This window comes from Somniosus microcephalus, chromosome 16 (genome assembly GCF_052327205.1).
Source record: "Somniosus microcephalus isolate GS21.2 chromosome 16, FLI_Smic_1.0, whole genome shotgun sequence".
Taxonomy (NCBI): domain Eukaryota; kingdom Metazoa; phylum Chordata; class Chondrichthyes; order Squaliformes; family Somniosidae; genus Somniosus; species Somniosus microcephalus.
The window spans coordinates 95809099-95917727 of NC_141002.1; the positions used below are offsets into that span (position 1 = coordinate 95809099).

Sequence of the window (108629 nt, forward strand, 5' to 3'; positions counted from 1 at the left end):
GGCCTGGCTCCGATTTTAAGGCTCTGACCCTCTGTCTGAGACTCTCCCACCAGCGGAAAAAGTTTCTCTCTATTTATCTATCAATGCCTTTCAAAATCCTAAAAACCTCAATTAAATCACCCCTTAACCTTTTATATTCCAGGGAATACAAGCCTAGTTTATGTAATCACTCTTCATAATTTAACCCTTTGAGCCCTAAGCGTCTTTGGGCCTCTACTGTTCCGAGCTTTTCGCCATATAAGAAATAGTTGGATCTATCCTTTTTTGATCCAAAATGGATGACCTCACACTGGGTTGAAATCCATCTGCCACAGTTTTGCCCACTCACTTAATCTATCATTGTCTCTTTGTAATTTTATACTCCAGTTTACACTACTTACAATATGGCTATCTATTGTGTTGTCTAAGAATGTAATAACTATAGTGAATAGTTGAGGCCCCAGCACAGATCCTTGTGGGACACCACTAGTCATTTCCTTCCAATTCGTCTACAAACCCTTTATCACTACTGTCTTCTACCGCCTAACCAGGTCAATAATTTGGCTTCAATTCCTACATTGGCTCTAATTTAAAATTCTCATCCTCATGTTTAAATCTTTTCATTGTCTTACCCCTCCCTATCTATACAACCTCTAGTCATGCAACCATACAGCCCCTGCCCCACACCACCCCTCCCCCTCCCCCACCGAAACTCTGGAACTCCCTCCTCATACCAATCTGTCTCGCCACCTCCCTTTCATAAGAACATAAGAACATAAGAAATAGGAGCAGGAGTAGGCCATTCGGCCCCTCGAGCCTGCAATAAAATTATGGCTGATCTTCTACCTCAACTCCACTTTCCTGCACTATAAACACATCCCATGATTCCCTTAATATCCAAAAATCTATCGATCTCTGTCTTGAATATACTCAACGACTGAGCCTCGACAGCCCTCTGGGGTAGAGAATTCCAAAGATTCACCACCCTCTGAGTGAAGAAATTTCTCCTCATAGAATCATAGAAATTTACAGCACGGAAGGAGGCCTTTTCGGCCCATCGTGTCCGCGCCGGCCGACAAAGAGCTATCCAGCCTAATCCCACTTTCCAGCTCTTGGTCCATAGCCCTGTAGGTTACAACACTTCGAGTGCATATCCAAGTACTTTTTAAATGTGGTTCAGGTTTCTGCCTCTACCATCCTTTCAGGCAGTGAGTTCCAGACCCCCACCACCCTCTGGGTGAAGAAATTTCCCCTCAAATCCTACCAATTACTTTAAATCTATGCCCCCTGGTTATTGACCCCTCTGCTAAGGGAAATAGGTCCTTCCTATCCACTCTATCTAGACCCCTCATAATTTTATACACCTCAAGAAGGTCTCCCCTCAGCCTCCTCTGTTCCAAAGAAAACAAACTCAGCCTATTCAATCTGTCCTCATCGCTAAAATTCTCCAGTGCAGGCAACATCCTCGTAAATCTCCTCTGAACACTCTCTAGCGCAATCACATCTTTCCTGTAATGCGGTGACCAGAACTGCACACAGTACTCTAGCTGTGGCCTAACTAGTGTTTGATACAGTTTAAGCATAACCTCCCTGCTCTTGTATTCTATGCCACGGCTAATAGAGGCAAGTATTCCGTATGCCTTCTTAACCACCTTATCTACCTGTCCTGCTACCTTCAGGGATCTGTGGACATGCACTCCAAGGTCCCTTTGGGGTACCACAGGGATCGGTCCTAGGACGCCAGTTATTCACAATATATATAAATGATCTAGATGAGGGAACTAGATGTAATATCTCCAAGTTTGCAGACGACACAAAGCTGGGTGGGCGTGTGTGCTGTGAGGAGGATGCAGAGAAACTCCAGTATGATTTGGACAGGTTGGGTGATTGGGCAGAAGCATGGCAGATGCAGTATAATGTGGATAAATGCGAGGTTATCCACTTTGGTGGCAAAAACAGGAAGGCAGATTATTATCTGAAAGCCAATAAATTGGGAGAAGGGGAAGTGCAACGAGACCTGGGTGTCCTTGTGCACCAGTCGCTGAAGGTAAGCATGCAGGTGCAGCAGGCGGTTAAGAAGGCAAATGGTATGTTGGCCTTCGTAGCGAGAGGGTTCGAGTACAGGAACAAGGATGTCTTGCTGCAGTTGTACAGTGTCTTAGTGAGACCACATCTTGAGTATTGTGTGCAGTTTTGGTCGCCTTATCTGAGGAAGGATGTACTTGCCATGGAGGGAGTGCAGCGAAGGTTCACCAGACTGATACCTAGGATGGCAGGAATGACGTATGAGGAGAGATTGGGTCGATTGGGCTTATACTTGCTGGAGTTTAGAAGAATGAGAGGGGATCTCATTGAAACTTATAAAATTCTAACAGGACTAGACAGCCTAGATGCAGGAAGGATGTTCCCGATGGCCGGGGAGTCCAGAACCAGGGGTCACAGTCTAAGGGTAAGGGGTAAGCCATTTAGGACAGAGATGAGGAGGAATTACTTCACCCAGAGAGTGGTGAACCTGTGGAATTCTCTACCACAGAAGGCAGTGGAGGCCCATTCATTAAATATATTCAAGAAGGAGTTAGATATATTTCTTAAGGCTAAAGGGATCAAGGGATATGGGGAGAAGGCAGGGACAGGGTACTGAGTTTGGATGATCAGCCATGATCTCATTGAATGGCGGAGCAGGCTCGAGGGGCCGAATGGCCTACTCCTGCTCCTATCTTCTTTGTTTCTATGTTTGTTCCTCTACACTTCTCAGTGTCCTACCATTTAATGTGTATTCCTTTGCCTTGTTAGCCCTCCCCAAATGCATTACCTCACACTTCTCCGGATTGAATTCCATTTGCCACTGTTCTGCCCACCTGACCAGTTCATTGATATCTTCCTGCAGTCTGCAGCTTTCTTCTTCATTATCAACCACACCACCGATTTTAGTATCATCTGCAAACTTCTTTATCATACCCGCTACATTTAAATCTAAATCATTGATATAAACCACAAAAAGCAAGGGAGCAAATACTGAACCCCGCGGAACCCCACTGGAAACAGCCTTCCAGTCACAAAAACACCCATCAACCATCATCTCAGTCCTAAATGGCTGACCCCTTATTCTGAGACTGTGACCCCCCTGGTTCTAGACTCCCCAGCCAGGGGAAACATCCTCCCTGCATCTACTCTGTTAAGCCCTGTAAGAAATTTGTATGTTTCAATGAGATCACCTCTCATTCTTCTAAACTCTAGAGAATATAGGCTTAGTCTACTCAATCTCTCCTCATAGGACAATCCCCCCATAGAAGACAGGAGCAGGAGTAGACCATTCGGCCCCTCGAGCCTGCTCCGCCATTCAATGAGATCATGGCTGATCATCCAAATTCAGTACCCGGTCCCGGCCTTCTTCCCATATCCCTTGATCCCTTTAGCCTTAAGAAATATATCTAACTCCTTCTTGAATATATTTAATGAATTGGCCTCCACTGCCTTCTGTGGTAGAGAATTCCACAGGTTCACCACTCTCTGGGTGAAGAAATTCCTCCTCACCTCTGTCCTAAATGGCTTACCCCTTATCTTTAGACTGTGACCCCTGGTTCTGGACTCCCCCACCATCAGGAACATCCTTCCTGCATCTAGTCTATCTAGTCCTGTTAGAATTTTATAAGTTTCAATGAGATCCGCTCTCATTCTTCTAAACTCCAGCGAGTATAAGCCCAATCGACCCAATCTCTCCTCATACGTCATTCCTGCCATCCCAGGTATCAGTCTGGTGAATCTTTGCTGCACTCCCTCCATGGCAAGAACATCCTTCCTCAGATAAGGCGACCAAAACTGCACACAATGCTCAAGGTGTGGTCTCACCAAGACACTCTACAACTGCAGCAAGACATCCTTGTTCATGTACTCGAATCCTCTCGCTACGAAGGCCAACATACCATTTGCCTTCTTAACCACCTGCTGCACCTGCATGCTTACCTTCAACGACTGGTGCACAAGGACACCCAGGTCTCGTTGCACTTCCCCTTCTCCCAATCTATTGCCATTCAGATAATAATCTGCCTTCCTGTTTTTGCCACCAGAGTGGATAACCTCGCATTTATCCACATTATATTGCATCTGCCATGCATCTGCCCAATCACCCAACCTGTCCAAATCATACTGGAGTTTCTCTGCATCCTCCACACAGCACACACGCCCACCCAGCTTTGTGTCATCTGCAAACTTGGAGATATTACATCTAGTTCCCTCGTCTAGATCATTAATATATATTGTGAATAGCTGGGGTCCAAGGACCGATCCCTGCGGTACCCCACTAGTCACTGCCTGCCACTCAGATAAAGACCCGTTTATTCCAACTGTTTGCTTTCTGTCTGCCAACCAGTTCTCTATCCAAGTCAATACCTTGCCCCCAATCCCATGTGCCTTAACTTTACACGCTAATCTCTTATGTGGGACCTTATCGAAAGCCTTCTGAAAGTCCAAATACACCACATCCACTGGTTCTCCCTTATCTATTCTACCAGTTACATCCTCAAAAAATTCCAGTAGATTAGTCAAGCACAATTTGCCTTTTGTAAATCCATGTTGACTTTGTCCGATACTGTCACTGTTTTCCAAGTGCTCTGCTATTACATCTTTTATAACTTCCGCCCGCTGAATACCTTTAAAAATCTAACGCCTGGTAAAAGCATAAGGCCTGCTTTTACCAGCATAAGTTTAAAAAAATATTTTTTTTTCACTTATTTATAATTTAAAAATACCTTTAAAAAAGGTAAGTTTATTTTAGCCATGTAAAAAACTTTAATTTTTTTTTCAAAAAATTAAATTTTTGTTTAAAATATTTAATTTTATGTCATTTTAACTCATTTTAAATATGTGATTTAAAACATTTTTATTTATTGATTAACTGTGTTTTTAAGTGCTCCCCATTCATACTTTTGACAGATCAGTGCGTAGAGACCTATCAAAAGCGTGCAGGGGGAATCCCTTCTTTGATTGGTTCCCCATGGCCCATGTGATCCCAGGGGCGCTTACGAACCACCTGCGTTCCTGGGATACCTGGGCCTCTGCCCGTGCGGACCAGGAGAGGCCCAGGGTCGGAAATCTCGGGACCTACGGAGCCAGCAGGTAAGTGCGTAGATTTTTTCGATCGGAGGCATCTGCCCGCAGGAAGCCTCCGATCGGATAATTCCGGCCCAATATATTTCACAATTGTTCTAAGTTACTGAGGGGAGGGAAGAGAAAGGGGATTTGCCTCTGAATGACTGACATTGGCTGCCTTTTTACAAACTCAAACTTCCTGGTTGTTTTGTCAGTAGAGGGAATCACATTTGGTGTTACATAGAAATATAGAAAAATAGGAGTAGGAGTAGGCCATTCGGCCCTTCGAGCCTGCTCCACCATTCAATATGATCACGGCTGATCTTCTATCTCAATACCATATTCCCGCTCTCTCCCCATCCCCCTTGATGCCTTTTGTGTCTAGAAATTTATCTATCTCCTTCTTAAATATATTCAGTGACTTGGCCTCCACAGCCTTCTGTGGTAGAGAATTCCACAGGTTCACCACCCTCTGAGTGAAGAAATTTCTCCTCATCTCAGTCCTAAATGTCCTACCTCGTATCCTGAGATTGTGACCTCTCGCTCTAGACCCCCCAGCGAGGGGAAACATCCCCCCTGCATCCAGTCAGAATTTCAGCTTTACAGACAATTGACTCGAGGGGAAAATAGCTGCAAGGTAATCTCATCATTGGATCAAACCATATCAATCCCTGATGGTTCTTGGGGCTAGAGTATGGGTGGCATACAGACCAGTCCCAAAAGGTTTCCACTAAATAGTATAAGTTGGCCACTTTTCATTACAGTACAAGAGGATAACTGGAAGACTGTTCAAATACATATATAATTGACATTTAACAAAAAAAAACCTTTGATAAGTGCTACAATATTTCATTCAGAGAAACTTATTTCCAGAAAAGTTTGTAGAGAAAAATAGAAATAAACTGGGTCATAGTAGCAAATTATGTCAAGTACCTTTTGCTGGGGTGCAGTATCACACTACAATCCCTCATTTCATTTCTAAAAGACAGTATTTAGAAAGTGAAAGTGAAAGTGAGCCACACCTTTCCTTTCTTGGTGAGACCAGTCACATGATGCAGTCGGAACGACCGAGGGGGAAAATTGGGTTGGTCTGCGCCTCTCGTTAGCTCCCCCGGGGGGCGCTAAGAGGGCGCAAATCCCCTAGCACCCGGGCGGGGCGCTGCTAACACCTTCCGCGAAATTCAGCGGGAGGTTAGCGGTAGCAGTAGCCGGTAGCGCCCTGCGCCGCTGGTGACGACGTCATCGCCACGTGCAGTGCCTCACTCGTGCCCTGGCTGCAAACTTCCCTTGCGCCCCCTGACCTATCGCGGGATGATATGTCCGACAGGGTCAGGGGGCGTTTTTGCAGCGGTGGTAGCGCGACGTAAAGGGCAGGTGTCGGGCGGCCATTTTTATTTTGGCCTACTGCCAGCACCTTTCACTTTTGTATGTGGGGTGCAGGCCGCGATTGCTCAGCCCGACCCTCCTCTTGAGGGCCAGGCTGTTTTCACAGCACCCCCGCTCCAGCAGGGTCCCCGGTGCGTGCAGCGCTAGGCCCCTCCCCTTTAATCAGGGGAGGGAGGCCTGCAATACCGCGGTGCTACGTGCCGCCACACATGGCGCTGCTGCACGTAGTGCCATGAAGTTCAGTAGTAGCTTCAGTGAAGGCTTTCCAGTAGCGCCCTGCCTCCTGCTTGGGGCGCTACTACTGAATTTACGGTGGAGGGGCGCTAACCTCCGGCAACATTAACGCCCCAAAATGGGTGCCACCCAATTTTGTCCCCCTCTAGTCTTGCTGCTGAATAGATGATCTGGAATTCAAGAAGGCCTCAAAAGTCATTTAAAAATGTTGCGAAGAGCTGCTACCTGCGGTCTAGCTAAATGGCCATCATAGGCGAGCGTTACAACAAGAACAACTTACATTTATATAGCGCCTTTAACGCAATAAAACATCCCAAGGTGGTTCACAGGAGCGTTATCAAACAAAATTTGACACCCTGCCACATATTAGGAAAGATGACCAAAAGCTTGGTCAATGAGGTAGATTTTAAGGGGCGTCTTAAAGGAGGAGAGAGAGGTAGAGAGGTTTAGGGAGGGAATTCCAGAGCTTAGGGCTGAGGTAGCTGAAGGCGCGACCGCCAGTGGTGGAGCGATTAAGTCAGGGATGGTCAAGAATTGGAGGAGTGTGTTATTCAACCACAGGGGCTGTTACAGATGAGCCCAATCTTATTCTCAGACATTGTACACACATATACTTCCAACAGAGGTCATTCAATAACAATAAGGAGCAGGAACTCAAACAAACTCCCCCCTTCCTCACCTCGTGCCAATGAGTCCAATTATAACACCGATACCCATCTGAAAGCTGAGATCAGCAGGCACTGCGCATCAGGTCAGGACCCTAGCTGGTACCTCTGACTGAGCTACTCACTACCTAACCCACCAAGCCACCAGGAGTGTTGATACCTCAGCTTTGTATTTTCCACATCCTAATTGGGATATCTTTAAGCTGTGATTTACAAGCATATGAGAATCTCTGAAAAATTAAGGTAAATCACAACTCAGCTTTAACTTCAGGGATATGGGGAAAGAGCGGGGGAGTGGGGCTAACTGGATTGCTTTTCGAAAGAGCCGGCACAGATTCGATGGGCCGAATGACCGCCTTCTGTGCTGTACTATTCTATGATTCTATGTTGTGATTCTATGAACTCCCAATTAGTATACACTAACAATTTCTATACTTGATTGGTAAGAAAATAATTTCAATACTGTCTGACGTAATTAAACTCACTACACATTTGGTTTGAGCATAAAGCAAGGCTTTAATCAACTTGTTTCAGAACATGGAGGTCTAGTTGTATTTCACTAGCTCCTTGTCTTACAAAATGTCCCTGGCACGCCCGAGTATTTATACTCCTTGGATGGCGCCACCAGCTGGCCGTCCAGCGTTATTTCATAAGTAGTTTCTTGATGATGAGATTTATAATATTGTCTATGCATTAGCCACAGTGATAGAGAAAGATTTTTTGACTTCACCCTACAGCATGGGACAATCAAGGCTCTCACTTATTTTATCTCCTAAGAATTATTTGTAGACAGATGTTGAACAGTAGGTGCGATGCACCACACAGTAATGGATCTGGGTCTGCGTCCAAAACCCTTCACATCACTGCGTCTTGGCCACGGCACTGTGGGGGTCAGGCAAACTCCCTCGGGAACCAGGCAAAAGGAAATGGAAGCCATCGGGAAAACATTGTAGGGGTAAATTTTCCGATCCTGGACGATGGCCTTGCCCGCTGAGGGGACACACTGGCATTCCGGGGGGAACGCTGCAAGCCATTTTCTAACCATTATTCTGGAGATGAGGAATTTCTTCACTCAGAGGTTTCTGAACCTTTGGAATTCTCTACCCCAGTGGAGGCTGAGTTATTGAGTATGTTCAAGGCTGTGATCGATAGATTTTTGGACTCCAGGGGAATCAAGGGATATGGGGATCGGGCGGGAAAGTGGGGGAAATTGAAGTTGAGTTCAAAGATCAGCCATGATCTTATTGAATGGCGGAGCAGGTTCGAGGGGCCGTATGGCCAACTCCTGCTCCTAATTCTTCTGTTCTTATTATTTTAAATGATCAGGAAAACGAGGTGCACTGCAGGCTGGAATTTATGATATGTAATCTCTGTTGGAAATTCTCCCCACCAGTAGTGCAAAGTTAGATTGCCCCTTATCTGTACAGTTCACTGCGCAGTTGACCCACTTACCACCAGTTTCCCACCATCACTGAAAGTGAAAATCTATCCCATGGTTGTCATTATGCACAGTACACATGATTGCCATCTTCCAAAGGGTTCTTTTATAGATTAGTGTTATGATTTTTCATTCCGGGCATCCTCTTAGACATCGCTGGGTATCGGAATCAGCAAGTACTTTTTCCCAGGAAATAAAATGATAAAAATGCATATTAATAGTAAGTTGGGCATCATCCCTCCATTTTTAAAAATTGCTGCCAGTAATGTTTCTTTATAAATCTGATTGCTTTCGTTGATCAGATACCGAAGTTATTTAGGAAAGTGTCTCTCTACTCTCATGTTTCCATGCTTTGAGGTGCACATTCCTATCGAAGCTCACACCTCAGGACTATGATTCTTGTGCTAGCCACCTACCTTGGGTAAACTATCCTGTTTTGTGAAACCGTAAGAGCAGCATCGATGTGCTGGATAGCTTTTACCGCAGCCTGTTTTCAGCCAGGTGGCCTTACACCTGGGGCTAGCAGCTTTCATTCCCGTTTCAAAAATGTCAGCAATTAAATATATATTTTTAAATGAGAGATTATGGAGTGTCCTCCTCAAATTCGGCTGCCCTCAAAAGTTTGTCACTATCCTCCGCCTGCTTCACGACGACATGCAAGCCGTGATCCTGACCAACGGCCCCACCACAGACCCAATTCACGTACGAACCGGGGTCAAGCAAGGCTGTGTCATCGCGCCAACGCTCTTCTCCATCTTCCTTGCTGCAATGCTCCATCTCACCCTCAGTAAGCTCCCCACTGGAGTGGAGCTAATTTACAGAACAAACGGGAAACTGTTCAACCTCCGTCGCCTCCAGTCCAGATCCAAGGTCATCCCATCCTCTGTCGTCGAATTACAGTATGCAGACGACGCTTGCGCCTGCGCTCACTCGGAGGTCGAACTCCAAACCACCATCAACACCTTCACCGAAGCATACGAGAGCATAGGCCTTACACTAAACATCCGTAAGACAAAGGTCCTCTACCAACCTGCCCCCGCCACACATAACTGCCCCCCGATTATCAAAATCCACGACAAGGCCGTGGACAACGTGGACCACTTTCCATACCTCGGGAGCCTACTGTCAACAAGGGCAGACGTCGACGACGAAGTCCAACACCGCCTTCAGTGTGCCAGTGCAGCCCTCGGTCGCCTGAGGAAGAGAGTGTTTGAAGACCAGGACCTCAAACCCGGCACTAAGCTCATGGTCTACAGAGCAGCAGTGATACCCGCCCTGCTGTATGCCTCAGAGACATGGAGCATGTACAGCAGGCACCTCAAAGCACTGGAAAGGTACCACCAACGCTGCCTCCACAAGATCCTGCTAATCCATTGGCAGGATAGGCGCAACAACGTCAGTGTTCTTGCTCAGGCCAACATCCCCAGCATCGAAGCTTTGACCATGCTCGATCAGCTCCGATGGACGGGTTACATTGTCCGCAAGCCCGATACGAGACTCCCAAAACAAGCGCTCTGCTCGGAGCTCTGGCACGGCAAGAGAGCCCCAGGTGGGCAGAGGAAATGCTTCAAGGACACCCTCAAAGCCTCCTTGAAAAAGTGTAACATCCCCACCGACACCTGGGAATCCCTGGCCCAAGACCGCACAAAGTGGAGGAGAAGCATCCGGGAAGGCGCCGAACACCTCGAGTCTCTTCGCCGGGAGCAAGCGGAAGCCAAGTGCTGAAGGGATTCGCAAAATTTCATATGTTCCCCCCCCCGAAGATTAATTGGAGTTATTAAAGAAACCTTGGAGTGACTGTGTTTTAAAAATCCAGGGCCTCTCAAAATGGCTGCGGTCAGACACATGGCCAAAGGGCCTGCGGCATCCATATGGATTTTCTGATAGCTTCACAGACTGCATGTTTAATTTGAACAATGCAGTGAGGCAAGCTCAGTTGTATTCACGTCCTGAGGCAGGTTATCAATTGTTTGCCTACACAATCTAAGTTCGGGCGGAGATAGTCCCAGTTGCTTCAGGAACATTCAGAACAATTGAGGAACATTCAGAACAATTGAGGAACATTCAGAACAATTAAGGACATTCAGAAAACAATGGAAAGGCAGTTGTGGTACTGATCGGTGCCATCAACGTAAATGGGCCAAAATCAAGGTCCTCTTGTCTTACGTTTTCGAGCCCAAATCGGACAATGGAACGGACTGATGAGGCGCGATAATGACCCATTGCCGAGAGGATATAACTGGGGCGGCCCAGCACCTCTCTCTCTCTCTCTTCGCCTCGGCCCAGTGTCCTGTTTGTCTGCTAGCAACCAAGGAGGAAAACCATCTAGAAAGCATCGCAAGCACATTTCGACGGCAGCAGCGGGGCACAAGGGCCAGGCCTTTTCATCTGTTTCACCGGTGAGCATTATCTTTCTGGCCGTCACAAGACAACCTAGCTAGGTGTAAGGGTGGGAGTTAAAGGGGTATTACAAAATTGTGATTTTAGAATTTTTCCCTCGTTGTGTCCGTTTCTTCTCCCATTAAGTGTAAAACTGTATTGCATCCATAGCGATTTCTTTTATCTTCTGTATAATGCTGTTTTTCTTGTAGTGTTAGCTTTTCTAATTAATAAACATTGGTTTTCCTTGCACCAATCCACTGGTCTGTTCGTTTGTCCTTGTTACCACTCGATAAGTCCTGAGCTCAGAATCAGGAAGGGGAAAGCGATTCGCAACCGCACAGCGGGCAGGGCAGCTCAGGAAAACATAACTGGCTGACCTACAATAAGCCCCTGGAACAAAACCCCCTACAGTGCAGATAGCGCAAGGAGCGCACGTCAATCCAAGCAGCCCACCCACCCGCCCCTTCAACCACCATCTGCCCCACCTGTGACAGAGACTGTAGGTCCTGCATTGGACTCATCAGTCACCTGAGAACTCATTTTTAATGTGGAAGCAAGTCATCCTCGGTTCCGAGGGACTGCCTAAGAAGAAGATTTTTAAATTGCATACTACACCTTGTAGCACAGCAGCAGGAGGTAGTGGTACTCAAGGCAATTAGGATGGGCAATAAATGCTGGCCTTGCCAGCGACACCCACATCCCTGGAATGAATAGTAGGGAGTTCAGAAGAAACTTCTTTACCCAAAGAGTGGTGAGAATGTGGAACTCGCTGCCACAGGGAGTGGTTGAAGCGAATAGTATTGATGCATTTAAGGGGAGGCTAGACAAGCGTATGAGGGAGAAGGGAATAGAGGGTTATGCTGATAGAGTTAGATGAGGAAAGACGGGAGGAGGCTCGAGTGGAGTGATTGGGCCGAATGGCCTGTTTCTCTGCCGTATAACCTATGTAATTAAAAAAACCGCACACACAAATCATCTGGCATTATTCTCTGACTATAGAATTTGTGTCTATAGGCATCTCTCCACTTTACCTGACGAAGGAGCAGCGCTCCGAAAGCTTGTGATTTCAAATAAAACTGTTGGACTATAACCTGATGTTGTGTGACTTCTCACATTTGTCCACCCCAGTCCAACACCGGCATCTCCACACCACAAAACTAAAGCCCCTGAACGCGATTGCATAATAATCTACGCCGGTAACAATTATCCATTTTTTCAGTACATGTTAAAAGGAGTGTTATTTTTTAGCTTGTGCCGTTGAAGACATGTTAAATGTTGATCATTTAGTTCCTGTGATTTCTGGGACCTGTTTACCATCGCTTACCAGAACTACTGCAGTTCAGACCAGTTGCCTGCAGATGGAGCTGTTGAAATAAAAACAAATCACTGAGCACAATGGGGGGTAATTTTCCGTCTTTGTGCTCTCAGCGGCCAGCCCCTGAGCTGGGAGCACGTATCAGAAATTCAGACACACACAGTGCATGACCTTTCCATTAACGCACGTTAAACGGTTGCAAAGTCAAGTGCAGCATACCTTCATATTTCCGATATAGTGGCCGAGAATTCCTACCGAAAGCCAGAAAATGACCCTTAAAATGTGGGATTTTCAAGACAATCAGTAGCCAACAATTCGACATTTGTTATTTATAAGCTGGTATCTAAATCAGGCAGGAACCTGATCGGAAATTAGGTTTCTTCTGGGTAAAGGCAGATGAGGTACGCAATTCTTGCTAAAACCATTGATGTGCCTCAATTATTCCGAGACTCGAAGTTCGCAGAACAAAAGTAAGGCTTTTATTAACTCAGAACATAACACGTAAAATAGAGAGATGTCTACCTTCAGGAGGCTGATGCCCGACTGAAGTTAGATTACAAAGGAGCCAGGTATGGGCGGAGCCCTGCACACAACCAGTTCCAGCACATTCCAATACATAATACATGAGGACTGGGGGAAGGGAAAAGACACAGAAAGCAGGCAGTTACAAGACACAGAAAACAGGCAGTGATGAATGGAATATATTTCATCACAACCATTCTATTCATTGTGGTCAAGTGGCATAAACTGATTTGCCAAAGGCAGGTAGGACATACCTGCTCTGCCGTGTCATTGCCCTTTCCTTAGCCAGGTGACTTACAGGAACTGTTTCTACAAGGACAGGTTGGAGAAGCTGGATTTGTTTCCATTAGAGCAAAGGAGGTTGAGGGGCGATTTGATAGAGGTGTACAAGATTATGACGGGTTTGTATAGGCTAGACGGGGAAAGGCTGTCCCCACTAGTTGATGGTACAAGGACTAGGGGACATAGATTTAAGGTTTTGGGCAAGAGATAAACACTAAAGCCTGCACATCTGCCGATGCACTTTATTATGGTCATATTTATGCTAATATATATGTACAAATGTATGTTGAAATGTTTAAGTGTCCTAATCCAAATTGTACACTCTCGGGAGCCGCAAGCCTACATTTCGTTGTACTGCACTTGTGCACTAACAATGACAATAAAAGTTGATTTGATTTGATTTGATTTGAGATACAGGTGGGGATGTGAGGGAAAACTTTTTTTATGCAGCAAGTGGTGAGGACCTGGAACTCGCTGCTGACGGAAGTGGTGGTAGCGGAGACACTCGGGGAGAAATTCAGAATCGCCCCGTTTGGGGTGCAATTATCAGCCGGGCGCAAAGTTTAGCGCCTGCCGCTAATTATCACCTCCAACTGCAAACTTGGCTTCTATCACCCCCGGAGGTGATTGGAGCGCTAAATCAGGCGCTACACACCTCTCTTAAGGCGCCAATGCCGAGAAGCGAGGCACTACCTCAGAGCGCTGGCGAAGCTCAGATGATGTCAGTCAGCAATGGAACACAGACACACTGGCGCCGGCCAGTTCTTAAAGGGGAGGGTCGATCTTGCTCTCCATCCACACCCTGCTCATTGCAGCCTTGAATCTCAGCCTGGAGAGACCTGTACATCAATTCTGCTGGAAAGAACAATGGAGAGACCCAGGGAAAGAGCTCAGAGTGCAGCCCCCACAGTCTCCTCTAAATCGATGCAAGGAAGGTCAAATCAAAATGAACCTGCAAAGTGCTGCTCAGTACCCAAAACTCCTTCACACAGCATTGAATCTCTCCAGAAGTCTCTATCTCTCTCTCTCTCTATCTCAGAATGCGTGGTGCAAAAATGTCGGCGACAAAAAAAAGGCAGGACATGGCTGCCTTTAAATAGCGCTCCCCAATCCCTTCCCGACTGCAAAACGTTCCCCTCTACCTGTCGTTGCTAGCAGCAGGCGGAAAGGCAGGGGGCGCCACTCAATATCTGGCCTGGGGTGCTACTGGGGCATTGCATGCTCGACTGACGTCACGATCTGCGGGCGCAGGAGATCGTGGCGGTAGTGTTTAGCAAAATGTCTTGTCAATTTTGCGAGTGCGCAAACATTGCTGCGCCCGGGCGCTAGTTGCTTTGTGCCCCATTAGCGCCCTCTTAGGGTGCTAACGGGAGGTGCTAATCAACCGAATATTTCCCCCTCAATGATTTCAAGGGGAGTCTGGATAGGCACTTGAGAGAAATAAACTTGCAGGGCTACGGGAATAGAGCGGGGGAATGGGACTGACTGGATTGCTCTACAGAGAGCGGCACGGATTCGATGGGCCAAATGGCCTCTTTCTGTGCCGTTATGACTCTCTGACTCATGGCCAGTTCAAAATGGAATTGGAGTCGGTCACTTGCTCACCTTGGAGAATGATACGTACTACAAAGGTGCCAGTCAAAAACTAAATACCAGGAAAGATTTTTCATCCACGTCTTTCCTGCCAGGTTAGCTTAGTTGGTAACACTCTCGTCTTTCATTACCTCACTGCTGTTTGTGGGATCTTGCTAACTGCTGCCTTTCCTACATTACAACAGTGACTACACTTCAAAAGTACTGCATTGGCTGTAAAGCGCTTTGGGACGTCCAATGCAATGTAAATGCAAGTTGCTTCTTCCCTTCAATCAGAAGGTTGTAGGATCAAGCCCCACTCAAGGGGTTCAGTGCATGATCTAGGCTGACGCTTTAATGCAGTGCTACATTGTCGGAAGTGCCATCTGCTAAGCGAGACATTAAGCTGAGGCCCCCCGTCTGCCTGTTGATGTGGACATTAAAAAATCCCATGGCTCTATTCGAAGCAGAGCAGGAAGTTCAACCAGAGTCTTGGCCAATATTCATGCTTAACCAACACCACCAAAAGAGTTTAACTGGTCATTTACTTCCTTTGTTTTTGTGGATCCTTGTTGTCTGCCACATTTGCCTACCGATCGACGTCGACTGAATTTCGAAACCAATTTGTTGGCAGTAAAGCATTTTGAGATATGCCGAAGATGTGAAAGCCACTATATTAATGCAAGTTGTTCCTTTCTGTGCAAACGATGTTGTATGCAAAAACCAAAGCGACAATGATAAGCTTAATATGAATAACCTGCAGCAAATCTTTGCCAAGTGTTCTTCTTCTTCTTCGACAGTCCCTCGGAACCGAGGATGACTTGCTTCCACATTAAAAATGAGTTCTCAGGTGACTGATGAGTCCAATGCGGGACCTACAGTCTCTGTCACAGGTGGGGCAGACAGTGGTTGAAGGGGCGGGTGGGTGGGGCTGCTTGGGTTGACGTGCGCTCCTTGCGCTGTTTGCGCTTGGCTTCCGCTTGCTCCCGGCAAAGAGACTCGAGGTGTTCAGCGCCTTCCTGGATGCTTCTCCTTCACTTTGTGCGGTCTTGGGCCAGGGATTCCCAGGTGTCGGTGGGGATGTTGCACTTTTTCAAGGAGGCTTTGAGGGTGTCCTTAAAGCGTTTCCTCTGCCCACCTGGGGCTCTCTTGCTGTATCTTCATGGTAGCAGCACATCTCCAACTATAGTAATGGGGAGGGGAGTAATCATTTTAGTTTACACCATTGTAAATAATGTGGTCCCGATTTTCCGGTTCCCTGTGTGTGCTATCAATGGCCCGGAGTTTGCAGTAGTAATAATGGTGAGGCTGTCAGTGCTCGCCGTTATCACTGGGCAAAACTGACAGCAACTTCTGGCATCCGCACATGCGCAGTTAAACGCTGAAATCCAGATGTTGGTGTCAGTAATACCCTGCTCCTCCACAAGGTGCACTGTTGCAGTTGTCGCAGATATAGAATCAATGCACAAATCACTGATTTGCTGTGAACTTCAACTAATTACCCACTATTGTCGCTGTAAAGACTGATGAAAAAGTTAAGCCTTGTTCAATCAGGAGTAAGTGAGTTTTCATCTGTGTACCAAGTCATAACTACTGCTGAAAAATCTCTAAGGCCCTGAAAAACTAATTTTATCGGTGTGGAGTCTCAGTCCCTCAAAAGAAAATCTTAAAAATTGCAATTTAAAAAACAATTAATTTTTTTTTAAAGTTTGTGTTTTGATAATTAAATTTCTCCCTTAATTCCATGTGTGTGTTCCAATCTTTATTTCTCATTCTATATAATGATTTAAATGTGACTTATATACCCTACTTTTTACTTTCTGATTTGCTGTCTGTGAAAGAAAGACTTGCATTTATATAGCGCCTTTCACAACCACCAGACGTCTCAAAGCGCGTTACAGCCAATGAAGTACTTTTGAAGTGTAGTCACTGTTGTAATGTGGGAAACGCGGCAGCCAATCTGTGCACAACAAGCTCCCACAAACAGCAATGTGATAATGATCAGGTAATCTGTTTTTGTTATGTTGATTGAGGGAAAAATATTGGCCCAGGACACCGGGGATAACTCCCCTGCTCTTCTTTGAAATAGTGCCATGGGATGTTTTACATCCACCTGAGAGAGAGCAGACAGGGCCTCGGTTTAACGTCTGATCCGAAAGACGGCACCTCCGACAGTGCAGCACTCCCTCAGTACTGCACTGTGAGTGTCAGCCTAGCGTTATGTGCTCAAGTTCCTGGAGTGGGACTTGAACCCACAACCTTCTGACTTAGAGGAGAGTGTGCTACCCCCTGAGCCACAGTTATGAGAATTCTTCAATCGGGTTGGCTGATTAGCCTGCCTGCTGCCTGCCCTGTTGCTGTACGCCACAGATTCCCTCTGATGGCGCCAAATTCAAACTGACACCGGAATAGAGGAAGTCTGCGCTGTAGAGCCAACTAAAACTTTATGGGCAGCTTTTTTCGAGGTCAACAGCGAGCGCCATTCCTTTGCCGCTGACCGCAAAATCTGAGCCATTGGGCTGGATTTTGATACTGGAGCCGTGTAGGAGGCGGGACTACAACTTTTGGGGTTGTAGTCCCGCCTCCATCGAGTTGTGGCCAACCCACTTGATTTTCACTTGATTGACCTTGTTGAGCCCGCCCAGTGGGCTCAGCAGGCCAATTAAGGGCCACCCGGCAACAGGTGACGTCAGGGATTGACATTTCATCTGTCAAGAGCTTTTGACAGGTGAAATATCTGCAGTGCACAGCTCTTTGAAGCTGTCAAACACTGACAATCTGTACTCCAAGTTAATTCCTTCCTCTCAGGCTGATTTAGAGATCTCTCCAGAACAGAAAGCTGAATGCTGCAGATTTTGACAGCTCGCGGCCATTCTGCTTTCTGTGCCGGTGAGATGAGGGACTCCCGAGACCTGAAGGAAGGAAGGCTGTAAAGGTAAGTAAAGGTAATTAAACATATTTAAACACTTTACACACACCAAACACACTTACCTCTGCACTCATGCACCTATCACTCACCTGAACACCGGACATCTCGAACCCTCCAAGCCCTTCAGCCCGACGGTCCGCCTCGCAAACTTGGCGTGGTTTGGAGCCGTCGGGAATCCCACACTTCAGGAATAAAAATAGGGATTAGGCTAAAAACTGCCAGGTAAACAGGCAGTTAATTGGCACTAATCCCCTTCCTGCCTCGGGGAGGCAGGTCCCAGCACAGGTCGGGTATCCGCCTCCTTTGAAACTCCTTTCTTCCTATAGACCCATGGCGAAGAATCACTGAAAAGACTACACGATAACATCAAGAAGTTCCATCCCACCATCAAACTCACCATGGACTACTCCTCAGAATCGGTCTCATTCTTGGACACACGAATCTCCATCAAAGACGGACACCTCAGCACTTCACTCTACCACAAGCCCACGGACAACCTCACGATGCTCCACTTCTCCAGCTTCCACCCTAACCACGTTAAAGAAGCCATCCCCTATGGACAAGCCCTGCGAATACACAGGATCTGCTCAGACGAGGAGGAACGCGATGGACACCTACAGACGCTGAAAGGCGCCCTCATAAGAACAGGGTATGACGCTCGACTCGTCAATCGACAGTTCCGACGGGCCACAGCAAAAAATCGCATAGACCTCCTCAGAAGACAAACACGGGACACAACCAACAGAGCACCCTTCGTCGTCCAGTACTTCCCCGGAGTGGAGAAACTACGCCATGTTCTCCGCAGCCTTCAACATGTCATCAATGACGACGAACACCTCACTAAGGCCATCCCCACGCCTCCACTACTCACCTTCAAACAGCCGCCTAACCTCAAACAGACCATCGTTCGCAGCAAAGTACCCAGCTTTCAGGAGAACAGCGACCACAACACCACACAACCCTGCCACAGCAACCTCTGCAAGACATGCCAGATCATCAACACAGATACCATCATCACACGTGAGGACACCACCCACCAGGCACATGGTACATACTCATGTGACTCGGCCAACGTTGTCTACCTCATACGTTGCAGGAAAGGATGCCCCGGAGCATGGTACATCGGCGAGACCATGCAGACTCTGCGACAACAGATGAACGGACACCACACAACAATCGCCAGGCAGGAGTGTTCCCTCCCAGTCGGGGAACACTTCAGCAGTCAAGGACATTCAGCCTCCGATCTTCGGGTAAGCATTCTCCAAGGCGGCCTTTGAGACACATGACAACGCAAAATCATCGAGCAGAAACTGATAGCCAAGTTCTGCACTCATGAGGATGGCCTCAACCGGGATCTTGGGTTCATATCACGCTATATGTAACCCTACCTGACGTAGAGTCATCCAGACGCGAGTCGTCGTTGGCTTGTTCTCTCTACACAGATGCGGCCGGACCTGCTGTGATTTCCAGCAAAATAAAATAAAAAATCTTTTTATTGTTTTTTGTTTTTCATACAGACCGCAGCATCTGCAACATTTGACCCCTTGTGACCCCACCTCATTGTTCTTTGATGTAATGTTTTCCTGACTAACCTGTTTGGACACCATTCACACCTTTGATTGCTGTGATTATCTCTTTGCCGAGGTGTGATAAAGGGCAGTTAGAAAGATTACCTGTAATCATCTGGCAGTGTTCTCTGACTGTATATGCTGTGCCTGTATGCTTCTCTTCACTTCACCTGACGAAGGAGCAGCGTTCCGAAAGCTTGTGACTTCAAATAAAGCTGTTGGACTATAACCTGGTGTTGTGTGACTTCTCTCCTTTGAAACTGGCATGGAGGCGGGTTGGGGGCGGGATGGGTTCGTGCCCCCCAATTTCACGATTTTAACCCCCCACATGCCTCCAATCCCGCCTCCACGGCCCAATGAAAATCCTGCCCATTGTCTCAGTCTCACACCAAGCTGAATTTACTTTTTCAAAATCTTAACAGCACCATTGCTTCCATATGTTCTTTTTGTGTGTTGTAAAATTCAATAGCCCTTCCTTCCAGAATGTTAGGTAGAAAAATTATTTCTTTGAAAATTGTCTTCCCATCGCAGAAATTGCCAAAGTCTTTGGTGCTGAAATTGTGCAGTAAACAATTAATGGTTGATGCAGGTGTGTAAAAATTTCCATGTCTGTTTAAGAAAAGAGAATTTTATAGTAATGGATTGTGTTTGAAGACACATATCGCGCAGCACAATTTCACTTAAAGGGAGAGCAACTCGGAGAATAGGAGACACGGTGCTGTTGCGCTGCCTCCAACCCAGACTATTGGGCACAGCTCCCCACCTGGGAGTGCAAAAATCAACAAATTTACTATTTCAGTTCATGTTAGGACCTGAACACATAATCAAGGCTGATACTCCCACGTAGTGCAAAGATGGTGCTGCATTGTTGGAGGTTCCGTCTTTTGGATGAGACATTAAACCGAGGTGCCATCCAAAAATACATTAACTGGCTATTCATCCCGTCGCTGTTTGTGGGACATGGCTGTGCACAAAATGGCTGCTGCATTGCTTGCAAAGCAACATTGACTACATAGGAACAGGAGTCGGCCATTCAGCCCCTCAAGCCTGTTCCGCCATTCGAAGCTGATCTGTATCTCAATGACTAAACTTCAATGTGACTACACTTCGACTTCATTTATTTTATGTGAATTACTTTGGTGCCTTTGTCACCTCTAGACTTGACTATTCCAACACACTCCTGGCTGACCTCCCACATTCTACCCTTCGTAAACTTTAGGTCGTCCAAAACCCGGCTGCCCGTGTCCTAACTCGCACCAAGTCCCGTTCACCCATCGCTCCCTGTGCTCGCTGACCTACATTGGCTCCTGGTTAAGCAATGCCTCGATTTTAAACTTCTTATCCTTGTTTTCAAATCCCTCCATGGCCTCACCCCCTCCCTATCTCTGTAATCTCCTCCAGCCCCACAACCATCCCCTTCCCCAACTCCGAGATCTCTGCGCTCCTCTAATCCTAGTCTCTTGAGTATTCCCGATTTTAATCGCTCCACCATTGGCGGCCGTGCCTTCAGCTGCCAAGTCCCTAAGCTCTGGAATTCTCTCCCTAAACCTCTCCGCCTCTCTACCTCTCTTCCCTCCTTTAAGACTGTGATGAAATATATTCCATTCATCACTGCCTGTGACTGTGGTCGGTTTCAGTGTCATTTCCCTTCCCCTAGTCCTCATTGTATTATGTAATGGAATGTGCTGGAATGTGCTGTGTGTAGGGCTCCGCCCATACATGGCCCCTTTTGTAAGCTGGCTCAGTCTGGCCCCAGTCTCCAGAAGGAAGACATCTCTCTCTTTTACGTGTTACTTTCTAAGTTAATAAAAGCCTTGTTTTGTTTCGCTAACATTGAGTCTCGGAACTTATTGAGGCACATCAATTTTATTAACTTATTTTTCAACACTATGGATCAACTCCTGAAACCCGAACGTTTGGATTTGGATCAACATGCTCCGGACGCATCAGCACGCTTTGGACACTGGTTTGAGTGTATGGAATACTTCCTGGACAATTCCGCAGCCGTCAAAGACGCTATGGATGCTGCGAGGATGAGACTCGGAATTCTGCGGAATTGGGTAAGCCACCGGGTTTACCCCCTCATCCAAGACGCCGATACGTACCTGGCCGCCTGCGACATCTTAAAGGCGCATTACCAGCAGCCTACGAATGAGGTGTATGCTAGGCATCTACTCGCTACTCGCGCACAGCGACCTGGGGAATCGGTGGAGGAGTTCCTAAGCATCCTGAAAATGCTTGGCAAAGACTGTAAGTGCCGAGATGTAAAAGCCGCAGTGTACACCGACGAGTTTGTTCACGATGCCTTTACCACAGGCCTCAGCTCCACTTACATCCGGCAAAGACTGCTGGAAAAAACGGGGTTGGACCTGAAACAGGCTGCGGACACCGCGCGGTCCCTGGATGAGGCCCAGAGAAACTCGGACGCCTACTCTTCAGCCCGCGCCGTCCACGCCGCCACGTGCGCACCGAGGGCGCCGCCATCTTGGAAGGCATCTTCCCCGCCCGGCAGCCCAACACCGGCGGGGCCCAGCTCTCCCCCCAGAAGCCCTACGACAGCCGCGACGCGTCAGGGACCCAACTGCTACTTCTGCGGGCAGCCAAAGCACACCAGAAATCTGTGCCCGGCGAAAGGCACCACCTGCTTTAAGTGCGGTAAGAAGGGGCACTTCGGGAAGGTGTGCAGAGGGAACCCCGCCGGAAAACCAACCGCTGGAAAACCCGCAACCGCCGCGTGTGCGCCGTGGGAGCGGCCATCTTGGACGCCATCTTGCCCGACCTCGTGGGGTCCGCCATCTTATGAGCAGACAGCGTGGACGCCATCTTGTCTCGATCAGGGCCCTACAGTGGCATCGGTCACAGTGGACCAGACCAGGCCGCACCCGATATCCAAATCAATGGTGGACATCGAGGTAAACGGGTGCCGGGTTAAATGCTTAATTGACAGTGGAAGCACGGAGAGTTTTATCCACCCTGAACTGGCACAGCAACTCTCCCTAAAGGTGGTCCCTACTCAGGGTACCATCTCTATGGCTGATAAAACCCAGACATCGACCATTCTGGGTTACTGCACGGTACAATTGGGCGTTAACGGAACTGTATACGATAATTTTAAAGTGTTAATCATGAAGAACCTATGTGCGAGCGTGATCTTGGGCCTGGATTTCCAGTGCAACCACCAAAGCATCACGCTCAAGTACGGTGGGTCCCAGCCGCCCCTCACCGTGTGCGGTCTGGCTACCCTGAAGGTAAAGCCGCCTTCGCTATTCGCGAACCTTACCCCTAACTGCCGGCCAATAGCGACCAAAAGCAGGAGGTACAGCTGGGAGGACAGGCGGTTTATCGCGACCGAGGTAGACAGGCTCCTGAAAGAGCGCATTATTGAACGCAGCAACAGCCCGTGGCGCGCCCAAGTGGTAGCGGTAAGGGGTAGCGAGAAGAAACGGATGGTGATCGACTATAGTCAAACGATCAACAGGTACACCCAACTAGACGCCTACCCGCTACCCCGCATATCAGAAATGGTGAACCAAATCGCCCAATACCGGGTGTTCTCCACCATCGACCTCAAGTCAGCGTACCACCAGCTCCCTATCAGACCAGAGGACCGCCCGTACACCGCCTTCGAGGCGAACGGACGCCTCTACCAATTCCTCAGAGTCCCCTTTGGGGTGACGAATGGGGTCTCGGTCTTTCAGAGGGAGATGGACCGCATGGTCGATGACCACCACTTGCAGGCAACCTTCCCCTACCTCGACAACGTCACCATCTGCGGCCACAATCAGCAGGATCACGACTCGAACCTCGAGAGGTTCCTGGAAACCGCACAAAAACTCAACCTCACCTACAACGAGGACAAGTGCGTTTTCAACACCACGCGCCTCTGCATACTAGGCAGCGTGGTGGAGAATGGGGAAATCGGACCAGACCCCGACCGATTGCGCCCCCTACGGGAGCTGCCCCTGCCCAACACTCCCAAAGCCCTGAAAAGGTGCCTGGGGTTATTTTCTTATTATTCCCAATGGGTCCCCAACTACTCCGACAAAGCCCGCCCCCTCTTGAAAGCATCCTCTTTTCCGCTCTCTGCTGAGGCCCACGCCGCCTTCAAAAGCATTAAGCAGGATATTGAGTGGGCCACGCTACAGGCAGTGGACGAGGACACTCCATTTCAAGTGGAAAGTGATGCGTCTGACTTCGCCTTGGCGGCCACCCTCAACCAGGCGGGGCGGCCCATAGCTTTCTTCTCGAGGACCCTCCAAGGGCCCGAGATCAGACACTCCTCCATGGAAAAGGAGGCCCAAGCCATCGTGGAGGCAGTGCGCCACTGGCGCCACTACCTAGCCGGCAAACGCTTCACCCTACTTACCGACCAGCGGTCGGTAGCGTTTATGTTCAACAATAAACAGAGGGGGAAGATTAAAAATGATAAGATTCTTAGGTGGCGGATCGAGCTCTCCACCTTCGAGTACGACATCATTTACCGGCCAGGGGCCCTTAACGAATCCCCTGACGCCCTCTCACGAGGGATGTGTGCCAGCGCCACCGGGGATCGGCTACAGACCCTCCACAATGACCTCTGCCACCCAGGGGTCACGCGGCTGTTCCACTTCATAAAGTCCCGTAACTTACCCTACTCGATTGAGGAAGTTCGGTCTCTGACCAGGAACTGCCGCACTTGCGCTGAGTGCAAGCCTCGGTTCTACCGCCCAGATAGAGCCCACTTAATCAAAGCTACACGGTCCTTTGAGCGGCTCAGCTTAGATTTCAAGGGCCCCCTCCCGTCCGTCGACTGCAATGTTTACTTCCTGAATATTGTGGACGAATACTCCCGGTTCCCATTCGCCTTCCCCTGCCCAGACATGACCAGCGCCACGGTCATTAAATGCCTCAACAGCCTGTTCTGCCTGTTCGGTATGCCGAGCTACATCCAGACGGATAGGGGGGCGTCCTTCATGAGTGAAGAGCTACGCCAGTACATGCTGTCCAAGGGGATCGCCACGAGCCGTACCACCAGCTACAACCCCTGGGGTAACGGCCAGGTGGAGCGAGAGAACGGGACAGTGTGGAAAGCAGTCACTCTAGCTCTAAGGACCAAGGGCCTTCCTATCTCCCGCTGGCAGGAAGTCCTCTCGGATGTGCTCCATTCAATACGGTCGCTATTGTGTACGGCCACTAATGCCATGCCTCATGAACGTATGTTTGTCTTTCCCCGGAAATCCACCTCAGGCGTGTCCATGCCATCATGGCTCTCCACCCCAGGTCCGGTACTCGTGCGAAGGCATGTGAGGGGCCACAAGACGGACCCTCTCGTGGAGCCAGTACACCTACTCCACGCCAACCCCCAATACGCATATGTCCGGCACGCCGACGGAAGGGAGGACACCCTGTCCATAAAAGACGTCGCCCCAGCCGGCATCGACAACAACCACGGCAATAGCAGTGACAACGATCACAGCAACTCTTACCCACCCACTACTCTTTTCAACGATCACAGCAACTCTTACCCACCCACTACTCTTTCATCACCCCCGGAAGAACATCGACCAACGGCAACCCCACCAACTACCCCTTCAACAACCCTGGCGGCACCCCCGGCAGAGACCCAGGAGGCTACCGGGGACACCCAGCCGACACCCGCGGCACCACGTCGGTCGCAGAGGACTATCAAACCCCCGAATAGACTAAATCTATAGAAGGGGTGAATGTGATGAAATATATTCCATTCATCACTGCCTGTGACTGTGGTCGGTTTCAGTGTCATTTCCCTTCCCCCAGTCCTCATTGTATTATGTAATGGAATGTGCTGTGTGTAGGGCTCCGCCCATACCTGGCCCCTTTTGTAAGCTGGCTCAGTCTGGCCCCAGTCTCCAGAAGGAAGACATCTCCCTCTTTTACATGTTACTTTCTAAGTTAATAAAAGCCTTGTTTTGTTTCGCTAACATCGAGTCTCGGAACTTATTGAGGCACATCAAAGACGCTCCTTAAAACCTACCTCTTTGACTAAGCTTTTGGTCATCTGCCCTAATATTTCCTTATGTGGCTCGGTGTCAAATTTTGTTTTATAACACCCCTGTGAAGTGCCTTGGGACGTTTTACTACGTTAAAGGCGCTATATAAATACAAGTTGGTGTTGTTGTTGTTGAAATACTTGACCAGCTATATAAATGCAAGATTTTCCTTCTCTCTCTCTACTTGTGAAATGAAGGGGGCCAAAAAATCCATGGCCCTTCCAGCGCGCACCCAGTGTAAGTCCTGTGGGAGTGCCCCAGAAGGGCCAGAAATTAGGCTGGGGCCTGGATATTCCGGGTCCCGGCCTTCCGTCGGGAATTCCTTGGGGCTTTGGAAGAGGGCGGAGCCTCTGTCCGACCGAAACAAGACCAGCAGCGCAGGAGTAGGTGGCACCAGAGGGCCCGAGGGCCAGGGGTGGGGTCTCCCAACCCTAGGTGTTCTCGCATTTCCCGGCCTCGAAACAGTGAAACCAGACACACCCAGCAGCCAAATGCTGGTATCTGCCTAGCAGCATCCCTCAGATTTTTTGGCAGGTTGAGGCAGGTGGGCATCTGCCACTGGAATGCAAAGTAGGAAAAGTCCCTCTGACCCCCCCAAAAGTCTTGTCAGGGTCAGCAGCAGAGGCACCTCCTGGCACTTGAGCTGTGCTGTACCCCTGTGCCTGCACACCGCCCCCCACCCCCCACCCCCCACCACCCCCTCCACCTGTGCATTTTCCACCCCAAAAACCATTTGCCGATTGCAGCTTTGCCACTCTGGCTCAAGCAGCAGCCGATTCCAGAGGAAAAGAAAGTAGCTAAGTGAGGCCTACAGGTTAAACAAAATGTTTTAGACTTTAATTTACATAAATAAATGAATGCACTGTACGTAACATTTTAAGCCGGGTTACACATTAGTAACTTGGTGCGTGGTAATTTTTAAAAATGCATTACATAGAAATGATTGTCGCAGACAAGTCCTACTTGGCTCCAGCTTGCTTGTCCCTCCTTCATCAGCAACGAGAAACGTTAACCCTGGTGCATCAAAGTCTAGTTGTAAGAAACTTATTAAATTTGTCCTGACCGGTTGTATATAACAAGATTCCATTTTTTTAATATTAAGAGACTTTTAAAATCAAATATTAGTGCGACATTTATTCGTACTGCAAGTACAATTATGAATAATGGTTACAAGGCAGGATGAAAACACTGGGTCCACTGGACTCTAACAATAAAGCAAAATGCTTCAAAGGAACAGAAAGGCAAGAGAAATTGTTCTGTTTATAGAGTCAGGCTTAAAACATGAAAGAAGTTGAAAAATGCATTGTTATATCGCTTAACGAGTAACAAGAATTTATTAACCTCATCATATTTATTTTATTATTTGGGAAGGTCAGTACAGATTGGATTCCAAAGTAGTTTTTTTTTTTAACATTTACAACTTTTCTCTACTCTTACTTTATCACCTAGCATTTCAAATGTAATTGTTTTGAATAGTGTTCTTCCTTTACTGAGATTATTTAATTGTTCACTTGAGTGCAGGAAATACCGTGAGTGCAGTGTTTAAACAGATTCCTTGAAAGAAACAGAAAATGCTAAGCACAATTAATATAAGACCTTTGCCTGCTGTCAGTCGTATGTTTTTTGTGTGCACAATAAACAGAATTACAGATCTTTAATAATTGCCATGGGGCACCTGGGGGAGACAGACATAGGCATGGGGTGTTTTGCTTAGATTAATGGGATTCCCATCCAGTCGAATGAGCTCCAGAGCCTTGCGAATGTAGTGTATGTCCTTTGAATTACAGAAAGTGTCATCATCAATCTGCTGAACATTGTTGTTCTGAAAACATAAAGAGAAAATAAATTGGCACGTTAGTTTAATAGGATAGAAGTACCAGGAAACTCTCGTTTAAACGGCACCTAAATATCCGGAATCCTCAATTAACCGGCAAAATTCATACCCCGAAAACACCTCAATAACCGGAAATGTTGCCGAGTCCGAGTCTCCCGCGGTGGCCGAGTTAGTCAGTGGGGGTAGTTCTCCAAACTGCCACTACTCGGCTTCTTGGCGCTGTCGGAATTCCGAACACCTCAATAACAGGAGTCTGACTCTTTGTTTGTTAAAAATAGCCTCGGTAGATAACCCTCTCCGTCATCCGGAATTTTTAATCAACCGGCACCATCCCGGTCCCGTCGGTGCCGGATACCAAAGAGTTTCCTGTAATGTTATATTTCCACCTTCGTGTTCAAATCCATTCATGGCCTTGCCCTTCACTATCTCTGTAGCTTCCTCCAACCCTATAACTCCTGTCTTCACCCCACCCCCCACCCCCTTCCCTCCCTCTATCATTATCACTGTTCAAGAACCCTGCTATTCAAGAAAGGAGGGAGAGAGAAACAGGGGAACTACAGGCCAATTAGCTTGACATCAGTTGTTGGGAAATTGCTGGAATCCATTATTAAGGAAGTGGTAACAGGGTGCTTAGAAAAATCATAATATGATTATGCAGAGTCAGCATGGTTTTATGAAAGGGAAATCGTGTTTAACAAATTTAGTACAGCTTTTTTTGAGGATGTAACTAGCAAGGTAGATAAAGTGTAACCAGTGGATGTAGCATATTTGGATTTCCAAAAGGCCTTTGATAAGGTGCCACACAAAAGGTTGTTACACAAGATAAGGGCTCACAGGGTTGGCGGTAATATATTGGCCCAGAAATTCCAGAACGGGGCTTGCAGTGCATGCAAGCCCCGTATTTACACTTACCCCGCGCTACTGACGATCAGCTCCAGGGACGCCTGGACTTCGTGAATGAAAAAGAAGAATCCCGGGCAGCGTATGACGTCACGCCGCCCAGGAGTGCAGCCAGCGCGAAGCCAGGAGCGTGCAGTGTAAGTGAGACACGCCCCTTGAGGTCTCAGTTTCACTGGACACGCCCCCAATGTTTCTGTCAAGCTGCTAATCATTTTTACATGCAAAGCAGCAGTTTAAATAGGTTTTTGGAAGTTTTTTGAAGATTTTGGTAACTTTTATAAACTTTTTAAAATGTTTACATTATTTTGAGTAATCTGAAGTAGTTTTAAAGAGAATTAAAGCAATTTAAAGACTTTTAAAAGCCCTAAAAGAATTTTTTAAATTCCATTTATTTATTTAGCAATGTCGTCGTCATACGTGTCTTCACACTGTTCCCTTTGGGGAACTGTATGAAGTGGTGGAAGGATTTATGGCCGTGATTAACGCTCATTCCGTGACCGTAACCATCTTTGAACCAGCCATTAGGGCAGTTAGTCCCATGGCGGGAGGGTTTTACGGGCTCCCACAAGTTATACAAGGAGGGGGGGCCACCCACACCCACGGACGCAAATATCCCACTGGATGTCAACCCAGAATTTAGAGCCGGAGCTCCGACTCCACTTGCCGGGACTGTCTGGAGCGGGGTTCGAAACCCTACCCTGATCTGGCCCAGCGGCGGGGATCCTACCGCTATGACAAAGGCCCAATCCGATTAGCAACATGAAATGGCAGCATAGGGCTCCAGTCACGGGGAGGGAAAAGGCGCAGGAAACGTATGGGTGTCACCTTTTGTGCGGAGTGGGCCTTTTGCGTAGCAGTAAGCATCCCCGCCGCTGGGCCAGAAGGAGTAGGGTTTTGAACCCCACTCCAGACAGTCCCGGCAAGTGGAGTCGGAGTTCCAACTTTAAATTCTGGGTGGACATCCAGCGGGATACTTGCGTCCGTGGGTGTTGGTGGCCCCCCCCACCTCAGATGGGTTGTGGGAGCCCGTGAAACCCTCCCGCCATAGGACTAACCACCCTAATGGCTGGTTCAAAGATGGTTACGGTCACGGAATGAGCGTTAATCACGGCCATAAATCCTTCCACCACTTCATACAGTTCCCCAAAGGGAACAGTGTGAGGATACGTACGATGATGACCTCTTGCGCAATGCACCTCCTTGGACCCTCAGTCGCAGATGCGAGGGGGCAAGTCGTGCAATTGTTAAATTTTTCATTTTATTGACATGTAAAATGTTGGTCCAGTAATTCCCTTCCAACTGCGCGAGTACGGTCGGGGTACTTACGCATCTGGCCGGATGAAATGCCGGTTTTCAGCATGCACAGTGCTTTTGGGGAAAACCGGCATTTCCTGTCCTCTGAACGAAGGGGTTCAGAGGCAGAACGCGTGCGACTGCACAGGCAGCGCGTGTGCAGTATAATTCGCCGCTTTCATTACTGCTTTCAGTGAGGTCAAGTCCTTACAACTTACACATGAAAAAAGCATGGGTACAGTTGCTCCAGAGGCTGCGGAGGAAGATATTTCTTATCGTGGAGCTTCTGAAAGTATGTATGTCTGTATATATTCCTTTGCGTGTTATGTATATATTCCTTTACTTATGTGTATGAATGTATTATTTAATTATGACTTTCAGAGAAAGTAACTTATTTGAAAATCATAATTAAAAACATACATTCATACACATTAGTAAAGGAATATAAAACATACATACATATACGTAAAGGAATATATGTGGACATACATACATAACTCATTCTCACATTCCATTCACACAGCCACAATTGCTCCTTCTACCTACCGTTCTGAAAACCCTTTAAAAAAAAAAAAATTTTAACTTTAAAACTTACTTAAAATTTCTTAAAATAACTTCCCTCCCTTTCCCAAACAAAAATATTGCATTTCAGAAGCTCCACGATAAAATGTTTCTTCCTCTGCAGCCAATGAACCACTTTACACTTGCTTTTTTCAAGTGTAACTTCTGAGGACTTACCCTCACGGATTTCATGAATGAAATCTACGAAGTTCACTGCGCAAGCGCTGCCTGTGCAGTCGCACGCGCTCGAGGTCTGGAAATGCCGGCGTTCCCCGCATGCGCTGTTCATGCTGAACGCCGGCATTTCCAACGGCCAGATGCGTGAGTACCCCGAGCGCACTCACGCCTTTGGCCGCGAATTTCTGGCCCAATAGCACAGATAGAGGATTGGTTAACGGATAGAAAACAGAGAGTAGGGATAAACGGGTCATTTTCCGGTTGACAGGCTGTAATTAGTGGGGTGTCGCAAGGATCAATGCTTGGGCCTCAGCTATTTACAATCTATATTAATGACTTAGATGAAGGGACTGAGTGCAATGTATCCAAATTTGCTGACGATACAAAGCTAGGTGGAAAAGTAAGCTATGAGGACGACACAAAGAGCCTGTAAAGGGATATAGACAGGTTAAGTGAGTGGGCAATAAGGTGGCAGATGGAGTATAATGTGGGGAAATGTGAGGTTATTCACTTTGGTAGGAAGAATAGAAAAACAGAGTATTTTTTAAATGGTGAGAAACTATTAAATGTTAGAGTTCAGAGAGACTGAGGTGTCCGAGCACAAGAAACACAGAAAGCGAGCATGCAGGTACAGCAAGCAATTAGGAAGGCAAATGGCATGTTGGCCTTTATTGCAAGGGGGTTGGAATATAAGAGTAAGGAAGTCTTGCTACAATTGTACAGGGCCTTGGTGAGACCACACCTGGAGTACTGTGCACAGTTTTGGTCTCCTTATCTGAGGAAGGATATACTTGCCTTGGAGGCGGTGCAACAAAGGTTCACCAGATTGATCCCTGGGATGAGAGGGTTGTCCTATGAGGAGAGATTGAGTAGATTGGGCCGATACTCTACGGAGTTTAGAAGAATGAGAGGTGATCTCATTGAAACATAAGATTCTGAGGGGGATTGACTGGGTAGATGCTGAGAGGTTGTTTCTCCTGGCTAGGGAATCTAGAACGAGGGGGCATAGTCCTAGGATACGGGCTCAGCCATATAAGACTGAGATGAGGAGGAACTTCTTCACACAGAGGGTTGTGAATCTTTGGAATTCTCTGCCCCAAAGGGCTACGGAGTCTTTGAGTATATTCAAGGCTGAGATCGATAGATTTTTGGACATTGGGGAATCAAGGGATATGGAGATTGGGCAAGTGTCAAGCAATGACCATCTCCAACTAGAGCGAGTCTAACCACCTCCCCTTGACATTCAACGACATTACCATCGCCGAATCCCCCACCATCAATACCCTGGGGGTCACCATTGACCGGAAACTTAACTTGACCAGCCACATAAATACTGTGGCACAAAGAGCAGGTCAGAGGCTGGGTATTCTGCGGCGAATGACTCACCTCCTGACTCCCCAAAGCCCCTCCACCATCTACAAGGCACAAGTCCACTTGCCTGAACACTCAAGAAGCTTGACACCATCCAGGACAAAGCAGTCCACTTGATTGGCACCCCATCCACCACCTTAAACATTCACTCCCTCCACCACTGGCGCACCGTGGCTGCAGTGTGTACCATCTACAAGATGCACTGCAGCAACTCGCCAAGGCTTCTTTGACAGGACCTCCCAAACCCGCGACCTCTACCACCTTGAAGGACAAGGGCAGCAGGTGCATGGGTACACCATCACCTCCAAGTTCCCCACCAAGTCACACACCATCACGACTTGGACATATATCGTCATTCCTTCATCGTCGTTGGGTCAAAATCCTGGAATTCCCTCCCTAACAGCACTGTGGGAGCATCTTCACCACACGGACTGCAGCGGTTCAAGAAGGCGGCTCACCACCACATTCTCAAGGGTATTTAAGGATGGGCAATAAATGCTGGGCCTTGCCAGCGACGCCCACATCTCGTAAATGAATTAAAAAAACTCTGGAATTCCCTCCCTAAATGTCTACGCTTCTCTTTTCTCCTTTAAGATGCTCCTTAAAACCTACCTCTTTGACCAACTGTCCTGATATCTTCTTATGTGGCTCGGTGTCAAATTTTGATTGATAACGCTCTTGTGAAGTGCCTTGGGATGTGTTGCTACATTAAAGGCGCTATCTTGCTGCAGTTGTACAGCCATTTAGGACAGAGATGAGGAAGAATTTCTTCACCCAGCGAGTGGTGAACCTGTGGAATTCTCTACCACAGAAGGCAGTTGAGGCCAATTCAAGAAGGAGTTGGATATATTTCTTAAGGCTAAAGGGATCAAGGGATATGGGGAGAAGGCAGGGACAGGGTACTGAATTTGGATGATCAGCCATGATCTCATTGAATGGCGGAGCAGGCTCGAGGGGCCGAATGGCCTACTCCTGCTCCTATCTTCTATGTTTCTATGTTTCTATAAATGCAAGTCAATGTTGTTGTAAGCTGGATGGACACTGCACTGGATTCACACTCCATGCTGCGTGAAACTGAAGGGGTACGAGACAAACCCCTCCAGGGATCTCACGCTGATACACTCTGGAGTCAGATCATGCCCTGACTCCAGATTTACACTGTTAGTTTAACGTCAGCGCAAAGCGTGAGCCGCTTTACGTCGACACTACACTTGCATCATATTATACAATGTAAGTGCATCCTTAAACTATATAATGTTATATGCGTTTGCAAGAAACACGTCATATTTTAACCAGAGGTTAAATGCGAAGACATCACTCTGAGATAAAATTCGGAGATTTAGTACATCGAAAATATTCAACCAAGCACCAGAAACATTGCATGGCGTGTATGCCTGAACTAAAGCCATGATAATTATCATTCTATGATTCGATGATCAGTAGAGTGAGAATATTCCTGAGGCTATATTTAGTGCAGTCATCAGTTTGCGTAGCAACTGAGCTACCTGAGATGGGTACTGATGCACTATCAACAACACCAAAGACTACGAGTTGAACTTATACGAAGTAGGCTTTTATTGACTAAGAACTAGAGCATGCCTCTGCTAGTGGATCCATCCTAAGAGCTCCCGGGGGAAGGGTGGTGAGTCACCTTTATACCCGGGCTTAGGGGTGGAGCCAGGGGCGGAGACATGCCTGGACTTGTACAGAGCAGACATGTACAGAGTTAACAGTGGTTTACCACAGGTACCAGTGTCTGTATTCCTATTTGTGGGAGCTTGAAGAAACGGGCATCATTCCTCTGTTTGACATACTGCATTAGGAGAATTGTTGGTCACTGAGAGCTACTATAATGGAAGGACACTGAACGGTCTTGAGCAGACGGGCATTTCTCTCTCTCTCTCTCTCTGTATGTACGCTGCCATCTGGATTCATACTGGGCTATATAATATTTTTCTAAAAAACAGTATAGAAACTTGCCCAATTAGCTCTTCAGATTTGGCATCTGTCCCAAGTTATGTTATTTTTGGAGGAGGTGGTGACAGCAGGTTAACTCAAACTCCGTTCCCTAGCCACTGACTCCATCCCTCCCACTAACATCTGTCTGAGGCTGAACCCCACTGTTCACAACCTTGGTGTCATATTTGACCCTGAAATGAGCTTCCGACCACATACCTGCAGCATAACTGAGACTGCCTATTTCCACCTCCGTAACTTCGCCCGTCTCCGCCCTTGCCTCAGCTCATCTGCTGCTGAAACCCTCATCCATGCCTTTGTTACCTCCAGACTTGACTATTCCAACGCACTCCCGGCTGGCCTCCCACATTCTACCCTACGTAAACTTGAGGTCATCCAAAACTCGGATGCCCGTGTCCTAACTTCCACCAAGTCCCGTTCGGTCATCACACCTGTGCTCGCTGACCTACATTGGCTCCCGGTTAAGCAGCACCTCGATTTCAAAATTCTCATCCTTGTTTTCAATTCCTTCCGTGGCCTCGCCCCTCCCTATCTCTGTAATCTCCTCCAGCCCCACAACCCCCCTGAGATATCTGCGCTCCTCTAATTCTGCCCTCCTGAGCATCCCTGATTATAATCGTTCAACCATTGGTGGCCGTGCCTTCTGTTGCCTGGGCCCTAAGCTCTGGAATTCCCTGCCTAAACCTCACCGCCTCGCTACCTCTCTTTCCTCCTTTAAGACGCTCCTTAAAACCTACCTCTTTTGACCAAGCTTTTGGTCACCTGCCCTAATTTATCCTTATGTGGCTCGGTGTCAAATTTTTTGTCTTATAACACTCCTGTGCAGCGCCTTGGGACGTTTTACTACGTTAAAGGTGCTATATAAATACAAGTTGTTGTTGTTAATAAATGTGCAACATGGACGGTGACGTAAGAAAACTACTAGGTACTTGGTCTAAACGTTAAACAAAGCTTTAATCAACTGTTTTACAACATGGAGGTCTAGTTGTGTCCTTCACTAGTTCCTGTTAAGAATGTCCTGTGCAAACTGGGCCTGTGCCCGAGTATTTATACTCTCCCTGGACAGCGCCACCTGTAGGCTGCACAGTATTATTTCATAAGTCTTTCTTTCATGAACGTCTGACATGAATCAGTCAGTGTATCTTTTACCTGTAGGTTAATAGAACGAAGACTCTCAGGCAGAGGAAGTGGGACGAAATTCAGCGCATTGCCAGCCAGATATAGATACTCAAGGTTGCTCATATCCTATCAAGTAGGAGGAAAAAGGAACAGTGAGAAAACAATGCCCAATATCATCAGTTAGCACAGCGCTGCGGTAAAATGGCTGTGGCAGTCATCTATGTTTACAATTGGTGCAGAGAGGGAAGAACATTTATGAATCCACTCCCAAGTGTAAGCTTGTTAATCCTTAGCTCTCACTTAAGCGGAGCTTTCACCAAACAAGGTGAAGGAAAAGGTTATTTGAGGGATTTTCCGCCCCCCCTCTTTTTATCTGTCTTGAAGTGGTGAAAGCTCCGCACCGTCACCAGATTTATGGCACGGGATACGGCAGAGTTTCAGTCCCAATGGTCTTCGAATTTGAAAATAACTTTGTTTTGGCTTTTAAGGGAAATGTCCAACTTCAGTAAAACATCAAGAAATCTATGGTCAAATCTTACAAAGCTTTCATCGGCATATTGTTACCTTTACCCGACAGACACTTTCAAAAGCTGCCATTGTTAAACAGCGTGGAAAACATAAGAAAAATCAAGATAATCCTTCAACCAACACCACTAAAAACAGATCAACTGGTCAATTATTTAATTGCTGTTTGTGGGACATTGATGTGTGCAACTTAGCTGTCGCATTTCCCTACAAGACAACAGCGACTGTACTTCTAAAGTACTGTGTTGGCTGTGAAGTGCCTTGGGACATTTTGAGGTTGTAAATGGAGTCGTATAAAGGCAAGTTCTTTCTTTCCTTTCTTTAGGTGATGGTTCAGCTGGCCTGAAAAAAATGAAGCATGTGTAGCATTTCCACTCCCACCAGGATCGTAGTAACATTGGGTGAGCTGTACCTTGCTGTATATTTTTATTTAAATAATCTTCATGGTTGAGCAGTGAAGTAACAGTCAGCAAACTGGTCTTAAGCAAAGTGCGCATACGACAGGATAAATTGACTCACCCCACATCCCGGGCTGGGAGACGCACGAGACGGGAGTGTGGGCAGGAGAATCGGCACCATTTCCTCGTGGCCTTATCTCTGACCCGCTTCATGGTTAGTGGTTATTTGACCTAGGAGGGATTTTTGTTTTAAGCTACATTTTTCTGACATGGGGATAATTTTAACTTTGGGTACTAGTGTAAATCGGGCGATCTCGATGCCGCCGCCCGCGATACATCTATCCTGATTTTTATTTCCGTTGATGCCAATCGGGGGAGATGCGCAACAGGCGGCTGAATCGAAATCTCCTGTTTTACACTATGACTCAAAGTCAAAATTCCCCCCGTGATCGCAGGTTCAGGACCATGTTCATCTGAAGAGAATTTTGAGAGTAAGTATTTATTATGAAGTAAAAAAAAACATAAATGGTTGAAGAAAAGTCCTTAATACTTATCGCTTTCACAGTAAGGCATAAAAAACAAACTGGCCACTAAGCTGGCACTGACTGCTCTGAAAGCGACTCCAAAGTCACCTGTTGAGGTGACAAATAATTGTGACATAGTTTACATAGGCAAATCACATTATAAATGTGGAATTCATAATGGGATAAAAAGTCGACACAAAAAGTGTGACAGAAATGTGACAACACAAAGTTCTGTGATGCAGAGAAGTGTGTGCAGACAAAAGATTTTTAATTAATTAAGATATATATAGATGAGATGTTTAAGGAGCAAAGATCTGTCTCCATAAAAGAAGTTCAATCAACTTACAAATTAATTGAACCTTACATTAGTATTTGAAAGTTGACCCCATATGCAAACATTTTTTAAAATGATGTACTAAGGTGTATAATAATGGCGCTTACTTTAAATGCCTCTTTCTTTATCCCATTGCTGTGCAATTTGTTGTAACTTGCGTCAATGTTGATCATAGTTTTGGGAAGCTCAGGAAGCTGCACGAGTTCATTTGAAGCAACCATGAGGTCCACCAGTTCAGGCAGCTGCCTTAGAGCATCTTCGTCAATTGAAGAAATCCTATTACCTGTCACATCGATCCTCTTTAAGTGATCTAAGATGATAATAAAAAACACAATTAAAATACTTTGCAAAATATAGCTTAATTATTTCTTCATGGAACAAATAACAAATACAGCGGTCCCATTTAATATCTACCCGGGGTCAAATACAGCGGTCCCCGTTTAATATCTACGCAGGGTTAATGAATCCCTGACCAAAACAAACAGTTTTAAATGTGCTGAATTGAAATCAGTATAGCACAAAGATAACACAGCTTCCATATAAGGAATGGATTACCCATTTGCAATGTTATATGCAAACAGTATTACCATGCAAGTAGGGGTATTTACTTGGCTCCTCCTCCCTTTTGTAGTGCTCCTGACCTTTGCCTTTGCTTCTTGGCTGGTTCTCCTCCCCTGCCACCTCCAACCCTGCTTCTTTGCCCCACATCCCAACCTTGCTTCCATGCCCCACATCCCAACCCTGCTTCCTTGCCCCACATCCCAACCCTGCTTCCTTGCCCCACATCCCAACCTTGCTTCCTTGCCCCACATCCCAAACCTGCTTCCTTGCCCCACATCCCAACCCTGCCTCTTTGCCCCACATCCCAACGCTGCTTCTTTGCCCCACATCCCAACCCTGCTTCTTTGCCCCACATCCCAACCTTGCTTCCTTGCCCCACATCCCAACCCTGCTTCTTTGCCCCACATCCCAACCCTGCTTCCTTGCCCCACATCCCAACCTTGCTTCCATGCCCCACATCCCAACCGTGCTTCCTTGCCCCAAATCCCAACCCTGCTTCTTTGCCCCACATCCCAACCTTGCTTCCTTGCCCCACATCCCAACCCTGCTTCTTTGCCCCACATCCCAACCCTGCTTCCTTGCCCCACATCCCAACCTTGCTTCCATGCCCCACATCCCAACCGTGCTTCTTTGCCCCACATCCCAACCCTGCTTCCTTGCCCCACATCCCAACCTTGCTTCCATGCCCCACATCCCAACCCTGCTTCCTTGCCCCACATCCCAACCTTGCTTCCATGCCCCACATCCCAACCCTGCTTCCTTGCCCCACATCCCAACCCTGCTTCCTTGCCCCACATCCCAACCCTGCTTCTTTGCCCCACATCCCAACCTTGCTTCCATGCCCCACATCCCAACCCTGCTTCTTTGCCCCACATCCCAACCCTGCTTCCTTGCCCCACATCCCAACCCTGCTTCCTTGCCCCACATCCCAACCCTGCTTCCTTGCCCCACATCCCAACCCTGCTTCCTTGCCCCACATCCCAACCCTGCTTCCTTGCCCCACATCCCAACCCTGCTTCCTTGCCCCACATCCCAACCTTGCTTCCATGCCCCACATCCCAACCCTGCTTCCATGCCCCACATCCCAACCCTGCTTCCTTGCCCCACATCCCAACCCTGCTTCTTTGCCCCACATCCCAACCCTGCTTCCATGCCCCACATCCCAACCGTGCTTCTTTGCCCCACATCCCAACCCTGCTTCCTTGCCCCACATCCCAACCCTGCTTCCTTGCCCCACATCCCAACCCTGCTTCCTTGCCCCACATCCCAACCTTGCTTCCATGCCCCACATTCCAACCCTGCTTCCTTGCACCACATCCCAACCCTACTCCTTTGCCCCACATCCCAACCCTGCTTCCTTGCCCCACATCCCAACCCTGCTTCCTTGCCCCACATCCCAACCTTGCTTCCTTGCCCCACATCCCAACCCTGCTTCTTTGCCCCACATCCCAACCCTGCTTCTTTGCCCCACATCCCAACCCTGCTTCTTTGCCCCACATCCCAACCCTGCTTCCTTGCCCCACATCCCAACCCTGCTTCCTTGCCCCACATCCCAACCCTGCTTCCTTGCCCCACATCCCAACCCTGCTTCCATGCCCCACATCCCAACCCTGCTTCCTTGCCCCACATCCCAACCTTGCTTCCATGCCCCACATCCCAACCCTGCTTCCTTGCCCCACATCCCAACCCTGCTTCCTTGCCCCACATCCCAACCCTGCTTCCTTGCCCCACATCCCAACCCTGCTTCTTTGCCCCACATCCCAACCCTGCTTCCATGCCCCACATCCCAACCCTGCTTCCTTGCCCCACATCCCAACCTTGCTTCCTTGCCCCACATCCCAACCTTGCTTCCTTGCCCCACATCCCAACCCTGCTTCCTTGCCCCACATCCCAACCCTGCTTCCTTGCCCCACATCCCAACCCTGCTTCCTTGCCCCACATCCCAACCCTGCTTCTTTGCCCCACATCCCAACCTTGCTTCCTTGCCCCACATCCCAACCCTGCTTCCATGCCCCACATCCCAACCCTGCTTCTTTGCCCCACATCCCAACCCTGCTTCTTTGCCCCACATCCCAACCCTGCTTCCTTGCCCCACATCCCAACCCTGCTTCCTTGCCCCACATCCCAACCCTGCTTCTTTGCCCCACATCCCAACCTTGCTTCCTTGCCCCACATCCCAACCTTGCTTCCTTGCCCCACATCCCAACCCTGCTTCCTTGCCCCACATCCCAACCCTGCTTCCTTGCCCCACATCCCAACCCTGCTTCCTTGCCCCACATCCCAACCTTGCTTCTTTGCCCCACATCCCAACCCTGCTTCCTTGCCCCACATCCCAACCCTGCTTCTTTGCCCCACATTCCAACCCTGCTTCCTTGCCCCACATCCCAACCCTGCTTCTTTGCCCCACATCCCAACCCTGCTTCTTTGCCCCACATCCCAACCCTGCTTCTTTGCCCCACATTCCAACCCTGCTTCCTTGCCCCACATCCCAACCCTGCTTCCTTGCCCCACATCCCAACCCTGCTTCTTTGCCCCACATCCCAACCCTGCTTCTTTGCCCCACATCCCAACCTTGCTTCCATGCCCCACATCCCAACCCTGCTTCCTTGCCCCACATCCCACCCCTGCTTCTTTGCCCCACATCCCAACCTTGCTTCCATGCCCCACATCCCAACCCTGCTTCTTTGCCCCACATTCCAACCCTGCTTCCTTGCCCCACATCCCAACCCTGCTTCCTTGCCCCACATCCCAACCCTGCTTCTTTGCCCCACATTCCAACCCTGCTTCCTTGCCCCACATCCCAACCCTGCTCCCTTGCCCCACATCCCAACCCTGCTTCCTTGCCCCACATCCCAACCCTGCTTCCTTGCCCCGCATCCCAACCCTGCTTCCATGCCCCACATCCCAACCCTGCTTCTTTGCCCCACATCCCAACCCTGCTTCCTTGCCCCACATCCCAACCCTGCTTTTTTGCCCCACATCCCAACCCTGCTTCCTTGCCCCACATCCCAACCCTGCTTCTTTGCCCCACATCCCAACCCTGCTTCCTTGCCCCACATCCCAACCCTGCTTCTTTGCCCCACATCCCAACCCTGCTTCCTTGCCCCACATCCCAACCCTGCTTCTTTGCCCCACATCCCAACCCTGCTTCCTTGCCCCACATCCCAACCCTGCTTCCTTGCCCCACATCCCAACCCTGCTTCTTTGCCCCACATCCCAGCCCTGCTTCCTTGCCCCACATCCCAACCCTGCTTCTTTGCCCCACATCCCAGCCCTGCTTCCTTGCCCCAAATCCCAACCCTGCTTCTTTGCCCCAAATCCGAACCCTGCTTCCTTGCCCCAAATCCCAACCCTGCTTCTTTGCCCCAAATCCGAACCCTGCTTCCTTGCCCCAAATCCCAACCTTGCTTCTTTGCCCCACATCCCAACCCTGCTTCCTTGCCCCACATCCCAACCCTGCTTCCTTGCCCCACATTCCAACCCTGCTTCCTTGCCCCAAATCCCAACCCTGCTTCCTTGCCCCAAATCCCAACCCTGCTTCCTTGCCCCACATCCCAACCCTGCTTCCTTGCCCCACATCCCAACCCTGCTCCCTTGCTCCACATCCCAACCCTGCTTCCATGCCCCACATCCCAACCCTGCTTCTTTGCCCCACATCCCAACCCTGCTTCCTTGCCCCACATCCCAACCCTGCATGCCCCACATCCCAACCCTGCTTCCTTGCCCCAAATCCCAACCCTGCTTCCATGCCCCACATCCCAACCCTGCTTCCTTGCCCCACATCCCAACCCTGCTTCCTTACCCCACATCCCAACCCTGCTTCCTTGCCCCACATCCCAACCCTGCTTCTTTACCCCACATCCCAACCCTGCTTCCTTGCCCCACATCCCAACCCTGCTTCTTTGCCCCACATCCCAACCCTGCTTCTTTGCCCCACATCCCAACCCTGCTTCCTTGCCCCACATCCCAACCCTGCTTCTTTACCCCACATCCCAACCCTGCTTCCTTGCCCCACATCCCAACCCTGCTTCCATGCCCCACATTCCAACCCTGCTTCTTTGCCCCACATCCCAACCCTGCTTCCTTGCCCCACATCCCAACCCTGCTTCTTTACCCCACATCCCAACCCTGCTTCCTTGCCCCACATCCCAACCCTGCTCCCTTGCCCCACATCCCAACCCTGCTTCCATGCCCCACATCCCAACCCTGCTTCCATGCCCCACATCCCAACCCTGCTTCCTTGCCCCACATCCCAACCCTGCTTCCTTGCCCCACATCCCAACCCTGCTTCCTTGCCCCACATCCCAACCCTGCTTCTTTGCCCCACATTCCAACCCTGCTTCCTTTCCCCGTGTTGACTGCAGCTTTGCTGTTTGCCTGCTCCTTCTCCCACAATTGGGAAGCAGCCTTTAGGCAGCATAATAACAACAGCCACTTGTATTTATATAGCGCCTTTGATGTAGTAAAATGTTCCAAGGCGCTTCACAGGAGAGTTATTGGATGAGAATTGACACTGAGCCAAGGAAGGAGACATTAGGTGACCAAAAGCTTGCTCAAAGAGATAGGTTTTATGGAGCGTCTTAAAGGAGGAGAGGTGGAGAGGTTTAGGGAGGGAATTCCAGAGCTTAGACAGCTGAAGGCAGCCAATGGTGAGGCAAAGGAAATGGGGCACGAGCAAGAAGCCAGGATTGGAGGAATGCAGAGTTCTCGGAGGGTTGTGGGGCTGGAGGAGGTTACAGAGATGGGGGGTGGGGGTTGGGGGGGGGGGCGATGCCATGGAGGGATTTGAACACAAAGGTGAGCACAACACATGTATATGTATATGCAATACTGGAAAACCACGCTAGTGGTGCTAGCATGGTTTCTCAAGGCCAGCCTCCTTTAGAGCAGTTCTCGGACTGATTTAAAGTCTTGTCCCCTGCTGTTTCTAGTGGAGCTGATCCACGACACTGTCTGCAACTGATATCACTGGGAGCAGAGACAAAGTTGACATATTTATTAAAAGAAAATCAAAGAAATTTATGATAAGTCTAATTTTAATTTCATAAAATGGGGGAGTACTTTGAACAAATTGCATTCCGCCTAGACTTTCCTTCCCCATTTGGCAACAAACTTATTGTAGATATAAACAGTACTGTGTTGGGACAGATAATATGCTCCCAACACAGAACTGCCTCAACCACTGCTCCTGAGGTACTGCATGCTCCTGGGCCCAAATGAATTGCCCTTACATGGCAATGTGAGTTCAGCTCATTCCAATATCTCTGTGGTGCTCCTGGAGAAAGGTCCCCTAGGAGCAGGAGTAGGCCATTCAGCCTCTCAAACCTGCTCCGCCATTCAATTAGATCATGGCTGATCTGTATCTTAACTTCATTTACCCGCCTTGGTTCTGTAACCCTTAATACCCTTGCCCAACAAAAATCTATCAGTCTTAGATTTGAAATTTTCAATTGACCCCGCCCGCCCGCTTCATCGGCTTTTTAAGGGAGAGAGTTCCAGATTTCCACCACCCTTTGTGTGAAGAAGTGCTTCCTGACATCACCCCTGAACGGCCTGGCTCTAATTTTAAGATTATGCCCCCTTGTTCTGGACTCCCCCCACCAGAGGAAATAGTTTCTCTCGATCTACATTTATCGATGGAAGAATTAACCATTGGAAGTTATCGCAAAAGGTGAGCATTTAAGTAAGTGTGGCCCCATGACAAGGAGAGGACAGCCCAGGATCAACGGGAAATTTTAAAAAACAGTCTCCATAAAGGTCCCATAGGATCATAGTACATAGGAAGAGGAGTAGGCCATTCAGCCCCTCGAGTGCCTGCTTCGCCATTCCATTAAATAATGGCTGATCTGCACCTTAACTCCACTTACTTAAGACATCATAGAGTCATAGAGTTATACAGCACAGAAAGAGGCCCTTCGGCCCATCGTGTCCATGCCGGCCATCAAGCCCCATCTATTCTAATTCCATTTTCCAGCACTTGGTCCGTAGCCTTGTATGCTATGGCGTTTCAAGTGCTCATCTAAATGCTTCTTGAATGTTGTGAGGGTTCCTGCCTCTACCACGCTTTCAGGCAGTGAGTTCCAGATTCCAACCACCCTCTGGGTGAAAAAGTTTTCCTCAAATCCCCTCTAAACCTCCTGCCCCTTATCTTGAAACTATGCCCCCTGGTTATTGACCCCTCTACTAAGGGGAAAAGTTCCTTTCTATCTACCCTATCTATGCCCCTCATAATTTTGTACACCTCAATCAGGTCCCCCCTCAGCCTTCTCTGCTCTAGGGAAAACAACCCCAGCCTGTCCAGTCTCTCTTCATAGCTGAAGCGCTCCAGCCCAGGTAACATCCTGGTGAATCTCCTCTGCACCCTCTCCAATGACATCAGTCATGGCCAACAATAGGTGCCCTTGCACTCAAAACTTTGAAGCACTTTGGCTACCTGCCATCGCATCATTACTCCCATTATGTTGTAACCAAAGCAAAGCAAGCTGCAAGCACCCAACAATTACAAAACAGAATAAGAACACACATTACACAATCAGACATTGTCTTGTTCTCCATAATAATAGGCTTGAAATTCCACATTGTCGTACTTAGCCCAGCAAAATCTCCTTTCTTTATGTTGGCGAGCTTGTTAAAACGTGCGTAGAAGTGAGTGGTGTCCTTGGGAAGAGGAGGTATGCTTTTGATATCTGTATCATCACAGTAGACAGACCCACTCAGGCAGGTACACAAAAGGCAGGTTGGAAGCCCTAAGAAGCAAAATGAGAAGATAAATATTGGCTTGTTGAAGTTGTACTTTGATGATTCAATGATAACATTTAAGCGCGTTTCACCATGTTTATGTTGCCACTACCCTCATAGGAACAGGAGGAGGCCAGTCAGCCCCTCGAGCCTGTTCTGCCATTCAGTGAGATCATGGTCGATCTGTATCTTAACTCCATCCACCTGCCTTGGCTCCGTATGCTTTTTACAGGAAACTTTCTGGTATCCGGCACGGATGGGACCGACGTGTTGCCGGTTCATCAACAATTCCGGATAACCGAACGCTATAGTAAAAGATACGGAGCTCAGAGCTCCGTATAAAGCAACAAACCCTGTTGCTTCAAAACAGTCGGCACAAGTTGCAAGCGTCTCTGTAGCTTAGCAACAGCTTCAGCTACACCCTTGCACAGCAACAAATGGAGTAAAAAAAGTAATTAAAAGTAAAAAAAAGTTACCGGAACCGACTCCTGAATTTTGCCGGTGGATAGAGCGTTCCGATTATTTAGGGGCCGGTTAATCGAAAGTTTCCTATATATCCTTGGCTAGCAAACATCTAACGATCTCAGATTTAAAATGATTAATCGTGGGAAGGATTCCACACTTCTAGCACTCTTTACTTGAAGAAGTGTTTCCTGACTTCTCTCCTGGCCTGGCTCTGATTTTAAAGCTGTGTCTCCTTGTCCTAGACTCCCCCACCAGCAGAAAAGATTTCTCTCCATCTATCCTTTCAAAATCCTAAAAACCTCAATCAAATCACCCCTTAACCGTCTATATTCCAGGGAATACAAGCCTAGTTTATCTCCTTAGTAATCTCTCCTCATAATCTAACCCTGGGCACTCCTTTGACAACGTCGGCAGAATGAACATTTAGGCCTTGAAAATCCTCTGGTCACAATCCTGAAAGTTAGGCAGTTACACCGGGTTCACGACCAATGGTGCCCACCACGCTGAACTCCCACCAGCACTAATCCCACTGGTGTTTGTGGGATCAGTGGGAGGACACCTTTCGGTTGCCTGAGGAGGTCGGAGAGGAAATCACCAATTTATTCCCCTTATTGGCCCTGTTGTGTTTTGCTTCTTCCGGGAGATTACATGCATGATGGCGCGTATGTGTGGGGGTGGGGGGGGAGGGGAGGGGGGTATGGGCGTGGGTAGGGGGGGATGGGCGTGGGTAGGGGGGGATGGGCGTGGATAGGAAGTGTCCAGTCATGATGTTCCAAGCATCAGGAGTGTGGGGTAGGCCTTCATTTTCGTATGCAGGTTCGTCCATTTATTTGCAAGGGTCATGCAGGCACAGATGCCACTTGGGGCACATTTCTGGCCATGATTGGTGGAAATTCCGGCACCCACCTTCTTGCCTGCCCTTGGTGGGGGTGGTCTTGCTCAGGCCCCTCCCTGACCCCATCAAGAGTCCAATTAGCTCCCGATCAAAGGGCCAATCTGCAGTATTTAAAATTCCAAGCCGTTTGTCTGACCTGGACCCCCACATACGCCCTCGGAGAGCCTGGTATGCCTCCGCTCAATTGATAGACACAAAAGGCATCAAGGGGTATGGGGAGACAGCGGGAATATGGTATTGAGATAGAGGATCAGCCATGATCATATTGAATGGCGGAGCAGGCTCAAAGGGCTGAATGGCCGACTCCTGCTCCTATTTGTCTATTCTTGCTACACCAGGTCCCGAGTGAGCCTAAGAAATGGGGACTCCTGGCTTAGGGCGTCTCTGTCCCTGGCTTCACCCCCTTGCCGTCATTTGCCTTTTAAAAGGGCCGTCGGAAGTTCCACCCCTTCCAAGGCAAAGAGGAAACTCACAGAATCAACGGGCACCTAGTGCAAGCTGATATCCGCTGTCTTCCTGTGCTTCCGCTGGTCTCCTGCCAGTGGAAACCTTGGGCCTTATTCTCTTACGTGCTCAGTAACTGGCAGCACAATCAATTGTGTTACAACGTAAAACATAAGAACATAAGAACATAAGAAATAGGAGCAGGAGTAGGCCAATCGGCCCCTCGAGCCTGCTCCACCATTCAATAAGATCATGGCTGATCTGATCCTAACCTCAAATCTTCTATCACTCTGCATCCACCCGAACCCATGTGATCTCCCGGGAGAGGCGAAAAACCAGATAAAGACCCAATGGCCAATTTGGGAGAAAAAAATCTGGGAAATTCCTCTCCGACCCATCTAGGCGATCGAAATTCTTCCAGGAGATCACTCTGTCCCTATATTTTCTACAGTACTTACCTTCTGTAAAGGCGATCTCCACCCCAGCCAGGAACAGGAATAAAACCATCTCCTGAAATCTAACAGAATTAGAACACAGTCGGAGCAGAACAAGGCTACACGGCCCCTGGGCCCGCTCCACTACCCACAGGGCCATGACCATTCCGAACCCAGACTCATGTCCAATTTCCTGCCCGCTCCCCGTAACCCTTTATTCCCTTTACTTCTAGGAAACTATCTATTTCTGTTTTAAATTTATTTAATGATGTAGCTTCCACAGCTTTCTGGGGCAGCAAATTCCACAAACCTACCACCCTCTGAGTGAAGAAGTTTCTCCTCATCTCAGTTTTGAATGAGCAGCCCCTTATTTTAAGATTATGCCCCCTAGTTCTAGTTTCACCCATCATTGGGAACATCCTCACCGCATCCACCCGATCAAGCCCCTTCACAATCTTATATGTTTCAATAAGATCGCCTCTCATTCTTCTGAACTCCAATGAGTAGAGTCCCAATCTACTCAACCTCTCCTCATATGACCACCTTCTCATCCCCGGGATTAACCGAGTGAACCTTCTTTGTACTGACTCGAGAGCAAGTATGTCTTTTCTTAAGTATGGACACCAAAACTGTATGCAGTATTCCAGGTGCGGCCTCACCAATACCTTGTACAACTGCAGCAATACCTCCCTGTTTTTATATTCCAACCCCCTAGCAATAAAAGCCAACATTCCATTGGCCTTCTTGATCACTTGCTGCACCTGCATACTAACTTTTTGAGTTTCGTGCACCAGGACCCCCAGATCCCTTTGTACTACAGTACTTTCCAGTTTCTTGCCATTAAGATAATAACTTGCTCTCTGATTTTTCCTGCCAAAGTGCATAACTTCACACTTTCCAGTATTGTATTCCATCTGCCAAATCTCTGCCCACTTACTTAGCCTATCTATGTCCCTTTGCAGGTTTTTTATGTCCTCCTCACTCACTACTTTCCGTCCCATCTTTGTATCATCTGCAAACTTTGATATGTTACACTCGGTCCCTTCCTCCAAATCGTTAATATAGATTGTAAAGAGTTGGGGACCACAACCTATCCACAATAAGGAGCGCATCTTCACATTAGAACTACTCGGGAATCAGTGGAAATATTTTACAATGGATACGTAATTGGTTGACCCAGATTGTCTCAGCCTGGGAGAATGTTACCACTGGGGTCCCACAGGGGTCTGTTTTGGGACCTCTTTTGTTTAATATCTTTATAAATGATCTGGGGCTAGGCGTCGTAAGCAGATGATACAAACCTAATGAAGGTGGCAGGCTTCACAGCTGTCCAGGATAAGAACATTAGAAATAGGAGCAGGAGTCGGCCATCTGGCCCTTCGAGTCTGCTCCACCATTCAATATGATCAAGGCTGATCTTCTACCTCAACTCCACTTTCCTGCACTATCCCCATATCCCATACCCCATAAAACAAAAAAAAAAGGTGACTCAACCGTGGCTAACAAGGGAAATTAGGGATAGCATAAGATCCAAGGAGAGGACATATAAATTGGCCAGAAAAAGCAGCAAACCTGAGGATTGGGAGCAGTTTAGGATTCAACAAAGGAGGACAAAGGGATTAAGTAAGAGGGGGAAAATAGAGTATGAGAGTAAGCTTGCAGGGAACATAAAAACTGACTGTAAAAGCTTCTATAGATATGTGAAGAGAAAAAGATTGGTGAAGTCAAGCGTAGGTCCCTTGCAGTCAGAATCAGGGGAATTTATAATGGGGAACAAAGAAGTGGCTGACCAATTAAATACATACTTTGGTTCTGTCTTCACAAAGGAGGACACAAATAACCCCCCAGAGATGTCGGGGAACATAGGGTCTAATGAGAGGGAGGAACTGAAAGAAATCAGTATTTGTAGGGAAATGGTGTTAGGGAAATTGATGGGATTGAAGGCCGATAAATCTCCAGGGCCTGATAATCTACATCCTAGGGTACTTAAGGAAGTGGCCCTAGAAATAGTAGATGCATTGCTGATCATCTTCCAACATTCGATGGAATCTGGAACAGTTCCCATGGATTGGAGGGTAGCTAATGTTACCCCACTATTCAAAAAAAGGTGGTAGAGAGAAAACGGGGAATTACAGACCGGTAAGCCTGACATCGGTAGTGGGGAAAATGCTAGAGTTCATTATAAAAGATGTAATAGCAGAGCACTTGGAAAACAGTGACAGGATCGGACAAAGTCAACATGGATTTACAAAAGGTAAATCGTGCTTGACTAATCTACTGGAATTTTTTGAGGATGTAACTGGTAAAATAGATAAGGGAGAACCAGTGGATGTGGTGTATTTGGACTTTCAGAAGGCTTTCGATAAGGTCCTGCATAAGAGATTAGCGTGTAAAGTTAAGGCACATGGGATTGGGGGCAAGGTACTGACTTGGATAGAGAACTGGTTGGCAGACAGGAAGCAAAGAGTTGGAATAAACAAGTCTTTTTCCGAGTGGCGGGCAGTGACTAGTGGGGTACCGCAGGGATTGGTGCTAGGACCCCAGCTATTCACAATATATATTAATGATCTAGACGAGGGAACTAGATGTAATATCTCCAAGTTTGCAGATGACACAAAGCTGGGTGGGCGTGTGTGCTGTGAGGAGGATGCCGAGAAACTCCAGTATGATTTGGACAGGTTGGGTGATTGGGCAGATGCATGGCAGATGCAGTATAATGTGGATAAATGCGAGGTTATCCACTTCGGTGGCAAAAACAGGAAGGCAGATTATTATCCGAACGGCAATAGATTGGGAGAAGGGGAAGTGCAACGAGACCTGGGTGTCCTTGTGCACCAGTTGCTGAAGGTAAGCATGCAGGTGCAGCAGGTGGTTAAGAAGGCAAATGGTATGTTGGCCTTTGTAGCGAGAGGGTTCGAGTACAGGAACAAGGATGTCTTGCTGCAGTTGTACAGGGCCTTGGTGAGACCACATCTTGAGTATTGTGTGCAGTTTTGGTTGCCTTATCTGAGGAAGGATGTTCTTGCCATGGAGGGAGTGCAGCGAAGATTCACCAGGCTGATACCTGGGATGGCAGGAATGACGTATGAGGAGAGATTGGGTCGATTGGGCTTATACTCGCTGGAGTTTAGAAGAATGAGAGTGGATCTCATTGAAACTTATAAAATTCTAACAGGACTAGACAGACTTGATGCAGGATGGATGTTCCCATGGCCAGGGAGTCCAGAACCATGGGTCACAGTTTAAGGATAAGGGGTAAGCCATTTAGGACAGAGATGAGGAGGAATTTCTTCACCCAAAGAGTGGTGAACCTGTGGAATTCTCTACCACAGAGGGCAGTTGAGGCCAATTCATTAAATATATTCAAGAAGGAGTTAGATATATTTCTTAAGGCTAAAGGGATATGGGGAGAAAGCAGGGACAGGGTACTGAATTTGGATGATCAGCCATGATCTCATTGAATGGTGGAGCAGGCTCGAGGGGCCGAATGGCCTACTCCTGCTCCTATTTTCTATGTTTCTATCCCTTGATTCCCTTAATATTCAAAAATCTATCGATCTCATTCTTGAATATACTCAACGACTGAGCCTCCACAGCCCTCTGGGATAGAGAATTCCAAAGATTCCCCACCCTCTGAGTGAAGAAATTTCTCCTCATCTCAGTCCCAAATAGCTGACCCCTTAAGCTACAGGAGGATTTGAATATACTTGGGGAATTGGGCAGACAGGTGGCAGATGAAATTTAATGTCGAGAAATGCAAAGTGTTTCACACGGGGGGACAAAAAATCCAGGAGGGGGCTATTACTTAAGTGGAAAGAAAATAACGTGCGTGGAAAGAGTCATTGACTGGTCCTGGGCCACTTCTGAGGCGGAGGAACGCCGCAGACTCCAGTGAAGCTGCAAAACCGCTCCACTGATGCCTCCAGCAAAGCAAAACCTTCCATGAGGGCTCTGTAAATGAGAGCCCCAAAAGAGTTGCGTCAGCTGCCTTGGCAATCGATCGCACTATGATTGGTTGCATGCTTCAAGTTGAATCATCCCCTTCACTACCATGGTGACGCTAGACGTCAGGGCCACATGGGGGACCCTGGAGCTGCTATGGAGCAGAAGACGGAAATATATCAGACGTTGTTCTTCTATTTTGAAAAAAATTGATACTGGGGATATATGGCCATTGCTAGCAAGGCTGGCATTTGTTGCCCTTGAGAAGGTGGTGGTGAGCCGCCTTCTTGAACCGCTGCAGTCCCGTGTGGTGACGGTGCTCCCACAGTGCTGTCAGGTAGTGAGGATTTTGACCCAGCGACGACAAAGGAACGGCCGATCTATATGTCCATGTCAGGAAGCTGCGTGACTTGGAGGGGAACTTGGAGGTGGTGGTGTTCCCGTGCGCCTGTAGCTCTTGTCCTTCTAGGTGGTAGAGGTCATGGGTTTGGGAGGTGCAGCGCATAAATTAGGTTCGCCCATATATAGGTAAGTGTGTCGTACACCACTAATCCCTGCCTGCAAGGAACAGGGAGGATGTAAAAATAGGTGGTGCGCGTCCCCGGCCCATCTTCCGTCCCAGTTCTGTTGAGCAATCAGCAGAGGGAGGGCGGGAAGTCCCAGCCGTTAGCTCTAGCCACACTGATCTTTTGCTCCTGTCAATGACTGATGCATAATTCCTAAAGAGTAACAGCATATCAGAATGTAACAGGAAACTCAGCCAAATATCAGACCAACACTGCATCAATAGACTGTCCATTCTTCAACAGGTTGCTATGAAGGTCTCTCTTGGAGATAAGGAGGTTTCCTTAACTTTCCTCAAAGATTTATTTTTTTAATAATATAATGTAACTGTACAATACACTGACAAATCACAAATATTGCGTGCGTGAAGGGTGAAAAGATGTCCCTGCAGTTCGCAGTAGATTTTACAGTGCTATAGAAAAGTACCAGATGCTTTAAGGTAGAATATTTATGACACATTGTCATAAATCTCATCATCGAGAAACTACCTATGAAATAACACTGGACGGCCAGCTGGTGGCGCCGTCCAAGGAGTATAAATACTCGGGCGTTGGCCCCAGTTTGACAGGGACATTTTGTAAGACAAGGAACTAGTGAAGTACAACTAGACTTCCATGTTCTGAAACAAGTTGATTAAAGCCTTGCTTTATACTCAAACCAAGTGCGTAGTGAGTTTTATTACGTCACACATCTCTTAGTATAATACGCAGGTTTCTTATATAACTCTAAATTGTTTAGAATAACCTTTACTAACGATGATGCTGCATTAATAGGAGGATGAATGTTTTCCTCTTTAAACAATGGAATTTTGGAAATGGTGGAGATTCTCAATGGAAACAGCTGCATACTTCATCACTGGGGCAGTTTTCGCTGCTGGTCTCCAGTTTAGACGATCCATATTCCACCCTAACGGACCGCAAATCTCCAAGTATTCATTTTTTTTGGTGCAATGTTAGGTTTGGATTCTACTTGATAGGCATGTCATGAACGTACCCATAGTCTGGAATTTTTAAAATGTAATTTAACCCTTTTTTTTGGATGGTTCTGGTCTGCTGCGGTTAGATTACAGACACCGGAAAGTCACACGCTGTGGTGGAGCATTCAGAAGAAAACATTCCTTTGCAAAGCCACAATTACAATGAAGGGGGGCTTACAAAAGGGAGCCTTTGTCACCTCCAACAAACGTGCCGAAAATAAACCATCACTCAGAAAGCGTAGCACATGAAAGCACCGTCAGCAATAACAAGTTTAGTATAAACCATGCTAGTTTTTTTTTAAAGATTATTTTTTAAATATATTTACAATTCTGTAAAAAGAATACTGAGAATGTAAGGTCTGGCAAGCGTCCAAAATTCCATGAAGTGCAAATAGACACAGATTCTGAATGGAATCTCACACCGCTGCTGTCACAAACCTTCCTTCGTGTCAGGGCCAAGGAGACCAGGCACACTGGGAGCACCAGGATCCAAAGGTTCATGGGGAACCAGCTCCTCCTCCTCCTCGTAGTCACTGTCATAGTTAACAAGCACTCTGTTCCCAGAAGGTGTCAGCCTGCCAATTTCGATCTAGGACCCAAAAAAAGGCACCGCGCATAAGTTTAAAAAAACAAAACAAATAAAAATCAATTCATGTTGACCTAAATTTATATCTGGACAGTTGCAAACGAGGCAATCCCCATTCAGTCTGTGTACCGCGATCTACCACATGAGGGCACTGAAGTCTGATGACCTTAAAGTTCTTGTAAAACTGCATCAAACTGACCAATATGTGTCCAAATTCTGTTTAATGATTCAACCCCTATCTTGGAATTTATGGGAGCGGTAGCCTAGTGGTTATGTTACTGGACTAGTAATCTAGAAGAGCTGGACTGATAATCTGGGAGACAAAAGTTCAAATCCCCACTGCAGCAGCTAGGGAATTTAAATTCAGTTAATTAAATAAATCTGGAATAATAAAAGCTAGGATCAGTAATGGAGACCATGAAAACTGGTTGTAAAAACCCATCTGGTTCACTAATGTCCTGTCTGCTCTCTCAGGTAGATATAAAAGATCCCATGGTGCTATTTTGAAGAAGAGCAGGGGAGTTATCCCCGGTGTACTGGGCTAATATTTATGCTTCAATCAACATAACAAAAACAGATTATCTGGTCATTGTCACATTGCTGTTTGTGGGAGCTTGCTGTGCGCAAATTGGCTGCCGCGTTTCCTACATTACAATAGTGACTACACTTCAAAAGTACTTCATTGGCTGTAAAGCGCTTTGAGACGTCCGGTGGTCGTGAAAGGCGCTATAGAAATGCAAGTCTTTCTTAGGGAAGGAAATCTGCTGTCCTTACCTGGTCTGGCCTACATGTGACTCCAGACCCCACAGCAATGTGGTTGACTCTGAAATGGCCGAGCGAGTCACTCAGTTGTAGCAAACCGCTACGACAAAGTCAGCACTGTGGGAGGACCTTCACCACACGGACTGCAGCGGTTCAAGAAGGCGGCTCACCACCACCTTCTCAAGGGGCAACTAGGGATGGGCAATAAATGCTGGGCCTTGCCAGCGATGCCCACATCCCAGGAATGGATAAAAAAAGAGAAAAATGCGATGATTTACTTCTTTCCTATTTTTTATTCCCTTTCATTAGCCATTTCAATAAATTGTTCCCGTAACTTTTAGGTGGACCACAAAAATGAATTTTTGGAATGTAACAACGCGCCTTTTGATAATGTTATTTCTAAGTATGTCTTTCCCTAGACACACTAGGAATTCAAACTATTGTAATTCCACTTCTAATGTTACATTTTAGGATTCTTCAGCTCCCTGCACTTCCTCTAAACCAGCAGGGAGATGGATGAGGGGATATTTTATGAATTTACGCTCCTGACATAGACGGTTAGTCAAACTATGAGGAATTTGGATGTGGACCGTCAGAGATTGCACAGGATTTTATGGACGGAAAATGCTTTGGGGGGGCCCCACTGACCATTGCTCCCGAATTGCCCAGATCCACTCCGTGCCAGGAGTGTTAATTCGCAATCTCTAAAAATTTCCCTTTTCTCGGTTGTTTTACCCACCTTTTTTCTCCTCTTACTTTTCTCAACTCAGTTGCTGACTTACGCTGGTTCCACGTGCATGTCCAACGGGGCCAGCAGCTGTCTTGGGTCCGCGCACCCGCGCAGCCATTCCTTGTGAGCGAGCCCGGACAACGAATGCTGACAAAACTATTCGGCCGCGGAGCGAGGGTGGGGGGGGACTGTGATGAAATATTCCATTCATCACTGCCTGTGACTGTGGTCGGTTTCAGGTTTCTCCTCACCATTGTATTGTATATCACTGCCTGTGACTGTGGTTGGTTTCAGGTTTCTCCTCACCATTGTATTGTATATTGGAATGTATGGAATGCATTGTGTGTAGGGCTCCGCCCACACCTGGCCCCTATGTAAGCAAGCAGTCTGGCCTCATATCCAGTACTGCAGACCTCCAGATGGAAGATACCTCTCTTCACTGCGTGTTATCTTCTAAGTTAATAAAAGCCTTGTTTTGTTTCGCTAACATCGAGTCTCGGAATTATTGAGGCACATCAGGGACCTCATTGTCGGGTTTGATGCTGCCCTCACTCAAAGTCCGCACACGTGCACTTTTCAGTAAGGGCCGTTTCCTAGATAAGGATCGCGGCTGGGTGCCCAGAACCATTTTTTAAAAATTCCCCTCACTCGCCCGGGATGCCGTGACCAATTGTTGCTGCCACGGCTGAGATCAGATGATCCAGAACAGGTCAGGTTTTGAACCCGGCACCTCTCTGATCTTAAGGTTCAGTCCCTCATCTGTCAGGAGGATCGTTTTGTTCTAAGCCATTGTGAAGCTCTCCTAAAATGTAATTTGGTATGCTTGTCATCATCATTTTTTAACAAATTTGTCAAACTAGAACTCAATTCACCGATGTCCTTTTTAAAATTTGTTCCTGGGATGTGGGCATCGCTGGAAAGTCTGGCCTTTATTGCCCATCCCTAATTGCCCTTGAGAAGGTGGTGGTGAGCTGCCATCTTAAACTGCTGCAGAGGGCAGTTAAGAGTCAACCACATTGCTGAGGGTTTGGAGTCACATATAGGCCAGACCAGGTAAGGGCAGCAGATTTCCTTCTCACTAGTGAACCAGGTGGGTTTTTATGACAATCTAGTAGATTTCCTGGTACTGATACCAGCTTTTGATTCCAGTTTTATTGAATTAACTGAATTAAATTCCCCAACAACTGTGGTGGGATTTGAACTCATATCTCATGGATCACTAGTCCAAGCCTCTGGATTACTCGCCCAGTAACATAACCACTATGCTACCGTACCCCCTTGTTAATTGTTCTGATGCCCTGCAGAAAACTTTCAAAGTTTGAACCTTTGCAGTTGTTAGATGACATAATTTTCAGAAAATATATTAAAATATTTCTTAACATGCTCATTTTTCAATAATAGGGAAATTTAACCTAATCCATACATCATCAGCAGGCTCTCACTTTGGATCGTAACAACATTAGGAACAGGAGGAGGCCATTCAGCCCCCTCGAGCCTGCTCCACCATTCAGTTCGATCATGGCTGATCTGCACCTCAACTCCATTTATCTGCCTTTGCTCCATCTCCCTCGATACCCGTACCTAACAAAAATCTATTGATTTCAATGTTGAAAGTTCCAATTGTCCCCCAGCATCCATAGCTTTTTGGGGGAAGAGAGTTCCAAATTTCTACTACCCTTTGTGTGGAAAAAGTGCTTCCTGATTTCACTCCCGAACGGCCGAGCTTTAATTTTAAGGTTATGTCCCCTTGGGCTTGATTCCCCCACCAGAGGAAATAGATTCTCCCTATCTACCCTATCAAGTTCTTTTAAAATTTGAAATACCTCGATCTCCTATACACAAGCGATTACAAACCAAGTTTATGCAACCTGTCCTTAAAAATTAACCTCTGAAGCCCTTTCCCTTTCCTTTTTATCATTTGGGATATATATTTGAAAAGGAAAGATTTGCAGGGCTAAAGGGAAAGAGGACGGGAGTGGGACTAATTGGAGAGCTCTACCAAAGAGCCGGCACAGGCACGATGGGCCGAATGGCCTCCTTCTGTGCTGTATGATTCTATGATTTTTGACCAGTTGAAGCATGATAGCCGTTTTTATTTTTCTCGGGCTCTATGTTCTAATTTTGCAGGGAAAAAAAAGGGTTAATGACCCTAATTTTGTAGAAGTTAATGACCTCCAATCAAAATGGCAGCTGGGTCTAACTCCCCCAGCATGGAACCTGATTCGGTTGTTGGGACGGACAGAACACCGGCCAATCATTGGCCAAACTTCTAATAATGTTCATCTCACAGTTCTTATGTAGCTAAAAAAATCTAACTAAATGGTATAACAGACAAAGCTTGGTGATCCAGATGGGAAGCGTACAATAGTGCATGAAAGTGTATTCCAGAGTATTTCTCAGACACTCTCACTGTTACAGTACAGTATATCTCAGACACTCTCACTGTTACAGTACAGTATATCTCAGACACTCTCACTGTTACAGTACAGTATATCTCAGACACTCTCACTGTTACAGTACAGTATATCTCAGACACTCTCACTGTTACAGTACAGTATATCTCAGACACTCTCACTGTTACAGTACAGTACATCTCAGACACTCTCACTGTTACAGTACAGTATATCTCAGACAATCTCACTGTTACAGTACAGTACATCTCAGACACTCTCACTGTTACAGTACAGTATATCTCAGACAATCTCACTGTTACAGTACAGTATATCTCAGACACTCTCACTGTTACAGTACAGTATATCTCAGACACTCTCACTGTTACAGTACAGTATATCTCAGACACTCTCACTGTTACAGTACAGTATATCTCAGACACTCTCACTGTTACAGTACAGTATATCTCAGACACTCTCACTGTTACAGTACAGTATATCTCAGACACTCTCACTGTTACAGTACAGTATATCTCAGACACTCTCACTGTTACAGTACAGTATATCTCAGACACTCTCACTGTTACAGTACAGTATATCTCAGACACTCTCACTGTTACAGTACAGTATATCTCAGACACTCTCACTGTTACAGTACAGTATATCTCAGACACTCTCACTGTTACAGTACAGTATATCTCAGACAATCTCACTGTTACAGTACAGTATATCTCAGACACTCTCACTGTTACAGTACAGTATATCTCAGACACTCTCACTGTTACAGTACAGTATATCTCAGAAACTCTCACTGTTACAGTACAGTATATCTCAGACACTCTGATTCACCACAGCAACAACGTGCATTTATATAGCACCTTTAGCATAGTAAAATGTCCCAAGGCGCTTCAACCACGAGGACCAGTCTTATCAAAAAGCAAGTTGCGTATCTTAAGTATTCTCAGTAAAATGTTTCGCCGGTATTTAATTTTGAATTATATTATTTCGGCGACTGTATCCTTTGAACAACCAGTGCCAAAAGACAGACTCTCCAAACAGGCCCCTGCTGAGTTGTTTCATTGTGGGTCAAATGCCCGTGACTACAGCTCGAACTCATCACTGTCTCCCTTCAGGGCCAGAAAGCTGAACTGAATATTCCTCAGTTGCCGCCGCTGTCTGTTTGATTTCCTGCTCGGCACATAACTTGATTACCTCATGATTATCTTCACTTTCCAGGATGTGAAGAGAGCCATTGTGTGTGCACGCAAAGGATGTTAGAAAATGGATCAGATTGTTGGGCTCCTGTTCACTCCAGGTTATGAGATTTGAAAATTGCCAATTGCAACTTCAGCAGCTGCTGGGAACTTTAAAAAAGAAAATACTCTTACAATTTATTTTCTGTACATTAATTTTCCACTAAATCTAGTTTTTTTAAGCCTCTCGCTAAGAATCGGAGCAGATTTTCTTCTCCTTTTTTCTGATCTAGTGATTCATTTAAAAATCTGCTCGCCAAACAACCAGAACCTACTTAGAAAAGCCTGTTTTGAAAAAAGAAATCTTTTAATTTTTTTTTTGAATACCTCATTTGTATATTCTGCACAGTTAATAAAAATAGATTAATAGATGGATGAATGAAAATACTCCATAGTTAATATTCTGATCATATTTCAAGGTTATGCTGCTCATTAACGTTAACTCCAGGTCTGACCTGGAGAACAGAATTCACTTTTAGTTTTTTTTCTTCTTTTGTGGGATGTGAGCATCGCTGGCAAGGCCAGCATTTATTGCCCATCCCTAATTGCCCTTGAGAAGGTGGTGGTGAGCCGCCTTCTTGAACCGCTGCAGTCCGTGTGGTGATGGTGCTCCCGCAGTGCTGTTAGGTAGGGAGTTCCAGGATTTTGACCCAACGACGATGATATATTTCTAAGTCAGGATGGTGTGTGACTTGGAGGGGAACTTGGAGGTGGTGGTGTTCCCATGCTCCTACTGCCCTTGTCCTTCTCAGTGGAAGAGGTTGCGGGTTTGGGAGGTGCTGCCGAAGAAGCCTTGGCGAGTTGCTGCAGTGCATCTTGTAGATGGTACACACTGCAGCCACGGTGCGCCAGTGGTGGAGGGAGTGAATGTTTAAGGTGGTGGATGGGGTGCCAATCAAGTGGGCTGCTTTGTCCTGGATGGTGTCGAGCTTCTTGAGTGCTGTTGGAGCTGCACTCATCCAGGCAAGTGGAGAGTATTCCATCACACTCCTGACTTGTGCCTTGTAGATGGTGGAAAGGCTTTGGGGAGTCAGGAGGTGAGACACTCGCCGCAGAATACCCAGCCTCTGACCTGCTCTTGTTGCCACAGTATTTATGTGGCTGGTCCAGTTAAGTTTCTGGTCAATGGTGACCCCCAGGATGTTGATGGTGGGGGATTTGGCGATGGTAATGCCACTGAATGTCAAGGGGAGGTGGTTAGACTCTCATTTGCTGGAGCTAGTCATTGCCTAGCACTTGTGTGGCGCGAATGTTACCTGCCACTTATCAGCCCAAGCCTGAACTGTTTACAGTGACTACACTTCAAAAGTATTTCATTGGTTGTAAAGCACCTTAGGATGTCGTGAGAGGCGCTATACAAATACAAATATTTCTTTATGATTGGCTTTTAATAAGGCTTAGCAGAATGTAACAAGCAATCTTTTGGAGGCTAATTTTCATTAACACCTTTTAAGTTGGAAACGATATTAGGAGTATCAGTACGAATGGGTAAAAAGCTTTCCACCAGTCTTGCCCCATTTTTACTCATGTCTATTTTTAAAAATTAAATTAAATACGCAGAGAAAAATATTTTCCTTCGTTCTTTAGGCAGCTTTTTGAGTTCAACAACTAATGGTACAAAGAAATAAAAACAGAAAATGCTGGAGATACTCAGCAGGTCAGGCAGCACCTGTGAAGAGAGAAACAGAGTTAACGTTGGGACGAAGGGTCATCGACCTGAAACGTTAACTCTGTTTCTCTCTTCACAGATGCTGCCTGACCCGCTGAGTATCTCCAGCATTTTCTGTTTTTATTTCAGAATTCCAGCATCTGCAGTATTTTCTTTTTGTAATGGTACAAAGAGCCATCTATAAAATAAATTGTGTTTGTGTGACTACATCCTTCAAAGTGCTTTCTGATTAACCTGCGTGGAGGACGTGTCGTTCAGCCATGTGGCTAGCAGCGACCAATCAGATCTGAGAACTGTACATGGAAAGCAGACATTATACACTTGCGCACCAAAAAACTGAAAATCTAATAAGTTGAACTGAGTAACCATTTTAAAAGTTCTGACTGAAAGTTTTAGTAAGCAGAAGAAATGGTAAATGTTCAAAAAATTGAGATTGAGCTGAAATTTGAACTTTTGAAGGCCTGGACCTGGTTAAGATCAGGGTCCAGGACAAGTCTTGGACTCAATTGACCAGAAATCCAGTCAGAGGTGTCAGCTGCTTCGAAATATTTTTTGAATAGTAGTAGTGGTTTTGATAAAGTGTTTACTATCATAAAAAATTAATTATTGAACAGTCAATTAGTTAGTGTGAGGTTTGGAAGCTTGACTACATTTGATTTTAGGAGTATTTTTCAGAATTCCAAAGATGCCCTCACTAACTTTCGTGCTGCTCGTGTCTCGTTGTTTCTCTTCTATTACTTCTACCACTTTTAGTTGCAGACCTGAAGGTGCTCTTAGGCAGCATCGTTATTGGGAGGTGGAACTGCCTCACCCCAATGCTACCGTTGATTCGTATACCCAGAGTCAGAGCTTGACTTGATTCTGGAGCGAAGCAAAGTGAGATTACCTTCACTAGAGAGTCTCGTTACAATTCACGCAAGAGTAAGTTTGGGCCCTGACTCTAGGTTTCATAGAAACATATAAAATCGTTACAGCACAGTAGGAGGCCATTCGGCCCGTCGAGCCAGTGCCGGCTCTCTGCAAGAGCACTTCAGCCAGTCCCACTGCCCTGCCCTTTCCCCGTAGCCCTGCAAATTCTTTTTCTTCAGGTACTTGGCTAATTCCCTTTTGAAAGCCACGATTGAATCTGCCTCCACCACCCTTTCAGTGCATTCCAGATCATAACCACTCGCTGCGTAAAAAAGATTCTTCCTTTTGTCACCTTTGGACCTTCTGCCAATCACCTTAAATCTGTGTCCTCTGATTCTCGACCCATCCGCCAATGGGAACAGTTTCTCTCTCAACCTTCTCTGCTCCAAGGAGAACAACCCCAGTTTCTCCATGTAACTGAAGTCCCTCATCCCTGGAAACATTCTTGTAAATCTTTTCTGCACCCCCTCTAAGGCCTTCACATCTTTCCTAAAGTGCGGTGCCCAGAATTGGACACAATACTCCAGTTGAGGCCGAACCAGTGTTTTATAAAGGTTCATCATAACTTCCTTGCTTTTGTACTCTAGGGGGGCAAGATTGGGTCACGCCTCCTTTGGGGCGTTAACTTCGCCGGGGCGCTACTTTTAGTGCCCTGAAAAAGTTAGCACCCCCACGCTTGAAATTCACTGGTAGCACCACAAAAGGGAGGCGGGGTGCTACTGGAAGTGGCCCGCCTCCCTCTTGGGGTGCTGCAAGTGAATATCACGGCGCGTCGTGCCGCAGTACTGCAGGCCTTCCTCCCCTTATTAAAGGGGAGGGGTCTAGTGCAGTGCGACCCGGGGCTCAACTGAGCCACCAGGGATCAGAGTGCCGGCAAAAGAGCCCGGCACTCAAGAGGAGTGCCGGGCTCATGGGCTTCATAGGAGGCCAGGGACGGCAAAGCGGGCAGGTGCTGGCAGGCGGCCAGCAACAAAAATGGCTGCCCGGCACCTCCCCTTTAATTTGCGCCGCCCCGGCCGCAGGTAGGCCCCCCTGACCCTGTCGGACATAGCGTCTGGCGGTAAGTCAGGTGGCGCTACCGAAGATCGCGGTCGGGGCGTGAGCAGGGCGCTGCGCACGGTGATGACGACATCGCTGGAGGCGCAGTGCCGCGGGGCGCTAACTGTTACCACCGCCGCTAATCTCCCGCTGAATTTCGCGGGAGGCGTTAGCGGCGCCACACCTGGGCGCTAGTTATTTTGCGCCCCGTTAACGCTCTCTTAGGGCGCTAACACAAGGCGCAAATTAACCAAATTTATCCCCCTATGCCTCTATTTATAAAGCCCAGGATCCTGTGGATCCCAGGATTTACAATGAATTTTCAGTGTGTGTGTGGAATAAAACCCATTTGGACCCTTGCTACTATAGTAGTGTCAATGCACGTTTCCACATCTCTAATGTCCAAATCCAATGCATTTCCAGAAATAATTCAGTTGGATCAGAATTGGGCCAATTTAGGTTTAGAAAACTTCCTTAGTGGAGTGGTTGTCATACTCTTATGTATGGGGGAATCCCTGCAAATATAGGCACACTCACGGAGACCCCTGTCCTAGCTTCCAAAAGGCAGTATCAACTGCCCAAATGGAAACTGAGCTATTGTTATCATACAGAAGAATACATAAATCCAATGGCTTTGGGGATGTCCCTGGAGTTCACTCATAGACCGACTAAGATCTGTGGATCTGCTGAGGAACAAGGACTCAGTTTTAAACTCAGCCTTATAGACAGACATCCTTAAACGCCCGAAGGAATACATTGTTGTGGATAATACCAATACTTAAGTATCCAATTCCTGTTTGTATATATTATATGTGGTACAACAATTAATCAATAAAATAAATTCTGATGTAACTTGTCAAAGCACACAGTACTGTATGATTGGATCACAGGAGCCCGTCATTACTTGCCATAGCAACCCCACGGCAAAAAACTAAACAACAACAACTTGTATTTAAATAGCCCCTTTAACGTAGTAAAACGTCCCAAGGTGCTTCACTGGAGTGTTATCAAACAAAATTTGACACCGAGCCACATAAGGTTAAATTAGGGCAGATGACCAAAAGCTTGGTCAAAGAGGTAGGTTTTAAAGAGTGTCTGACGGCACGGCCACCAATGGTTCAGCGATTATAATCAGGGATGCACAAGAGGCCAGAATTAGAGAAGCGCAGATATCGCAGGGGGTTGTGGGGCTGAAGGAAGTTACAGAAATAGGAAGGGGCGAGGCCATGGAGGGATTTGAAAACAAGAATGAGAATTTTAAAATTGAGGTGTTGCTTAACCGGGAGCCAATGTAGGTCAGCAAGCACAGGGGTGATGGGCGAACGGGACTTGGTGCGAGTTAGGACACGGGCAGCTGAGTTTTGGATGACCTCAAGTTTACAGAGGGTAGAATGTGGGAGGCCGGCCAGGAGTGCATTGGAATAGTCAAGTCTAGAGGTAACAAAGGCATGGATGAGGGTTTCAGCGGCAGATGAGCTGAGGCATGAGCGAGTTGGACAATATTACGGAGATGGAAATAGGCGGTCTTAGAGAAGTCACTGTATTGACATACTGGGATTAGACTTTCCTCGACCTGCACCTGAGGGCATTCTGGATCGCCTGGGCGTGACGAATACAGGAAAACTGGGAAGGGGCATGTACTTATAGGGGAGTCCCTTTTCGTCCATTTAAATGAATGGTTGGGCATGCCCTCCTGTCCATCTGATTTTCTCCTATTACCTGCGCCCAGGTGATCCAATTGACCTGGGTGCAGTATCAGGAAAATCTACTCTACTGTGTTCTGTGCATTAATACATTCTGGAGTGCAATCCAAGTCAGTGACACGTTTTAAAATCCTGTTGAGTTTTTCCCTTGCAGTTCATGCTGACACGTCAGAGGTTTTGAATGGCTACCTAGCGTCATAAGACAATGCTGAATCTTCGATAATACATTTGTATGGTTGACACTAAAGTTGGAAGTACGGATATAGTCCTGGCTAGAATAAGGGGTCTTAAAACACACCAGGCTCCCGGTCCCAGCGGCTTTCATCTGAGGGTGCGCAAAGAAATGGGAGCTGTGCTCAGTGAGGCCCTTGCTCACATATTTAACAGTTCACTAGGGTCTGGGATCATACCCGGGGATGGGAGGGTGGTCCATGTGGTGCCAATATTCAAAAAGGGCAACAGGTTACAGCCAGGAAATTACAGGCCCATTAGCTTGATTTCAGTTTTGACAAGTTGTTGATGGGATCATTAGAGCTACACTTTGGGGTCGATTTTCATTGACTCGTGGAGTCGGAATTGGAGGCGTGTGGGGGGTTAAAGACCCGAATTCGTGGGGTCCCGACACCATCCCGCCCCCAACCCACCGCCATGTAAGTTTCAAAGGAGGCAGGTACCCGCCCCACACTGGGACCCGCCTACCCGAGGCGGGAAGGGATTAGTGCCAATTAACTGCCTGTTAACAGGTAGTTAACAGGCAGTTTTTAGCCCAATCCCTATTTTAAAGCTTGAAGTGTGGGATTCCCGATGGCTCCAAACCACGTCAAGTTAGAGGAGTCGGGCCGTCGGGTTGAAGGACTTGGAGGGGTCGAGATGTCAGTGTTCAGGTGAGTGATGGGTGCATGAGTGCAAAGGTAAGTGTGTTTGGTGTGTCTAACGTGTGTAAAGAAGTTTAAATTACCTGTACTTACCTTTTTAGCCTTCCTCCCTCTAGGTTTCGGGAGTCCATCATCTAACCGGCACAGAAAGCAGAATGGCTGTGATCTGTCAAAAGTGACAGCCTGCAGCTTTCTGTGCCGGTGAGATTTCTAACTGAGTCTGTTTAGAAGGACTCAGGTTAGAAGTAAGACTGTCAGTGTTTGACAGCTTCAAACAGCTGTGAAACACTGATATTTCATCTGTCAAAAGGTCTTGACAGATGAAATTTCAGTCTGTGACATCGCCGCTGGGCGGGCTCAACAAGGTCAATCAAGTCAAAATCGCGTGGATTCGCCGCATCTCGATGGAGGCGGGACTACAACTCCGAAAGTTGTAGTCCCGCCTCCAACCCGACTTCTGAATTAAAATCACCCCCAATATGTCCGCCTAGACAGAGAAGCGGCTTTTAAGAGATTCTCAACATGGCTTCTGGAAAAGAAGGTCAGGCCTCATCAATCTGGTTGAATATTTTGAGGAAGTTCCTAGGTGTGTGGATGTAGATAGCCCAGTTGATATTCTATTCCTTGATCTTCAAAAAGCTTTTGACAATGTACCACGCATTAGGTTACTTTATAAGATAAGAGTCCTGTGGAGTTGGTGAGCAGATTTTTGGGTTGGATAAGGAATTGGTTGCATTCTCATACACAGAAGGTTGTTATTACTGGCAGTGGTTCTGTGTGGGGACCAGAGTTCCACAAGGACCGCTGTTAGGACAGTTGGTCTTCATCATCCAATGACCCGGATGAAGGCATGGTGAAGCTGTTGGCAAATTTTCGGATGATACAAAGATTTATGCGGATGTTAGATGAGAAAAACAAGCAGATCTAGTTATGATGGGGAAATGGGCCTGCGTCTGGCAGATGCCATTTAATACAGATAAATGCAATGTCATGGACGAGGGTAGGGCTAATGCCAAGAATGTGCATACCATGTAGTATTGCAAACTTAAGGCTGTTAAATGAGAGAAAGACCTAGGTTGTCATCGTACATGAATCTCTGAAAGTACTTGATCAATGCCGCGAGGCTATAGCAAAAGCAGATAGAGTGCTAGGATGTTTTACCAGGACGATCAAATACAAAACAAAAAATACCGTCTCCTCCCTTTATAAGGACTTGGTTAGGCCTCATCTAGAATAATGTGTCCAGTTTTGGTCTCCTCACGTTGTGGTTGATATAGAGGACTTGATAAAGTTTCAGATGAGGGCCACTGGAATGATACCTAGTTTAAAGGCCCACAATAGGCTTAGAGAGCTTGGGTGCCTTACGCTACAAAAGCAAGGACTTTGAGGAAATTTGGTCGAAAGGATTAGATTCAGTCCAAATGGATAGAATATTTGAGTTCAACAGGGAATGGAGGATCAGGGACATAAGTATAAGTTGCATAAGCACAGAACTAGGTTAGATGTCAGGAGTTATTTTTTTTCTCAGAGAGTTGTCGATGTACGGAACACGTTGCTGGCTCGTGCCATCAGAGTGGATTCACTGCAAATGTTCAAAAGGGAGCTGGACAAGTCCCTAGCTGTGGTCGACATCACAGTATATAAAAGGTAGGTGGGGCATTGGGGGATGTGTCTCCCAGTCACTGTGGTCTCCCGGTACTTGATTGATTGCCTTCGGGAGTCGGAGAGGAATCTTCCAGGGTTTTGTTAACCCTAGATTGGCCAAGGACCTTTTACTCTTGTGACTCTTCCAGGAGATTGCATGACTGGCTGGTGCGGAGGTGGGGTGGGGGCCTGGATGGGGATCGTGGTAGGCACAAGTTACAGCATGACCATAAGAGAGAGGCTTTAATGAGCCAGGTGGTCACTGCTCACTGACCTGCGTCAGCCCCTGGTCCAGCAACGATGTGACTTCACCTGCCGAGGCCCTCAGCTCTGGAATTCCCTCCCTAAACCTCTCCGCCTCTCTCTCCTCCTTTGAGACGCTCCTTAAAACCGACCTCTTTGACCCAGCTTTTGGCCGCCTGTCCTAATATCTCCTTTAGTGGCTCGGTGTCAGATTTTGTCTGATTAATGCTCCTGTGAAGCACCCTGGGACGTTTTACTACGTCAAAGGCGCTGTATAAATGCAAGTTGTTGTTGTTGGTCTGTTCCTCTGTTATTTTCGTGTGTTTGTATCTTAACCCATTGCAACGTTATTGCCATGTAATACACTAAAGACTCTGGAGGTAAATTCAGTTACGCCACAGAAATCTAAATAGCTGGATAGCGGTCTGAGATTTCCCAGTACGGATGGAAGATTATCGGAAGCACGCGCGCAGTTTCCTGACAGGTGCGCCCAGGGGGCGATGCCCTGAGCCAGGAATGCACATTCATAAAACTGCCGCTGAGTTATCCTATTTCACCAGTTAATCAGCCTGTAATTCTTTTTCCCCCCACAGGCACCTTTCGCAACGGAAGCAGTGACCTCCATCCAGTACCAATGGGATGCGGAATGTCTTTTTGTCCCTGGTCAAATAAATTCAAAGCATGCGCTTGGCTCTTGCTTGGCGCAGGGAGAGCCCATATGCCAAGCTGATGGCAAGGTGCTCATCGTCTCCTTTTTTAAAAGAAAATATTCAGCGATCGCGACCGTACGCTGGAATGTTACTGCAGTTGTAACACGGCAGAATGGTGAGACACACGGAATACAACTGTTAAAGTAGGTCACGGATGGGCAGCACACATCGCAGGATATTGGGCCAGGTTTTGCTGGGGCGGGGGCATCTCGCGGCGTGCCCCGTTAGTTAGACTTGTTCATTGCACGTTTAGATTTTAAAATGTTTTTGCCCACAAAGTTGCTGGAAGTGCAAACTTTTTTAAAATTCGTTTATGGGATCTGGGTGTCGCTGGCAAGGCCGGCATTTAATGCCCATCCCTAGTTGCCCTGGAGAAGGTGGCGGTGAGCCGCCTTCTTGAACCGCTGCAGTCCGTGTGGTGAAGGTACTCCCGCAGTGCTGTTAGGTAGGGAGTTCCAGGATTTTGACCCAGCAATGATGAAGGATCGGCGATATACTTCCAAGTCAGGATGGTGTGTGACTTGGAGGGGAACTTGGAGGTGGTGATGTTCCCATGCACCTGCTGCCCTTGTCCTTCTAGGTGGAAGAGGTCGCAGGTTTGGGAGGTGCTGTCGAAGGAGCCTTGGCGGGTTGCTGCAGTGCACCTTGTAGATGGTACACACTGCAGCCAGGGTGCGCCGGTGGTGGAGGGAGTGAATGTTTAAGGTGGTGGATGGGGTGCCAATCAAGCAGGCTGCTTTGTCCCGGATAGTGTTGAGCTTCTTGAGTGTTGTTGGAGCTGCACTCATCCAGGCAAGTGGAGAGTATTCTATCACACTCCTTACTAGTGCCTTGTAGATGGTGGAAAGGCTTTGGGGAGTCAGGTGGTGAGACACTCGCCGCAGAGCTGTTAATGGCGCGGCGCGGACAACGGGGCCTCAGGGAACCTCAGTGAACGATGGGACAACAATCTATCTCCTTAACCAATGAGATTTAAGGATTGAGAAAGAAACTGAGGAAGGACTGAGAAGGAGGGTGAATTAGAATGAGTGAATTCAATGTCAAATCAGATACATAGAAAGAAATGAAGAGAGTGAAAGAAAGATTTGATTAGGAGAAAGAGAGAAAAGAGACAGAAAGGAAAAGTAAGAAAAAAAATGTTTAAATTTAAAATTTCAAATTTTGAAAAGTTCCTAAGACAAAGCACAACCTGAAGGAATGAGACTCCACATTTATAATTGTTCACTTTCCGGCCCAGAGAGGTTGATTGGCTGCCATGAACAAATATCACATTGTTAAAAGGGTGCTTACGCTGATAATTACTAGACTTAACTATCTGTGGCGAGTTTAACGGGCAATTAATGTGCAAATGCAGCAACTTCGTGACAATCACGGGGAGGTTGAGGGTGAGATGCCGCTCTCGTGAGGCTAACGGCGGAGCGGCGCAAACAGTCCTGTTGCAGATTTGCAACTCGGGGTGTTTCTCTCGCCTCGCCACAAGTTGCCGGACGATTTGTGCATTAATAACGGCGAGCGCCATTCACACGCCGTTAATTCGTCAGCAAAATCTGGGCCACTGCTTATTATTTTAAAAAAATGTCGATTAAAAATTCTGTCATAAGAATATTTCCATAAATAATGACCTTTCACAAACTTCAATTGCCTTTCAAAAAATGTAAGTTTTTTTTTATGATTGTGCTCTGCAGGCACATGTCAGGGGTAGTTCTGGCCGGTTTGATGGCAGTGGGTCATCGTTGATATTTGCTTACAAAGTCTGGGGTAATTTTACGAGTCTGAGCCGCCAGCATGGAACCCTGCCTGGCGGGAGGGCATATAGAATTTTGCACTGAGTCTGATGTTCAGGTGTCGGCCATGGGTACGTTGATAGCCCTCTACATAGAAACATAGAAACATAGAAGATAGGAGCAGGAGTAGGCCATTCGGCCCCTCAAGCCTGTTCCGCCATTTAATGAGATCATGGCTGATCATTCAAATTCAGTACCCTGTCCCTGCTTTCTCCTCATATCCCTTGATCCCTTTAGCCTTAAGAAATATATCTAACTCCTTCTTGAATATATTTAATGAATTGGCCTCAACTGCCTTGTGTGGTAGAGAATTCCACAGCTTCACCACTCTCTGGGTGAAGAAATTCCTCCTCATCTCAGTCCTAAATGGCTTACCCCTTATCCTTAGACTCTGACACCTGGTTCTGGACTCCCCCGCCATTGGGAACATCCTTCCTGCATCTAGTCTGTCTAGTTCTGTTAGAATTTTATAAGTTTCAATGAGATCCCCTCTCATTCTTCTAAACTCTAGCGAATATAAGCCTAATCGACCCAATCTCTCATCATACATCATTCCTGCCATCCCAGTTATCAGTCTGGTGAATCTTCATTGCACTCTCTCCATGGCAAGAACATCCTTCCTCAGATAAGGTGACCAAAACTGCACACAATACTCAAGGTGTGGTCTCACCAAGGCCCTGTACAACTGCAGCAAGACATTTTTGCTCCTGTACTCAAATCCTCTCGCTATGAAGGCCAACATACCATTTGCCTTCTTAACCGCCTGTTGCACCTGCATGCTTACCTTCAGCGACTGGTGCACAAGGACACCCAGGTCTCGTTGCACTTCCCCTTTTCCCAATCTATTGCCGTTCAGATAATAATCTGTCTTCCTGTTTTTACCATCGAAGTGGATAACCTCGCATTTATCCACATTATACTGCATTTGCCATGCATCTGCCCAATCACCTAACCTGTCCAAATCATACTGGAGTTTCTCTGCCTCCTCCTCACAGCACACATGCCCACCCAGCTTTGTGTCATCTGCAAACTTGGAGATATTACATCTAGTTCCCTCTTCTAGATCATTTATATATATATTGTGAATAGCTGGGGTCCTAGCACCGATCCCTGTGGTACCCCACTAGTCACTGCCTGCCACTCAGAAAAAGACCCGTTTATTCCAACTCTTTGCTTCCTGTCTGCCAACCAGTTCTCTATCCAAGACAATACCTTACCCCCAATCCCGTGTACTTTAACTTTGCACGCTAATCTCTTATGCGGGACCTTATCGAAAGACTTCTGAAAGTCCAAATACACCACATCCACTGGTTCTCCCTTATCTATTCTACCAGTTACATTCTCAAAAAATTCCAGTAGATTAGTCCAGCATGATTTACCTTTTGTAAATCCATGTTGACTTTGACCGATCCTGTCACTGTTTTCCAAGTGCTCTGCTATTTCATCTTTTATAATGGACTCTAGCATTTTCCCCACCTTTTTAAATAGTGGGGTTACATTAGCTATTCTCCAATCCATGGGAACTATTCCAGAGTCTATAGAATTTTGGAGGATGACCAGCAATGCATCTATTATTTCTGGGGCCACTCCCTTAAGTACCCTAGGGTGTAGATTATCAGGCCCTGGGGATTTATCGGTCTTCAATCCCGTCAATTTCCCCAACAGCATTTCCCTACAAATATTGATTTCATTCAATTCCTCCCTCTCATTAGACCTTATTTTCTCCGACATCTCTGGGAGGTTATTTGTGTCCTCCTTTGTGAAGACAGAACCAAAGTATGTATTTAATTGGTCAGCCATTTCTTTGTTCCCCATTATAAATTCCCCTGATTCTGACTGCAAGGAACCTATGCTTGACTTCACCAATGTTTTTCTCTTCACATATCTATAGAATCTTTTACAGTCAGTTATTGGCCTAGGAATTTGGTGGGCTGAGCCACCAGTTAGCACCTAAAGAGGGCACTCAGTGGCTTTTGCGCCACTGGCCACGCCTCCTGCGATATTTAGCGTGGCGCTAATGGCGGCGTTAGCCTGTTGACCTGCACCGCCACCGATGACGTCATCGGTGTGCGCAGCGCCCCGCTACCGCCCCGATCGCGATATTTGGTAGCGCCCGCCTCTGTAGCGCCGTTCGCAAATGGCGCCCGGTTCACGGGGCCTACCTGTGGTGGCAGCGGCGCAAATTAACGTTGTGGCGTGGGGCGGCCATTTTTTCCGGTGGCCGCCTGCCAGCACCTCCGTCCCCGGCCTCCTGATCCCCCCCGGGCAGTGCCGGCTGTGTCCCGAGAACCCGGCACTTCTCCTCGGTGCCGGGCTCTTTTGCCGGCACTCGCGATCGGTGATCACGCTGCTGCAGGCCCCTCCCCCTTAAGAAGCGGAGGAAGGCCTGCAGTACCGCAGTGCGCCGTGCTGTGGCGTGTGGCGCTGCTGCACTTTGCACTGCGATATTCAGTTTCAGCGCCCTAAGAGGGACGCGGGGCGCCTCGAGCAGTGCCCCGAGTCCCTCCTGGGGCGTTCAAGATGAATTTCCGGCGGTCGCAACTGCTCCAATCGCAGCGGTAATTCCGGCGCCCAGGCGAGCTGGGTGCCCCGTTTGCGGCTCCACCGAATTTCTCTCCCATTATATTCCCTGCAATCATACTCTCATAATCTATTTTCCCATCTTAGTTAATCCCTTTGTTCTCCTTTGTTGTATCCTAAACTGCTCCCAATCCTCAGGTTTGCTGCTTTTTCTGGCCAAATTATATGTCCTCTCCTTGGATCTTATGCTATCCCTAATTTCCCTTGTTAGCCATGGTTGAGTCACCTTTTTTGTTTTATTTTTATGCCATACATGGATGAACAAATTCTATAGTTCATCCATGCGATCTTTAAATGTTTGCCATTGCCTATCCACCGTCAACCCTTTAAGTAGCGTTCCCCAATCCATCCTAGCCAACTCGTGCCTCATACCATCGTAGTTTCCTTTATTTAAATTCAGGACCCGAGTCTCTGAGTCAACTACTTCACTCTCCATCTTAATGAAGAATTCTATCATATTATGATTGCTCCTCCCCAAGGGGCCTCGCACAAGATTGCTAATTAATCCTTTCTCATTACATAATACCCAGTCTAAGATGGTCTGATCTCTAGAGCTGTCTTTTGTCTCCACTAGTCCTATCACCATCTCGTCTCATTTTGAATACCTCTTAATGTCTCTTCACTTCTCTTTTGTTCTCTCCCAGCCTGGCCTCTTAATCTATTTCATTTCCTATGCTTCTTCAGTCTTGACAAAGGGTTCACCCGAAATATTGACTCTATTTTCTCTCCACGGATGTTGCCTGGCCTGCTGAGTTTTTCCAGCATTTTCTGTTGTTATTTCGGATTTCCAGCATCTGCAGTATTTTGCTATCATCGTGGCCTGATCTCTAGTCGGTTCCTCGACATTTTGGTCCAGGAAACCATCCCATATACACTCTAGGAATTCCTCCTCCACAGTATTGTTACTTATTTGGTTAGCCCAATCTATATGTAAATTAACGTCACCCATGATAACTGTTGTGCCCTTATTGCACGCGTCTCTAATTTTCCATTTAATGTCATCCCCAACCTCAGCATCACTGTTTGGGGGTCTGTATACAACTCCCACTAATGTTTTCTGCCGCTTGGTATTTCTCAGCTCTACCCATACAGATTCCACATCATCAGAGCTAATATCCTTCCTTACTATTGTGTTAATCTGCTCTTTAACCAGCAATGCTACCCCAGCTGCTTTTCCTTTTTGCCTGTCCTTCCTGAATATTGAATACCCCTGGATGTTGAATTCCCAGACTTGGTCATCCTGGAGCCATGTCTCTGTAATCCCAATTATATCTTATCTGTTTACATCTATTTGTGCAGCTAATTCATCTGCCTTATTACGAATGCTCCTCGCATTAAGACACAACGCCTTCAGGCTTGATTTTTTAACACTCTTATCCTTTTAGAATTACTATTTACTCTGGCCCTGTTTGATTTACACCCTTGATTTCTCTGCCTTCCACTTTTGCTTTTCTACTTCCTGTCTTTTGTTTCTATCCTTTCTTCCCTTTCCTCTGTCTCCCTGCACAGGTTCCCAACCCCCTGCCATTTTAATTTAAACCCTCCCCAACAGCACTAGCAAACACTCCCCCTACATTACAACAGTGACTTCACTTCAAAAATGCTACATTGGCCGTAAAGCACTTTGGGACATCCTGAGGTCATGAAAGGAGCTATATTAATGTGAGTTCTTTCCTTCTTTCCTTCCTTCCTTCCTTCCTTCCTACCTTTTCCTTTCCCTTTTCATTTCCCTTTCCTTCCTTCCTTCCTTCCTTCCTTTTCCTTTCCCCTTTCCTTTCCCTTTTCATTTTCCTTTCCTTTCCTTCCTTCCTTCCTTCCTGCCTTCCTTCCTTCCTTCCTCCCTTTTCCTTTCCTTTCCTTTTCCTCCTTCCTTCCTTCCTTCCCTCTGAGACAGAAGGTTGAGCTATGAGAAGCAGCACAGCCCCTGGAGGAATAGTCTGCTGACATTCCTGACATCACTAGTATCAACACACGCACACTTCCAGCAGGGGCCAATGAATGCAATCAGGAGCAGGAAACTTGACCAACTTTCCTGCCCATAGCTCAGGGCACTGAGGCCAAACCTAGTGCCCCGACAATCGCTCCGGCTGAGATCAGCCACCGCAGCACGGATTGGGATTGAGTCAGCCTTCTCTTGGCAAGTGTGATTCCGATCATTTTAAAAATTGCAAAGTGACCAGATTCCATGTAAACATCTGGTGAGTACCTTAAAACAACATAGACATTGAACAACAGTCTAAAAGCAACTACTTGTAGTTGCTAATGGAAAATTCTAATTGCTTACAGCTTACAGTCCTGGTGCAGTGATTCCTTAACCTTACCCTTCCACTGGGAGAGGACACTGCTTCATTTGTTATAGTCCTGGTGGAGTGAATCTCTACCTTGACCTTTGCAGGGGAGGTGGTCTCCCCATTTGCCACAGTCCTGGTACAGTGATCCTCCATCCATAAGCTTCCTAAGCCCCTAGCTGTACTAAGAAAGTATTTTATTACTTGGGATTAACTTCCCATGGCCAGAGTTCAGCTTACTATTTTTGAGCAGTAAAATGCTACAACGGGAGAAAGCAAAAACATTGTTCACGGGAAGGACATGTAAATTTAAATAACAAAAACAAAATTGGTCTTGGCTTGCATATTTGCACAGGACTAGGCCATTTTACAGAACCAGACTCCAACTAAGCATCAGATCCAAGATTTTGACTCCATTCTCTAAAACTGCAGCTCGTCCCCGTAGTCCAGCAGTTACAATAGTTTATGCTGCTATTACATCAAGGCCGGGCTGTGTATTTGCACACCGCAAGGTCCCAGAAACTGCACTGAGATTGATGACCAGATAATCTGTTTTAGTGATTGTTATAAATCTCATCATCATAAAGAAACTATTCATGAAATAACACTGGACAGCCAGCTGGTGGCGCTGTCCAAGGAGTATAAACACTCGGGCGTGGGCCCCAGCTTGCCCAGGGACATTTTGTAAGACAGGAACTAGTGAAGTACAACTAGACCTCCATGTTCTGAAACAAGTTGATTAAAGCCTTGCTTTATGCTCGAACCAAGTGCGTAGTGAGTTGTATTATGTCAGTGATGATGGTGGAGGGATAAATATTGACCAGGACACCGCAGTAGTGCCATGGGATCTTGTACATCCACCTGAGAGGCCAGACGGGGCCTCAGTTTAACGTATCGTCCGAAAGACTGCCTCAGTTCTGCACTGGAGTGCCAGCCTACATTTTGCACTGAAGTCTCTGGAGTGTGGCTTCGGACTCAGAGGTGAGAGGGTTATCACTGAGCCAAAACTGGCACTTTTGTTGGTAAGAATATGAGTTAAATAATTTAATTCCAACACTTTCATTCACTATAAGAGGTAAGGAACAAATCAGTAAATGTGATAGTATACATTTTCAATCGTACATAGAAACATAGATGATAGGAGCAGGAGTAGGCCATTCGGCCCCTCGAGCCTGCTCCGCCATTCAATGAGATCATGGCTGATCATCCAAACTCAGTACCCTGTCCCTGCCTTCTCCCCATATCCCTTGATCCCTTTAGCCTTAAGAAATATATCTAACTGCTTCTTGAATATATTTAATGAACTGGCCTCAACTGCCTTCTGTGGTAGAGAATTCCACAGGTTCACCATTCTCTGGGTGAAGAAATTCCTCCTCATCTCTGTCCTAAATGGCTTACCCCTTATCCTTAGACTGTGACCCCTGGTTCTGGATTCCCCACCATCGGGAACATCCTTCCTGCATCTAGTCTGACTAGTCCTGTTAGAATTTTATAAGTTTCAATGAGATCCCCTCTCACTCTTCTAAACTCCAGCGAGTACAAGCCCAACCGACCCATTCTCTCCTCATACGTCATTCCTGCCATCCCAGGTATCAGTCTGGTGAATCTTTGCTGCACTGCCTCCATGGCAAGAACATCCTTCCTCAGATAAGGCGACCAAAACTGCACACAATACTCAAGGTGTGGTCTCACCAAGGCCCTGTACAACTGCAGCAAGACATCCTTGTTCCTGTACTCGAACCCTCTCGTTACGAAGGCCAACAAACCATTTGCCTTCTTAACCGCCTGCTGCACCTGCATGCTTACCTTCAGCGACTGGTGCACAAGGACACCCAGGTCTCGTTGCACTTCTCCTTCTCCCAATCTATTGCTGTTCAGATAATAATCTGCCTTCCTGTTTTTGCCACCAAAGTGGATAACCTCACATTTATCCACATTATACTGCATCTGCCATGCTTCTGCCCAATCACCCAACCTGTCCAAATTATATTGGAGTTTCTCAGCATCCTCCTCACAGCACACACGCCCACCCAGCTTTGTGTCGTCTGCAAACTTGGAGATATTACATCTAGTTCCCTCGTCTAGATCATTAATATATATTGTGAATAGTACAGAGAATACTTTTTGGAGGACAGTGGTTTATGAGAAAAAAACATACTGCGTGGTGTCTGTCACACAACTCAGCAGCATTGCTGACCCATACTATTTACATTGGCAGCAACAGCAAGTTCTATTTTTTTTTAATTAAAAAAACCCACTGGCTCCCAACTATTTGCACAATTGATACACACAATCAATATTGATTTTTTTTTTTAAACCTATTTGAATAATTTCCCATTAGTTTACTGACATTGTTGGGGGCGCGCTGAGCGTCTGAGCATGGAGTGAGACAGTCGACGAGCTCAGTTGATTTGGTTCCGCTCATTGTTCCAAGTGTCAGTTTGAGCCTGGAGGCTGAGGTTGCAGAGCACGAGGGGGAAATGGCGCCATTGTTGGAGGGGGGTGGATATTTTGTGAGGAAGCGTTTTTTGGACTTTCAAAATCAAGTAAGGAATCAAACGTTTTCAAAACTTATTTTTTCTCTATTTGTGAAACTCTTTTGTCCTTCCAACAGGAATAAGGAATTGATGTGGATTTTCGCGTTAATCTTCAATTGGTTTCATTTCGTCTTTGCAGTACTGATGAGTACCGATTAACGCATTGGTGTTAAAATGCTGCCTGTGCTATTTTGCTGGAGCTGTTAATCTGTTTAAAATAAGGCAAACAGGAAAACAACACAAACTCGTTAACCAGTGTGCTAAAGACAGCTCGGAGAGGAATACGGGATGCATTGCTGCCCTTGGACTGCTTTATGTTGAATGTACCACCAGTGATTGCCGGGTCAGAAATAATAATGGTTTCATTAAGGTGAGTGGTTTCTATGTTTGAGACATTTTGTGACATTTTTATATGTCTTTTATAAGGTGAATCAGCCGTGGCTCACTCTCGCCTCTGAGTCAGAAGGTTCAAGTCCCACTCCAGAGACTTGAGCACATGAAGCTAGGCTGACGCTCCCAGTGCAGTGCTGAGGGAGTGCTGCAACTGTCGGAGGTGCCGTCTTTCGGATGAGACGTTAAGCCGAGGCCCCCGTCTGCTCTCTCTGGTGGACGTAAAAGATCCCGCGGCACTATTTCGAAGAAGAGCAGGGGAGTTGGCCAATATTTATCCCTCAAATCAACATCACTAAAACAGATTATCTGGTCATGGTTTGTGGGAGCTTGCTATGCACAAATTGGCTGCCGCGTTTCCTACATTACAACAGTGACTGCACTTCACAAAGTATGTCATTGGCTGTAAAGCGCTTTGGGACGTCCTGAGGGAGCGAAAGGTGCTACATAAACACAAGTTTTTCTTTTCTTTTTATTAGTTATGTGTTCGGTCAGGTAATTGGAAAGTGTTTATAACATTGTCGCTCTGGAAACTTACTCTGCTTGGTAACATCCACGATTAGCGAAAGGGGAAACTTCACTGTCATTTAGTTTTTTTTGAATGATATGCTTGCGAGCCAATGGTTTATCATTTTGTTAGTTTGTGTTCCAAAGTTTACCATTTTGCACTACGTTGCGGACTTTATTCAAGTCTCGTCGGTCGTGCCTTAGCCCAGGTTTAGCATTTGGGCTACTTATAATGATGTTAGAAAGGAGTATTTGCTGTCAGTGCAACTTGTGGTCATGTAGGAATAGACTGTAGGAATAATTTGTAGATTAACACACCGTGGCTGAATATCATGGCACATTTTGGCATGGACTGTCTCGCAGAGCAAGTTTGGAATGATGGAGGGCATAATTTTAAATACTGCTGAAAATGAATGCCCACTTTATCACCTATCAGTCATTTGTTTGGAGGTCTGTGGCTGTCTGTTACCTTGTCTGGCAGTGAGGGCTCTGGTGCAGTGGTTTGTTGATTTTCAGAGGTATATGCGGGTGTTTGAGCAACTTGAGTTATTTTGTTCCTAGACATATATGAGGTTAGTTGTTTTGCTCCATATCCAGAGAATTTTTCTGCCATTTCTCTTTAACCCCATTCCCCAGCGGTTCAGGATCTTCGAATATATTTAAATTTGAAAGTGCGATATGTAATTAAAAAGAAAAGATCTTAATTGTGACACGCAGCGGTTTAATGCCATTGTGTTTTATGTATTGCGTGAGGAGCCTTGAGATTTTTAATCATTTAAATTTGTTTTATCATTCTGAGTGCACTGTGACTGATGTAAACATCTTTTTAAATGCATCTTGCAAGCCAGTCTTACCACATAACGTTGAATGATGACAGAAGAAGTAGCAGTGCTTGCCAATGAGAGTGTAATCATGGCCATGTTTATTGCACAGATTAAAGTATTTTATAATTAAGTTTCCAAGTCACTCAATAATGCTGCCTTTGCTGTCACGCTGACTTAGTTGGAACAACAACAACTTGGAAGCACCAAGCACTCTATTCCTCTAGCCCAGAAGTTTGCAATCTCCAATCTATAAAGTTTATCAAACATCCCATGCAGCCACCTGCCAGAAGTGGAAGGCTTATTCTAATTTCTTTTCTCAGATAGGCAGGCGCGGTAAACACTTGCTATTCTCTCGCGTGCACGTTTGAAACGGTAGGAATTCGGGCTGGGCCAGGTTAACTGACAGCATGCGAAGCAGGGACAGCCGGCTGTTTGTAATGCCTGGGCTCTGTGTGGGCTGTGTATTGAACTCTGCCGCCTCTGGTTCATTAGCGTTGAGCCCCATCGTAAAGATCGCATTTCAGGAGCAACCAGTTGAAGTCAGGCTAGTAGATGGAAGAACAGCTAAGGCAAGGGTGCCAGTAAGCACAGGAGTCATTAATTGGGCTCTCGGCAATCTGCTCAGTTTGCTGGGGCAGGGTTTTAAAAAATAACATAATGGCTAAAATCGACGGTAATAATCTAAATTTTTTTTTACAGTGTATTATTACATTATACAATTGTTCAAAAACACCTTGGTCCTTCCTTGCCAGTTAAAGTGCTTGCCATGGTAGTAGCAGTGTCACATGACGTAGTATTTACTTTTTTGTGACATCATGGCTATTAATTTATCGTGAACAGAAAAAAAATTCATAATTCACACACAATTCATGCTTCCCGTGACATTTTAAAAGAAACATGATATATTCAGTTGCAACTAGCCCTTAACACTGAATGGCCCGCCTGGCCTAAACCGTCTTTCCCTTAGGGGATATGTAACCACTAGAACCGAGGCCAGGGTTATAAACAACGCCATACACAGGGCAATTTATAAAATGTTACCTACAGGCTATTGCCAGTAGCAGTGCCAAGAAGAAGTAGGTTTATTAGATAGAGAGTGACAGCGCCCTCTTATTGAATAGTACATTCTGGTTAAAACTATAGGGAGGTAATCTTTCCAAAGTTTAAAAAAAGACATTGCAACCGATTATTTGTCTTGGAAAAGTTAAAACCATTACCAGTGGCTCGCTAATAGTCAGCTCATCCTCGTACTCATTGAAGATGCTTGCATCCTGATTCGCATAGTCAGGGTCTTCAAAATGATCATCGGGTAATAATTGTACTTGTTTCAATTTCTTTGCTGACTCCTCATTCTGCGTAGGGGCAGCAAAAACCGCCTCCAGGATTAGAAGTCCCAACAACACTATATAAGCAAAGGTCTTCATTCTTGAATTCTTGAAGAAATAAACAGTTCCGTTAATACTTCTAGGAATGGCAGTGATCTCTGTGCATTAATGAAACTGCTCATAACTTGCGCAGAAAAAGCTCTTTTCTCAGCTCCTTTAGGAGTATCGAGATTATGATCTTGCGATAATAAAGCTCTTTGCAATTATTTAACAGAGAAGGACTATAATTATACCTAATACATAGAACCTATCTAATGCAAAGCAAATATAATTCAAATGCTAGTTTCTTCAAGCAAGCCACTTCCATCTCAAATAATGCATTCTTGTATATATACACATACATCAAATTATATTCAGCCAGTGCAGACTGGCATATTTTTTTTGCTGTATTTCCATTGACAGACAGACTTTCCTATGTGAAAGCAGGTCTGTGTATGAAGTTCCTCTAATCATGACTATATGAAATTCCTTTGGGAGCAGAGGACTGCTGTGCAGCCCATGGGTTTCACACTGGTTTCCCTTTCAGGCCTCTTCACATAAACTCTTCAGCCAAAGGGTAAAATATTGAGACAGGCGAGTTACAGTGAGGCTTTGTGACTCTTACGAGCCGATATGCTTAATGCGGACTTGAGGACTGTAAATGGCATCAAACTGAGACCCCTCAAAGACGGCCATCAAATCAGCTTTTATTTTAATGAGCACATCAGGCTAACTTCAGTTTCAGAAATAGTTTCATTTTTTTTATTTGAAAAAAACGTGAAAGCAGACGACCAGGGATTTCAAAACCTTTACATTTTTCACAGTAGCATTCGTCTTACTCACATAACGGAATTTGCAAATTAAGGTTTTGTGACAATTCAATGTTTCAAAACGCAGGCATGCAACTTTATTCTGCATGCCTCTCCTTCAGAATCTATCTAGGTCCTATTTTACTTGGCTGAGTGAAGCTCCTGGCGTTCTCTCTGCTAGCTCGAAAGATAGAACAGTTTTCTCTTTGTTGCCCTCTTTGTCCCTGCATAGAATTTAGTCAAAGATTTTCAACTACAGCAAGCGCGATCTATTGGAAATTGAAACAGACGATCTTTTTTTTCTCTCTAGATGAGCAAGTGTGTTCAGCATCAGCGTTGCATCTGCCACATAAAAGCATGGTTGTAACTGATTCATTACCACATCACCAATCTGGCAGTATGGTGAAGAATTCTACATCAAGAATAGTTTCATAAAATTGGCAGTTGACACTTGAGCACTTAATATGTTAATGATTGGCCTGTAGTTTTACATTGGTGAAAACCGAAAAATGAAGACATTTCGATGCTGTAAATGAATCCAAAGCCCAAATACTCACCCTCAGCTGCTACCCTCTGAAATGGTCCAAAGTGGTAAGACGTAGTGATCAGTGATGATGGAATTCAGGGCTGTAGGAGGGAGGTACATCTATGTGATCCAGGGGCTGCCCTTGAATGAAGTGGAGCTGGCTCTTTACCTACTAGTGTGTGCTGCTGCTGCAGCTCCTGTGTGATCTTTGGGACAAAGTGTTTACTTTCACGTAACCTAATCCTACATCTGCAAGTGTCTCGGCAAAAAAAAACCCCACACACAGCACCCTAAGATGGGTTGTGTTCTATGCTAATAAAAGCTTTCCAAGAGTTTGCAGTGTAACACAATCGCGTCCTTTTGTGGTAAAGCTGGAAGACCAGTACGCCAGGGACTTTTTCCGCGATTGAGTCCTCAATCCAAAATGGATAGGATTTTGCTGATGACAACACGTCTGCACGCTGATGTGTTAAACTAAGAAGCAACATCTTCAGTCCTACACCTTCCAGTGTCGGAAGGCCGCTATTATTCAGATATTTACGCAAATTTTATTGCTCGATATTATTTTAAGTAAACTACTATTGCATTCTGACGTCGTTTTGATGTTAACTGCATCTTATACCAAATTAATTTAAGCACAGACAGGAACATTCCTGCTATATGGACATTGCTTTGTAGCTGGTTCTTTATTTTCAGACTACAGGAAACTTTTTTTTATCTGGCACCGACAGGACCGACGTGGTGCTGGTTCATCAAAAATTCCAGATAACCGAAAGCTATAGTAAAAGATATGGAGCTGAGAGCTCCGTATAAAGCAACAAACCCTGTTGCTTAGCAACAGGTTCAGAACAATGGCCACAAGTTCCAAGCATCTCTGTAGCTTAGCAACAGCTGCAGCCACACCCTTGCACAGCAACAGATCGAGGAAGGCAAGTAATAAAACTTACCTGAACCTACTCCTGAATTTTGCCGGTTAACCGAGATTTCCGGTTATTTAGGTGCCGGTAAATTGAAAGTTTCCTGTACACACATTGCTTTGTGGCGATTTTACAATTTCTGGCTACGTAGATGCCAGATTTGTTTTCATATCTTCTTTTATGCCAACCAGTGACACCAAGTAATTCTGAAATGTCAGTAAATATGCCGCCAGCCTTCTCACATTGATTACATTACATCGGATATACAGCACAGAAACGGGCCATTCGGCCCAACCAGTCCATGCTGGCATTTATGCTCCACTCGAGCCTCCTCCCGTCTTTCCTCATCTAAATCTATCACCATAACCCTCTATTCCCTTCTCCCTCATATGCTTGTCTAGCCTCCCCTTAAATGCATCGATACTATTCGCTTCAACCACTCCCTGTGGTCGCGAGTTCCACATTCTCACTGCTCTCTGGGTAAAGAAGTTTCTTCTGAATTCCCTATTGGATTTCTTGGTGACTATCTTATATTGATGGCCACTAGTTATGCTCTTCCCCACAAGTTTTCAGAATTGTTCGATATTATTTTAAATAAACTACTATTGCATTCTGACATAGTTTTGATGTTAACTGCATCTTATACCAAATTAATTTAAGCCTTTTTTCAAGAGAAAAGAGATCCAGCTTGTTCATCCTTTCTTGATATGTATACCCTCGCATTTCTGGTATCATCCTTGTAAATCTTCTCTGCACCTTCTCCAGTGCCTCTATATTTATAATATGGCGACCAGAACTGTACGCAGTACTCCAAGTGTGGTCTAACCAAGGTTCGATACAGGTTTAGCATAACTTCCCTACTTTTCAATTCTATCCCTCTAGAAATAAACCCTAGTGCTTGGATTGCTTTTTTTTATGGCCTTGTTAACCTGTGTCGCAACTTTTAGTGATTTATTGACATAACCACCTCTATCTCAGAGATCCTTCCTAGACTTTTGAAATGTGAATGACCAAGCATTGTTGTGAGTGGACAATGTAGAATCTGTTAATTCACTTATAAACATGGTTTTAGGTTAACATTATTTTATTTCACTAATTTATTCCATAAAGGACCTATCTAATTTTGTTTCAGTTACAGCTTCTGAGATTCCCACACGCCAGAATTTGTCGTTAGGTGTAAAGGCTTTTTAAAAAAAGAAATTTTTCTCGGGACCTGGGTGACGCTGAGAAGGCTGCAGTTATGACCCATCCCTTCCTGCCCTGAGAAGGTGGTGGGCCTTCTTCTTGGGTGATTGCTTTGACAATTGAATGGCTTGTTCAGAGGGCATTAAGAGTTGCCCACATAGTATGGGGTACTGGAGTGATGTGTGGGCTAAACGAAGAATGGGTTCTTGGCTCCCTTTCCTGAAGGACATTAGTGAACCAATAGGATTTTTGCTTTGGTGGTCCTCATCCACAAATGACCTGATTTCATAAGTTGCCACGGTGGTGGTTTAACTCATGATTTCATAACCACTACACTGCCATCCTCTATTATTCTGGTAAGTGCGCTTTACCTATACATCAATTAAGAACATAAGAACATAAGAACATAAGAAATAGGAGCAGGAGTAGGCCATTCGGCCCCTCGAGCCTGCTCCGCCATTCAATAAGATCATGGCTGATCTGATCCTAACCACCAATCCACTATCACAGAACCATCTCCTGAATCTAACAGAATTAGACACACGAAATAGGAGCAGGATCAGGCTACACGGCCCCTGGGCCCGCTCCGCTACCCACAGGGCCATGACCATTCCGAACCTAGACTCATGTCCAAATTCCTGCCCGCTCCCTGTAACCCTTAATTCCCTTTACTTCTAGGAAACTGTCTATTTCTGTTTTAAATTTATGTAATGATGTAGCTTCTACAGCTTTTTGGGGCAGTATATTCCATGGACCTACCCCTCTGAGTGAAGTAGTTCCTCCTCATCTCATGGTACAGTTGCGAGCAATAGCAAATTATGCATCAAAGAAATTGGGCTCGATTTTCCAAGCACCGAGGAGGCGGGCATGGAGGCGGGACAGCCGGTAAACTCGGAGAAATTGGGGGCGGGTGGCAAACCCGCCCCCATCCCGCCTCCGTGCCCTTTTGCTAGGAGGCGGGAAGATTTGCAGCTTCGGGTCCCGTCTCCTGGAGGCGGGAAAGGCATTTAATCCTTTTAACTGCCTGTTAACAGGTAGTTAACAGGCAGAAAAAAGGGATTAGTGCCATTTTACCTTCACAGGTGAAGGCTTCCCGACCTCGGAGAATCCCGCCGGGTTGGAGGAGACGCGAAGGAGGTCTGCGGCGGTCGGAGGCACCTGGAAGTAAAGTGTAGAGGTGAGTGATGGGTGCAAGTGTGGAGTGGTAAGTATGCAAGGTGAGTGATAAGTTTAAAAAAGTGTTCACTTACCTTTCATTACTTCTATAGCCTTTAGCCGTGCCGGATCAGGAAAGTGGACATCCACCTTGTCAATTTCAGGTAATGGCTGATGGACCCTTCGATCCATCAGACATCTGAAATTTACTTTTTTACAATGTTTTTTTAGTCCTCACCACAAAAACTAATCAAACTCAAGAGAATGTCACAGAGCTGTCAAACATTGTCATTTCTTCTTTCAAGAGGTCTTGACAGATAGCACATCTGACGTTGACGTGATCTGTCAGCGACTTCTTCCCAAATTGGCATTCTGAGCCCGCAGGGCGGGCTTAACAAGCTCAATCAGGGGAAAATCTCTCTGAATGGTCAGGCGAGGATGGAGGTGGGACATTGACACGACAAGCAGCAGTCCCGCCTCCAGCTCACCTCCATTCACAAAATCCAGCCCATAGTATCAATAATTGCTTTATCTGATCTAGAGAACAGCTCTTTGACCTCTTTCCAATGCACTCCTGGCTGGCCTCCCACATTCTACCCTATCTCTGTAATTTCCTTCAGCCCCATAACCCTCTGAGATCTCTGCGCTCCTCCAATTCTGACCTCTTGCGCATCACTGATTTCCATCACTCCACCATTGGCAGCCGTGCTTTCAGCTGCCGAGGCCCCCGAGCTCTGGAATTCCCTCCCTAAACCTCTCCGCTTCTCTAGCTCTCTCTCCTCCTTTAAGTCGCTCCTTAAAACATACCTCTTTGACCAAGCTTTTGGTCACCTGTCCTAATATTTCTTTGTGATTCAGTCTCAAATTTTGTTTGATAATCGCTCCTGTGAAGCATCTTGGGACGTTTTACTACGTTAAAGGTGCCATATAAATGCAAGCTGCTGCTGTTGTTGATTTGACAGAGGTATTTAAAATTATGAAGGGATGGGACAGAGTAGATAGAAACACACTGGCCGAGATTTTGCTCACCTCAGCGGGTCTGGTGCGGCCAGTGCTGGTGGCGGGTCGCGACCCTGCTGCTGGCTCCATCCCGCTGCCTAAAATGACCTTACCTCAATGGGGCTTGTTAAGTCCACTCGGCATGTTTCCCGGCCCAATTAGATGGAGCGTCTTGAGCTGGTTTCCATAAAGGGACCATGGCCACCTCATTATGATGTTTGTGCTGTTAGTGTTCTACAGAATCGGAGTGCTGCAAACACTGGCAATGGCAGCACAGAGGCACAGGGCTGCACCCCATTGCTTATGGAGGGAGTCCAGGCACACAGGGAGGTCCTTTTCCCTTCTGATGGGTGGAAGAGACCAAGACAGGAGACCAAGACAGCCTGGTTGCACATTGCAGAGGCGGTCACAAGCAGGGATGTCGTCAGGAGGACCTGCTTGCAATGGCACAAACCTTTCAATGATCTTATTATATCAGCAAATGTTAGTACAAAGCCACACTCACCTTCATCCTGCTGTGCCTCTCATCACATCCCCATCGCTCTGCCTTCCCAACCCTACTCCTGTACATCCTTACTCACACCAACTTACCTTGCACCTCCACCCATCCCTCTCTATCGACATTATCACATCCCCATCTCATTAGCCACCCCTCACACTCACCCTCATCCTAGTGCAATCATACCAACTAACAACACACAAGGGTAGCCACTTGGGTGTTTTATCCAATGTTCATGTAAAGTTTCTGTTAATATCCTGTCAAACATTGAAACCTTTATTTTCAACACTTTGCATTCTTGGACAGATTTGTGTACACCTTTGGAAGTGGCTTAGTGAGTTGCAGTGAATGGTGAGACATAACGGTACCCCCTGCAATGGTGATGAGTGTGAAAGGAATGGCTTGGGCATTGTAGGGGTGCTTTTGTTGTTGATGTGGGGTGGTGCTAACCTGGCACATCATGTGGCAGCCAGGGTGTACAGTGCCAAGTGAAGTAAATCTGGCCATGGTGAGGCCATACCTGGCCTCTTGGGTAGCAATGTGTTCGGGTGCTGATGCCCCGCTCTGTTCTGTACAGCATCAGGTGATTGCGGAGAAGGTTGGTGTGGTTGTTGGTGCTGCTGGTGTGCCTGGTTCTGGTGTTGGGGTTGTTCATGGTCAAATTCTGAGGACCAAGGTGAAACAGTATAAACAGTACCCATGCTAATGGAATAGATGGCAGGTGAAGCTCAGATGACAGAAGCAATCTATCAATGGTGAGAGAGGTTGTTCCAATGAGGTGACACTGGATAGAGAGTTTTCCCCAAACACTTGTAGCCTGCATAAAGCTCAATCTGTCTTCCAAATGCAGTAAGCAACATCTTCTGACCATGGAAAGTGAACAGCTGTGAGGTGGGAGCTTTTATAGTACATTTCAAGCTGTCAACTAATCAGCTGGATCAATGGCCATTCAACTCCCGCCTCAGGTTAACAGACGTGGTCCACGAGCAGCTTGGACCCCATGGGTGAGCATTTAAAGTAAAAAGGTAAGATTAAAACCATTATCAGGGGTTTGTCAACAAGCCAATAATTGCTTTAATCGGGTTCTCCTGCCTCTGCGGGTCGGATCTGATCCGAGATCACAGATGCGCCATTGGGAAAGGTGCGTTGCGGTGGGATCAAATTTCCCACCTGACCTGCCAGCGATCCTGCCCGCTGACCCCCGGAAAATTCTGGCCACTGTTTTCAGTCATTGGGGGGTCTAGAGTGAGGGGGCATAGATATAAGATTTAAGTTTTAGGACAGAGAGCCGGCGAAACCTTTTTACACAGAGGGTCGGAAGCTGTAGAATGCATCACCACAGTTAATGATTGAAGCAGAGGCCATGTCAACTTTTAAGAATAGGTTAGAAAAGTGGTTGAAGGAAAGGGCGGGCAGATAGGATTCGGATTATTGCTCATGTGGAGGATAAACACCAACACAAACTAGTTGGGTCAAATGGCCTGTTTCCAAGTTGTAATTTTCTATGTAATTTTCTCTAGAAAAGAGAAAGCTGAGGGGGTGACCTGATCGAGGTCTTCAAGATTATGAAAGGTTTGATAGGGTCAACGTCGAGATAATGTTTCCACTTGCCGTCGAGACCAGAACTAGAGGCCATAAATATAAGATAGTCATTAATAAATTCAGTAGTGAATTCAGCAGAAACTTCTTAACCAAGAGAGTGGTGAGAATGCGGAACTTACCACCACAGGGAATAGTTGAGGCGAATAGCAGAGATGCATTCAAGGGGAAGCTGGATAAGTACGTGAGGACAAAGGCAATAGAAGGATATGTTGATGGGGCTAGATGAAGAGGGGTGGGAGGAGGCTCCTATGGAGCATAAACACCGATTGACATAAACAAACCCATACATATTTCGAAGAAGAGCAGGGGAGTTATCTCTGGTGTCCTGGGGCCAATATTTATCCCTCAACCAACATCACTAAAACAGATTATCTGGTCATTATCACGTTGCTGTTTGTGGGAGCTTGCTGTGCGCAAATTGGCTGCCGCGTTTCCCACATTACAACAGTGACTACACATCAGAAAGTGCTTCATTGGCTTCATTTGGGACGTCCGGTGGTCGTGAAAGGTGCTGTATAAATGCAAGTCTTTTCTTTCACACGGCTCAGTGGGAGGACATGACGGTATTGCCACATTCCCGTGGGCTGTCGTGCCTCGTGTCAAAAACGTTTGCCCGTGTCCATTGTATAAATGGAGCAGATTGCGAGAGAAGCACAAATCCGCACAGTGGCTGCAGAAAACCGGCCGATCTGACCGTGGCCAGTGTGAGATGGCTGGCTCCTGCACTGGGTTCATCAGGTCACCAGTGGGCACACCAAACGCCCTGAGAAAAGTTCTGATGATCCAGTCAAATTTGATAGAAGGTCATACATACGTGTGGATCACACAACCAGAAAAAAGCAAGGCAGTAGCTCTTAGTGGAACAAACCTTTCACATTCCGTCATTATCTTCGTTCAATATCTTGTGCCGCAGCGCAAGATAAACATTCTAAACTGGTAGTGCAATGCCAATCTGCTAATACATTTCCTTCAATCTCTATATCCCTGGATCTGTCTTAACTGTGTGACACTTCGGCCACGATTTTATTGGCACTGAGAGGGCGGGTTTGGAGGCGGGTCAAAGGTTAACATCATTTTGATTGACAGCGGGTTCCGATCCCGCCTTCAACAGGCCTCCAAACAACTTTCCCAAGTGTCAGGTCCCCGATTTGCGCATGGACCCGACATCTAGATGGGATTGTGAGTTGTGAGGAGGATGCAAAGAGGCTTCAAGGCGATTTAGACAAGTTGAGTGAGTGGGCAAATACATGGCAAATGCAGTATAATGTGAATAAATGGGAAGTTATCCACTTTGGTAGGAAAAACAGAAAGGTAGAGTATTATTTAAATGGTGATAGATTGGGAAATGCTGATGTACAAAGGAACCTGGGTGTCCTTGTACACCAGTCACTGAAAGCAAACATGCAGGTGCAGCAAGCAGTTAGGAAGGCAAATGGTATGTTGGCCTTCATTGCAAGAGGATTTGAGTACAGGAGCAAGGATGTCTTACTACAGTTATACAGGGCCTTGGTGAGGCCACACCTGGAGTACTGTGTGCAGTTTTGGTCTCCATACCTAAGAAAGGATATACTTGCCATAGAGGGAGTGCAGCAAAGGTTCACCAGACTGATTCCTGGGATGGCAGGACTGTCGTATGAGGAAAGATTGGGTCGACTAGACCTGTATTCACTAGAGTTTAGAAGAACAAGAGGGGATCTCATTGAAACGTACAAAATTCTGACAGGGCTAGACAGACTGGGTGCAGGGAGGATGTTTCCCCTGGCTGGGGGGGGGGGTCTAGAACAAGGGGGGTCACAGTCTCAGGATACGGGGTAGGACATTTAGGACTGAGATGAGGAGGAATTTCTTCACTCAGAGGGTGGTGAACCTGTGGAATTCTCTACCACAGCAGGCTGTGGAGGCCAAGTCACTGAATATATTTAAGAAGGAGATAGATAGATTTCTAGACACAAAAAGCATCAAGGGGTATGGGGAGAGAGCAGGAATATGGTATTGAGACAGAGGATTAGCCATAATCATATTGAATGGCGGAGCAGGCTCGAAGGGCTGAATGGCCTACTCCTGCTCCTATTTTTCTATGATTCTATGTTCTATGTTTCTAGCGGTAGGAAGAGGATTAAAGCCACTTACCTGCCTGTTAACAGGTACTTGATAGTAGTTAACAGGCTCTTTTTCAATTTTGCCGCTTCTGCCTCAGGCTTCCCGACATCCGGACACCACGCCAGGTAAGTGTGGCGTGTTGTGAGTCTGCAGTAATGTTACTGCAGTGGTGACAGCTGCAGAAGTGGGGTGAAGGATCCAATGGTGCACTGGTGAGTTTCAGAGGTAAGAAAATGTGGGGAAAATCATTTTTAATGCATTTACACATTTCTTTAGGTAACAAGTTTTGGAAACAATGTCTAGTGCCACCTCATTGGGAGAACCTCTTTCAACCAGTGACAGATCGCTCCTGTCACCTCACCTGCAGCTGCCATCTGTTCCAGTCTATGGAGGGAGTCATTGGAGAGCCTGGGTGCAAGAGCTCACCCTTGTGCAGTGATTGTCAGTGTTTGCAGCACCTCAATGCTGTCAAACACTGAGAAATGAGCTGTCAAAAAAAAATTGTGCGTGGTCCCTTGAAGAAAATCGGCAGATGACGCATCATCAAATGACGTCATCTGACCGGCTTCCTCTTAATTGGCTGGCAAGCCCGCAGGGCGGGCTTAACAAGGTCACTCGATATAAAATCACGTCCGTGGGCCGGATGCAGTTGGGGGCGGGACTGGAAGTCGGAAACCAGCTGACCCGCTCCCAACCCGCCTCCAATGACAAAATCGCAGCCTTTGTGTCAGTTCTCTATCTTTCAGTCTCCTTTCTCTCTGTGTCTGTTGTCTTGCTTTCACTCAGTTCCAAGTCATGCTTTTTCATGAACTCCAATTTATTTATCCTTAGTTTCGTTTCAGAAGGACAGATTGTGCAATATTTCTGTGAATGCCGTTTGGAAAGGCAAGGGTTGAAGTGCCGATCAGCCCTGTTTCTGTACAAACGCTCAATGTGCTTGAAACAAATTCTTCTCTTTTGGCCAGGGCAGTAACCCATTTGAGCTTGGCTGTCAGCCGTGGCTCAGTGGGCGGTGCTCTCGCCTCTGACTCAGAAGGTTGTGGGTTCAAGTCCCTCTCCAGAGACTTGAGTACATAATCCAGGCTAACACTTGAGTGGTGAGGGAGTGCTACACTGTCAGAGATGCCGTCTTTCGGATGAGGTGTTAAACCGAGGCCCCGTCTGCCCTCGCTCAAATCCCTCAAAGGAATGCACCATGTTGGAAAAGTATGAAGACAAGGGGAGAGAAATGTGGAAGGAGCAGACACCATTGGCACCATGGAATGCCATCCAACAACAGCAACAACTTGTATTTATATAGCGCCTTTAACGTAGTAAAACATCCCAAGGCGCTTCACAGTAGTGTTATAAGACAAAAAATTTGATACCGAGCCACAAAAGGAGAAATTAGGGCAGGTGACCAAAAGCTTGGTCAAAGAGGTAGGTTTTAAGGAGCGTCTTAAAGGAAGAAAGAGAGGTAGCGAGGCGGAGAGGTTTAGGCAGGGAATTCCAGAGCTTAGGGCCCAGGCAACAGAAGGCACGGCCACCAAAGGTTGAGCGATTATAATCAGGAATGTTCAAGAGGGCAGTATTAGAGGAGCGCAGATATCCCGGGGGGTTGCGGGGCTGAAGGAGATTACAGAGATAGGGAGGGGCGAGGTCATGGAGGGATTTGAAAACAAGGATGAGAATTTTGAAACATCTAACATCTAAGGGGCATAAAAAGAAAAGGAAAGAATTTGCCAATATAGAAGCCAGCACTTTTAGATGTGCAGGATATCCACCTGAAACAGCCATTGGGCACCTTGAATGTGCAAATTGAAGTCCCAATGCCAGTTAAAAGAAAGACTTGCATTTCTATAGCGCCTTTCATGACCATCGGGCGTCTCAAAGCACTTTACAGCCAATGAAGTACTTTTGAAATGGAGTCACTGTTGTAATGTGGGAAATGCGGCAGCCAATTTGTGCACAGCAAGCTCCCACAAACAGCAATGTGAGAATGGCCAATAATCTGTTTTTGTTATGTTGGTTGAGGGATAAACATTGGCCCCAGGACACCGGGGATAACTCCCCTGCTCTTCTTCGAAATAGTGCCATGGGATCTTTTACGTCCACCTGAGAGGGCAGACGGGGCTTCGGTTTAATGTCTCATCCGAAAGACGGCACCTCTGACAGTGCAGCACTCCCTCAGCACTGCACTGGAGTGTCAGCCTAGCTTTATGTGCTCAAGTCCCTGGAGTGGGATTTGAACCCACAACCCTTCTGACTGAGAGGCGAGAGTGCTGCCCACTGAGCTCCAGCTGACACAGTCCCTGCCCCTAGCCCCACCCCTCGTATTTTGTTGGCCTCGTAGAGGCGGGTGGAGGTTCCACCCCCACCTCGTGGAAACTATGCCCTGAACCCGCCATAGCCGAGTGCCAGCAACGTCCGCTGGTGTTTCTGCGGACTCCAGCAGAAGCTACAGCGGTAATCCGCTGGAACAGCCATGAGATTTTAGCCCCCTCCGCGACCCCCCCCCACCCCGCCCCATGTTTCTTCACCAGATTCACTACACTGTCCAGGATCTCCTCAGATTCTGTGCACTGTAGAGGCGAGGACGCCAGCAACATAGTGGGAACTGACCTCTGAAGTCAAGCAAAGCCCTTGGGGATAATTGCTCTGGTTGTATTCCACATCTAAAGGGAAAATAGTGCAAGATATAACACGCTGGAAATATATTACATACTTTGTCTGGACTATGTGGCAGCTGTCTACTAGAGGTGTCAAGAAAACAAAAACTTCAGCAGTAAGCTGACAGAATGCTCAATGACCTTTCTGGTGCATCCTGATTATATCTGGCCGAAGTCAAAGTATGTGATATTCTGAGGAACATCATTAGGTAGCTTTTCAAAGGGTAGCCACCTCGCTCTGTAAGTTAACAACCAAGAGAAAAATTTAGGTATGTGCTACAAGCCAAGCATCAAGTATTTACCGGGAAGCCAGTCTCCTAATATTTACTTTCTGATGAACATTTCACACAGGTGAACCTAAGCAAGAATGTATTGCTTGTGAAAGAAGAAAGAAAGAACTTGCATTTATGTAGGGCCTTTCACAACCTCAGGACGTCCCAAAGCACTTTCTAGTCAATTAAGTACTTCTTGAAGAGTAGTCATAGTAATGTAGGATCTATGACAGCCAATTTGCACACAGCAAGTTCCCACAAACACCGATGAAATAAATGATGAGATTTTCTGTTTTACTTATGTTGGTTGAGGGATAAATATTGGTCTGGACACTGGGAGGACTCACTTGGTCTTCTTCAGATAGTGCCGTGGGTTCTTTTACGTTTCACATCTCAACCAAAAGTCGGCACCTCCAACAGTGCAGCACTCCCTCAGTACTGGACTGGAGTGACAGCCTAGATAATGTGCTCAAGTCTCTGGGGTGAAGGCTTGAGCCCACGACCTTCTGACTCAGAGGTGAACGTGCTACTAACTGAACCAAGAACCAGTAACGACATTCATGGTGGTACAGTTGGCATGATGGGCCATCTACTTTTTTCACAGAGTGGCATTGTTTCTGTGTGTAGATTACACACTTGGTGCACAGATACTTCCCCTCAAATTCTGTCTTGGCTGGGAACTCTATAATGGGCTTTCTGAATCCTGCAGCCTGGATGGCGTCTTTGAAGGCCACTCCATCTCAAAGTCAAGCAAATGTCCACGGCTGAAAGGCCAGATTCTGCATCTGGATCGGGATCTTGGCAGAGATTGTAGCTCAGAAGAAAGTGGAGGCGTTTGAACTTGTTTCACCAGACTGGTACCTGAGATGGCAGGAATGACGTATGAGGAGAGATTGGGTCAATTGGGCTTATATTCGCTGGAGTTTAAAAGAATGAGAGGGGATCTCATTGAAACTTATAAAATTCTAACAGGACTAGACAGACTAGATGCAGGAAGAGTGTTCCCAATGGCGGGGGAGTCCAGAACCATGGGTCACAGTCTAAGGATAAGGGGTAAGCCATTTAGGACAGAGATGAGGAGGAATTTCTTCACCCAGAGAGTGGTGAACCTGTGGAATTCTCTACCACAAAAGGCAGTTGAGGCCAATTCATTAAATATATTCAAGAAGGAGTTAGATATATTTCTTAAGGCTAAAGGGATCAAGGGATATGGGGAGAAAGCAGGGACAGGGTACTGAATTTGGATGATCAGCCATGATCTCATTAAATGGCGGAACAGGCTCGAGGGGCCGAATGGCCTACTCCTGCTCCTATCTTCTATGTTTCTATGTTTCATCTGATTACAGCATGTTTAACATAATCTGTTTAATTGGAGTAGTACAGGGATTACTCTTTCCAGCAAAGAGGAGTTTGATCGCTTTCATGGCCGTGAAGTTCAATCCAGCTGTTCACCTGCAAATCATAGACGGTTACTGTTAGAACCACCCTATCCAAACTATCCATGAGGGTGATTTGCAGAATCCCCCAGAGAAACAGTGTAAATGGATAAAAATGACTGTTTATGCTCTTCTCCAAAAGTTCTGCCGTTTTCTCACCTAAGTAACAGCAGGAAATTAGGAGAGCACTATGGAATTTCAGGATCTACTGATAAAATTATATTTCATTGTATTATAAACTTAAACTCTCTGGGGCCAATTTTCCTGACCGTTTGAGACAGTGGATGGGGAGGGGGAGGGAATCAGTGGCGAGAGAACAGAGTTTGTGGTGGGCGCTGAAGATAATGGATTCAGTCTTCCCAATGTTTAATTGGAGGAAATTGCAGCTCCTCCAGGTCGAACGAGCAGCCAGGCAGCACAGAGGCAGTGGAGGAGGTCGAGAGAGACGGTGGTGAGGTAGAGCTGGGTGTCGTCAGCGTACATGTGGAATCTGGATGACATCGGCGAGGGGCAGCAGGTAGATCTGAAATCGGAGGGGGCCAAGGCTAGATTCTTGGGGGGTCGCCAGAGGTAACGGTGCAGGGGCGAGAAGAGAAGCCATTGCAGGAGATTCTCTGACTACGACGGGATAGGTAAGAGTGGAACCAGGCGAGAGCAGTCCCACTCAGCTGGCTAAAGGAGTTGGCGGAGGATGACTTGATCAACCATGTCAAAGGCTGCAGAGAAGTCACGAAGTTCAAGGAAGGATAATGCACCACAGACACAGTTACAGAGGATATAATTTATGACTTTGATTAGGGCCATTTCAGTGGTAGGAGTGGGAACCTGATTGGAGAGGTTCATACATGGAGTTGTGGGAAAGATGGGCATGGATTTGGGAGATGACAACTTGTTCAAGGACCAGAGAAGCAATGGAGATTGGAGGTGGGGCAGGGGGGGGGGTGGTTTGTTTGCAAGGACAAAGGGGTCAAGATTTGGGGGTGATGATGGTAGACTTGAAAGGTAGGGGACAATATCTGAGGAGATACTCAGATACTGCTAGCATAGGGACCAGGAAGGGAAGAGTGGGTGGTCAACAGTTTAGTGCATATAGGATCGAGAGAGCAGGAGGTGGGTCTCATGGACAAGGTGAGCTCAGAGAGGACATAGGGAGAGAAACTTGGTCTAGGGCAGGGGGTAGCTTGGTCGAAGTTTGACTTGGTGGGCAAGGGGAATTGAGGGATGTGGCAGAGACAGCTGAAACACAGAAGATAGGAGCAGGAGTAGGCCATTCGGCCCTTCGAGCCTGCTCCGCCATTCAACGAGATCATGGCTGATCATCCAAACCCTAGCACCCGGTCCCTACACCGACAGCCATCCCACCCAAGCCCTATCCCCGTAACCCCGTAACCCCACGTATTTAATCCCCCCTAACACTAAGGGCCAATTTTTATCATGGCCAATCAACCTAACCCGCACATCTTTGGACTGTGGGAGGAAACCGGAGCACCCGGAGGAAACCCATGCAAACACGTGCAAACTCCACACAGACAGTCACCCGAGGCCGGATTTGAACCCGGGTCCCTGGCGCTGTGAGGCAACAGTGCTAAACACTATGCCACCGTGTCACAATGGTCTCAATCTTAGTGACAAAGAAGTCCATGAGCTCCGCGCAACCGTGTACAACCTTGTTCCGATGTAACTCCTATTTCTTTGAGATTTTGAGTTCCTTGGACATTACTCCTCAAAATATTTCCTACATTACGACAGTGACTACACTTCAAAAAGTACTTCATTGGCTGTAAAGCGCTTTGGGATGTCCGGTGGTCGTGAAAGACGCTATAGAAATGCAAGTCTTTCTTTCAAAAATAAATGTCATCCTTTCACTGAGAACTTCCTTGTCATTAACTTGCATTGGTCATTACAGAGCATTTTATTATTCATCTGAAACATTCTTTTAATGGGCTCTGAGTGGATTAGCACACTAGCCTTTCACTCCTGGAACCTGGATTTGAATGCAGGCCAGTCTAATGTCATCAATCCTTCCCTTCCTGCTGGCTGTAAGTGTCTTGTTTGAAATAAGTCTGGGCAGTCTTCAGCCAGTTCATACTGGGCAGGGGTACAGAATTGCCCACAATTTGGGCACAAGTTATGTTACATTGGCAACCCTGTGGCAAATGGAAAAATGCATAATGGTGCGATTGTATTTTCTGTTTAACTCAATTCTGAAGGCACATTGGGGGGAGAGGGGTATACTTGAGTTTCTAATGTGCACTCGCAATGTACAAAGTTCTGCAGCAGGAGTGCCAAAGAACAACATTTACCCCATTGTCGGGTTCGGTTGAGGGTACTTGTTTCTGCAGCTTGTCTGATCTGGCATTGATGGGTCCCCAGTACTGTCATCCCTCTCCTTAGTGGACACAAATATTTAGCAAAAAATAGTCTTTCAGGGTGAGGAATAAAACTCAGTTGAGCTTAAACCATTTTACTCATTTAGAAACATAGAAGATAGGAGCAGGAGTAGGCCATTCGGCCCCTCGAGCCTGTTCCGCCATTCAATGAGATCATGGCTGATCATCCAAATTCAGTACCCTGTCCCTGCTTTCTCCCCATATCCCTTGATCCCTTTAGCCTTAAGAAATATATCTAACTGCTTCTTGAATATATTTAATGAATTGGCCTCAACTGCCTTCTGTGGTAGAGAATTCCACAGGTTCACCACTCTCTGGGTGAAGAAATTCCTCCTCATCTCTGTCCTAAATGGCTTACCCCTTATCCTTAGACTGTAACCCCTGGTTCTGGACTCCCCCGCCATCGGGAACATCCTTCCTGCATCTAGTCTGTCTAGTCCTGTTAGAATTTTATAAGTTTCAATGAGATCCCCTCTCATTCTTCTAAACTCTAGCAAATATAAGCCTAATCGACCCAATCTCTCCTCATACGTCATTCCTGCCATTCCAGGTATCAGTCTGGTGAATCTTCGCTGCACTCCCTCCATGGCAAGAACATCCTTCTTCAGATAAGGTGACCAAAACTGCACACAATACTCAAGGTATGGTCTCACCAAGGCCCTGTACAACTGTCTCAACATAATTTGGGCATTTTTCTACTATCAATAATTCTGTACTGAGAGGAATATAAAACAACCGAGGACATTCGTTGGGATTTCAGTCTTTGAAATTCAATGAAATATAAGTGAAATCTACTTCTTGCTGTGAAGTTTTTCTTAACGTTGATATTTTACCTTACAAAGAAGAATTGTAGCACATACATTTTTGAATAAATTATATTTGAGAGATACCAGTAGAGGTCAGTACATCAACAGTTATAAAGAGAACCGTCAAACTTTTAAGTTAGTTTTTGTCTGCAGAGTGGAATACGCGGAGTGATTCTGCCAGAGTGATTTCGCAATCAGACACCTTCGAACTACACACTATGCGATTTCTCAAGGTACATCTCCTGTAATCACTGCAATGGATGAGATTGTCACATACCTCAGAATCACAGAAACCCCACAGTGCAGATAGAAGCCATTTCGGCCCATCGAGCCTGCACCGACACATATCCCACCCGATCCCCGTAACCACTACACCAACACATATCCCACTCTATCCCCGTAACCCCACGTATTTAATCCCCCTAACACTAAGGGTCAATTTATCATAGCCAACCAACCTAACCCGCACATCTTTGGACTGTGGGAGGAAACCAGAGCACCCGGAGAAAACCCACGCAAACATGGGGAGAATGTGCAAACTCCACACAGACAGTCGCCCGAGGCTGGATTTGAACCCGGGTTCCTGGCGCTGTGAGGCAACAGTGCTAACCACTATGCCACTGTCACAAGACATCAAGGGTAATTTTGCTGGTTCCCATTCCCATCAAGGAGCCTTGCTAGATGGGAGCATGGGTCAGAGAGAGGATGTCCTCCCTCAATAGGGCCAATTCCTCAGCCTGCACTCTGTCTGGAGAGGTTCCATAACAGGAGTGAAACCTCCCAAAATTCCCCTTCTTCTGCCTTCTCTACCCTCACTGGATTACCATGGATCAAACAAAAAGATGTTGGCCCGTATTTTCCGATCGGAGGCTTCCCATGTGGAAAATATCTACCCCCTTACCTGAGGGCTCCAGAGGTGCGGCCATTTCCGCTCCTGGGCCTCTGCTCTACGAAATGCGCAGGGCCCACGTATCCCCGGGGCGCAGGCGGTTCGCAAGCATCCCTGGCATCACGTGGGCCATGAGGAACCAATGGAAGCTTAGGCCTGTCAAAAGTATGAATGAGGATCACTGAAAAAAACACTTCAAAACATTAAATACATTTAAAAACATTTTTTTTAATTAGTTAAAGTTACATTAAATTAAATATTTTAAACAAAAATGTAATTTTAAAGTTTTTTACGGGGCTAAAAATAAACTTACCTTTTTTAAAAGTATTTTTGAATTAAAAATGAGTGAAACTTTTTAAAAACTTTTTTAAAACTCTTATGCTCGTAAAAGCAAGCCTTACACCTATTGCTTTTACCAGGTGTAAGATTTTTAAGGGATTTCATCGGGCGGAGGTTCTGCAGAAAGTGGAACTCTCCCCCTCGCAGAGGCCCTTCTCCAGGGCAGGCGTCCGATCTGTCAAGAGGATTGAAAGTGCCAGTTTTCAGTGCATGCGCTTGCGAGGTCCCTATGGGTGTGTACACAACGCATACACACACCCGTAGGGATCGGAAAATACAGGCCATTATAAATTTTTTAAATAAGGATCATACATCTATTGGACCAGTTTCACATAATGTTTGTTTCCCTCGGCCCTGATCACATACACAAAATGACAGTTTATAATGACGGCGATTGTTAATATCACCCCAAAATGGATGTGAAGTCAACAATGTTCCCGCTAAGATGCACGCATGCGGTGCGCAGTAATCCGAAAGGCCCCGCTCAGGCCGCCCATCGACTTTGACATTGTGAATACCGCGCATGGCAGAAATTTAAAGGGACCGCGCATTTACAGAAGCAGGCCACGCAGAACAACGCGCGGTTTACAAGGAACATTGGATGTCAACCCCTGCCTCCTTTGCGTGGATCCGGTGAGCTGCGCGCTCCAAACTGTGGATCCGATGGAGCTCGTCACTTGGGGAGGACGGCCCAAAGCCAGCGTCGAGAGGCCGGATCCATTTTCACGTTCAGGCCTCATCAGCAGTAATTCGATCGAGCGAGAGTGGGCAAATTACCACATGGAGTGGGGGTTTGGGAGAATCCAGTGGCTCCACGGGCCAGCAGACTCGGAAGACAGAGGTAAAAGTGGGGAGGAAGGGATGCACTGGGACAGGGCCCACCCCAGCTGGCCAGTAGGCGGTGATCCCGTGTGGGACCATTCATGGACCAGCAGTAGTCCAGAGTATTGTTGTGGTGTCAATAGGAGCATCCTTGCTACACCTGGCCCCACAAAAATAAAAGATGAAAATGATTGTGGCCATTTTTTTTGGAGCGGCCCCCCCTGGTCTCACTGAATTACCTCTGGCAGATCGTCAGTGGGACCAGTCAACACCAGTACAATGGGTGGAGTTTGTGTGGCACACACCTTGCCCCTTTGTGCCTCAAAATTGCAATCGGGGTCCCAATTACATCATAGGACTCCAATTTGCGTATTAAGAGTGGCCTCCGGTCTGAAACAGGCATGTGGTCTGGCCGCCCATCTATCAAGATGGCGGTGGCCGGAGTGCCAGTGTAAACAGAGCAGCTGGTGACCCATTGGCATTTTCGGGCCGCTACCATCCTATTTATGTTAGGCGGCCACAGTTAACATCAGCCCCAGAGACATCTAAACTTGGGTTTTGGAATTAGAGTCAGCTTTTTCCATAAATTAATGTTGACTATTGCCTTATTATGACTTTTTTGTGTTTATCGAGGTGAGGGATGCGAGTCCTGAAGAATAGAACAGCACATCAATCAACGCTCTCCCAACTCTGCCCCAACCTCAGCTTCAGCCTTATTGTGCATCTATCTGCTTAAAGTTCAGTAAGCTTGTCCAATCGTTTTTATGATTACGCCTCTGTGAAGCACTTTGGAACGTTGGAGTAGTAGGGGTAATAGCAGTGGTGGTAATAGCGGTGGTAATGGTAGTGTAGCATGTGCCGAGATCTGATTGTGTATATCTTTTACCTCTGAAGTTGAGATCACATGGCTGCATGTGAAATATTCCAGTAAGCCAGAGTGCAGTGATAAGGGTTCTCTTCAGCCTCTGGGACACACTACATTTGCCTAGATATTGGGCAGGAAACTTACACTCAGGTAGGGTATGGTAGCATAGTGGTTATGTTACTGGACTAGTAATCCACGAGACATGCATTCAAATCCTACCACAGCAGCTGGGGAATTTAAATTCAGTTAATTAAATCAATCTGGAATAGAAAGCTAGTATCAGTAATGGTGACCATGAAACGGCCGGATTGTCATAAAAACCCATCTGGTTCACTGATGTGCTTTAGGGAAGGAAATCTGCTGTCCTTACCTGGTCTGGCCTACATGTGACTCCAGACCCACAGCAATGTCGTTGACTCTTAACTGCCCTCTGAAATGGCCTAGCGAGCCACTCAGTTGTACCAAACCGCTACAAAGAAGTATACAAAGAATAAAACCGGACAGTACCGCCCAGCATACCTTCACCTCACGGACTGCAGCGGTTCAAGAAGGAGGCTCACCACCACCTTCTCAAGGGGCAATTAGGGATGGGAAAATAAATTGCCAGTGACGCCCATGAACGAATAAAAAAAAAAGGTTCATAAGTGACAGGAGGTTCAATTACAGGCGTGGTCACAGCCACTGAACCCGAGGAGGATATCTAACATAAGAACCAAAACACGCCCATCAATCAGAGGAAACTTTAATCCCGTCTGTCAGGCCCGAATTTAAACCCAGGTCCCAGAGAGAGAAGTCCAGTTTGCTACTCTCAATGCCCATTGAGGACAGTCACGCAGTTAGTTTAATTCTGTCATGGGCTGATGCCAGCTGTTTTTTGACAACAGCCAGACTCATTTGGCTTGTGATTCCTGAGGGCTCAGGAGAGCGCTGACTGCAGTCCAAGAGGCAGAGGAGGGAAACAACAAGCCTTTATTTTTAATGAGTGTATCAGCGTGAATTGCACAGAGAAATGCCAGAGAAAAAATTTAAAAGTGCCAAAAGAAACACTCAGGAATATGCTTAAAAACCACGCAACAGAATAATAGTCAATAAATAATTCAACTGTCTACCTTTAATTGACATCTGATCATAAGCTTGAGTATTTGGGCTATCACTGATTTCTTGCATTAAACATTAATGAGGTGAAATTAGCAAATTAACATACACGAACACATATGCAATTCCATGGCCTGCTAGCTTAGCAATGACATCAACCTGTTTTGTGCAGGAATTTCATACAGAGCCATCAATGTATGCTAAAACCCCACAGTGGAATTTCACTCCGAAGCTTTGCAACTACATTTCTTTCCTTATTTATTTTTTTGACGCTGCTGTTTTATTATATTTGCACATTAATCATCAGCATGTACCTTTCCTAGGCGAGACTTTCCACTGAAATTAATTGGATGGAAACTCACAGCTGGGTTTACAGAATCTCCAGATGTGTAGCAGGGGTGCCCAAAGCAGGAAATCTTCCCGCTTAAATAAGAACCAAATATTAGTTGGTGATCTAGGTTTATCGAAATGCTTAATTTTCTCAGATATCTTGGCCGTGGCTCAGTGGGTAGCACTCTCTCGCCTCTGAGTCAGCAGGTTGCGGGTTCACAGTCCCACCTTCCAGAGATTTTGAGCACCAAATCTAGACCAACGCTCCCAGTGCAGCGCTGAGGGAGTGCTGCACTGTCGGAGGTGCCGCCTTTCGGATGAGACGTTAAACCGAGGCCCCGTCTGCTCTCTCAGGTGGATGTAAAAGATTCCCACAGCACTATTTTGAAGAAGAACAGGGGAGTTCCCCTCAGTGTCCTGGCCAATATTTATCCCTCAATCAACATCACTAAAACAGATGATCTGGTCATCATCACATTGTTGTTTGTGGGACCTTGCTGTGCACAAATTGGCTGCCACGTTTCCCACATTACAACAGTGACTACACTTCAAAAAAATACTTCATTGGCTGTAAGGCGCTTTGGGACGTCCTGAGGTCGTGAAAGGCGCTGTATAAATTCAAGTTCTTTCTTTTCTCTTAGATACTGAACTGCCCAGTGGTGTGCAGTGTTGACCTATTGGGTTCGATTTTACAAATTGGCAATCCTGGCACAGAGCTTTAAGCCACACCACACGTTGGGAGTTCAGGCATGGTAGTCAACGCGCCTGCATGACTTTCTGTCACAATGCCGCATGTGCTGATTGCCATGCCTGAATTCTCAAATGGCGTAATTTTATGACTTTGCATTCCCACGGGGAACCTTGGCTGCTCAACGCATATTGCAGAAATTGAGGCGTTTATTTAAATAGTCGGAAAGTTGTGCGCACCACCTCACAAATTTACAATACATGTTGCTGCAAGGCAAGGCTCAGTGCCAGGAGAACAAAGTTGGAACATTAACCCAAACATACCATTTCATAAAATGTACTCCTGTTGCCTTTAACTTCTGGTTCTGGTCTTCTGTACTCATCAAGAGTTTTTTAAATTCATTCTTGGGATGTGGGCATCACTGGCAAGGCCAGCATTTATTGCCCTTGAGAAGGTGGTGATGAGCCGCCTTCTTGAACCGCTGCAGTCCGTGTGGTGAAGGTACTCCCACAGTGCTGTTAGGGAAGGAGTTCCGGGATTTTGACCCAGCGACGATGAAGGAACGGCAATGGCCCAGAAATTTGGGTCAGAGGCTTCCCGCGGGTGCAAGCCTCTGACCTGCACTTGCCTAGCGCGCCTGCCATTGTGCTGTGGGCCCGCGTGGGATTCCGATCCTGGGCCTGCTCCAACTGCCGGCGCGCAGTGCTTGCGTATCCCAGGGGCGCAGTTAGTTCGAAGCGTCCCCTGGGATCACGTGGGCCATGGGGAGCCAATCGGAGCAGGGAATGCTCCATTCATAAAATTGACAGGAAGAGCTGTCAAAACTTATAAATACTACGGCCCCAAAACATCACTAAATCTTCAAATAAATTTTTAAAAAACATCATATTTTTAAAATAAACTATAAATTACATGAAATTTTAAACAATAATGAACATTTTTGAAAAAAGTAAATGTTTTAATTTTAATTAATTCACCACTTACCTTGTAAAAAGCAGGCCTTATGCCTGCTTTTTAAATGTCTAACTTCTGCAGACTTACCCTCCTGGGAAAACCTGCAAAAAAAACGTAAGTTCGATGCGCACACGCAGCCTCTCCCGCGCACGCGTTCGACCTCTGAACCCCTTTGTTCAGAGGAACGGAAGTGCCGGTTTCCCGTGCATGCGCAGTGCATGCAGGAAACTGGCACCTCCATTGGGCCTACGGGTGAGTATCCCATGCGTACTCACCCGTGGAGACCCGAATTTCTGGGCCCACATTTTAAAAATAACTATAAATTACATAAAATAACTATTTTAAACAATAATTTAAATTTTTGAAAAAATTAATTACAGTTTTTAACAGGGCTAAAAATAAACTTACCTTTCTTTAAAGTATTTAAAAATAATAAACCTGTGGAAAAAATGTTTTAATTTTACTTAATTCACCACTTACCTTGTTAAAAGCAGGCCTTGCGACTGCTTTTTAAATGCGCAGCTGCTGGAGACTTACCCTCCCGGAGAAAGCTGCAAAAAAACCGGAAGTTCCAGGCGTACACGCTGCCTCTCCGGCACACGCGTTCGACCTGTGAACCCCTTCCTTTAAGGAAACGGAAGTTCCGGTTTCCCGCGCATGCGCAGTGCATGCACGAAACCGGCACTTTCGTTGGGCCTACACTTGAGTACACAGCGCGTACTCACCTGTGGGGACCCAAATTTCTGGCCCAATATATTTCCAAGTCAGGATGGCGTGTGACTAGGAGGGGAACTTGGAGGTGGTGGTGTTCCCATGCGCCTGCTGCCCTTGTCCTTCTAGGTGGAAGAGTTCACGGGTTCGGGAGGTGCTGCCGAAGAAACCTTGGCGAGTTGCTGCAGTGCACCTTGTAGATGGCACACACTGCAACCACGGTGCGCTGGTGGTGGAGGGAGTGAATGTTTAAGGTGGTGGATGGGGTGCCAATCAGCGGGCTGCTTTGTCCTGGGTGGTTTCAAGCTTCTTGAGTGTTGTTGGAGCTGCACTCATCCAGGCAAGTGGAGAGTATTCCATCACACTCCTGACTTGTGCCTTGTAGGTGGTGGAAAGGCTTTGGGGAGTCAGGAGGTGAGTCACTCGCCGCAGAATACCCAGCCTCTGACTTGCTTTTGCAGCCACAGTATTTATGTGGCTGGTCCAGTTAAGTTTCTGGACAATGGTGTATGAGAATAGGTTAGCGGGTAACATAAAAAGAACCCAAAAGTCTTTGAAAAACATTTAAATAGTAAAAGGGCAGTCAAAGGAAGTGTGGGGCCGATTCGGGACCAAAAAGGAGATCTTCATGTGGAGGCAGAGGTTTTGGCTGAGGTACTGAATCAGTGCTTTGCATCTGCCTTCACTAAAGAAGGGGATGCTGCCAATGTCACAGTAAAGGAGGAGGTAACAGAGAAATTGGATAGGATAAAAATAGATAAAGAGGAGCTACTTAAAAGGTTGGCAGCGCTCAAAGTAGAAAAGTCACCTGGTCCGGATGGGACGCGTCCTAGGTCGCTGAGGGAAGTAAGGGTGGAAATTGCGGAGGCTCTGACCACAATCTTCCAATCCTCCCTAGATATGGGAGTGGTGCTAGAGAACTGGAGGATTGCAAATGTTGCTCCCCCTGTTCAGCAAAGGGGAGAGGAATAAACCTGGCAGCTGCAGGCCAGTCAGCATAATGTGGGTCAAAAGCGATTGGCAATTGAAAAATATTGGTTAATAATTGAAAGCCAGCACAGATTTGTTAAAGGCAAAAGCAAAATACTGCGGATGCTGGAAATCTGAAATAAAGACAGAAAATGCTGGAAATGCTCAGCAGGTCAGGCAGCTTCTGTGGAAAGAGAAACAGAGTTAACGTTTCAGGTCAATACAAACCTTTAATTTAGAAATGGGAAACGACTGATAGGGTGGTGGATCGACCTGCAACGTTAACTCTGTTTCTCTCTCCACAGATGCTGCCTGACCTGCTGAGTATTTCCAACATTTTCTGTTTTTATTTGTTAAAGGCAAATCGTGTTTAACTAGCTTGATTGAGTTCTTTGATGAAGCAACAGAGAGGGATGATGAGGGCAATGCGGTTGAGGTGCTGTACATGGACTTTTAAAAGGTGTTTGATAAAGTGTCACCTAATAGGCTTGCCAGCAAAGTTGAAGCCCATGGAATAACAGGGGCAGTGGCAGCGTAGATATGGAATTGTCTAAAGGACAGAAAGCAGAGAGTAGTGGTGAACGGTTGTTTTTGAGACGGAAGGGAAGTGTGCAGTGATGTCCCCCAGGGTTGGTGTTGGGACCATAGCTCTTTTTGATACATATAAAGCTGAACTTGTGTATACAAGGCATAATTTCAAAGTCTGCAGATAACACAAAACTTGGCAATGTGGTGAACAGTGAGGAGGATAGTAACAGATTTCAGGAGGATACAGACAGACTGGTGAAATGACCAGACACGTGGCAGATAAGATTTAATCCAGAGAAGTGTGAAGTGATTCATTTTGGTGGGAAGAATGAGGAAAGGCAATATAAACGAAATGGTAGAATTTTAAAGTGGATGCAGGAGCAAAGAGATCTGGGGGTGTACGTACACAAGTCTTTGAAGGTGGCAGGCCAAGTTGCGAAGGCTGTTTAAATAACATAGGGGATCCTTGGCTTTATAGATAGAGGCACAGAGTACAAAGCACGGAAGTTATGCTAAACCTTTATAAAACACTGCTTAGGCCCCTGCTGGAGTATTGTGGCCAATTCTGGACACCGCACTTTGGGAAGGATGTCGAGGTATTAGAGAGGGTACAGAGGAGATTTACTAGAATGGTACCAGGGATGAGGGACTTCAGTTACGTGGAGAGATCAGAGAAACTGGGGTTGTTCTCCTTAAAGCAGAGAAGGTTAAGGGGAGATTTGATAGAGGTGTTCAAAATCATGAAGGGTTTTGACAAGTGTAAATAAGGAAAAACTGTTTCCAGTGGCAGAAGGGTCAGTAATCAGAGGACACAGACTTGAGGTAATTGGCAAATGAAACAGAAACAACATTATGATCTGGAATGCACTGGTGGTGGAAGCAGATTCAATAATAACTTTCAAAAGGGAATTGAAGAGGAAAATTTTGCAGAGCTGTGGGGAAAGAGCAGGGGAGTGGGACTAATTGGAGAGCTCTTTCAAAGAGCTGGCACAGGCACGATGGGCCGAATGGCCTCCTTCTATGGTGTACCAGTCTATGATTCTATGATCAGTAATAATATTTCCACTTCAGCAAACAAAGCACTCCAGGAGGAGTATGAGTATTTCCTTCGGGTCCAACAACCTTACCCCACCCCCCCACCCCACGATCTGTCTGCTCCCCCCGCCCCATGATCAAACCCACCCCCCGACCACCAGCTGTGCGCCCCCAACCACATCAGCTCCCCCACCCTCTGTGATCGGACCACCCCCACCGACCACCATCTGCTCCCTGTCCCTGCGATTGGGCTCCCCCACCGTGACCACCATCTACCCCCGCACCCCCCTACTCCCCTGCGATCAGACCCCCCTCCCCGACCATCACCCCCCTCCCACGATCTCTCCCACCGCCTCCCAATAGACCTACCGGCTCTCAGCTCGACTGCCCGCCCGACAAATAGCCAGCCTGTCAATCAGACTGGCTGCGGGCGGGAAACCTACAGAATAAAATTTAAAGACGTCCTGCAGGATGTTCGGGAAACCCGCACTTCTGGGTTTCCTGTCCCTAAATCCACCCCCCGGCCCCCTAGACCCCTGGCCCCCCGACCCCCCGGCCCCCTAGACCCCCGGCCCCCCGACCCCCCGGCCCCCTAGACCCCTGGCCCCCCGGTACCGAACGCGTCTCGAGGATAAGACTGGGGCCCAAGAGTCTAGACGGGTAGAGGAGCAGAGGGATCTGGGGGTACAGATACACAAATCACTAAAAGTAGCGATGCAGGTTAATAAGGCCATAAAAAAAGCAAACAAAGCACTGGGGTTCATTTCTAGAGGGATAGAATTAAAAAGCAGAAAAGTTATGTTAACTCTGTATAAAACCTTGGTCAGACCACACTTGGAGTACAGGAAACTTTGTGATATCCGGCACCGACGGGACCGGCGTGTTGCCGATCTATCAAAACTGCCGGACATACAAAGTTAATGTTGAAGCATGCGGAGGTTTTCATCTCCGTATCTGACAACAAACACTGTTGCTTAGCAACAGCTTCTAAAGAGTCAGCTGCAGCTGCAAGCGTCTCTAGCTGAAGCTGTTGCTATAGCTACAGACCTTGCAGTGCCTGACTGGGGAAAAAAAAGAACGAGAACTAAAAAAACTTATAGAAAACGGCTCCTGATTTTTGCCATTAGATCGAGTATTCCGGACATATAACCTCCGGACAAACCAAAGTTTCCTGTACCTTGAACAGTCCAGTTACCATATTATAAAAAGGATATAGAGGCACTGGAGAAGGCACAAAAAAGGTTTACTAGCATGATACCAGAACTGAGAGGTTATACCCATCAGGAAAGTTTGAACAGGCTGGGGTTCTTTTCTCTAGAAAGGAGAAGACTGAGGGGTGACCTGATAGAGGTCATCAAGCTTATGAAAGGGTTTGATAGGGTAGCCGTAGAAAAGATGTTTCCACTTGTGCAGGAGTCCAAAACTAGGGGCCATGAATATAAGATAGTCATTAATAAATCCAATAGGGAATTCAGGAGAAACTTCTTTACCCAGAGAGTGGTTAGAATGTGGAACTCGCTACCACAGGGAGTGGTTGAGGTGAATAGCATCGATGCATTTAAGGAGAAGCTAGATAAGTACATGAGGGAGAAAGGAATAGAGGGATATGTTGATGGGGTGAGATGAAGAGGGGTGGGAGGAGGCTCGTGTGGAGCATAAACAGCAACATAGACCAGTTGGGCCGAATGGCCTGTTTCTGTGCTGTAAATTCTATGTAATTCTCTGCTAATACTTCTTACATTTGGAGACAGTCCCTGCAAAGGGCTTTTTTGAGATAAACACTATCAAACAGGATGTCCTACTTTAGAGGTTGTCCATCTTTGAGGGTGGTTTCGCATGGTGACTTCCTGCCAGCAAGTTGTTCCATTTGGCCAATGCTCTTCAGGAGAGCTAAGTTCAGGACTTGGCTTTAGGATTGAAAGCGGCGAGTTACATTTAACTACAGCCTGCTTTCCCAGGTGTTCTTCAGCCAGCTGTAGGTCAACCTGTTAAGCGAAAGGAGCTGTTATGCAAAATAAACCTAGAAACCACGCTGGCAAAGCAGTATTTTTCTTAATTCAAGGCTAGCAGTTCCAGTCTTCTCTCTATTCCCCCGCCTGCTTCGGCTGCCAGCTGTGGTCAAGTGGCTGGGTGGCAACTTGCCCTGGGCCTCTGCCAATGCCACTTTATGCCAATCATGAAAGAGGCATACAAAGTCGTCCAGTGGTGCCTCTCCGACTGACATTTTCCTCCTTTCTTGTGGCCTCTGCTCAACACTTCCTCACAGAGGCACGAATCCACATTCAACCAATGCGCAACACCATGGGAGTGGGGGAGCGGGGGAATATGTTACTATGCGGGTACAGCAAGTAATTAGGAAAGCTAATAGAATGTTATCGTTTATTGCAAGGGGAATTGAATACAAAAGTAGGGAGGTTATGCTTCAGTTATACAGGGCATTGGGGAGACCACATCTGGAGTACTGTGTACAGTGTTGGTTTCCTTATTTAATGAAGGCTGTAAATGCGTTGGAAGCAGTTCAGAGAAGGTTCACTAGACTAATACCTGGAATGGGTGGGTTGTCTTATGAGGAAAGGTTGGACAGGCTAGGCTTGTATCCGCTGGAGTTTAGAAGAGTAAGAGGTGACTTGATTGAAACATATAAGATCCCTGGGGGTCTGAACAGGGCGGATGTGGAGAGGATGTTTCCTCTTGTGGGAGAATCTAGAAGTAGGGAGTCACTGTTTAAAAATAAGGGGTAATTTAAGACAGAGATGAGGAGAATTTTTTTCTCACAGAGGGTCGTGAGTCTTTGGAACTCTCTTCCTCAGAGGGCGGTGGAAGCAGAGTCTTTGAATATTTTTAAGGCAGAGGTAGATAGATTCTTGGTAAGCAAGGGGGTGAAAGGTTATCGGGGTAGGCAGGAATGTGGAGTAATCGGATCAGCCATGATCTTACTAAATGGCGGAGCAGGCTCGAAGGGCCGAGTGGCCGACTCCTGCTCCTAATTCGTATATTTGTATGTCATTTTAACCCACCCCATCCCAGTGGGAACGGGATGGCGCGCTGTTAAAACAGCTGAGTGCTGATCTAAGATAGCTCTGATGGTCTGCCTTTGGAAGACCGCCTCTTGAGGACCGTCAGCTGAAGGCATTTGGTTTGTATACACGGCAAATCTGAGCTTCCCAGTTTAAATCCTCACATTATTCCCAGAAGTGGATTGGGAGGAGGGTCCTGCCGGCATAGACCAGTTGGGCCGCAAGGTCTATTTCTCTGCTGTACATTCCATGTGAGTTTCTACGTACGACTTACCGCCCCCTTCCCATTCCCGTTGAATTGCTGCACTGCCACCATCTTAACTGGGCCTTTCAGCAGACGGGCAAGACGTTCACCTTACTCGGGCGGGAGACTCGGTAATACAGAAAGAAAGAAAGACTTGCATTTGTATAGCGCCTTTCACGACCACCGGACATCCCAAAGCGCTTTACAGCCAATGAAGTGTAGTCACTGTTGTAATGTAGGAAACGTGGCAGCCAATTTGCGCACAGCAAGCTCCCATAAACAGCAATGTGATAATGACCAGATCATCTGCTTTAATGATGTTGATTGAGGGATAATTATTGGCCAGGACACCAGGAATAACTCCCCTGCTCTTCTTCGAAACAGTGCCATGGGATCTTTTACCTCCAGCTGAGAGGGCAGACGTTATACTAGTCACAGCAGATTTGGAGTTCCTCTGTTCCTTTTGACTGTGTTCACATTACTACGGTAAATAGCTTGGGCCAGTCTACACTGCCACTGTAATTATCCCTTTTGCCCCAAGTTGTCAACAAATGGCGGACAACAACTTTAATTCCATCAAAACCCTCATGGAAAATGAATGAACGTATAAATC

General features: G+C 46.7%; 1 protein-coding gene across 1 annotated transcript; it reads right to left on the minus strand.

Moving 5' to 3' along the window:
- Positions 1-26183: 26183 nt before the first annotated feature.
- On the minus strand, positions 26184-78442 carry LOC147106405 (epiphycan-like). The gene is made up of 6 exons (XM_086009757.1): positions 78040-78442; positions 51839-51989; positions 43530-43688; positions 36489-36691; positions 34631-34726; positions 26184-27190 (listed from the first exon to the last, which is right to left on the minus strand). The coding sequence occupies exons 1-6, from the start codon at positions 78244-78246 to the stop codon at positions 27023-27025; spliced, it is 984 nt and encodes a 327-aa protein (XP_085865883.1). The 5' UTR covers positions 78247-78442; the 3' UTR covers positions 26184-27022.
- Positions 78443-108629: the final 30187 nt, after the last annotated feature.

Bases quoted from the DNA above. Each gene is read 5' to 3' on its own strand.
- LOC147106405 (XM_086009757.1), bottom strand. From the start codon at position 78,246: ATGAAGACCTTTGCTTATATAGTGTTGTTGGGACTTCTAATCCTGGAG. The intron at 43,689-51,838 runs GTTTGTGACAGC...TTTGCTTCTTAG, and splicing joins TGGCCCTGACACGAAGGAAG to GGCTTCCAACCTGCCTTTTG. The intron at 36,692-43,529 runs GTACGACAATGT...TTATCATCTTAG, and splicing joins AGGAGATTTTGCTGGGCTAA to ATCACTTAAAGAGGATCGAT.